This window comes from Ailuropoda melanoleuca, chromosome X (genome assembly GCF_002007445.2).
Source record: "Ailuropoda melanoleuca isolate Jingjing chromosome X, ASM200744v2, whole genome shotgun sequence".
Taxonomy (NCBI): Eukaryota; Metazoa; Chordata; class Mammalia; order Carnivora; family Ursidae; genus Ailuropoda; species Ailuropoda melanoleuca.
The window spans coordinates 108667831-108805117 of record NC_048238.1 but is presented as its reverse complement, the minus strand read 5'-3'; the positions used below and the strand labels follow the sequence as shown (position 1 = coordinate 108805117).

Sequence of the window (137287 nt, the reverse complement as noted above, 5' to 3'; positions counted from 1 at the left end):
GTGGAGCCCCACCTGGGCCCAGGCCGCAGGCGTCGGGAGCCCGCGATGGCCCGTGTCCCCTGGCTGCGCGCGGGAACGCGCCCGAGGGGCCAGGGAGGTACCGGGCTGCAAAAAAGTTGGGGGACATTTAGGGATTAAAACGATTTGTTTCCCCTCGATTTTCCTTCCCAGGGAAGCTTTGAGGTGAGGGCCGCCCAGGCCCCTGCGCGTCCATGGTCTTGTCTCAAAGCTCGACCAACTAACTGCAAGACATTTTATCAACTGCTCCCCACGCCGTTCTTTCCTCCCTCCCACAAACCCACCTCCCCGCCATCTGTGGGGCCACCGAGTGTTCTGATGCCGCCCTCGGAACTTCCGCCCCTGGTTTATATTGAGAAACATTTAACTTCTGTTGCTATGGAAATCCAGCCAATATCTGATGATAAAGGCTCATCCCCTCTCATCTCACCCCTGATTTTGTTAAGGGTGGGGATGGCAATCGTGACTAAGCCCTTTGCTGTGATTTCCCTGGATATAGACAGCAGAGCTATGACCCTGATACAAAGCACACCTGTAGACAGGGAGATACCCATTCCCATCTCAGACCCATTCTGCCTTACGAGCTTAATAACTTTGAACTGAACCTTGAGGATGAGGATGTGATGCCCGGAGGCCCCGCAGCCATTGTACACCCAAGAGGGGGTGACCCTGGGGTGAAAGGGTGACACTGAAGAGGGCTGGGAGGAAGAACGGGGAGATCTCCAGATGCACTGGAGACTCATTTCCTGCAGGCTCTGGTTTTAAATGTTTAATCCACTGTTATGGACTGAATGTTTCTGTCCACACACACACACACACACACACACACACCATTCATATGTTGAAGCCCTAACCGTCAATTGATGGTATTTGGAGATGAGGCCTCTGGGAGGTGATTAGATCATAAAGATGGGGCCCTGGCATGATGAGATTACTGCTCTTGTAAGAAAAGACACCAGAGAGGTTGGTCTCACTCTCTCCATGAGCAGGCACTGTGGAAAGGCCATGTAAGGACACAGTGAGGGACAGCTGTGGGCTAGCCAGGAAGAGGGCTCTCACCAGGAACTGAACCTCAGTCTTGGACTTTTCAGCCTCCAGAACTGTATGCAAGCATCCCAGCCGCCCTGAGACTTGTCAGAAAGAAAATGGTGAAATTTTAATTTTAAACATTTTCAGTACTGTATTCTTCAAGGAGGATTAGGCCATTGAGGAATTCACTGTGACACTGTTAGACTTTCAATTCCATTAAGCAAGCATAGGACTTCCGGGACAGAGAAGCAATCAGACATATTGCTGCCTAAGAAGTTCATAGACAAGTGACATTACCTGCTGGTGAGTGCCGTGGTGGCGGTAATTCCATGGGGCTGTGGGAGGAGAGGGGTTAGGAAGGCTTCCAAGAAAAGTACACGCAAAGCTGAATCTTCAAGTCGTTGCAGGCAGAAGGAACAGTTATGGACAAAGGTGTGGAGTTGATCAAACAGGTTATGTGCAAGTGAACTCTAAGAGATTTCCTGTGGCTGAAGCATAAAGTCAGACAAGGCGAGTGAGAAGGTCAACTGGAGGCCAACAGGGCCAAGACATGGAGCATCTGTTATGCTAGACTAAGAATTCCGCACTCCGTGCTGGATTCCGGCACAGGCAGGGCTCCGTGCACTTGGAGAAAGACTACAGTACAGTCGCCCTTGTGGTAGACTGCACCTCCAAAGACAACCGCAACAATATCCCCCATTCCACAGGCTCTTTTGCAACGTTACCTTGCAACTCCTATAGCAAAAGGTACAATCTATGTCCCTCCCATAACCTCTTTGGACCAATAGAACATGGCAGAAGGAGTGCTGTGTAACTTCCAGGGCTTGGCCTTCAGGGAGCTGCAACTTGTGCCTCTGATTTTGGGGATGCTCTTTCTTGGAACTCGCCTGCCACACTGTGAGGAAACCCAACCAGCCACACAGAAAGGCCCATGTGGAAGAGAACCAAGGCTCCCAGCCAACAGCCCCAACTGAGTTCCCCAGCTAGCAGCCAGCACGAGCTGCCAGCCACATGAGTGAGGACATTTCAGGCCTTCTAGCCATCCCAGCAGTCCAGCCAACACCCAGTGAAGCTGGGGACTCATTCTGTCAAACTACAGATTTTTGAGAAATAAAGTGGTGTTTTAAGCCACAAGGTTTTGAGACGTTTTTTGTGCAGTGGTGGAGTACCCAAACACTGCTCCTGCCGTCTGGCCCACCCCCCACCCCCACCAGCTCCCTCCACACTCAGCCAGGAATCCACGCCCAAGCCGTCGCTGCCCTCTGAGAAAGGTACGACGCGCTATGAGGCCTGCAGTTGTGCAGGATCCAGGGTTTCCTCCCACTAGCCTCCTACTATGCTGACCGGCTGACAGAAGACAGGAGGCCTCTGGGTCAGAAATAAAGACAGTGTGTTATTACTCACAGCAAAAGCAACAGCCAGGCAACATCTGGGACGGATTCACCCAGCCCCGATCTCCACAGGGTGACATGCTCTTTTGCGATGCGACCTTGCCATGCCCACGTCAACAGGTGGAGTCTACTCCCCTCTCTTGAAGGTGGCCTGGCCCCGTGATCTCCTTTGACCATCAGGGGGCCAGATGGTATCTGCACATGCAATGGCATGCCCCACGGATGGGGAAACTCAAATCTGGGAAACTTGGATCTTCTCTAGGGCTGCTAGTGACCTGCACAGTCTCTCTTCCAGGGAGAGGAATTCCTCATCATCCTGGAAGGCGAGTAATTTTCTGGGGAGGGGGAAGGCGACATCTTTACCTTCACTCCTCTGAACTTTGGGAGAGGGAGATGTCTCTAAGCTTTACTGTCTTGGAATACCTCCTGACACCAACTTTCTTAACGTGGCTGTAAATTCATCAGCCAGAGCACCAGGACGGCGCAGAAACCTGCCAGAGTCATGGAGACTTGTGTCCCAGCATCCATGTGGCCCAAACTCCTCTGTCCTGCCAGGCCCACATCGGGCCCTACTCAGAATCGTTGGGTTGAGCACCCTGCCTTCCCAGGGCTCACTGTCAGGGGACAGACGGCCACTGGTGTGGTGGGAGACACGGGGAGGAGTGAGTTGTCGGGCCCACGCTACTGCTCCCCTGGCAAAAATTGAGGCACCCTTGTCCTGCCAGCTGCACTCTGCGGGCCCTGCAGGAGCCTGTATTTTAGTAGCTTGGCAGGGAAGCGGAAACTGGAATCCACATTTTATGAAACACCTCAAGTGAGTCTGACACAGATGGTCTGAAGGTTACACTTGGAGATACCATTAGAGGTGACCAGGAGCCACAGCCAGGACTCACAGAAGGGTGACTGATCATATTTACACTTTAGAAGCACAGCTGGGATTGCACGACGCAGGCTGGACTGGAGGCGCCAGAGTGGCTGTGGGAAGACCATTTCAGAAGCTGATGTGTGAGGGCCTGACATCAAACAGGACTCAGTGACTGACGGGATGCTGGGCATGAAGAAGAGAGGGAGGGAGAGGTTAAGAGATGGGTCAAGGCTGGCACCAAGATGTCGGCCTTGGATAACTGGATAGAGCATGAGAGCGGTCACTGAGCTAAGGAATGTGGGGTGACAAGCAGCTGAGAGAGGTGAGTGAGTAGAACGAATGTGTTAAGTTGACCCTGCCCTCAGTCCCGGCCCACATGGTGCTTTTGTGTGCATTGGGAAATGAGACCCCTTCCTCACAACACTGGACTGCTGTTTGTCATAAAATTGTTATAATATGCCAGTGTTGTCAAAGTTCAACCTTTGACTGCTGTATGCCCAAAAAGGGCCATGACAGACCTAGAAATCTATGAGGCTTTCACTGTGAATGGTCCCCCTTAGGTGTGACCCCCTTGGGCCCTGCATGACCTGCACAATGATGCATGTGGCCTTGACGGGTGCCTGTGGGTTATCCAGGTGAGATGTCCAATAGACTGTTGGTCACAGGGGCCTGGAGCTCAGGAGAGAGAGTTTGCAGGTCAGTTTGAAAACAGCGAAACTCTTTGAAATTTCATCTTCAGCTCCACAGTTCGGTAACTATGGATGAGGCTACCATGTTCGTTTCTGGAAAAGGAATCAAGCAAATGAAAGTGGGCCTGAGGATTCCTTATCAAATGAGTTTCTCAAAAACATCATTTTGCTAGGAATGAGCAAATCTCATCTTCTGTGGGACAACACATGAGTGCCCCTGCAAAGAAATGGTCCCATTGTTTGGAGGGGTCCTAATGGCAATTCAAAAGAGTAAGATTTTGATGCAGTCTTTGCACAGTAGAGGCCATCCGCATCATAAAGCAAAGCCTGGCACTGTCTGTGGCTCCAGCCCAGGAAGGGTGTTCAGTTCATGGCGTTCGTTTTTGTGTCTATTATTGTGCTGTTTATCCCAAGGCAATTCCTGGTGAATGTCGCAACAGATGGACTTAGGTTCTGTGTGTCCTTGCAAAACATTGCTGCCTGGGATCCAGGTTTGTAACAGGTCCAGCATTAACCCCATTCATTCCAGAAGCACCATCTAGCCACATTTTAAAATGTTGACTTCTCTACATGTATGTTTCAAGACTTTTCTCAATACAGTATTAGGCACTGGATTCATTTTCCATTTCTGCCATGAGAAATTACCACAAACTTAGTAACTTAAACCACACATACCTGCTTTCTCAAAGTTTCTGTAGGTCAGAAGTCCCAGTGGGCTCAATTGGGTCCTCTGCTTAGGGTCTCACAAGGTTGAAATCAAGGTGTTAGCAGGGCTGGGCTCTTTTCTGGAGGCTCTGAGGAAGAATCCAGCTCATTCCGCTCTCACAGGCTGCCTTCATTCCTTCTTGTGCTTTCCATGTGGCCCCCGCTCCAGCAATGGCAGGTCAAGCCCCTCTTATTCTTTGATTTCTCTGACTTCCTTTCCTAAAGCATCTCTTCTGCTGCTAGCCAGAGAAAATTCTCTGCTTTTAAGGACTTGTGGGATTGAATAGGACCCACCTGAATGACACAGGATACAGACCCCAGCTTGAAGTCTGTAACCTTAATTATACCTGCAAATCCCCCCCCTTTGCCATGTAACATAACATGTTCACAGGTTCAGGGATTAAGGCATGGACATATTGGGGGAACCAGAATGCCTACCAAGGATACCAGGTCAGGGTTCTCCAGAGAAATAAAACCCAGAGAGGGTGTCTGTGTGTACAGACAGAATGAGAGAAAGACAAAGGGGGATTTCGTTTAAGGAATTAGCTCACACAATTGTGCACCAGTCTCGAGTTTGCAGGTCAGGCCAGCAGACTAGAAATTCCAGCATGTAGCAGTCCTGACCTGAGTCTGAAGTCAGAGTCGGGAGCAGAGTTCCTTCCTTTTTGAGGGGACCTCAGTCTCTCCTCTTAAGACCTCCAACTGATTGGATGAGGCCCACCCACCTTATGGAGGGCAATCTGCTTTACTCATAGTCTGCTGATTTAAGTATTAATCACATATACAAAATACTTTCACAGAAATATCTAGATTAGTGTTTGACCAAACACCTCTGCACTATGGTCTACCCAACCTGATGCATAAAATGAGCCAACACAGTGTCCGAAAGTCCTTTTGTGAGGCTGATGTTCTCAACAACACTTCAAGTAAGTACAGCTAAATGAATGGAGTTATTAATTCCTTTGCCTCCATCAGCTGCATTAGGAAATGCCACAGATTACCTAGGTGTGCCTCCAAATTCATCCAGAAGTTCTCAGCCATCGGTTTAAAATTAAAGACAGGGCGGGAGGGTGGCTTGGGAGGCTTTGGCTCTGAGGCCTGTGATCTCCACCACCCATCTTTTTTTGATATTGACATGAAATGTCCTCAGTCTTATGGCAGGTGCTCTACAAATGCAGTGTCAAGCTCTCCTTCCCAAATAAACTGCCATCCAGAGACCCCACACTCCCAAAGCTCTGGAGACTTGCTGGCCTCAACCTGCTGAGCATGTTTCAGAGACATGCTTTCTGCCTCACTGAGTAAACACTTCCATAAATCCCACCTTAAGGCGGCCACACTGAAGCAGTCAGGACAAGGTCCGACACATGAAATTATCACGGAATCCAAAGGAAGAGAGAAAGTCATCTTCAGAGACCAGGGAAAGAGCCAGGGTAGAGGCATCCTGGGGGTGAAGAGAACAGAGTTTTAAGTGGTTCCAAGACACTGTTAAATGGGGCAGAGAGGTGTCCCCTGGATTCGGCAATGTGGAGATGGTATGGGATTGATGAGAGCACTTTCGGGGGACAATTAGGCTGAGAAAGGGCTTACAGCATGTAGTCGGCTTCTCCAGAGAGACAGAATCTCTCTTTATCTGTATGATGAGATTTATTATGAGGAACTGGGTCACACGATTCTGGAAGCTGAGAAGTCCCAGATCTGCCATCTGCAGGCTGGAGACCCAGCAGCACCGAGGCAGAAAAGGGATATCTCAGCTCACCGGTCAGGCAGGAGGAGTTGAGTCTTAGCCTTTTTGTTCTATTCAGGCCCTCAGTGCATTGGCAGAGTCCCACCTGCAGGGAGGAGGGCCGTCTTCTTTACTGAGTCTGGCCATTCAGCTGCTAATCTCTTCCAGAAACCCCCTCACAGACACATCCAGAAATAATGTTTAAGCAGATATCTGGACATCCCGTGGCCCAGTCAAATTGATATATATAGTGAACCAACACAGAGGGGAAAAAAGGGAGACACCGCGTTCAAACCAATTAGTCCCAGACTTTTGGATTGCATGCACCAATAGCATGAAAAAAAGCAAGAGCAAAACCAAAACCAAAGCACACAAGGGTTTTGTCGCAGCATATGGTTGCCAAGTAGGGACTTTATACATCAGCCTCCAGCTCCTAAAGCAAATGTTAGGTCTTCTTCTTTTTTTTTTTAATGATTTTTTATTATATTATGTTAGGTCTTCTATTGACCTGTTCGTTGTACAGAGGCTGGAGGAGTTCTTTTCATTCTGAACACTACCCCATGAGGCTCAGCCAAGTGGGAAGAAAAGCACGTGACTGGGGAGCAGGAGGGCCGGATCCGCCTCGGCAAAACCTTCAATGGAGGGTTTGACCATCTGTTTTGAGTGTTAGGAATTTTTGAATGCTAAAGTTATGCATCTTCAAATATAAGCTCAAGTATCAGATATTATATAGGAATCACCCATTTCTCTTCCCAGCGCTGAAATAGCACGGATCATTGGCTGGCTGTCATTAAGGGCTGAAATTTATAGGCAGTGAACAGTGAGGGGTGGAGCTGTGTTTATTTAGGGATGAGAAAGATATTCTATGGTGTTTTGCTTTGACAGGACTCTGAGTCTTTGGCGAGGCAGCAGAGTGGAGCGCAGCAGAGCACAGACTCCTGGCTACCGCGGTTTGGTTCGAAACTGGCTCCACCAGCCAGCATGGGGCTACCTTGGAGCAAGTGACTTCTCTGTGCTCGGTTTCCTCATCATGGGCTTGCTGTGGCAATGAAAGGGATTTTAATATATGTCAAGCACTTAGGCCAGTGGTCGGCACTGGCGAGTGTGACAGAAGCTATTATTATTTAATGACAACTATAAACACCTGTCCCTCACTGGTCAGCTTAGATGAAGTAGTTGCTTGGGGGTTTTTTTTTTTTAGATGAAGCAGTTTCAGTGTTGACATGGACCACGTTGAGCCCCAAGCAGACTCGCTTAGCTTGGCCCCTGTGCCCTGGCTGCGGGGATGTCGGCTGCTAAGGGCTCCCAAGCACCCCCTTCTCGGGAGGATTGCCAGCCCCTTCTCCTGAGAGCTCTTCTGCAGGGCATCACATGCCCTCAGGTCCCTGCCTGACCCAAGACAGATACTCACGTGTTAGTGGGGGAGAACAATGGATTTCCCAGCCGGCCTGGGCCCTGGAGGTGAAACTGTAAAAATGCATTCACATTCCAAGGCCTCTTTGACTTTCTTGCCATTGCCATCGCGTTATTACTTTCCAAGAATTTCGTCACGGAAGCCTTTGTATTTTTCACAGTAATAGGTAGAAATTTATACATTCGTTCACTTAAACGTTACTGAGTGCTTAGTACACATCTGACATTGTACTAGGCTTTGTGGCCATATGTAGATTACATCCAGTGGACTGGGTTCAAGACTCACAAGACCCTGAACAATGAGAGAAAGCCACCCTGGTTTCTGTACCAGGAAGAGTTGTTCTTCCTGGAACAACTGATTTAATTTTTAGCTGAGGGACGCTATGAATTCTAAAACCAGTCGTGTCAACCGTGTTTGGCTAAAAACTTTAGAAACACATATGTCACGTGCTTCTGGGAAGTGTAGGAGATCTCGAAGCTTGAATTCTATCTGCTCACCTTGTTTATCGTTCCTGCTTTGGTGTTCTCATTTCCCTGATTAACTTGCTTATTTTTATCTTATGTGTATTTTTATAAGTTTCCTGAAATTCTCTTTTTAAAAGATTGTGGATATTGGCTATAAAAAACAAAACATAAAGCTACAGATTGTCTGTTAAGTTTTTTTCTCATGGTGGTAATTATTTTCTAAACTGTTCAAACTCAGTTCTAGAGCACAGGATACTGGCTCATTACAAAGGTCAGCGGTATAAACAGCATTCCATAATTCAACTTTCAGTTAATCATCCTTATAATGATGGGCAATCAGTTTGGTTATGTTTCTAATTCAGGAGATGGCCACCCACCGAAATTCTACACTTCTGTTCAGCCTCTTTTGACTTTGTATGACATTCTGGAAACAGATGCTTGGTCTCTATTGCAAAGGAGCAACAAAAACCACAACTTCCCCTGTCAAACATTCCCTGGAGAAAACATGATTACAAATGATTAGGGGACCCAGGAGGCTGTATTAGTCAGAGACTAATCAGGAGACTGAAACCATGGGGTCACTAGAACAGGGAAAGTTCAACAGGAAGAACTGTTAATGGGATTGGAGTAACAAGAGTCTGACTAGTAAGTAAAGAGATGACGGCTACTGAAGAGACTGTTATATTCACAGATCCCAAAAGGAGGGGACATGCCACACCACTCGAGGCCACAGGGAGAAGCACCAGGGTCACCGGGGGCGGGAGGGGGGAGCCTTTATTGTGGTTTCAGAGGGAAGGGATGGGTGAGGCAGGGCGAACAGGCTGAGGATTGGCTAGCTGGAGTAATTTCAGCAGACTCTGATGACGGCCGGGGGACAGGGGCCTGGAGTGTGAAAGCCTTTAGACAAAGGAGGTGGCTGGGGATAAGAGCTCTGGACTGGTTGGGTTACATTTGTAAAGTAAGTTTGCAGGACAGTTATTTACCGTCTCCAGGAATTGGCTAACCCTGTGAGGGGCAGTCCTGCCGGGGTCAGCAAGGCAGCAGCTATCAAAGCATCAGAGTACAGAAAATAAAAGGCGTGGTTCATACACAAAGGAGCCATTTCAGAAGATGTTGCAGGCTCAGGATCCAAGCCCTGGAGGAAGTTGTGCTTTGCAGGAGGCTAGCAGGTGAGGCACACCGGAAGGGAGGCCCACCGGAACTGGAAGGGCAACCCCTTTCTCTCCCAGTATCTCTCCAGCATTCTCTGCCAACAAGGATAAACACCGTAGCAGTTGGTAAAGGAGAAATATTTAGAGTCTACCTCCATCATCACAGAGCAACTAAACAGGGGATTTGGAGCTGAGAGAAATCAGTTGCAAACCGGTGCAGAGACTCACGGACACGCTGGGTTCGAAGATGCGCTAAGTACTTGAAGGTCTTCCTCTTTCCCATCCACACTCCACGGGACTGCATTCCACCTACCAGATCCTGGATCAGGCACTGCTCTTCCAGGCGCAGAGGCTGGTAGTCTAAGCATTTTGTTGTCTGGGGTTTCAATCAACACAAGGTGTTGCAAAGGAAGCTGGGTCCATAGTCAGTGATGCGTTATTTCAATGGCTTCTATTTAAGGATGTGATTTGACCAAAACGCGGGTATTGCCTAAAATAGTACTTGCTAAACATTTGCTGAACTAGCTGCACAAAATTACCTGGGACGCCTTTTTAAAAAATTAGTAGACTTTTTTTTTCCCCTTTTGAGCAGTTTCAGGTGTCTAGGAAAATCGAGGGGGGAGGGAGGAACGAACAGGTGGAGCGAAGGAGTTTTAGGGCAGTGAAAATACTCTGGATCATGTTACAATGATGGGCACATGTGATTATGCATTAGTCAAGACCCATATTGTCCAACACAGAGGATAAACCCTAATATAAACGATAGATTGTAGTTAATGATAACGTGTAGTGGTGGCTGGGAGGGGTGCCTAGGAACTCTCTGTACTTCCCACCGATTTTCCTATAAACCTGATGATAATCACATAGCATCAGATATGTGTTCTGCCGATATTTTCTCCCACTCTGGGCCTTGTCTTCTCATTCTCTGAACAGTGTGTTTAACAGAGCGGGTGTTTTTAATTCTAATGTGGTCCATCACGTCAAGTTTTTTCTTTCATGGGTGTGTTCTGGTGTTTACCTAAACACTCATTGCTCAACTCAAGGTCACTTCGATTTTATTTCTTTAAAGATAATATGCATAGTACTTTTATAGCCTGCATCCAGTGGTGTGCTGGTAAAGTTTTAATTATCAGCTCTCTGAAATTAAAAAAAAAAACCCAGCCTGATTTGTAGCATTTGCTAATTTCTGTGGTATAAATCCTTCCATCCTGGCCAGTTTCAAACCACTATCTTCACATCACTGAAAACTGAATAGCTGGAGAGAGGCTCACCATTGGCTCTCATGAGCCTGTACAAGTCCTCTCCTGCTATCTGTCCTTTCCGTTGGTTTTCACTGAGGGCTTTCTATCTTTGCAATTTTTTACCGGGAACTGTTCGTGTTCCTTGGAAAGTGGTTTGTGAGAATTCCTAGAGGTGGAGGATGAAGATGTGTTCTTCCAGAGTATTGCATTTGCTCCTGTCAAGCACTTGGGGGCGCCATAAGACTGGTGCCTGAGATTTGTGACCCGTCACCGGTGAAGTAAATTGGGACTACTACCATAGAGCCTGCTTCTCAGGAACGTTTTCATCTTCTTCTTCCTCCTCTGCTCTGGGCCATTTCGAATTTGCTGACAGTCCTCTGATATTGCAGATGTTGCTTAAGACAATGGAATTAATCAGGCATGGTCCTCCCCCTCTCCCCAGATTCTGCATCCTCCTCGTATTCTCCTACTGGGGCTGTAACAGATTGCCACGCATTAATCAGGTTTAAAAATGCACATTTATTCTCGTGCAGTTCTGTAGGTCAGAAGCCTGACACAGGTCTCACTGGACAAAAAATCAACATGTCAGTATGGCTGTGTCCCTTCCGGAGGCTTTGGGGGGAGAATCCATGTCTTCGCCTTTTCCAGCTTCTGGAGGCCGCCACATTCCTTAGCTCGTGGCCCCTTCCTCCATCTTCAAACCCAGCAATGGCGAGGTGAGCCGTTTTCCAATTTTAAGGATGCTTGTGGACCCACGTCGATAATCCAGGATGATCTCCCCAGTTCAAGACCATCTAATTAGCCCCCTTAATTCTAGCTGCAGCCTTAATGTCCCTTTTCTACGGCACCTCACACATTCCTAGGTTCTGGAGATCAGGATGTGAACATTTCTGGGGAGCCATGATCCTGCTACCCAGCCCTCCACAAATGTTGCTTTATCTGTACCCACCCTCCTCCGCTACAGCTGAGAAACAGAAGTCCCTTCTGATATTCAAGGCAAATCCCTCTCTGTCTCTATCCTGGGGCTCATGCCCACTCTGGGGCCTTGTTCTGTCGTGAATCTCTAGCTCTCCACCAACTCCTTCCTCCCATAGATGATACGCTTAAGTCTCTTCCTTCAAAAAGCACATTCCGGGACACCTGGGTGGCGCAGTCAGTTAAGCATCTGCCCTTGGCTCAGGTCACGATCCCAGGGTCCTGGGATCAAGGCCCACGTCAGGCTCCTTGCTCAGTAGGGAGCCTGCTTCTCCCTCTCCCTCTGCCCCTCCTCCTGCTTGTGTGCTCTCATGCTCTCTCAGATAAATAAAATCTTAAAAAAAAAAAAAGCACATTCTCCTGGTCCACTCTCCCAATAGCTGTGATCCAATCTCTCTTCTTTATACTCAACTCTCTAGAAAGAGCAGTGTGGCCCTGTCTATCCTTCCTTCTTTCATTCATTCGCTGATTCATGCATTCAGATAAATATCTATTATGCACCTACCACATGCCAGGGGCCCTGTTGGGTGATTTTATCTGCAAATCTGTGTTTCTGTATACAGAATACTCAGCATGTCCCAAACAGGCCTCAGCACTGCCCCCGTTTGCTCCTCCACTCTGATAGTCTCTCTACTCATCCACACTCCGGGCCCCATCCTCTATGTCTGGTCAACTGCAAGAGCCTCAGACCGGCCTGCCTCCAGTCTTGCCACCCTGCAGCCCACCCTCCGCTGGCTGCCACGCTGGCTCACATTATATCATGTCCCTCCCCCGCCCCAGTGGACTCCTTCAGTGGCTCCTATGGCATAGAGAAGAAAATATCTGTTCTTTACCATGGCCCTGAGGGAGTTCCTTGACCAGCCCCTGCCTCCGTCTCGGTCATCTTGTCCCAGTCCCGTGCACCTTATGATCCAGGAACACCAACTTTCTTTGGGTTCTGTACATACTGCATCATGTTTAAAGTATCAGATGCTTCTATTTGTACTGTTCTCTTCTATGGGGACGATTTCTTTGCTTCTCTTTGTTGTGTTACCACGTATATAAGCCAAAACAGGAGTATTGTTTGGTTTTGAACTTCTACGAAGGGAATACTACTGTATATATTCTTTTGTGTCTGGCTTCTTTCAACAACAGGCTTCTGAGAGTCATCTGTGCTGTACGCAGCTATAGTTAGATCCTTCGTCCTGGGTGCGTATAATTCCATTGTGTGAATACGCCACAACTCGTCCGTTCTACTGCAAGTGGGTATTTGAGGTGTTCCGAGGTCTTTTGGGGGGGCACTGGAGACAATGCTGCTATGAATATTCTTGTACATGTCTTTTGGCGCATTGAAGTTCTCGTTTCTCAAGGGTGTCTGTGTCTATGTGCCTGAGAGTGGAAAGGCTACATCAGAGGGCAGGCATCAATTTCCCCAGATGATGCCAACTGTTCTTCAAAGCACCGTATGAGAATTCCTATTGGCCCACGACCTTTTCAATGCTTGGGATTGCCAGACTTTTAAAAGTTTCGCCAATACGTGGGTGTGGGATAGTATCTCACTGTGGTTTGAATGTGCATTTTCCCAAAGCCAGATGTGACCGAGCTCCTACTTACCTTTCAAGACTCGGTTCTGACAGCATTCCCAAGAAGTTCCTCCCTGACCTCCTATCCTGGCCCCCAAACCCTCCATCTGCCTTTGTGGGAGCAGGCGGCACCCTGCATAGGGATTAGCGGGTAACCGGACTGTCTTCCCTCTAGGCCAGGAACTCCTTGAAGGAGGCCACTGTTTTACTCATTTCTGTTCAGAAATAAAACCCAACTGGCACAGGCCTGGGTCACGGTAGACAATCTTTGTTGAAGTGACCTTACTTTACAAAAGCACTTCTGGCTCTGAGCCTTAGTATCGTCTATAAAATGACAAAAAAAAAAAAAACCCTATCAATTTTCTAAGGTTGTGGGGATCCTAGATCATATAGTGTTCGGCACATATGTCCCCAGTAAGTAGCTCCCTTTCCTCCATTTAGGGACCAAGGAGTTGAAAGCACATGGTCAGGCTTTGGATAGGTGCAAGGATAGAAAGCATAGCCAGAACAGGGAGGAAAGCCAGAGCAACTCTAAGGCTAGATTTTGTCTGAGATGTCACAAAATGGATTGATCTGGGTTTTACCTGAAGTAACCATGTAGCTGGTAACGGGAGAGCCTAGTGGTGTCTCGACCTCTCACCCTGCACTCACCCACCATCTGAAGCTGAAAGGACTGAGGTGCAGTAGGCATTGTAATGCCCCCTCCCCCAAAATCCACATCCTAATCCATAGAACCTGGGAATGTGGTAGTTTACACAGCAGGGGGGCCTTAAGGTAGCAGAGGGAATCAAGGTTATCAGTTAGTCGGCCCTGAGATGGGGAGACTAGCCTAGGTGATCCCGGGGGGCCCAGTATAATTGCCAGGGGCCTTTAAATGTCAATGAGGGAGGGAGAAGAGTCAGAGTCTAGACATTTGAAAACGCTCTGCTGCTGGCTTTAGAGACAGGGGAACGGGCCACAGATCTGGGGAAGCAGGCAGCCACGAGAAGCTGGAGAAGGAAAAGGACTCTCCCCTAGAGCTTCCAGAAGGAACGCAGCCCTGCCGATACCTTGACTTAGGCCAGTGAGACCAATTTCAGACTTCTGACCTCTAGAACCGTGATAAGATAAATGCCTTGTAAGATAATCACCACTAAGTTTGTGGTGATTTCTTACAGGAAACTAAGACATGAGGCAAGGGCTATTTTGTGTCATAAATCTTGTGTGTGCGCGAGTGATTAAAATGCATTTTCTGAGAAAGGCCATTTGAACTGGAAGGGACCTTCAAGAATGTGAAGCCCATACCCTAGCTGAACAGATGGACGCTGAGGCCTCCTCCAGGCCTCCAGATCCATCACATCTGGGAGCTGGGAGGGCTTCACGCCTTCCATTCGAGAAGCAGTTCCAGAGCTCAGACGGGAGCCCAGGTCTCCACGCATCCTGACTAAGACAAGCTGGTGTGATCAGGCCCCTGAAACGAGGTGAACGACTGTCTTGTATAATTTACATGGAATGCACTGGGAAATGCAGTCCATTTCAGAAGCGCTAAGTATCACCAGCTGTAAATGAGTAAGTTGTGTTGTCCAAAGCTGCTGGAAAACAAACCGTTAGGACCTAACAGTCATGTGCAAATGTGTAGGTACCCTACATGGTTAAATACATTATCGCCTTCGCAAATAAGGACTAATCCATGTCTGAATCTAAGCCTCATAAGGAAATGAGCATGCTTCGTTTTGCTGATCGTTCGTCTGCCAAATACATTTAATACAGAAGACTTTGCTAACAATTCCTTAATGAAGTTATAAGCCCACCCATAGATGTGGGAGGAGTAGACTCACTTCAAGTGTCGGTATTCCGAGCATCGTGCTTTTAGTGATTCTGTGAACCTCCAACAATTCAACGGCAATCTATTCCAACCGTATCTTCCTGCAGATGTACTAGTCCTCCTCGTTTGTGGGGTGCACATTGCATACATTTCTCACTTGCTTTGGGGGTCCCGTCCTTCTGCTTTGATGGCCACATCCTGCAGTCACAGGTGTAGATACTGTGTGAAGAATTCCCATATTTAACAACATTCCTTTTATATAGTCCTGCTTTCGTCTAATGCCCCAAATGCCCCAACAGCTGCCCAAATGACCGACACCACACGCCTGCGTTCGGCGGAGAGGGCTGCAGGTGAAGAGCTTACAGCCAGCTCATTTTGAGAGTTTTGAGTTGTATTCCTACCAAAAAAGCAGAAGGATAAGCTGCTGTACATTATTAAAAGTAGATCAGAAAGTGCCAGGACCATATTTAGGGAAAACTATTATATTATCAAAAAAATATATGATTCCAAAGTATTTGAAGGGCTGTCCCAGGAAGAGAGATGATTTTATTTCATTCCCGACGGCAGAGCTAAGGCTATTCACCGGGAACTCGAGAGATGCAGAATTCGGTGTGACACCCGCGTACAATTGTTCCGATGCTGTGGGACTTCAGAGAAGCGGCACTCTGCTGGGCTGGAAAACAGGGGTAGCCCACGAGGCTGCAGTGAGGACTCAGCAAGCAATGTCTGAGGAAGAACCTTCGCAGAGTATCTCAAATACTCAAAGCTGTCAAAGATACACTTAATCTTTTAAGAGTCCTAATCAGATTTCCAAAAAATGGTTAATTTCAGTTTACTGCTAGAACTATTTAGCATTCTTAGAATGCACATAATTTCCAACTGGTTGTACTATTTGAAAACAATTTTGAATTCTTACCACAAGAGACACAAGGTCTGGCTTACTTCTGCCAACGTCTCACCCTCCCTTAACGTCGGCCGCTGTGTTCCGCACCCAGTCTGAAGCCTCACATCTATGTACCCTGGCTCTTTCGTGGAAGAAAGACAGCTGTGGCTTAAAATCGGCACCATTAATACACTTAACTGTCCCACACTGTTGCAGTTTTGGGAGAGCCCTGCAAGGGTGCTAGGGAGACAAAGCGCATGTGAAGTAGAGACACCCCTACGCCCCCCAACACACAGGTACACCCCTGAAAACAGAGTGCTATTTTAGTGAATACATTTATTACAGCAGGTCTTTAGTCATTATTGTCATGAAAACTTTTTCACGACATTTCACAAAATCCTTTAAGCTATTAGTATTAGCATTTTTCTTTTTAAGGAGTGACACTTTGTTAATTTATGAAATATTTACAGCGTTTACAAAAAGCAAGAGAATGTCTAATAAAATTTCTTATACATACAAAATTTATACATGATACTACTGTATTCGAGATGTCTTATTTGGTAGACCAATTAAGCTATGACATAAAATAATTTACAAAGATATATTTAATCTCTCTTAATTCATTGAAAACAAAACCATATTAGCTATAAATAGTCCTTTACAAATCACCGTAAAACATTAATTGTTTTAACTCTAGCCTTAACTTTTACAAATATACTTAACTAAATGAATTAGTTCAGATATCAAATAGAACTGCATTTGAAACTTCATTTACCACTAGCACTACTACAAATAAAAAACAAAAAAATGAAAAAAAAAAAACCTCCCCAAAAACCTGAAAAAAGCAAACTGCCGGGTACATTTCAAGTAAAAATTTGTAGAACCAGTTTAATGCACAATTGGGGGGAGGGGCATCCAACACCATGTAAATTGAAATACAACACTTTCAAGAAAACGCTCAACAAATGTACATCTGCGGCTTTTATTTCAAAGAATGATGCTCTGGCAACAGCTCATACACCCAGGATGGTGAACCCTACGCTTTGGCAGAGAAGCTGGTCTGACTAGAGCGATGTTTGCGAAAACATTCACCTAAGCAGCATAACGCCCCCGACGTCCTCACACAGTGCTATGTAAGGGGTTTTCCGCAACCTGAAAACGGGTCAGAATTTTAGGCAAGCTCATGGAGGAACTCAGAAAATAGAACTGGCCAAAAGTTAAAAAAAAATCAAATCATATTTGGGCCCCATCAGTGTAATATAAAAATATGCTCCTCTTGAAAATTAGGGGGAAACACTTCAGATCGCAAAACTTCAAAATAATGCAAAACTCATCTACACAAGCTATTTTTCTTTAAGTCACCCCTTATGATGGCATAAAGTTTGGCAATTATTTAGACACCTTGCTTTTGGATGATGCCTCAGAAGATGAGCTCGATTTGGTTTTGGCAATAACATCTTTCACATTTGGGCTCGTTTTGCTCCAAAGCAACTATCAGAAGCAGCCTAAAGAAAATCCAGTTCACAAACATATTTTTTCGCTTAAGTTTAAAATAATGTCATCCCAATTAAGCCCACAAAACACATATTGTATACACAGTATTTCGAAAGAGGTAAATTCAATTTAAATTTTATCTTTCAAAAACTGTTCTTGAAAGGTGTCCGGATTTTCCAAAACCCCATCTTGGCTCCTTTCTTCTGATTGCCCTGTAGACACTAGTTTTCTTGTAATATGTATTCTAGAAGGCACATATTCAAGAGTTTAAGATTATGTTAGTTCAAGTTCTACACGGAGGCAAATATTTTAATCTACTTTGTACAGAGGCCCCAAATGAAAGTCAACTATCTCCTTTATTCAGAGCTCTAACGCGGCACCGGCGTTCCCTCTCAGAAGTGAGTGTGCACGTGGGGCATCATCTGTGAAGGACTAGAAGGTGAAGTTGAGGGATCGGAGAGCTTGGCCGAGCTGGCGAGCTGCAGTTCCTCGAGCCGCTGTATGTATTCGTCACGCAAGGCCAAGAGCTCCACGTACCGCTGCTCCACTGGATTGGGCTGCTGGAAAGAAGCACAAATGGGCGTTACGGCTTTCCCAGGAAACCCTTGTACTGACCTTTAATGCACAGACGTCAAAAAGACTGAAAAGTACAAAGGGTAAAACACCCAGCTCTTCGCCACCACGAAATAAGCTCATGTACACACTGCCTCACATTCGCCTCGCATATGCCTCTCCGTCTTTTTAAGGTTAATCAACTCAGACACGGCTCTGGTCTCCTGTGTCCCCCGGCCCCAGGTCCACTGCCCTCTTTCATTCCCAGAGGCAACAACTCTTCTCAAGTTGGCATGTGGCCTCCTTTCCTGCGCAGATTTATGATACTTTTCCTATACGTATCTGGAAACAAAATACACTATTATTGTCTATCTTGTGAAAGCTGACATTAATGGTGGTAGTCTGTATTTATCGACTGGCATTTTGACCCATGTTTCTGAATTCGATCCCAGCTGAGTCCCAGTGAATGAATAAAGCACAGTTGATCTCTCTACTCCCGCAGTGACAGATACCTGAGCACGTCCAGTGTTTCCCGCCACTACGCACCATGCTGCACTGTCCTGGGACACATCTCCTTGTGCACATATGCCCATGGTTCTGGAAGGCAGTTTCCTGGGGGTAGGGGTGGGGGCTGCCGGGGAGGACAGTATGGTCTCTTTAGCTTTATCACATGCCGCCGAATTGTTCTCTGAGGGGCGGTATGACGTTATACTCCCACTAGCGATGCGTGTTGCTCCACGTCCTCAGCAGCGCTTGGGATACAAGAGTAATTTTTTTTGGCCCATCTGGTGACTATAAGGTGGCATCTCATGGCAGCTTTAGTTTGCGCTGCTCTGCTCTGGCAGCTCTTTTCATGTGCTATTGCGCCTCGGGGGGAATCTCGGGTCTGCCTCTCACCAGCTCCAGGACTTAACCTGACTGCCTCCATTTCCCTACCAGCGAAGTGGGAATAAAAACAGGGCGGACCTCCCGGGCTTGTTGCGAGAGTGAAGTCCGCCAATACAGTCAGTTCTGCTATACCGCCCATTGCCTTCATTGCTGCGTGGGGTCTCGTGGCAGTACAAAGGTTAGGAGTCATGCTAGAACAGAATGTGATTCTCCCCAGCATGTGAACTTGTTCAACTTTTGTACTGATGTACAAATTACAGACAGGAATGTGTACAAATCTCAAAATGTTCAGCTCAGTGAGCCTTTACATAGATGTACACTAATGTAATCACCCACCCAGGCCAAGGCACACGATAGGACAGCCCCCAGAAGACTCCCTCATCAGTGTGTTTTGAGGTGATCAAAGGCAAGCTCCTAGAAAGCTTGAGAAGCATATGAAGACATTAAGAAAAAGGCCAAAAGTCTACAGAAGTGCATTCCTTCGGCACTAGTGGCTTCTGGAACCATCCTGCTTTCCACCACGTTAGACCATGAGCCCCAACATGGAAGCTGAGGAGACCATGCGCTGAGGAAGCAGGCCATACCCTGGCCTGGATCCATAATGCGGAGGACAGAGGGCTGTCAGAGCCTCGAAGAGCACGCAGGAGCCCTGGGGGTTAAGACCGTGTATGAGCTTCCTGGGGCTGCCGTAACAAATGAACACAAACCAGGGGGTGGGGGGGGAGTGCTTAACACAACAGAAATGTATTTTCTTACAGCTCTGCAGGGCAGAAGCCTGAAATCAGGCCGTCAGCAGTGCTGTGCTCTCTCTGGAAGCTCCAGGGGAGGCTCCCTCCTTGCCTCTTCCAGCTTCAGGGGGCTCCAGGCTTCCTTGGGCTGTGGCTGTGTCCCTCCCACCTCCTCTGTGTTCACAGGGCCTTCTCCCCACAAGTGTCTGTGGCTCAAATCTCCTTCCATTTTCTCTTATAAGGACACCTGTCATGCAATGTAGGGCCCACTCCAAATCCAGGAGGATGGCATCTTCAGATCCTTAACTTACTAACATCTCTAAAGGCCCCTTCCCAAATAAGGTCACATTCCCGGGCTCAGAGTGGACATGTCTTCTGGGGGGACACAACTCGACCCACCACAGGCTGCCAAGGAGTAGTTGACAGACACCGGGTAAAAATGCCACAGACATGTGACAGTGCCCATGTTTCTAGTGGCACTGGTGTTTCTTTCTTTCTTTAAGATTTTATTTTTAAGTCACCTCTACATCCAATGTGGGGCTCGAACTCACAACCCTGAGACCAAGAGTTGCATGCTCTACTGACTGAGCCAGCCCAGGGCCCATGCCGGTGTTTTCGTTAGAGCTCTGGTTACAAACGTCCACAGGTCAAAAGAGGTCTCCTCCTTCCTCCTAATCCTATTCTTCCTGTAAGCCTTGTTTCTTTACTGTGACTGCAGAATGTGAAGTTTTTCAGAAAGGCACATGTAGCATTAGAACAGGAAAGCTCGGGGACACCTGGCTGGCTCAGTCGGTTAAGGGTTTCCTGGGATCAAGCCCCGCATCGCATTGGGCTCCCTGCTCAGTGGGGAGTCTGCTTCTCCTTCTCCTTCTGCCCTCCCTGCTTGTGCGCTCGCTCTCTCTCTCTCTGTGCTCTCAAGTAAATAAAATCTAAAAAAAAAAAAAACCAGAACAGGAACGCTTGGTAGAGTGCGTGACACCCAGTAGGTGCTATGCACAACCTGCTAATGTCTTTTGTCCATTTTTCTCTGTGTATTCAGCGAGGGCAGCCACTGTTCCCTGCACTTGGGATCCATCAGTGAACAAAGGAGGCCTATATCCCCATTTTTATGGCATTTCCCTTCCAGCAGAGGGAGACAGACAAACGAAGAATACCACAAGTCTGAGTTACAGGGGGTGTTCAAAGGTGAGGAACACTCTGGAAAGGAAACAGAGCAGGATAAGCTGGGTAGGACTGGTGGGACGCCGCATCAGGCCTCGGAAACTACTGCAGGGACCTGAGCTTTGGTGCCGGGTGAGGTGAGCGGCTACCTGGACAGTTTTAAGTGGAGGGGCGGTGGGACCTGGGATGTGCTTTACAAGGACCACTCTGCCTACCATGTTGAGAACAGACCAGAAGTAAGGAAGGAAGGGTGGAATTCAGGAGTCCGGCTAGAAGGCTAGGCAGCACCACATGGCCCGTACCAGGCCAGCAGCGGGGCGACTGGTATGAAGGATCTGGGCTCATGTGGGTTTTGAAGGCTGAGTCCAGCAGGCTCTGCCGACAGACTGCATAGGGGTGCAAGAGAGAAGGGAGTCAAGGAGGGCTCCCTGGATTTTGGCCAGAGTGACTACGATGGAGTTGCCAAGAACGAAAATGGGAAAGAGGGCAGGAGGAACAGGTTCTAGGGGACCATTTTAGACATGTCCACTTTGATGTGCTGTGCGAGGATGGCTTACCATTGTTGGTCCATCCTCTGCCCTATGCGTCACCTACCAGGGCGCCCCCCACCCCCGCATGAGCTGTCTGCTTCTGGGTGTGACCCTTGCAAAGAGTGGGGCAAGTTCTTCCTTGATGTTCTCCTCTGAAATTGTCCTGGCTATTTTTACAATTTCCCTTTTTTCAGATGACTATTAGAATCAGCTTGTTATTGTACCAGCAAGGACAATTAGACAAGAAAAAGGAATCAGAGATAACAACCATTTTTGCAGATGACAAGGCTGTATAATTAGAAATCTCAAGAGAGTAGACTGAAAAATGATTCAAAATAAAGAGAATTCAGTCTAGGGATGGGTACAAAATATCTAGAAGCCATTAGCCTATAGACAAACAGAAACCATTTAGAGGATACAAGGAAAGAGTCCAAAAGGCAAAATCACAGGAAATGAAATTTAAAGTCAAGTGGCTGCAAACCCTACAGCCCGGCCTCTCCCTCGGGACCGAATGTGAAGTCGAGCGTGTGCTCAGCACAGCACACAACTCGGGCCAGAGCTAGCTAGCTATGGAAGTACCTTGGCCTTCAAACGGTTTTGAGTCACATTCCTTTTGGAGTTCCCCTCAGAGATGACTTAAGCACCACACAGGTCAGTCCGTTCCTATCTGACTGTCCCTGTCCTCATTCTTTGGCGAGCGCTGTGCATCAAGATGGGAGCTAGCCAGCGCGAGCCTGGTTAACAGCTACAGGAGTGTGGTGGCTCCCCCACCGCCCAAGGCCTCATTCAGCCTTGTAACAGGACTCACTGACTACTTCCGGCGTGAGCAATTCCTTCATATTAATACGTGCACCAAATTGGCTTCCCAACAGCTCTTCAAATGTAATAAGCACTGCTCTTTCCATCAACTCCGCTAAGTTTTTATGTCGCAGCAACGGTTGGTGGTTTTTGCTTTTAAAAAGTGCACTAACCCTTCCTCCTTCTAGGCCAGAGCTCATTAGAGGGACAGGCTGTATCTGCTTTTGTATCTTTCAGTACTGCTAGTATATTGCAGTGCTGTGAATGCGACAGGGACCCAGTAATCGTTTGTATACCAACTGGGCCACACAATTGAACAATTTAACTTTTAAGTGGTTAAGTATATTCCTTGAGGTTTACATTTTATCATGTAAAAAGTCCTATGTGATCAGATTTAAATCTATTTGTGTATGAAATAATGTTCTACAGGAGTTCTTTAAGGAAATGGAATGCATTTAATTCACACTTCCATTATGACATTTCTCCCCAAGTACTATCATCACCGGCTTATGGTCCTAGACACCCCTGTTAGCCTGGGAGATTCAGGGGCCAGAGATGACCTCTTCTTAATCTCTGCCCCCCCCACCCCCACAGCCTGGAAAATACAAAGATATGTGTAGTACCCTCCACATTCAGAAAATCTATAGAGAAAGGGTAAGTTACTTTCTTTTTTGAGTAAATTTCACAGATCATAACACAGACCAATTACTGTCTCAAAATAGAAACCTCTATCAAAAAAACGTGTTCCTATCTGGCCTAGTTCCATTTTGCTAAGCTCTATAAAAATAAGGGGGTAGATACACTGTAGTAAGTTATTCTAATGATGTTTCTTCCTACTTGACTTGTCACACAATTATTACCTTTATATGTTCAGAAATGAATTGCTCTAAATTCCTTGAATTTTAAGAATTTTTTCAAGTATAAATGGGAGATTAGAGGATCTGTACAGAAATTGGCGATACTTTCTAATTACGAATGTTTTTTAGGAAAAAAGTCACAATAAATACAGAAAAGGATCAATTTATAGCAGACACTGCACATCTATATAATATTTTTTTTAATTAGAAAAGGAACATGTCCTCTGTAACAGCAGTTGGAACCCTGGCAAAATTCCCATTTCTTCTTTACTTGATATTCCAAAGGCTAGAACTACTGCTAAATAAATTCCCTCACTGTGCTTCCTAAATCCCAAACTAAACAAGGGAGTGTTCTCAAGCCCTGGGATCTGTCACTTTCTGAGAGATTACAAGTTTCCACCATTACTGAATTGCAGAAGTCTTTCATGTGAGCAGCAGAGACCTTGAAACGAGAGTGCCAGCTTGAAGCGGGCATTCCCCAACGGGAAGAGAGGGCACAGCCTGGCGTGCAGCCAGCTGCCTGAGTGGGGTAAACAATCTAAGAGACAGACTGCGGTGCCCGGGACCTGCTGTTGCCCCGAGATTTCTAGCAGGATTGAAGCTGGCACTTATGCAAGACTGGCCTGCGAGAACAGGTAGTCACAACCATCCAAACCACAGGAAAATGCGCAAATCTTTACAAAAGAGCAATCGCAAATCCCGAATATTTATAGTGCTTAAATCCCAAACTGCAGGCACTTCTGAGCCCTTACACGAAGGCTGCATTTCTCTTCTGATTTTGGATGGAGTGGGGGGTGGGAGAATGGAAAGCCCAAGTGTGACTTCAACAAAATGTGGACTCTTGCTTCAAAAATCATTGTTTCCCTTTTTGACTGATAAATGGCCAACTGAATGTACTATCCACTGACAGATCAATTATCTTTATTTTAGAAGTAAAGATCCTCAGTGAAATGTACCCTGATGTTAGCTCACCCCATACATATACCTGAAGCAGACAGAAGAAAATGTTTTGTTTCCTTGAAGGATCATCTAAGTCTAAGTCACCGGAAAGAATTTTCTTATTATGTGTAACAATGTCCACTAACGAAATCCTTGGCAATCAAAACTCAAAAATTTTCCAGAGCTTCCAATCAGTTTACATTTTAGTAAAAAAAAAAATTACATTATTTATAAGAATATAAGCTTAACACCAATCAAAATAAGCAGCTTAGTAATTAAAGACAAGTTTGATTTTTTTTAGTCCATTCCCCCCTCATAATATTAAAAAAAAAACCCACTACCGAGTAACATTATCTAAATCCAGAAGTCATAATCAATAGGCATCACTGCCTTTTAACAACGTCACTTCACTTACTTGTTGCTTGATTCTGGGGTTCCATCTAATGTAGTAATTCACCCAAAGTTCCAAGTGACGCATACTGGCAACTGGATATAAAACTCGATTGATTTCTTTAGTATAGAAGGGATTTTTGAATTTGTCCTTATTACTGTTTATCAGTGACCATAAAGATACCGTTCGTTCTGTAACTTTCTATGGAGAAAGAGAAAGTGGAAAGCCTAAGTAAAAACACACAAGTACACAAATCATTTTTCTGCCCATAGCAATACAGTTGAGCCTCAACTTGAATCACACATTTACATTATCCCCATAATAGCTCAAAAAGCCTCATGGGCCAGAAGACAGAGGTGCAGGACGCTGCACTATTAAATGCAATTCACTGACCTAGGATGACTATTCCTGGCTAGGTAAAACACCGATGAACAGATGGGCAGCATGCTCTTTGTAATTCAGCAGAAAGAAAAATTATCATAAGATCCCGTCAGCTTTCTTCATTTTTGTATTTGTTGGAACTGTAAAATCTTACCCTGTGCCTGCTTGACAGTAGTATCTAGATATAAAGTTTTTTAACCAACCATCCAGATGTTCAATCTCTATCATACTAATGTGCAGATATTTGAAAACACCTGAATAACTGACTTCACTGAATCTTTATTTTCTCATTTGGTGTCCATCGTCTCATACAGATATTCACATTTTCATTGCTTATTAGAGAAGGTTTTTTTTTTTAACAATTTTGGGCATAAACTAGAAAAAACCCCAAAGCTTGGGAAATAAAAGGTACAATTATGAAAATTACCGAAGGCAGACTTTGAAACCCCTCCCAGTAATGATTTCAATAAGAAAGGACCAATAAGCTAAAACTGGAAGCTAAAAAGAACAGCTTGAAATCAGTGACTGAAGAAACATCTCTAACATAATATTTCATTAATGTGAACAAGAAATATGGCAGCATAAATTTGTCTTCCTTGGAATCCACTTAAAACTTCATTCATTTGTACCTTTCAGATGCCACAAGCTACACTGTGTTGTGTTCATTTGCAGGCTTGCTTTTATTTTTATACGTGCACATAGTTTAAAAAGTCAAATAACCTGACCAGGTTTGAAATGAAAAAAACAACAGTTCTCTCTCACCTCCCCACAAGCAACTGTGTTTGATATTTTAAACTGATTTATTTGACTATCTGGTACTTAACCTCCACGTCTCTAAATAATATGCTTTCTTTGCTACTCAGGGGGCTCTGCAGCTATGGGCACTCTCTCTCTCTCTCCTGCTTCGTACTCCCAGCACGAAGCAGGGCTTTCATGAGACTGACATTTAGTGTTTGGATCCCTATGATGAAAAAAATGCTACTCTCAGGCAGGTCCTGCAGTCCCTTTCAGTGATTTCTTCTCCCACACGAATTTTGTTGTCTTCCCTTGATTTAACAACTGTTTATTCTGTGTGCTAACTTTTCTTGGCATTTATCATTAATTCAACCCCCAACTCTTCCTCCAACATCTCAAACTTGTGTCAAGACACTCAGCACCTCCAGCACTCCCAGTTCTTGCTCAGAGGAAAGCAAGCCACACTGCTTGCCCCTGCACCTTGTGCCCGGCCCGCATCTCTGATCTCCTTTCTGTTTTGCCCGAGCATCCCCTGTCGTCTCTCTCTGAGCTGCAGCTGCTGCTTCCTGAATTCCACAGTCTTCTTTCTTGTTTGCATGAAGCCAAACCTCCAATAGCTTCCAGAGAAAGGGTTTGGTGTGAGAGGGAACTCTTGAGGCCATGCATGTCCGAGAATATCTTCGGTCTACCTAAACATCTGGTTGACAGTTTGGTGGCTAGAGAATTCCAGGTTGAAACCATTTTCCTTTAAAATTCTGAAGGCAATGCTCTACTGACTTCCAACTTCCGATACTGCTATTGAAGAATTTTGCCTTCTTGTTCTGTTTCTTTGCAAATGACCCATTCCTTTTCTCTCTGAAAGCTTGAAGGATCTTTTCTTTGTCCCTGGTGTTTTGAAACTCCACAAAGCTGGGCGTATTTTTGTCCACCATGCTTGGGCATTTGGCAGGCCTTTCAGTGTGGAAACTTATCTACTTCATTTCTGAGAAATATTCTCAAATTATTTCAGGGATTTCCTGCTCTAGGGTCTCCCCATTTTCTCTTTCAAGAAGCCCTATTATGTGGATACTGGATTCTGGGAGTGGTCTTCTAGTTTTCTGATCTTCTTTCCATCGTCTACCTGTCTTTAACACTCTTTCTGGGAGATTTCCACTTCATCTTCCAACTCTTCTTCTGAGTTTTTAACTTCTTTTCATTTCAAGCTGTTTCCTGATCTCTACATATTCTTTCCAAGCAATATCCTGTTATTATTTCACGGTACCAACATTTTCTTATCTTTCTTGGGATATTTGATGCTAGCTGCCCGTGTGCGTCTTTCCCCTCCCTACCTGGTAACCATTTTCTCCAAGCTGCTTTTCTCCCTCCAGAGTGGAGCACTGAAGAGCCGACTGGAAGCTCTGGGATCCTGAGGCTCGTCACCGTGAGGGGAATCCTGGGTGTTGGTATCTTTTGGTCCTTCCTCTTAGGCTAGTCAGTTTCCCCAGGGATGATTTTTTTAAATTGAGGTGGGGTTCACGTACCATAAAATTCACCGTTTTAAAAAGTCTACAATTCAGTTGTGCCACCACCACCTCTCTCAAGTTCCGAGAGATCTTCGGCACCCCAAATGGAAACCTCATACCCACTAAGCAGGCATTCTGCATTCTCCCCTCCTTCCAGCCCCTGGCAAATACTCCTCTGCTTTCTGCCCTAATGGCCTTGTTATTCTGGACATTCCCTAGAAATGGAATCATGCCATTTGTGAGCTTTTGTGTCTGGCTGCCCTCGCTGAGCATGTTTTCAAGGTTTGTCCACGCTGTAGCATGGGTCCCAACTTCCTTCCTTTTTACGGCTGAATAACAGTCCAGCGTACGGCTGGGCTGCATTCTGTTTATCCCGCCATTAGCAGATGGACCCGGGGTTGTTGCCACCTTCTAGCTCTTTGAACACCTGTGTGTGAGTTTTTGTTTTAACTCCCGTTTTCATTTTCCTTGGGTATGTGCCTAGGAGTGGAACTGCTGGGTCATTGGACAACTCCCTGCTAAGCTTTGTGAGGAACCGCCAGACAGTTTCCCACAGCAGCCACGCCACTCTACATCCCTGCCAGCAGCGTATGAGGGCTCCGTCTTCTCCCCCAAACCTCGCCAACAGAGAAGGTTCTTTCGTGCTCCCACGCAGAACATAAGGACCTGCTGCCAGAACGCTGGGAGTCAGTAGGGAAAGTGAGCTGGGGCCCTCACAGCCAGCTCCTGTCCATTCACCTCACCTTCTGATGATACTCAGGTCCCCAGTCCGGAGAGCCACTCTCGTGTTCTCTTGAGAAGAAACCTCTGTCAGAGTCCTCAGCTCCAGAGAAGAGGGGACAGGGTCTGGGGGAGCTAACTGCTTATTCCAAACAGAACTTCAGGGTGTCTTATCTTTCCCCCTTCACCCCAGAACCCGAGTCATCTGGGGCTCTATGTGAGGCCAAGTACGCTGCTTCTTGGCTTCCTTGCTGCCCGTCTGAGATTCTGTCTCTCAAGCTAAGTTATCTACAAAGTTTTCAGCTTCCAAAATTTGGTTGCTATGTCTCCTTTCTCACCTTCCCTGTTCTCGTAGGTTTATGCCTTTAAAAAAATGCATGGTGTTTTGGGAAGGAGACCGTACATACCTTTAAAGTCATTCCTACTCTCTGAAGGCAAAGTCAATGTCTTACCCCTGCAGTAAATAGCAGACACTCAATAAACCCTCTGCATTTCCCATAAACCAAGCTATATATATGTTTTTTTATTTCATGGGAAGACTAGTCACATTTAACTAAAAAGATTAGCATTTCCACTCACCTGTTTTTCTCGAACAGATTCACAGTTGTATAAGAAAGTACCAAACCGGCAACTATACAGATGATCCAAAATTGTAATCAGAAATCGTTCGTTGAATTCAAAAGCTGTAGGGAACTAGACAAAAACAAACACGCCAACAAAGCACGAAAACTTGGGGCTGATCTTTTATAGACTGAAAAGAGATGCATACATGAGGCCACCTTGTAGGCTTTCAGGAAGGCCAGCAGAGGCTGCCATCTGCTCACGCCCTACAGCTCATTTCCTGGTGCTCAGCACAGGACAGAGGAGTTTGAAGGAGTGTCAGGTAAAGGAATCAAAGGAAAACAAGCTGATTTTCTGGGTTCTCCTGAGCAGGGTACAGGGTAGTTTCATCACTGACGGTGTCTTATGTACACATGCCTTTATGTACACAGAGGAAACGGAGAAGACAACTTGGCAATGTCAATTCCATGAGGAGAGAGGATGCAGTTAAATATTGCATTTTTAAAACATTATGGAAAATCCCAGGCATAAATAGTAGCGAGAATAAAACTGTAAGCCCCATGTACCCATCGCCCAGCTCCAACAATGACTTAGATAGGGCCAGACTCGTTTCGTCTCTATCTCTGCCCTGTATACTATGAGGCAAATCCCGCGCATTAGATCAATATACTAAAACGTGAAGTCAAATGTAGTTTTATCCTGTACATATCCCTTACCTGTTTTGACATCTGCCATACACAATCAATAAACTGGAGAAAAATAGGAGATCGGTCAGCGTCGGCATGGTTTTTATCACCATGACCTATTCTCTGAAATGAATGGATGAAGACGATTTGTTTTCATTTATGGGTACAAAACTGAGAAAGCACATATAACCTACAAGATGTGACAATACAACCTATCAATCCGCTTTCCAAATGCCAAGTTTCTCAGAGAGTAAATGGTGTATGTTTTTCCTTGGCAATATAGAAATGTGCAAAGGTTCTGAAATGATGGAAATCAAGTATAAGCATCTATAACAGCCCAAACCAAGCGGCAAAGCATCATCACATTCACAGCTATTTCTACCAGCAGCTTCAGGTAGACTGGGCCAGCTTGGCCTGCAGTTAGGTTAGCTAAGGGACCAACCCTCAAGTCCGAAGCCTTGAAATCATGTCCAAAACGGTTTGGTTATTAGTAAGTGAAGTTCTTTCTCTCTGACAAATAAGACAAAAGCCTCGCCATTTATTTTTATTAACAATGATTCTTTCTACTTGGAAATGTTACGCTTTCCTCCGTCTGGCCCTCCCCCTGCTTGTGCTTGTGTGTGTTCTCTCTCTCAAATAAATAATCAATCTTTTTTTTAAAGGCTTTTTCAAAGGATATCTGGAAACAAGACCTGGAAATATAAATTTTAATAGGTTCTCTTAATTTTCAAAATGTGCCTCAGAGAATAATCATCATCATCATAAATCCCCAACAAAGAGTCCAGCACCTCTGTGAAGTGTATCTGGCTCTAACGGCTATAAGAGTAGCTGAGAAAGAATGGTCATCCTATCTTCCTTCTTTCACACAATTTTAATTTAAACATTTCTACGCAGGCTCCTGGTAGGACTTTCAAGTCAAACTGTAAATACTGCAGATGGATAAACCTGTCTCCAGAACAACTTTCACTACCCTCAAGGAATTGCACACACTTTTCATCTGACTCCTCAGATTTTCTTTTCAAAAGCAAATATATAGTTTAACAACTAGTCTTTAGATTTCAAATGGCAGTGATGTGACATTTAAGAAGTCAGCTTTATTGTTCACTTACGGATGCAAACTTATGTCCAAAACTTATCCATTCTTTTTGAACCAATATTTCAAACCCCTCGATGCTCCGATAGTAGCTGTCCAGCATCAGCATGGCCAGGGACGTCAGCTGGGCGGTCCTGTCCCACCCATCGCTGCAGTGCACGAGCACCGAGCTCTTCCCTGAAGAAACTTTGTCTGCTACTTGAATGGCTCCCGTCAAAACAAGCTGGCAAAGAAGAACATGCGATTGATTAGCAGGTAGCTGTAAAATACAGCTGAAATTTGAAATGATCGTTTTTAACCCCAGAAAAGGTCATGCTTTCAAAAACTGCTACTGTCTGTAACAGAAAGACTTCTGCAAATGGAACAGCAGGAGCTGTGGGGCCTGCTGGTCTTCCTCTGGGGCAATGCCGTTCCAGTGAGAATAGTTATTAAAACAACAACAACAACAACAATGCACACAAAGCCGAACTGCATTTTAAATTCATTTTCGCGCATGTGATTACATTAACTAACGTACTGAGGGCTGTCAGAGCCAACTACCACAGCCTGTGGCTTTACCAACAGGAATGTACTGTCTTGCTAAAAGTCCAAGACCAACGTGGGGGCAGGGCCAGACTCCCTCTGAAGGCTCTAGGGAAGGACCTGTTCCAGACCTTCTCATAGCTTCTGGTAAAGTTCCCTGACTAGTGGCAGCAAAACTGCAATCTTCACATGGTGTTCTCTCTGTGCCTGTGTCTCTGTGTCCAAACTTCCCCTTTGCATAAGGACACCAGTCTTACTGGATTAGGGCCCCACCCTACTCCAGTATGACCTCATCTTAACTCATCAGATCTGCAAGGACCTTAGTTCTTTTTTCAAAAAATTATAATATTTTTTATTCTATTATATTAATCACCATACAGTACATCCCTGGTTTTTTATGTAAATTTCCATGATTCATTAGTTGCATATAACACCCAGTGCACCATGCAATACGTGCCCTCCTTACTACCCATCAACGGCCTATCCCAGTCCCCCACCCCCCCTCTCCTCTGAAGCCCTCAGTTTGTTTCTCAGAGTCCTTAGTTCTAAAAAGGTCATACTCTGAGGTACTGGGGGGGGGTCAGGGTTTTAGTACATGAAATTTTGGGGGGGGGAATTCAATTCAACCCATAGCAGTGATCATTTTAGAAAAATCACTGGCCCAAAAGATCCAGTCTAGACCTTAAAGGCCTGATATAATGGAAATCACCTTCTAGCCTTTATTTTTACCAACTACTCTTTATTGAGTACATTCCATATAATAGGCATATCAATACATATTTTACAAGCACTTTATTATTTATCAGTTATGAGAGTCCAATATTTTGTTACTGTAATCTCTTTTTGCCATTGAACATAGTAAAGATGTTCACATACTGGGAATTGTGAAGTGGCTCTTTGAATTTTACGAGTGAGATAAAATCCACCTCACTGGTGAGATACAGTCATTTCAGTATGAACAGGCAAATTCATATATCCAGACTCACTCTAAGTTTAAGACAACTCTTTTTTTAATAATATTTTTTATTATATTATGTTAGTTACCATACAGTACATCCCTAGATTTTGATGTAAAGTTCGATGATTCATTACTTGTGTATAACACCCAGTGCACCATGCCATACGTGCCCTCCTTACTACCCATCACCAGCCTATCCCATTCCCCAAGTTCCTCCCCTCTGAAGCCCTCAGTTTGATTCCCAGAGTCCATAGTCTCTCATGGTTCATTTCACCTTCTGTTTACCGCCCCCCTTTCTTCTTCCCTTTCTTCCCCTACCGGTCTTCCTACTTCTTATGTTCCATAAATGAGTGAAACCATATGATAATTGTCTTCCTCTGCTTGACTTATTTCACTTAGCATTCTAGCCTTTAAATTGACAAAATATGAACTCTTCTATGGCTCGTAAGTGGAATACTCAGGTCAAGATAAAGTGATGGCCTTCTAGTAAACGTTTGAGACTTAGAAATATTATTAAATGTATGCATACAAAGAGTTATTGCTAGGATGTCTTTTTGGATGATTTAGGTATTTATGGAGTTATCCCTTACGACGCAGAGACTTCACCCAGCAGGAGTGTGCAGTTTGATAAGACTGCATAAACGCATACAGCCGCGCGGGCATCATCACAAGCCAGCTGCAGAGCGCTTCCATCACCCACGAAAAGTCTCGTGTGCCATCTGAGGTCAATCCTGGCTCCCACCCTCAGGTCCCGGCAGCCACTGATTTGTTTTCTGTCTCTACAGTTCTGCATTTTCCAGAAATGCCCTCTAAATGGAATCATTTGATAGGTGGTCTTCTTTCACTTAGCATCACGCTTGTAAGGTGCACGCATGTTGTAGCCTGCATCGGTGCTTCCTTCCTTTTTACAGCCAAGACGTATGGACAGGTCCCATTTAATTATCCACCCCTTCTTTGATCGACACTGGTTACTTCTAGCATTTGGTTACCATGAATGACGCTGCTGTGAACTTTTGCACACAAAGATTTGTAGGGACTTAAGTTTTCATTTCTCTTGGGTAAATACCGAAGAGTGAAATGGTTGGATCATACAGTAAATGTATGTTTATTTAACTTTTTAGGAAACTGCTCAGCTGTTTCCAAAAGTAGTTGGACCATTTCACCTTGCCACTGTCAGTGTATGAGGACTCCATCTCTTCATGTGCTCATCAGCCATTCACGTACGTGAAGCCATTTCTGGAGCTCCCCAAATCCTAACGGCTCTGCAACAGTCACGTATTATGCTTGTTTTCACGGACTGGAGGCAAAGTCAGACTAAGTGAAAGATCTGGTATAGAGAAGTTTACAGACACATACTTTTGGTTATATTTTTAAACTTGATTTACTTATTTTTTGTAAGTAAGCTCTATGCCCAGTGTGGGGCTTGAACTCATGACCCCACTATCAAGAGTCCCACACTCCACCGACTGAGCCAGCCAGGCGTCTCTGAAGATACGTACTTTCGTTATTTTGACATAAACAGTAACTGCAGATAAGTGGACAAAGTAGTACCGAGAAGGACAGGTGAGGGGACCTGACGCCACAACAATTATTCGTACAGAAGTCATTGCTTTTAAACTGACTAGAGCAGCTTCCGCTCCTTAAGCATTTTAAGTATCTCCTCAAACTCTGTTTACAATTTTAATTTGAGGCACTTCTGAAGAAAGGGCTGTTGAGCAGCAATGGTAATGCAGCAGATCACTCGGATTCAACCTCAGGAAGCCGAGCTGCTGGTCGCACAGAGGGCGACTTCACTCCAGACACTTCCCTTATCACGAAAAAGGGTTGCAGTCTCAGCCTGTTATCTTTCAAAATACTAGATGTTTTCCAATAAAGTATGAATCCCACCGTTGCTTCTCGACAGGAATGCTGCTAGTTATCTAATGAAATGAAATCAGATTTTCAAAATCATCACAGGAAACTGTTAAATAATCAGATGGACTTGTGACTGGCGGGGGTGGGGCAGTATGTGGCATGCTGGCTCAAGGGCCTGAGGCCTGGGTTTGAAACCTCCTTCCACCACTTTTGACATGTCACACACTGAGCCAGTCACAGAACCATGGTTCCTTTCTCTTGGAAGCAAGGGGAGAAAAGGTATCCCCACCACAGCTTGTCTTGGCCTAAAAGAAAGAATCCCCATAAAGTGATGACATGGGGCATGGGTTCAATGAATGCTGGCTGCCCGCTAGCCGCCTTCTAAGAAAAACAAAATAACAGGTCCCTTTCAAACAGGAAGGGCTATAGGGCAAGAGTGCTGAAAAGGAGAGAAAGAAAACGTAAGCTCCAGAAACCACAGAGACATTCTACCCTGTTGGGGCTCCTCTGATGGAGTAGAATGAGGATACGGGACATATGCTAAGGCAGTGGTGGTCTCCTCGCTTGCAAAGCTTGCCCTGTTTTGCACAGAGTGGTGGGACCATTTCGCCTGAATGCAGATTAGTGGTGGCCATGCCATGTGTCAATCAGCAGTCCTGGGGCTGCAAAAGAGTGTGCGAGGCTGAATAACAGGTCAACCAAAGATGTTCAGGTCCTAGCCCTTGTAAATCTGTGAATACTGCCTTGTATGGTAACAGACTTTGCAGATAGTATCAAGATAATGACTTTGAGTTGGAGGTATTATCCTGGATTACACAAGTGGGCCCTAAATTACATCCCACGTATTCTGGTAAGAAGGAGCAGAGGGAGACTTCAAAGAGAGAAGGCAATGGGATCACAGAAGCAGAGACTGAAGCGACGTGGCCATTAGCCCAGGAATGCTAGCAGCCACCTGAAGCTGGAAAACGCAAGGAACAGATTCTCCCATAGAGCTTCCAGAAGGAGCACAGCCCAAATGTGCCCCCCACCACCAATTCCCACCCGATTTTCAAGGTCCAGCTCAAGACTACCCATATCTCCACTCCCGTCTTCTAGCACGATGTGACTTATGCCCGAGAAGCCCTGAGTCAGAGGTCGTTAACGTATCCATCTGGGCTCCCCAGTTACACCTGGCCTCCTCAGAGAACACCGACAGTTTCCTTCATTTCTTTTCTATCTACCTCTCTTTGGACAAACCTATAAAAATTTACAGGGGACTTTTATAGCATTTTCCATATTCTGTAGGTCCTAACTTCCATACTGCATCTCATGCAGATGGCCTTGACGAATTTCCTCAGATATCTGAGCCACTGAAGAAGACCTACGTCTGGCCAGTCCCTCCCCTATCTAGCTCAGAGTAGGAGTCTGCGCTTCCCAAGTACGCCTCACCCAGGCACGTTCCTGGGCTTTTGTCCAGGCTGCTTCATTCTCTAGAATGGGTCCCCTCATGCCTTCTGCTTTCCGGCCCCACCAAGTCCCAAAGGCTCCCTGTTCCTTCCACTGCCCTTGCCATGAAGGCTTGCTGGCACTTCACACACTGCACCATGGGGCATTAGCTTTCTCGTCACATGTGCACGTCACCTCTTCAACCGTACGAACCTCCTTAAAGGCAGGAAGTACGTCTCATACCTTTTTCCATTCATAGGGTCTAGCGCGATGCTTTGCCTTATAAGAGTGTGATACTTTCTGAAAATAAACATTTTATTTTAGGGTAGTTTTAGATTTAGAGAAAAGTTATAAAGGTACTAGAGAAAGTCTGCATATACTTGACCCAGTTTCCCCTATCACAGACACCCCATGATGGTATGGTGCATTTGCCACAACCTGTAAACCAATACTGACATGTTATTAAATTATTAATAAACTTACTAACTTATTTTTAATAGAGTCCATACTTTATTCAGGTCTCCCTAGTTTTTACCCAGTGTCCTTTTTCTAATCCAGGATCCCATCCAGGACCCACATTACATTAGCTGTTAAAATTAATTGGTTTTGCCATTCATTTTTGAGAATGACAAATTAAGAAAAAAATGAAAGGCCAAATAAAAATATGATTCCTATCAAATTTAAAAGTAAAATTTGACTAGAAAACAATTTATATTATTACTCCACCTATTTAAAGTAGGCTTTTTGTTTGTTTACACAACAAAACGGTATTTTCTAAAGGTGTTACTTCCCTCAGATAGCTTCATGTACTTTAAAGACTGGAGGTTTTTGATGCTTTTATCAAGATGAAGGACTGAACATCAAGATGAAGGATTGAACATAATCGAAGCACAAAGTTCATTCTTGAAAGTAAGTCAATTTGAGATTAGTTTCAATATAAACAATCTGTCCCTAGGTCCTTGAGGGTCATACCCAGTAACAGCTGGATAATAAATTGGCTGTTTCTAAACAAGACCGAACTTACTTACTACTGACAAGATGGAAAGTGACATCTCTACAAACTCTCAAACTGCTCTGGAGTGATGCTGTGAAATCTTTAACCTAAGGTAAGCAGATTATGAATAGGTACAAAACTGTCAAATGTAGAACTCTATACGATGAATATTTCACCTCTCACTGCTCAATTTTAAAACTGAAGGAATGAAAAAAGATTCCTGTTCCACTAAAAAAGGACTTCCTTGTTTAGGTGCGTACATCTTTTTTTCAAAATATACTTGCCTTGATATGTTCTAACCAATGAGTAGACTCCAAACTGGACAACCAGTGAGATTCTTCCACATTAGGATAAACAATGTCTTTGACTTTTTTTAAAGATTCCCGCATAACATGAATGTTATGGATGTCTAAGAAGAAAAGTTCGGCATTATGATACGCGTCATCACTTTCATATCCTCCTCCTGTTGCCTGAGAAACAGCAAGACATACAAACAGTCAGTTGGGTTTTCTGTTTCATCAGTAACTCACACAAATATTTCAAGTTATTGGTCCTCAACCTAAAACCTTCCAGCTTGGATGCATTGATTGACGTGACCTGACTTCCCATCCAACACTGAGCTTCGAAAACATCAGTCACTCTGAGCTCGAAAGAAACCAGCCGGCTGGTAATTTCCTGGGGATCTGTATTTGCAAGAAAAAAAATCACTTCAAAATGTTCCATAATTATTAGCTCTTCTTCTGGATCTGGAAAGGCAAGAGAGGTTCTCAAGGGTCCTTTTCCTCTATCGATTTTGTAGCAGCACTCTTCGGCAGCAGGAGCGGGGGGAGCGGCACTGACTCTAACAGCGCTCAGCTTCAGCCCCTCTTTGCTCTGTGATTTGAGGCAAGGCACTCAACCTCTCTGAGCTCAGTGTTCTCTCCTACAGAACAGGAGATAGCACTGGGTAGGCTAAACAGGATTAAAAGGAGTCATACTAACACCAGCCGCCACTCAGCGAGCCCCCATGATGTCTTGCTTTACATCACTTTATCTAATTTTTATGGCAATGCCACCAGATAGGTATTCCTATCCCCACTTTGTCAATGAGGAGAGATGCTATTTAACTTTCCCCGAAGTCACACAGTCATCAGAAGTCCAGGTGCCTGAGTTGAAGGCCCATACCTTTTCTACCACCTGTACCATGACCACCTGTCTGCAATGCAAACACCAGGGATGGAGAGCTGCACTGCGCCGAGAAGGCCCTCAAAGAGCAAAAGGTTTCAAGCGGAGACAAGCTGGTCATCATCTAACAAGGCGAGGAGCAACTTGCCAGGGTAGGCATCAGTTCCCCTTCCCGGCAGGGTGAAGATACCCATTTTCCATGTAAAGCAAAAAAAATGGAATGGAAGGAACCTGGTGGCATTCTGCTTCATGTTTTAAAATGCCATGGAACATGTGGCCTCTGGCCCTTTAAGAAAAAGTTAAATAATTCAGAGACTTGCCAAGAAAGCAACTTCTCCAAGCTGAAATGGAAGGGGAAGACATTGGACAAATGTGCTGTTGCTACATTTTGCCTCTTTTCTTTTTATTTATTATAATAGAAAGAATATCTAACTTGTAACTCAGAACAGAAGGGCCAATGCATCCTATGGTTTTTTTCCAGGGTTAGTCACACAGGTTTCCTGCGAGATAGAAGTAACGTAACCACCTGAATTTCAAACCTAAAGACCTATGTACAAGCCAGAGGTCTTGGTCTTCACAGACTCTAGGTAAGAAAATAGGTTTTATTTAAAAATATATTTTTAAAGCTTGTCACAAACAGCATTAAGTAGACAATACACATTCAACCTTGCTGTTTTTTAAAAAGTTATTAGCTAATGAATAAATAAACAGATGAGCCCTATTTCCCTCTTCTTGGTTATCCGTGCCTCAGGGTATAAACACCTGGCAGCTCTGATCAGAGACCGACAGAGGTGTTCTTGTCCACCTGGCAGTCACTTCCGTAAACTCCAGGCACAAGGCCTGGGAGCAAATAGCGAGCCTAAGTTTTGCCAGAGCTGCAAGCCTCTAATGCAATGACAAGTCACCCTCCCATGGATGACCTGCTTCTTCACCCGGTGTGGGTTTTAAATAGTTACAGTGATTTTCAAAGACATTCTCAATGCTGGAGTTTCTTTCGTAAATAACTGAAGATAGTATGCAGAAAAATAAAAAGCAAAACATACTTATTGCTCCTTGCCAAAGCAAAGACAGACATTAATGCAGCTCCACTTTAACTCATCACAGTGGACTGCTGCAAAATTGAAGTCGCCTGGTGCTAGGGCTTATCTATGTCTGGGTTTTGTCTGTTTACAATGGTGTAATGTTGCTTATTACCTGGGGGGGATGTAAATTTCTAAATATCCGCAAGGGAGGAACGATCAAGTCTAAAGAGAACACAAGTCAGAAGGGTAAAAATCAATTAGCCAAGCATAGATTGAGTTCCCAAAAGTTCAAATTCTCCATCTCTGCTTAGTTTTGAAGTCTTTTCAGTTTCCTTCTCTTTAACAAAAAGGAACAACCCTGATTATCTAGTACAACGACATAAAGGTTCAAGGGCCTGTTGCTATGGATATAGATGACTAGGGGAGAGACACAGCTGAGGGAGGAAGGAACGGGAGCTTGGTTTTTAAAGAATGCCGCAGAGATCTTTAAAGCCTAGGTTTTTTCCCTTAATTTTTTCCTTCCCTTCATTCCTAAGAGCACTAGTAACACAGGCATATTTCCTGAGTGTTAAAAAGGCATTTAATAAATCTACGGCTGGGAAGCTGGAGGGAAAAAAAAGATTCTACTGCTATCACAACAAGCTTTAAAGTTATATGACGAAGGTAATCATTTTATACATTTTCGTATTTTAAAATAATCTTTCTAAATACCTCATTTTAAAGTTACATCTTATCTATTTCAGGCTAAATATATACATGCAAATATTGCGTTTTATACACGTTTTCAACTCTAAAATATACATGAGGGATGGAACAGAAATATCTAACATTACAAATAATGCAAGAAGATATTCATCTTTACACTTCATTTCCTACATGCTTTACTTCTACTCCCTAATTTACTCATCAACAACACTCCCTGATTGTTTTACGTATAATTTCAAATCATCTCCATTACTGAAACAAAAATCAACTGCAATGACAGAGAGCTGGCCCAAGAGCACACAGGGAGCAGAGGGGACTCCACAGATGTGAATGTGTAAGACGCACGATCCGTGTGCAAATAATTATGAGCAGAGCCAGAAACGCACGCCGTTTTTACACACCCTTCCATTTAGGAAGCTGCTGCATCTCTCTGTGCTGCTTGAGGACTTGTTGGGCTTTCAGGTTCTTGTCTTGTGCTATGAATAATTGAAGATGCCAGAAAAGTGACCTCGGGATAAGCAAAGTATTCACGATGTTGAAATTGAAGCCTACAGCTGATGAGAAACAGGAAATCTGAAAGGCTGAACGGTGGTGAGCACCTCAGGGCAGGCCCACTGCGAGCACTGGCAAGTGGCAGCTGGCAGTAATGGGAGAGCAAGAAACGAAACAAAAAGGAGAAGTCTAATGTAAAAAGCAAAATAATCCGGGGCTGTCCAGTGTACAGGCAAACGACCTTATACCATGGAAGCTTCTCTAAAATCCACGTACAGAGATCTACTCATTTATTGAATTCTCTCTTATAAATGAGAAGACCCACTCATGAGGAGAGTGAAGAGACCGTCTGGATAAAGCTACAGATTGAGGATTTTAACAGTTCCGGCGCCCCACAACTAACTCCTCATAGACGCTTTAGCACTGTATACATCAAGAGGGTTCAAGAACAGCCTAAAGGGCTGCAAAGAGACTCCAACTCCTGCCAAAATTGAAGTTCATTACAGTTCTATACTCACCTAATTCACCTAAAGGTTATTCTCATTACTTTCAAGACCAATTTTGTGATTAAAACTACTCCCTACCTCAGCAAACAAGTTTTTTCCCACTTCAACTAAGTTGAACTATTAATGTAAGCCCGTGTGTTGATACACCATGCAAAAACATTTACGTGAAGCATGGCACGCCACACATAAGACAAGCCAAGTGTCAAGACAAGTGTCACTAAATATACTCACCTTGTTGGCCACTGCATTTACATTGGGTCTTGCATCATAGATTGTGAGTTTAGAAATTTGTCTGTTGGTCTCCCTGATAACATCGAGATACTTCTCATCATCTTTATTCCGTTTACCACTCATACCAACAAGGGGCTGACTGCAACGCACGATGACCGTCTTATTTTCTGGATGAATCCATGACAGCACCTATGATGAGTTCAGAAACTTTAAGCTATCAAGAAAAAAACAAATCTCAAGACCATTAGAAATATAAAAAAAAATAAAGCACTAACACTCATGATGAAGTGAGTCTGATTTGGCTAAAATGGAATACTTGCTCATCTGTGATTTCACGGTGTGTGCCTAGCAACACACATTTAATGATGACTATTCAGAGACAACTAGAATAACCAATTGCTTTACTAGTCTTTTTTAAATTAGCACCACATCTCGTAGAGGTTAAATGCTTACCTAAAAAAAAAGGCTCTATCACTTAAAGGAAATAAAAAGCTTTAGCCTGCCCTGGATTTCTCAGACAGAAACAAGCTTTAGCAAGAAGTGAGACGTAAAAGAAATCACCGCTGTTACAATGTGTTTCTATACCAGCTCACTTCTAAAGATCATCTCCCCAACAGTCTTAATTCTAGAATATCACACAGCGGGGAGAAAAACCCAAGGGAAGCAAGAAAAAAAAAAGCTCTCAGGATGATTGCAGAGCTGCCAGAGTTCCCACAATGAAGCTTGGAAAGCTGCACTTCGCACACAAGCCTAGCACGGGGGCTACCTGCTTTCCAAGCTCACAGTGCAGGAGAAACAACACCTGTAATACAATAAAAACTGTAGAACTATCCACTTTAAGTGGGTGAATTGTTTGGTAGGCAAATTAGATCTCAAAGCTGTTAAAAAAAAAAAAGGGGAGCCAGGAGGTGAGTGTGGTGGGCAATAGTGTGGGCTCTGGGGGAGGAACATCTCTGCGGTGGCTGTAATCTGGGCACGGAGCTCACAGCCTCTGTCCCTCCCCTCTCCTCCTTCATCAAATGGGGGGGAATATGACTCCATGGCCCCGCTGGGAGGGTAATCAAAGAACACATGTAAAGTACATTCCAGGGACAGGCCAGGTGGCCTGTGAAGTCAGATATGGAAAACTGTGAAAAGGAGATACAAGAACCGAAGAAGCTCACTTAGTACAAGGCCAGATGCACTGTCATCTCTGAAGTTACCCCCTCCATGATGATAAGCACTGATGTTCATAAAAACTGATGTGCATAATAGTGACAACAGGTTAGTGAGAAAAGATTATACGATGGCGTGAATCAATACTCATTCACTGAGTCTTTGCGCCATGCCAGAGACACATAAACAACACCATGGCCCTTAAGAATCCAAAGGCTCAGATCTGGGAAGCCCTGGGACAAGCACTGGCTCTCCTGGACCTCCATTTTCTAACCAACAACGTGGAGGTGACACCAGCCCCACGTGCCTCCTATGGCCCTTGCTTCAAGACAGATAAGAGACTAGAGATCCCTTTTAATGCATGTATGTATATATTTTTAATTTCTCAGGTTTATTGAGATATAAATGATCTACAACACTGTAAGTTTAAGCTGTACAACATGTTGATTTGATATAAGATCACTTTTCAAAGAGCAGACTTCTACACATACAAGAGGCTCATTATTTGATAAACACCTGCACCAACTTTTAAATTTAAATCAGGTCCTAGGCAAGAAACTGCCATGTGCCACTACCAGTACCCTCCCTCCCTGTGCCCCTCTTCTCTCTGCCTGGGAGATTTAAGGCTGGAATCACCACGCCATTAAGAAATGCTACTCTTGTAAGCTGTTTTGCTTCTTCCTTTCTTTTTCTTTTGGGATCTCGACCACCTTCTTTAAAAGGATGCTTGCTGTTTGGCTCACAGGTATAAAGAATTGTCACTTCACAATACCAACTACCATGACTGCTTTCAAAGTATATGGTACTATACTAAGTTGTTCCAATTAAGGTTAGTATCTAGAAGCCGTAGACAGTTAAGATGCACGCACATATTTAGCCACCAAAAGATGTTGACTGCAGCATTGTTTATAACAGTAGAAGATTAAAAGGAACCCAGATGTCTCACAACAGAAAACGGATATAATACACTATGGTGCGCACACTCCCCAGCGTGTAAAGTTCTTTCCAAGAGGATACTATGCAGAGAACGTGTACTGAGGCACAAATTACAGAATAATTTCATTTTTTTCAAATAAAAATATGTTTGCATAGAAGGAAGTTTGGAAGGACATAGACCAAAATGTTACCTGTGGTTCTCACTAGGTGGCAGACTCCTTTTTGCTTACCAGCATTTTGTAAAATGTCTAAAATAACTATGTATTACTTATATGTTAAGGACTTCTATAACTTTAAGACAAACCTGTCTGAGAACACAGGAATGTTTATGAGAACAGATGTATGCGTTACTGGGAACACTGATGCATGTGGATCATTTTCTTATTCAATGATATCTTATAATCGTTCGTGTCCTATTTATGCACACAATAACAAGAGTGCTTTTGCATCAATTCTTTTTGTATTTTTATATGGGCTTTTAAAAAAGAACTGAATATCAAATATTAATGATTTCACGTTAAAAGCAAATACATTTTCTGGGGTATAGTCAAGAGTCAGGTGGTTAGAAGGTATATCAGAAAGAGTACATTATCTACTATTAAATATTCTTAAGCATGGTAATCTATAAAGATACAGACATGATGGAGAGCTTAGCCTTCATTTTATTAGGAAGAATAAAGGCAGATTGGTGGCCATTATGAAGAAAGAAGGATCAATAAAATGGCTAAATAAGTAAGAAGTTAACCATTCTATTGGCTCCACGGCAGACTCTCATTCACTCAGGATAGTGGAGACTAGTAGGTCCAGATGGCAGCTGAGCACAGTGGACTGGGCACAGTTGTTTCATCTCCTCTCCTGCCCCAAATCCCAAGAAATTCACATACACACACTCACACACACACGCTTGACATGGTAGATGTTCAACTGAACGAAGGCGTAAACAAAATTGATCCGCACTACCCTAGCCTAGTTCTCCTGTGCTCGAGACAGCTGGCCAAGGCAGGGGTGGAGTCTGTGGCTATGGCACAGAAAAGTATGTCACAACGGAGCAGAAGAGGAGTAAGTACACTTGTAACTCTAGCCTCGTTGGCACTGTATTCTAGCAAGATGAGCTAAAGAACATATGTTCAAGTACGATATAGATCATTAACATATGAACAGACACATAATTAGAGGTGCGAGAGAATTTTAAAAGTTGCGATTCCTATTATGTTGACATTATACAAAAGTTTCACACTAATGTCCTTTTAAGGACAAAAAATGTCTAGACTTGGAGTTAAAGGCAAGGTGACATTAAATCTTAATTTCTTCAATCCTGTTTTTCCAAAATCTGTTATTTAGAAAAACCAAAACAAAACAATGTACTTATTATGACATGCCCTGTAAATTAAGAGGGGAAAAAATTCTCTAAATTTTTAGTCAATAAAATTTATGCACACAAAGTAGACGGTATGACTCATACATAAATATTTAAGAGCCAAACAGAACTTTGTGAACTAGGTCCAATGATACCGTAACTATAGTGTCTGGAATAATCTGCTCTTGGCTCCAGTTTGCCGACTGTATTCAGGCAGCTTGCGAATGTGATGAGGATAAGCTAGACCAACTAAAGCCGGCACTCACGTGCTCTATAACAGAAGACAGGCAGCGTGTCATTTCCAGTATGATTCAGCCGACGCTCATGGAGAGCCTGTCACATGTCAGGTATGGTACTACAAAGGTGAAAACCATAAAACCCCTGTCTTGCCTTCTTTCCTTCCAGCTAGCACTTGGTTGACATATGCATTACTTAGACCCTCTCTTGTATGAGAATTAGTTTACGCTCATTTTCTGATCTTGATTGTGAGCTCTGGAAGATGGGTGCTGTCTTACTTCTTTTCCCAGTTGGCATAGTACTGTGCACTCAGACGACACTTAAAAATTACAGGGTGGATTGAAATTCCAAGAGTGTTTCTCTGACTTGACTACTATTTTATGGGATAAAAGGCAATCTTTGAGGAAAACATTAACTGTAGTACTCACTGGAATTCGATTTCTGGATCTAAAAGTTGCAACTCTCCTGAGATCGTCATCTGAAGCACGATATGGAACCACCAAGAGAGCAGGGTAAGTGTCACAGAGTTCATAGCACTTATTGATAAAAGTTATTCTCCAGTGGTGATTGGGCAAGCCCTGCAGGAGAAAAGGAAGTCCAAGTCAGTATAGCACGACATCATCTCTGGATTTGGCCTTGGGTCTCCTTTCTTCTTTCTAGCAAAATCTGCACATGCCTCTTTGACCACAGGGTAGTGGCGGTCTACCGATTTATACTAAAGGGAGCCAAATCCGTAATCCAGACAACATAAGAACACAAGACAAAACACTGGTGGTTCCCATAATTCTAAAATATCATTGGTGAATACAGATTCTCTTGAATTTGAGAGCTTCCTTTATTTCATGTCAAATTATTTCTTACTACATGTACAATAAAGATAAACCCAAGCTCATCCCCCACCTGTGTACCCCACCCCCACCCCAAAGAAAAGTTCATCATGTAATTTCAACCTGTGCCTAACCGAGGGTAGAAAAGAGATTGGGCAACTCCCTCTCCCTACTCAAAACAGAGTGAATGCTTCAGTCTGCTCCAAAGTAGAAAGAGGTTAAGTTTATGAAGAAAGTCACAGAGGGGAAACAGAGAAAAACCCCTCTGGGGAGGTTCATTTCGCCACCTCCTAAAAGTTTTTTTCAATCAAGTGGTTTGGGATTGGTGATCGCTCTATAGGTTGTATGAGAAATACAGTCATCTGCATTCTAAGCACACTGCTAATGTGACAGGGAGACATGGAGTACACCTCCCATCCTGTCATCTACCCACAAACCGTATCTAGTATGGACAAGATCCAGAGGTGGTGGAATATTCTCTCCCCATACTCACAAATACACAAATACACACATGAAGGTGAGCTATGTGGGGGCTTGCTTTGGGGACAGACATTGTACCTTTTCCTTAGGTCTGGTCCTATAGACCACGGACCAAACAGGTGAGTCTGATGCTGAATCCAATTAGAGAGTTATAAGTCCCATGAGAAAGTTATAAGAAGAAAAGATGAAATATAACGGCAGTGTAGAACAAGATACCTTTCAACAGTTCATATATGCATGCAATCTTAAACAGGAACTGTCTTGTTTCAAGCTAGAAACACCGATCTAAAAAATAAGTCTTAATATTGTCAGTAACACTCCAAAACTAAGGTACAGGTATTTAAATACATAATGTTACAGAGGTCTCCAAAACATGCAAAATGTTTTAATGGTCTTTCTTCTGCCTCAATGACTGACCCAGAACAGAGGTCATTAAACTGAGAGGTATAGATAGCCTCCACAGTCTAAAGCTAACTTCCAGAAGCATGGGACATACTACCTCATACATGTGATTTAAACTCCTGCACACACACTCCTGAGCATCGGATCTGCTTACAAATATGCACACCACTGGTCAAGACAAAAAAAAAAAAACAGTGTGGGTGCTTGGTAGTGGAGGTGGTGGCTAGAAGGTTCTTCTCAAGTCTAGGGTTCTAAGATTTTACTTTACATTCACTGCCTTTTCATATAAGGCAATCGGGCTTGATCTGATTCTCAAAGATCACTCGACAAAAGTTCCCAATTATTTTAAGAGCTGTGTAGGATGAGAACTATGAAAAACTCCATCACATAACTCCTAGCTGGCCTACAGATTTGGTTAAACCAGAGGTCTGATTGTGGCTCTTGCACATAAAACGCACAGGCTCTTCTTCACAAAATGCCACAAGAGACCTTTGTTCCTGAAGAGCAACACTGTACCAAGCCTCTTGCCTTCATTACAGCACATAAACGTGCACGTGGGTGAAGTTTACAGAAGAGAGCAGTAAAAGCAATGCTGATATACATTCATCAAAGCTTTCTTGGAAAAGTCATCATTACAGGGAAACCGTTCTAATTCATTTCAATCTGCAAGCCAAAATAAATATAACCTGAATCTAGCTGTCAGTGAGAGTTAAGCTCCCAGACACATGAATATATAGTGACGTGAACTCCTAAATAGTACGGTACAGAAGTTTAACTCTTCTAGACTCCAAATATTTGATTCATTTCATGAACAACATATCATATGGCTATGGAATGAGCTCATAAATTACAGAGTAATAGATAAAATAAGCTATAACTGCCACTTAAGCGAGACTTAGGAAGGATTTCACTAATGCTCTAAGAGCATGACTGACAAAATATTGTCACCTGGCATGTTTGCAATTCATCACATGACTTACCTGCCTTCTGTATTCTTCGACTGGATTATAAACCATCCACCCATCCACGTTAAACTTTTCTTCATTTAGAAATGCAAATATGGGCTAGAAAAGGCAAAAGGGAAAAAAAGAATTTAAAGCTCTGCGTGACAGAACTAATAGTCTACTAATACTACGTCCTCCACGTTTTCACCCACCAGGTTTGTCTACCACAAAATCACAAACCAAAGGGAGACTTTCAAAAAGGAGTAAGAGTGGAAAAAGCAGACTAGACTTATTGCTACCTTCTAGCTTAAGTAATCATTACTTCTGAGACCTCAATTTTCTACTGTTACAAACATTTCTTTTAATTTGTTCTTCTTTAAATGATGTTCCACGAAAATTAGATTTCCAGACCAAAACACACCTATCCATTTTGAACAGTATTAGCAATTGATCAGGTAAGAGCCACTTTAAAAAAAAAGGAAATTCAAGAATAATTATTAAACAGACGGCTGTCTCAAAAGGGAACAATGACATGTTTATCTATTTAAAAAGGGACAGGACATCAGGAAAACTCTTAATTAACTGTTCTCTGTGAATTCTGAATCAATGCCCTTATCTCTGTGAAATGACAGGACCCAGACCTCTCTTCTCTCTCTGTGCTCACTCTGGAGGTGATACTGATGAATTTCACAGCTTCAAATACCATCTATACTCTAGTGACTCCTAAGTATCCAGGGCTCTCCAGCCCCGACTTGGATCTGCACACTTGGCTGTCCAAGTGACAGATCCACAACTCCAGCCTGCCTCCAGAAGCATCTGGAGGACTCCGAAGTTAACACATCCAAAGCCAGACCCTTGAACGCCTCCCCCCCTGCTCCCCACAGCCTCCCCATTTCAGTAGATGGCAGCTTCATCCTTCTAGATGAGCCCAAAACCTTGGTGTTATCCTCATCAACTCACTGTCACCACCCTGGTCTAAGGCTCAACCATCTCCCACTTGCAACATTATTGTAACCTCCCAACTGGTCCCCTACTTTACTCTTTTAAAAAAAAAAAAGATTTTATTTATTTCACAGACAGAGACAGCAAGAGAGGGAACACAAGCAAGGGGAGTGTGAGAAGGAGAAGGAGGCTTCCCGCCGAGCAGGGAGCCCGATGCAGTACTCGATCCCAGGACCCTGGGACCATGACCTGAGCCAAAGGCAGACGTTTAACGGCTGAGCCACCCAGGTGCCCCTCCCCTACTATCCTCTTTACCTCTTAGTGTCACAACCTAAGTCGGCTCAACTCATTCCCCTGGCCCAAATCCTCCTGTAGCTTTCCATCTCACATGGAGTCAAAGTGGAAGTCTGTCCGGTGGCCTACATGCAGCTGTCCACCCTCTAGCCATAGCCCCTACCAGGCCTCTGCTCTCCCACTGCTCACTCCACTCCAGCCACACCAGCCTCCAGTGCTGTTTCCCCAAAGCACCAAGGACATACCAACATCAGGGGCCTTTCCACCTGCCGTCCAGCTGTCTGGAATCCTTTTTCTTCACGGCTTTCCCCTTTACTTCTTTCACATCTCTGCCCAAATGGAACCTTAATCAGTGAGACTTATTCTGACACCCTGTAGAAAAACTACATGCCCCCCGCCCCAGAACAGCACCCCCATTCTCCTTTCCATTTTATTTCCCCCTATTACTTATGACCATCTGACAGATTATATGTTTACTTATTTGTTTACTATTGGACTCCTACTGTTCCCTCCCCTAGAAAATGGGCTCCATAAAGACAGACACCTGCTTTGGTCACATCCTGTATCCCCCATAACTGGAACAGTATGTCCATAGTAGGCAGAATACATATTTGTTGCCCCAGTGAAAATGTCAAGTCTATACAGCCTCTGTACACCCACGTTCCCTAGAAGCACCAGGTTTGGGCACTTTTTCCTTTAGGTATCTTCCCCATCCCCCGTTTTCCTCTATTGTTGTCCTCCGACTGTGCATGGCAGCTCCCCTCCCCTATACTACAGACCATTTCCGGAAAAGCCTTGCTTGACAGCAACAGTTTTAGGTATTCAAAAAGCAAGAGGTTTAAGGTAAAAACTGATCAAGAGACTGCTCTCTGGACTGTCTTCTTGAACTTTCTAAAGCACAGGGCACCCTCAGCAGGTCTCAATTCGGGCAGTGGTAGGCCCAAATGCTGTGTATTCTGAAATGGATAGCACACTGACCACATGATACTGATCTAGCTAAGCAATTTGTTGAGGCTTTAGACTGACATGGAATCCACAGCAATACTTAATTATTCCTGTACATTCCTGGGGGAAACAAATGATTTCTGTTAACTGAGGTTTAACTCAAAGACGGGGGGAACTGTTGATGGAAACAACACTAAAATGTACGGTGTACTTCTTTACCCCTAAACAGAATCTGTAGCACATGTCAAAGCAGTCTCTTGGTGACATGTGAGTACTGGATATTATACTGACCAGTAGCGGGCACAGGTAAATCCTCAATCCTGCTGAACACTATGCCGCTGACATACATGTAGATGGCAGGTGGTCTGAGACATAGGCCTGTCATTCCCTTTAGAAGACCTATAAGCTGCTTTCTTGAAAGTAGTTCCTCACCTCCACATTTTGTTTTTGTTTTCGTTCGTTTTGTTTCTTTGTTTTTAGTTATCTGAACCTTTCCCATGGAGCTCAAGTGAATATGGTGGCCTTTGAAAAACAAAGAATAAAATTACTAACTCAAAGGCCAGATAAAGCTTTCTCTCCAGAAGAATCATCATGTGTGTTAATGCTATCAGTGTCCTTTGACTTGCCAGCAGCATTTTTAATGTAACTATTTCTTAGTCACGAATAATAAAGCAACTCCTTTCTTGCTTCAAATATTCTCTTGTATCTTATATTAAAATTACTGATAAGTGTAAGTTTACAAAATTATTATCACAAGATGAAAGTTATATAGCCCAAAACAAAATTATCTCCATAATTTCTTTAATATGTTTGCTTTAAGGGAACTCTGAATACAGGTAATATAAAAAATTGTCATTAATAGGAGAATGGGGACAATGTTCTCATGGTAGCAACATCTCAGGTGGCCTTTCTCATGAAATCATTCAAAAACATCATTGCACATTCTAAGTGACATCCAGATATACAGGATGAGTCATGAACTGGCATCCTTTACCTCTGAAACATGCCTCTGAGAACTCTATGATGGAAACAGCATCCAGGTTAAGAGCTAAGAGCTGGACTTGGAGCTCAGATATTTCAGAAAAGTTTATGAATCACCCAACAGCCAGATAGTCCTGGTCACGAAATACACAGGACCATACCTAATACTGAATTGGAGCTTAAGGTAAAAAAGACCAGGTGTTTAAACCAGTATTTTAACCATCCAAATAAATTAGCTTACAATTACAAGAAAAATATATATGTATATACATTTAATATTTTATTTATGTACTTGAGAGAGAGGGAGAGGGAGAGAATGAGCAAGGGAGGGGAGAAGGAGAGGAAGAGAGAGTCTTAAGCAGACTCTGCACTGAGCACGGAGCCCAACACGGGGCTCGATCCACAACCCTGAGATCACGACCTGAGCCGAAACCAAGAGTCGGATGCTTTATCGACTGTGCCATCCAGGCGCCCCAAGAAAAAAATATTTTTTAAAAAGCATTACTTGTTAGTTTTTAAAGAAAAAGACAACGCAACCATGAAGTTGTTGATACTTGGCTCCACTGGAACCAACGCGGATGTTTTCTAAAGTTCGATGTACCTGGACTTATTTCCCAGATATTTTAATTTTTACTTTTTTTTTTCCTCTTAAAGATTCAGGTAAGATAATGAAGCAAGAGTTTTAAAATACAAGCTCTCAACAGGGTAACATAAAGGTGGATTATTACAAAAAAACTTACTAAGCATTAAAGCAAGGCAACAAAACCCTTCATCTGTACCTCATTATTACAAAGTACAAAATTCCCTACAAGTGGTGACTTGTGACAAGTCTTAAGTTCCTGTCTGAAAACTATTAAAAATCTTCTGTGTGAAAGCTGTTAAAACCTAAAGTTAACAGGTTACATGCCTTGAGATTTTTAGCTGTCATTTATTTTCTCTTACAGACAATACATTTTTTAAGGCTTTGAGTCTTTTAGGACTTCATTAGCGGGTTGCCATTTCCAGTGATTCCTAACTCTCCTTGGGTCGCTTGGGAGCCTCTCTTTGGGAAACCAAAGTGCCACAGAGAGAACTTTCCTTTCTGAGGATGGAGCGGGGAGTCGGGCAAGTGAGCTGGGTAATAATCAAGTTGGTTACATGCCCGGGTCCCGGCAGTGACTGGACTTCACAGCCTGGGGATCACACATCAGGAGTGCGTCCACCCGGGAGCCCCGGCTCCGCAGAGCCTCTGAGCCCAGAGGGGTTGTGCCCGATGGGGGCTTCGGGAGGCCCTCCACGGCTCTCTTCCTGCTGAGGCCTCTGGTCCCTTGGCCGGGCTCTGCCTCAGGGTCGGGGTGGGGTGGGGTGGAGGGGGCGGGTTCCCGGGGTGCTCTCCGGAGGTGCCAGTGGGTGCCTGGGCCCCACCTCAGCCCCCGTGGAGCCAGAGTTTCCGGAGGTGGGGTGGGGTGGGGATGGGGGTGATGGTTGTCCTGATCCTGAAGGGCCACGTGCCGTACATGACCACACTTAGGAATACAGCCCAAGGCTTCTGTGTGTGCCGGCCATCTGGGGGCTGCTTCACTTTTTTAAAAAAGTAATTTTGAAATACTTAGAGATTCACAAGAAGTTACAAAAATGTACAGGGAAGTCTCATGCACCCTTCACTCGGCCTCCCCAGTGTGAGCACCTTGCACAGCTACAGTACAATATCAACACCAGGAAAGGACACTCTTCCGTGCTCACCCTGGCTTCAAGTGAGCAGGTCTTCCTTTATTTGGCTCTATATTAGTATTTGGGCATTTCACCAATTCAGATTCCTACTAGTCAAGAGATACCATGCACGGAGACTTAAAAAAAAAAAAAAGCAATCATGTGCATTTTTCCAGGATTAAAAATAGCACAATGTAACATTTGAAAAATGTTAAAGGACAAAGTTGAGATGAAAATCTCTGATTTCACACTAGGGATAAAAACAGCTCTGACAAAGAATGTAACTTGTCATTTAAATTTTCCTACAAAAAATTTGAAAGGACAACAGGTTCTAGATTTTATTTAATTAGCCATTATTTTAAATGGCGCCTATGTGAAGACACAGCAACTCGCTTGAAACACCTCAATTGCATTCACTGCTCTTTAATAGGCTCTAGAAATGTTGAGCAACTCATCAGTTTCCTTCTTTGAGGTGGGAGAGCTGTCTGTCCACGAATTAGAGTTTCTAGATTTCATGAAGCCCCTCACGGACAGCCTCTTCCCTCAAAAACTTGTCATGTTGTGTCTCAGAACTGGATGTTGGAGAGTCAGATTTGTAAAAATTAAATATCATTCAAAAGGGAGGCAGTTACAGAAGAAAACTATTTTCATAGTATCCAGGGGAATGAATTGATAAGCTACGTAGATTTAATGGTGCTTTCCAATGATGCTGCTGCCATGCGTGCACCCAAGTTCAGGAAGGGCAGACACTTTTTAGGAAGTAAACTAACTCTGAATACCTAGCACTAAAAATCTGGGGGACTGTTCCCTCGCTCCTTCTTTCCTGAGGGAATTTTGCAGTGTTTGAACAGGAATTTAAGTGGGCAGTTTTTTCTATTTGATTTCTGAAGTTCAAGACACCTGCCTTTTTAAAAGGTTCCATCTACCATTTAAGGGTGTGGCAATGTAAAATCACCTCATTTTCATCTTTTAGGTTACCCCTAAGAAACAAGACCTCTTGGGATAAGGGGGGAAAATGCTCTCATTGAAGTTGGGGGAAAAAAAGCCAAAAATTTTGAGAAAGAACCACAGGAGGTACTGAAACTTGGCAAAGTTTATAGTTCAAAGTAACATCTTTCATGAAATTGCATCAAAAGTAATTTAATCCAAAAGTTTGACAAAAGCCTCATAGGTCAAAAGTGGCTAGCACATAAATTATAACCATTTATACTTCCGTTGCCTTAAACAATTCTCCTAGTCCTCTTTCCACCACGTGGCTTCATATTTTTGGGTTGCCATCACTTTCATATATAAATGTACATATTCACTTGTTCAGGAGGAGAAAACCCCAAAAGTACATTTGAAATGTCAGCTGAAACCATTTGGAAAAAGTGCCTTCTTTCTTACTTGTTCAAAATCATAATCATTTAAGGTGACATTTCTCAGGGTTAATGTACCACACCTCCTCTCACTGTAACTGTCTCTCCTGGCAATTTTGGGTGCATCAATGAAAATGCCAATGATCACATCTGGGCCCATCAAATAAACCTCTCCCCGGGCCAGAGCTCTAGGTCTATGCGGCCTCCTGCCTCATAGAGATCTATGTCTGGTTGTCCTACAGACAGTTGCAGCTCTGCAGCTCTGAGATGGAAGTTGCTGCCTCTTCTTAACTCCCTTCCTACACTCCCCATCTTGACCACTGGTGCCACTGTCCACCAGCTTATCCAGCCTGGGTTTTTCCCTATCATGCCATCTCCCATCATAACTATACTCACACAATCGACAGATTCTATTGATCTTCTAGACCTTCCTCAAATCCATTCTCTCCTATCCTCTCCATTGCCCCAATTCAAGCACTCATTATTATGCACCTGGGTGAGTAACAAACATCCCCAGAAATAAACTCCTGCCCTGCTCCATCCAGTCCGCATGTTGCAGCCCAAGCAATCTTTTTGAAATCAAAATCTAATGTCACTTTCCTGCTTTAATCCCTTGAATGGCTCCCCTCCCGTTCAGGTATAAAGTGGAATTTCTTGGTGGGGCACAGTAGGCTCTGCGAGCTTTGGGGCCCAGCCTTCCCCTCCAGCACCATCTCTCACCACTACCCCCACACGTACACCAACTCATGTGTGGGTCCAGCCCGCGTCCAGCCCCTTCACATTTGCACATACCATTCCTGCACTTGGCCATGGCCATTTCTGCCTGGCTACCACTCCTACTCATCTTCCAGGATTCACCTCCTGTAAGACAATGTCCTTGACACCAAGCCCCTTACTTCCTGCTCCCCTGATATCCTGTACACATGCATCTGTATTGTATGCATTTGTCTGTCCTCCCAGACAAGTGGGCAAGAGCCCCAGCTCCCCACGTCTAGTCATAAGGCAGGTAGGCATTGCCTAGAGAGCAAAAACAGGGAGGAAAGGGATGAAAAACAGGAGGAAGGAGGAGAGGCCTGCCCTAGCAGACCTTTCATTTTATAAAGCCTCGATGGTTAAAAGAATATTAGTGGTACCTGAAGAGTGATTAATGCAAGAAAAGAAACATTCAGAATTCAAACACGAAGAAGAAGAAGTAAGTGCGTGATAAAGGTGTTATTTCAAATGAGTGGATTAGTCAGCATATGGTGGGTGTTGCAACAACAGTGGAAGAAGGATTTGGATCCATATCTTACATGGTAACTCTGAATAAATTCCAAATTGATGAAATATTTACATTTAAAAAAAGAAACTGAAGTTTTAAAGGAATATTCTAGGGATAATTCTTCTATAACTCTGAGTAGGGAAGACATCCCTAATAGGGATATAAAACCCGGAAGCTATAAAAGAAAACTCTGCAGACAAGAGTTTAACCTAGCAGGCCTGGCTGCTCTCCTTAGAGAGGTCTGCTTGTGAGGTTGGCCCTCAGCTGGGCTCTGGGAACCTGGGCTCTCGGGAGAGTTCCCATTGCTCCCTAACTGATAAGAGGAGTTTACGGTGCCTCAAGTGTATAAATGTGGTTTATGCTTACCTCCTGCTTTCCTTCTGAGAAGTGGTGATTTGGGTACACGCTAGGCAGAGGGCACCTCACGACCAGCCTCCAATTAAAACTCTGGTTGCTGAGCTTCCCTGGTTGGTAGCATTTTCCATGTGTTGTCTCAACTTGTTGCTATAGGAATTAGGTGTCTCCTGTGTGACTCCACTGGGAGAAAACTCTGGCAGTTTGTGTCTGGTTCCCCCCCCCCCCGACTTTATCCCACAGACCTTTTCCTTTTGCTGCTTTTCCTCTGTACCTTTTTGCTATAATAAATCACACTTGTGAAGACGACTATATGTTAAGTCTTCTGAATTCTCCTAATGAATCATTGAACTTAGGGACCCCCATCACCAAAAAATTGATAAATACAAAGATTTTTAAAAATTCCCATGGCAAAAGCCACTATAGTCAAAAGACATATGGGGAAAGTATTTGCAACTCATATTACGAGTGTAGCTATTACATAAAGAACTCCTACAATTAACAAGAAAAAGACCAAAATCCCAAAGGAAATAGAGGCAGAAGCCACAGAGAATCAATAGAAATACAAATAGCTCAAACCAAAAGATATTTAATTGCAGTCAAATAGGATAAATACAAGATAAAAATATAAAGCTACATTTTCACCTATTAGATTAGTGAAGATCAAAAAATCAGAAAGCATCCTGGATTGGTGCAGTTGGCAGAACAGTCCCCCAAAGATGTCCACGTCCTACTCCCTGTGACCTGTGTCACATTACGAAACGTGACAAAGAGGAATTAGGTTGCCAATGGCATTAAGATTTCTAATCACCTGACTTTAAGACAGGAAGAGTACCCTGGACTTCCCAGGAGTGCCAATGTCATCATAAGGGTCCTGAGATGTGGAAGGAAGCAGGAGAATCGGAATCAGAGAAGGAGAGTGACGATGGGATAAAGTCAGAGTAAGTCAAAGGACTCAACCACCGCTTTGGCTCTGCGGATGGAGGAAGAGGCTGTGAGCCAAGGAATGTGAGTGCCTCTAGAAGATGGAAAATGCAAGGGATGGACTCTCCCCTAGATCCCCCAGAGAACACGCAGCACCACACACCCCCCGACGTTAGTCCAGTGAGACCCGTTTTGGACTTCTGACCTCTAGAGCTGTAAGATGACAGACTCATGTTTTGCCACCAAGTTTGTGGTCATGTGTCACAGCAGCCATAGGAAACAAACAGAGTTGGAGCAGATGTCTGGAAACAGGCACTCTGACACACTGCATATGGGAGTGAAAGCCAGTACATCTTTTAGGGATATTTGTTAATAGCAATAATTCTACTTCTAAGAAATTAGCCTATAACATACACGAGCACCTACAAAATGATGTATGTACAAGGCTATCCACTGCAGTTTATGTAACCGCAAATGATTGGAAATGATCTCAGTATCTATCAACAGAGGATTGAAGAAAGCATGGTACAGTCAACAGAGTACTGCACAGTCATAGATAGGGTAAAGAAGCCCACTCATCAGGCGAGATCTAGTGGCAAATGTAAAAGTAAGGTATGGAAGAGCACATACAGCTTACTCCCGCTAGGGTCAAAGGAGGCATATACGACTAACACGCTGATGAACAGGCTTAAACTATCACTGGGTGGACAGTAACAGACTGAAAACACGGGTTGTCTGTAAGGAAGGGAATGGGATGGGCGAAGGGTGCTTGGAGCAGGATATTTTTACAACATACCTGTCTTAATTAGTTCCAGACAGTATAACAAGTCACCATAGACAACGAACATTTACTTCTCACAACTCTGGAGGCTGCAAAGTCTAAGGTCAAGGAGCTAGCATGGCCGGGTTCTGGTGAGACCCACTTCCTGGTTTACAGAGGGCAGCCTGCTTGCTGTACGTCACATGGTAGAAAGCACAAATTTGGGTCCCTTTCTTTACCTCTAAGGCCAGTAATCCCATCCTGGGACTCCACCCTCCTAACATGAGAGACTATGGACTCTGAGAAACAAACTGAGGGCTTCAGAGGGGAGAGGGGTGGGGGAATGGGATAGGCTGGTGATGGGTAGTAAGGAGGGCACGTATTGCATGGTGCACTGGGTGTTATACGCAACTAATGAATCATCGAACTTTACATCAAAAACCAGGGATGTACTGTATGGTGACTAACATAATATAATAAAAAAATATTATTATAAAAAAAAATAAATCTAATCACCTCTAAAAAGCCCCATCTCCAAATACCATCACACTGGGGGGTTCGAGCTTCAGCATAAGATTCTGGGAGGACACAAACATTGGGTCCGTAACAGTACCTTCTATACTTTCCGAATTTTCAATTATGGACATATATTAGTTATTTTCAAAATTTAAAGTAGTGCTTGTAGAATAAACGCCCTTCCTAAACAGAATATTCTTACTGATGACTTGGTTGATGCTTGTTCTTAATTCATTCACTCTACTGACCCTAGTATACTAATTCAACAAACATTTACCAAGGGCCTACCATGAACAAGGTATTAAGTGGAGAAAAAGATGAGTAAGACACAGGCACTGTCTTTAAGGGGTCAGAAATTCTCCAAAGGACGGCGACAAAGAGGGCACAACTACTGATCACGTAAAGAGGAGAGCACAGATAAAGCACTTGGGGCTCCAGAGAATGCCTAGGTTACTTCTAGAGAGATGGGCCTGGAAGGATAAGACAACCTTGGACATGATAATAACTATGATGACAAAAAGGCACAAATGGTAGCCAAACTCAGCGAATACGAGGCTATCAGCAAACACGGACAGAGTGTAGGAAGGGGTCGAAAAAAGTGGAGACAGCTGAGAGGTGAGGCCACAAAAGTGGAGGAGACTGGAGTCTGCATTTCTGCTGACAGAGAGGGAGGAACTGCTGACGTTTCGGGAGTGGGGGAATGAGAGCTGAGTCCCCAGGGAGAAGACGTGCAGGGGTGGACTGGGCAGGAGACAGAAAGGAGGCAGGAAAACCAGTCTAAGGACTATTCCACCACTTCAGAAAAGAAGAGAGGAAAACCATGGATTCAGTAAATAGAAAAGGGAAATCTTCCAATGGCGGCCTTGATTTTGGAGGAAAAGAAGATACCACAAGAAACTGGGAGCACAGAGGAGCAGGTTTAAGGGAAAGAGGAGAGATTATTTTAAAGGAACATTCAGGTGTCAGCTGAAGTTACAGTGCAGCTAAAGGGAAACAGGAAGCTTTGGATCTGGAAGTCAGGTCAGACAGGCAACGCCGGAAGACAGGAGAGGGAGAGAGACTGCTGAGGGGATGGTACAGGACAAGAAGGATGGGAAGAATGGACTTTTCTAGAAGACCCACACGTAGACAGCAGAAGGAAGCAGAGGAACCTGAAAGGAAGCTAGAGAGGTGGAGGACCAGGCGCTTCAGATCGCAGAAGCTACAGGGAAAGGCGTCTGCTATAGATGCCCCAACTGAGCCTTCTGCTGAAAATCGACAAATGCTGCATAAAACAGGCACCTCTTTTAAAATGCTCTACTGAGCTAGCTAGGGAGGAACAAAAACTCAGAAGCTAAACACTAACCACAAACGGGAATGTAGAGGGCAAGAGGAAAGTGCTGGCTTTTACCTCAGGGCCCTCACAGAATTGATTTTCATGGCCTTTTGGGGTACGGGAGATAGAGGACATAAAGGCCCAGGCCCACCCAAGATGCCGCGACGGGTATCAGACTGGAAGCCGCTTTCAGTAGAGGTTGGCCTCCCAAGTGCTACAACCTCAGGGTAAGGATAAACAGGAAGTAACCCCCCAAGGAGGTTACCTGTCCAGATTATCGGTGTTGATCAAGGGAGAAAAAAAAGTCTCTAGTGCTGTCTCCCACCAGGAATTTGTAGCCACAAGGCAGCTCTGAAACAATGTGTAGCCCAAACTCATAAAACTTGGATGGTCCGGAAAACATCAAACAGGGAATCTAATTTGTCAATGACCCACACTGAGAGTGCCATAAGATGCCAGGCAGAAGGAAACGTCAAACTGCCTCCGAGTATTCCCATAAAGGTCCGAGAAACAGGAGTTCAGAAGTAGGAATCAAAAACATCCTGGGAAATGAGGCACCATGAGCCGGCAAGGACGAACTCAGCAGAGCAGGCCCGGACGGAGAGCGCCATGGTGGAAGTCAAAGCACGACGCCCCAGGAGCCAGAGGGGCGCTCCAGGTATCAGACTTCCTCATGCTTCACATGTGGTTTACAAACATCCTCTCATGACTGGCTACTCAGTAGTTTAAAAACATTTAAGGAGAGGTGGCTTGAGCACTCTCAGTATCTTGAATCACATTCAAAAGAATAGCTCCCCTGGCGTGGGAGGGCGAGAAGTGGGATGAGCTCTAAAGGGAGCAGCTGCCGAGCACGTGCTGGCAGGCAGTGAACACTGGGCTTCTGAACACGGATGGCCATGTGGGGCGAGTCCTGCGGGGAGCACGGTTCCAGGAGATGGGCAGCAGGGAGAAGACAGAGAGTGAAAGAGACCAAGGGCCAAGTCCTAGAGGTGGCAGGAAGCGTGATGAGACCCTCAGTTGGTCACATTTACTGCTTATCCAAGAAAAAAAGAGTCCTAGCCAAAGAGAAGACAGAGAACTGAGACCTGCTTCAGTCCTAAAGCCACATTGAGGCTGAAAAGCAGGTGTGTGTCTGTGTGTGCGTTGTGTGTGTGTGTTACACGTGTGCGTGTATGCACAGTACTGCTTCTCATTTCAACTGCCTTTTTTATTTTTTTAAATTTAATTTAATTTTTTTAATAATAATTTTTTTATTATATTATGTTAGTTACCATACAGTACATCCCTGGTTTTTGATGTAAAGTTCCATGATTCATTAGTTGCGTATAACAGCCAGTGCACCATGCAATACGTGCCCTCCTTACTACCCATCACCAGCCTATCCCATTCCCCCACCCCCTCTCCCCTCTGAAGCCCTCAGTTTGCTTCTGAAAATGAGCTGTCTGCTTTTATCTATTCTGTGGTCAGCCTAGGAAGTAAGAGTCCACTAAATTTCAGTCTTGAGATTTTTAAAACCTCAAAGCAATTTATAAAAATTTCCCCAATTCTGGACTGAAAAATGAAGGCCCAGGGAAAAGTACCCTTGTTGTTAATTGCCTATTCACAGGATCATTTACACCTCTCATTTGAGCGACTTAAAAAGATGTGCACCCCCATCACCCGCTTTGGTAATTTTTATGCAATCATTTTTACAAGCAAGTATAACTGGACTTGAGCCAGAGTGGACACAAGGTAGAAATGACACAGTGCTTAAGCTGTATGGACAAGGTTTGATGTGGTTCACCAAAGCTAGGCAAAAAGAAGCAAGCGGCAAAGACTCTGAGAAGCAAAGGCAGTCGGGCCCTCTCCTGAAAGGTGCGGCCGTTTCTAACACCTCACTGCCCTGGGCTGCCCACAGTAGGAAGCGTCATGCCTTCAGTCCGTGGAAGGCTGTTGGTCTCCACAGAAAAGGCCCTGAAGGCCAGCTGTTTCACTCTCTCAAAAGCAAGCCAGCAGTCTTCTCTCCTGTGCCTATTCCTACCATCCACACGGAGGTCAAGTTTACCAAAGCAAACAACACACCAAAAACCTGTGCAACTACATGAGTGCTGACACGGTCACAGAGTGACAAGAGGCAGAACACACTGCAACGCCCAAGAGCTTAACCCAGAATGGCACAGGAAAGTACAGAGCGCAGAGACACACGCACCCGAATGAGCCACGCTACCCTGGAAGCGGGAGGCCTGTGTGGACAGAAAAAACAATGGGAAAACCTTTTCTGAAGACGATCACTGCAGCCCCTATTTCACATTTCTAGTTCAGATGCTTTCTGGACTGAAATTTAAGACTTTCAACTAATCCTCTATCCAAGTACAACCAATGGGTTGTTAATAAGGATAGCAACCTTATCCACATAGCATCTTTCTTTTAAGGGGCTTAAAGTGTCTCACATATTATCACAATTACTTAATTAATATTCTGGGGGGGAAAAAGTGTGTTGGGGCAATCTCTTTGCACCTGCTGGGAAAATGGCGCACGACTGCACAGCGGACATTCAACGGGCACTTACTGTGTGCCAGGCACTTGTAAACAGTTTACGTTTAATCCTCACAAAAACTCTATGGGGCAGAGATGGTTATTATCCCCATTACAGATGAGAACACTGAAGCACATATATATTATGTGGCTGCCAAAGTTACCAAGCAGGTAAGCGACTGAGTCAGATTCAGACACAGGCCGCTGGACTGCCTAGCATGTGCTCGTGAGCACACACCAGCAAGGCTCTGGAAACAAGTCGTCTCTCTGGCTCTCCCTCATCTGTGGCTGCCATGAGCCTGGCAACTGCGCCCCGAGCTCCACTCCTTCCAGCTCTCCACTTCCCTGTGTGAGGCTCCACTCCATGACTTTTGTCAAAACTCTAGCCCTTCACTTAAACACACTTCAGGAAAGTCCATGCATGCCTATAGCTGTAAAGACAGATGTCAGTGCCTTTACTAATGCCTAAATCAACGCAAAGCCCATTTTATTCTACATATTCTACCATTATCTGAACGATTGTTTTTCAAACTTTCTAGATTATGATTAACAGAAAGCCATACACTTTGCACCATGACCACCATCCCGTACACACACACACACGTGCGCGCGCACGCACACACACCTCTGAAACAAATATCTGACAAAACCATACGTACCCGTGGTATGTATTATGCTCTCAATATTCTCTCTTCTAGTCCATTTAAAAATGCTCATTGCAACTTAGTAAAAGGATTTCATGACTCAATAATACAGTGGGATTAACAGTGAAACACTCATCTAAAATTTATATTCTCTCTGGTTATCCCAGCTGAGTGAAGAATGAGCCAACAATAAAGGAATTCAATGAAAGAAGACCTCTGGCATTGAACGAACCACCCCAACAATTAATTATTCACTTCGGTAGCACTATCAGGCTCTGTTCAGATTTACACAATTTTTGTTCTTACGTTTAAAAAATTATGTCAGAAGCATTGTCACATTTCTTTTTTTCAAGATTTATTTTTTTTCTGAGGCGGGGGCGGAATGGGGCAGAGGGAAAAGGCAGAGAGAGAATCTCTAGCAGACTCCCCACTGAGCGCAGAGCCCGATGTGGGACTCAGTCCCAGGACCCTGACATCAGGACCTGAGCCAAAACCAAGAATCAGATGCTTAATCCACTGATGAGTCACCCAGGCACCCCAACGTTGTCACATCTCTTATAAAGATGTATCATTTACCTAGAGGTAGCGTTTAGTCATAAGGTAGCTGGCGAAACTGGTACAGTTTCTAGTGTTTATAAGGCAAAACAAAAATACAGCAAGAAAATAAACACTTAGGCTGAAGTAGAAAATGTTAAGGGAACAATGTCTAAGCCTGACTGGACTGACATAATATGGAAACAATCAAATGAACAGGTGGGGCTGACTCTGTAGTTAAACTGCTCAAGTTCAATTCAAAGCTTGAGTCCCGACTTGAAGACACTGAGTGGTGAAAATGCTAATGGGGAAGGAGGCCAGACAGAGCCAAGGGGGTGGTCTGAAAGCAAAAAGCCAACTTGTACACCATTCACCCTACGGCTGGAGTTGGAACCCAGCTCTCCTGGCCTTCAGATACCATTTCATGGATACAACAGCAAGCTTACTTCTGACCTCAAATGCTTACGATAAAAAAAAAAAGATCACTGAGATAATATGCAGCTGGTTTAACAGTTTCAATAATATTAACAAAGTGATATTTCTCAAGCAGGGCCCTTTGTATTGTTCAGCGTAATCAGGCTTCGATTAGGCTTCCAGGAAATCCCTTTCTGGCACACTCTCGCGTTCCCCACTGTGGTAGTTTGAAAACTTTTCTTTCCCTCCTGTCTCAGAGGAATAATTGTCCCTTCTCCTTTCCAAAACTGCCCTACAAACTGGGCTTAACCCCATCCCCCTCTGCCTTCCCCAGAATCCTGCTTCAGAAAGATCCCTTCTCTCCTCTCACCTCCCTCAAGCAAGGCTCCTCTCACCTCCCACAAATTCACCTTTCTCAGCTTCCAAGCGAACTGGTTTTGTTTAGACTTCTCTCTTATACACCAGGGTTACTTAACTAACCTGGGACCCATAGATAAGCTTCAGAGGGACTGAAACCCTAAAATGTTATGTAAAGTTTTGCATGTAAGTGCATTCTTCCGGGGATGAGAAACTATAATTTGTATCATATCATCAAAGGAATCCATAGTTCCAAACAGATTAAGAACCACGATTTCAAACCTACATCTCTAGACCCTTTTCTGAGGAGCAGACCTGAAATCGCTGCTGTCAATTCAGCCAAAAAGGAAAACAACGCTAACAGCCACACGAACAAAACAGAACTCCCCATCCCTCCCTCCTTGCCCTGTCTTCCACCTGTTTCCTCAAACAAAACCCTTTTCTGACTTCCCTGCTCTGTCAACGGTGCCCCACCCTCATCACCACTCAAGCTGCAAACCCCAGAAGGAAGATGATTCAGCCTTCCTCGCTGTCCTCTCTCACCAAACTGCTGCCCAAGCTTGTCATCCCTCACCCTGCCTGGCCACCTGCACCGCCGGGTCCTAGTTCAGACGCTGTGGACCTCTCAGCTGGCCCTCTGACTCCCCCTCCCAGGCTCCAGGCTCCAGGAGCTCTCTGCTCCTGTCTAGTCTTCATGACCTTGTATTCAGTTCTGTCACTTATTTCGAAACCTTCCGTAGGTCCCCACTACTTCCCCAGGTATTAGCTCCTTCCCTAGCAAAGCCCTCCACCACATGAGCCCAGCTCCTCTTCCCCACACTCCAACCAAACAGCACCCGGCTACCCTCGTGAACACTTTGCAATGCTTCCAGCTTTCCTTCTGCTGTGTCGAGGGTCAGGTCTTGCCTCTGCCTGAAACTCCACTTCCTCCACCGGAAATGATAACCATCCTTCGAGGCTCAACCCAAACGACTATCAAATTTCATGCAGGCTTTTCCATGTAGGTTGGACGTGTTCTCTTCTTCCTGTGAATCCCCAGTGGATTTCCTCCGCATTTCCCTTACAGCACTGAAGGTAACTGGTCCATATCGGGGCCAGACACATGTATCCTATCACTTCTGTCACATCCCCAAATGGGACTAGGTATCATTCCTTCATCTCGTATTCCTCCTCATCTGCCCTCCCGGCTCCCCAACACCACCCAACACGGTACCCCGAAATGAATTTGATTTACAAGACCGTTGTACATGTTGACTGGAATAGCAGGAACAGATATTCCAAAAGCCATGGCAAAAGCTGATCTCTTTTTATCTGTATCTTGTATTGTTTCAGTGACTAGTTTAATTTTTTTTTTAAAGATGACTTCAGTAGTTAAAACTTAGGGAATATAATTTTCCAAAACTTTGCATAAGCAATCCGGCTGACACTTTTTCTAAAGTTTGTCACTTTACTGACTTCCCAAGGAAGAGTAGGGATTTCTAGCGCAGGTACAAAAACTAAGGCCAAGTACCACAGACGAGAAATCAACTCCTCTGTGGACTACTCCAATGACAGCAACCCAGAATCCTAGGCTCTGGTGCTGGATGCACAACACCCAGAAATTCGTCCCATGTGTTTCCATAAAATGGATTTTTCCTTCACTTTCTACTAACCTGAGTTCAATAAAAAAGCCATCGTTATACAACTCCCATGCAGAAGTCATTATGGTGAGGTGAGAGAGAGAAATAATGGCGGCTCCCCGCCTTGATAAGCCCATAGTATAGCAGGAGGCAGGCAATTCCTACATGATTATTACGTAAGGCAGACTGAGGTAAGTGCTCTAATAGAGGGACCTGCAAAGTCTAACAAGTGAGAGGCAAGACAAACCCTACAGGGGGCCGGGGAGGGGAACACAGATGGTATATAAAAGGACCTAGGGCTGAGCAAGGTGGTGGATGGGCTTTAAAGAGATAAGAAGCCTGCAAGTAAAGGGAACAGAAAAACCAAAGAATCTGCTCTGAAAGTTCTATGTATATCGGAGGAGCACAGGACAGTTCTATGTGCTTGGAATGTAGGGTATAAGCCATGGGAAGCCCTTGAGTTTGTGTTTGTTTTTGCTTTTGTGGAGAGTGGGACACAGTGAATGATTGTAGTTCAATTAAAAAACCACTGGCAGCACTGTGTAGAATAAATTGGAAGGAGAAAAACTGAAAGAAGAAAAACCAGTTGGGAAGCATGGCTTAAGACAGGAAGCACAAGTAGAAACGGGAAGAACTATGTGAGAGTCACCAGTAAGTAGAATTTGGAACAGGTGTAGCTATTACTCAGCCATCAGAAGGAACGAGTTCTCAACATCTGCGGCACTACGGACGGCACTGGAGGAGATAATGCTAAGCGAAATAAGTCCAGCAGAGAAAGACAATTATCATATGGTCTCACTCATCTATGGAACTTAAGAAATAGCAGGAAGATCAGTAGGAGAAGAAAGGGAGGGGTAAACAGAAGGGGGAATGAACCATGAGAGACTATGGACTCTGAGAAACAAACTGAGGGCTTCAGGGGGTGGGGGACTGGGATAGACTGGTGATGGGTATTAAGGAGGGCACGTATTGATTGCATGGTGCACTGGGTGTTATATGCAAGTGGTGAATCATGGAACTTTACATCAAGAGCTGGGGATGTACTGTATGGTGACTAACATAATATAATAAAAAATATTATTAAAAAATATGTAGCTCTGGGAGGCAAGGCACAGGGAGAATGAGATACTTGACTTCAAGTTCTCAAACCTGAGCAACTGGGGATCTTCCTCATTGAGGGGCATGTAGGCTGCAGAGCAGGACTGGTGAGCTGCGAAGAGGCTGGGGGAGACAGCAAGCCTGTGATGCTCAAGGGCTCCCAGAGGAAGATGTTTGAGTGTTAGGCTACTTACATTCACTGGATGCCAGTGTCGGGGCTAGATTTCGAAATCACCCATATGGTAATGACAGCTTATGCAATGGGATGAAATGAAACCATCAAGGCAAAGCGAGTAACACGAGAAGGTAGCTGAAAGGGGACCACCAACAGACATGGTCCATGAAGGAAAAGACAGAGGCAGTGGAGACGGGGAAGGACAGTCAAGGTGCCAGAATAACACAGAAACCAGGACTTACTAGCATGGGGTACTCCAAACCGTTGAATGCTAGAGGAAGAGCAAACAGAATGAAGACTGAAGTGAGCCACTAGATTTGCCCAGTAAGAGAGCCTCAGTTCCAGAAGGTAACCTACAGTAAAGCCAGATACTGAAATGGGTTGGAGGAATGAATAAACTGGAGACGAGACCAGACTAGAATGTTCTTTCCAGAAGTTTGGATGGAGGCGAGAAATGGGCCAGTAGTTTAGGAGAAAGCTGGTCTAATACTTGACTTTTTAGGGGTGTAAACCCTAAAAGAGAGAAAAGGTGTCAGAGAAAGGGGATCTTACAGGAGATGGACTGGGGCCTCTGCTCCCTCAAACCTGTTGTGTGAGCCATTCTTCAAATTTCTGATAATCCGGGGCCAGATACACAAAGCCCAAGATAGAACACGTTCCCTAACTGAATTTTCGTGGATTAGACTTACATTCTCACTTTCATAAATATTCCAAAGATGTGTTCTCATAAAACTCTCTTTGCCCTAATCGTTAAAGAAATTGTTTAGTACTGAAATAGGTTTTACATCACACATTTAATCAAAAACTGAGAAAAGGCTGAAAATGTGTTCAACTCTCTATCATTACATTCGTTTTAAGCATTACATCTGAATCTGTAATCAACATATGACTCATGAGGAGTACTTCATAAATCTTTCTAGACCTCCAGTCTTTGTATAATTGTCCCTTCCATCAACCATGAATTTCCTTTGCCCGGAACAACTCTTGATGAAATGTGGGAAGAGAGAAACCTTGTCTCACTAGAAAACAAAAATCTCAGGCCCTTATTGCCAAAAAACCTAAAAGACAGCCTCAGGGAGAAGGGCTACATTACAAATGTTCTCCGTCATCCCCTTCTGTCCACACAGTGCCACACTCATCCTAGACTCAAAGTAAAGGCATATATATATATTTTTTTTTTTTAAGAATTATTTCCTTGCTCTCCCTTTAGCAGGTGCTTGCCTCTAAGTCTGTTTAGAGCCGAGCAGAGCAAAGGGAGAGGGGAGAGAGGATGCCAGCAAGGCCTGGTGGCAAAAGGAAGGTGCCCACAGTCCACCTCACTGCCTCATGCCTTTAAAGAGGATGAGCCAAGGCCAGGGGCACACTGGGGGAGGGAGAGCACAGACTACGCTGGGTGGTGCTTCAGTCACCGGGCGCGGGCCATCCCACACAGAGTGGCAGAGGAGAGGCCTACTCCTCCTGGGAATGCTTCAATCCCCTTTAATAAACACCCTGGCACACACAGCACGCCAAGAAGCCGGCGCAGAGAGTAAATGAAAGGGGAGACACGGGAGAACCTCCCGGCGCTGGGAAGAACCCTGGAATTTACCAGACTGTGGGCCAAGGGAAAGGCGTATCTTGTGAGGATCTCAAACATATCCCTTCTGCTGTGGCCTTCCTGTTTCAGCGCGAACCTCAGGTTTCTCATGTCCTGGTGGGGGGGAGCAGAGAAATTTGACAGTTCAGTCTTCAAATAAAGTGACATTCCTTAGCAAAAAATCTCTTCAACTAAAGGACTGGAAGATTCACTTACCTGAAAGGGCAGTTAATCTAGATTATTAAGAAAATCACTGTTTTGTGTGACATTTTGAGATATCCAGTTTAAGAACACCTCAAAATATTCCCATCGTAGTCACGAACGTAAAGACAAAGCAACTAGTGTTAAAGAGAGGACAGAGCTAACATCGTTTTATAGCTGGAAAAACCAACCCTTGCCTCGCACACCATCCATGGTGTCTCTCTAATTCAACTAGTGTCTGCGCTGCTTTCCCTATAAAAGAGTATTTTATTCACAGAACTTTTTAAATGTGAGCTCAAAATTGTCAAACATGTCATGAAAATACGGAAGCTCCCTCCCTCTCCCTCATGCTACTTTCAAGTCTCATTCTAACAAATCAGGAAATGATTGGCATTTTAAGCTCTCATACAAGTAAAGGAACATATTCTTCCCATCGAGTTGACTTGCACAGTATTCTACATAGACCACCAAAAAATCTCCCTGAAATATCAAGTTGTATTACCTATCAAACATATAACATTCTCTCTTACTTTCAAAGCTAGAGTTGTTTAGGTTGTCTCCTAAATCAATCACGGTGCTGTGACCGAGTGGCTGAGCACTCAAAACACCAATTCAATTCAGAAAAACGAGCCCCGTGGGAGACTTCAGGAAGGAGACGGCTAAGCTGGTCCTTGGCCTCTTGGACGTCACGACTTTACATTTTTTCAAACTGCTTTTCATTTGGTATCTCAGGAGCACACTTAAAGCTTCCTAAGTCCTTGGCATGAAGGACTAGCAAAGGCCTTGCTGTATACGGGACATTCCAGAATGCCACTGGCAGCAGAGGCGGTATAAAGAACTAGACCCAAAGGCCTCTACGGAGTGACCCAGGACTTCTCACTCTCTATACAGATGGTATCTACTGGGCCTTGCCAGCTCTAGGATTCTGTGCTTTCATTTTTAAAAGCACAGAACTGAATAAAATCCAAAAACCAATTCACAACATATTCCAAGGAAACTGGGATATTAGTTGTTGGCTCATGATGCAAAGCAGTAGTCAAATCAAAGGCAATAATAATTTCAATGAGATGACATGCCTTGAAAGGGTTTACAACCGAGCCACGAGCACAGTGTTGGATAGCCGAGGATCTGTGGGGCCCAAAGACCTGTGCGGAATTTTCCTCCTAACAGCCTGGTGTCAGCTGATAACTTCATAACATCATTGTTCTTAACCACTTGGCCAGAATTTAGACCATTTCTAGATAACCATTTATTCTGATCCATCAGTGATTCCAACAACTACTTTCTATGTGCCAAAGCACAAGGGATTCAAGCAACTTCTTATTGCCATCTGATTCAGATGTAATTAAAGGACAGAAAGAATTACTACCTCATCTTGCCAACAAGAAAATTGAAACGGAAAAGGCAAATGACTCACAGGCGGCAGCTCACCAAGTCTGCAACAGAAATACGAGCATATCCGAAGTGGTAAGTTCCACCTGGTCTCCTTAAGGGCTGACTCGTCAGGGCAGGGTCCCTGAGAAAAGCCTTGCGGCAGAAGAGCCTCACAGCCCCCCTCGGCCTGTCTGACAAGTGGGTCACATGACAATGCACCCAGCCCCGCTATAATAAACGAGTCCGAGTAAACACACCCCCGTTGCAACAGTACCAAAGGGCTGATATATGGAGACATCATTTCTATAACACATCTCTAGAGAAACAACACCCATTGCTGCCGACCTCAAAATACCACAGTCCTTAAAGTGAGTAAATAGGGGTTAGACATGGAAGAGCAGGTTTCGAGGTGGTTAAGGTTTGGCTTCGTCTTTTTTTTTTTTTTTAAAGGCTCCAAGTTGTCAGCAAGGGCTGGTGGGGTGCCTGGCGGTAAAAATTCACATATTCAGAGCTACCTTCTCCTCTGCTGCTAGACAACGTCCTCCGGGACTGACATTCCCCCAGGCGAAAGACGCTGGCGGGCAAGCAGAAATTCCCACGCGCACAGCTGGTAGGACCAAACCTGTAGGGCTGAGAACGACCCGTCTCCCTAGAGCAACAGCTGTATCAGGACTCTTGACTCCAGCTGCGGCTGACCTCTGCGAGCCGGCAGAGTCCACCTCCACCCCGCCACAGCAGGTTCCCTTTCTAGCACCTTCAGGTCTGTTCCTGAGAACATGGGACTTGACTCTCGTGACACTGCAGTTCCCAGGGAGGTAACGGAATGAAGAGGCTGAGCTACAACACTGCTCTAGGCCGTCATCTCAGTGCTCAACACTAACTCCAAGAAACAAAGGTATGTGTAACATTTGCGAGTGATGCCTGGCAAGTTGTCCCAAAGCCCCTGGTTTTTATAATAAACAGTCAAAAGGTTAAGAATGTGCTTTATCTTATTAACTTTGGGGGGACTAATATTTAAATACAAATTCTTCCTATTGACAAGGCGACAAATAGGACTTTTAAAAAATTCTATTAGAAAGAAAGTCGCTTTCAAAGTCGTCAATATTAGCAACCCCATTTTCCCTTGAATACTGTAATATAACGCTCTACTCCCATGGATCCTTTTATACAAAATGCAAAAACACTTCCTTAAAAGTAAATCCCTGTATTTCTGGGCCCCAGAGTGAAGACAGTAGCTGGGATCATAAATAAGGCATTTAAGGTAGCTTGGATTAAAACAAAAACCAGAAGAAGCCAAGGTGGGCAGTGATGGAGAATTTCAGTTCAGGCCTAATGACCACACAATCCCTTGGTCTGTGACAGAACGTACTAGTTAGTCTTCATCTTTTGTAAACTAGAGGCAATAAAACAAACATACCATATTCATAATCAAAACAAAATTATAGGAGATTAGCTTTAAGAAATCACAGTGCTTGACCAAAGGTCACATCTCCCAGATCTAGCCGTGGGAACCACTGGAACAGATGACCTTCAAACCCCTTCGAGCTCTTTCTGGGATTGGACGTTATTCTATTCTATTATTATTCTGTTTGGATTATAACCGTCTGACACTTAATACCTGGAAAGGAAGTTTTCTTGACAGAAGGTTTATCCTGTTGTCTGCAAAATGATCATCTCACTGTATTTGGATCCCAACTTTGCCATTCGTTGGGCAATCTTAGCTCAGTGACCTAACTCTTCTTAGGCTTAAGGCTTCGTAACGATAAAATGGAGACATGACTGTCCATCTCAGAGGGTTACCCTGAGGACTGAACACAAAGCGCCTAGCGTGTGTCTGCTCCGACACAGGTGCTCAAAAAACAGTTACTATTACAGCTGAGTACAAATGTTACTATCGTTAAAGCTCTGCCTCCCACCAGGCCAAAGCCAAGTGTGACCTCTGAAAACTAAGCAAAAGTTAGAAAGGTTCACAGAGGGTAAAATCTCTTAAATTTCTCTTTCCTTTCACTGTGTGAAGATGTCTAGCTGGTAACACATGACATAAAGGGACACCAGGAGCAGACTCAGGCAAAATCTAAAAAGTGTGAAAATTCTATCCATAAGTTTTCTTCCTATCCGGTCAAGCTGACAGAAGGACAGGTCTGAGTCCTCGCAGGTCTCTGTAAGAGGAACTATGTCCCCAGGAGGTTTTGGAAGCCTGATCATGAGGGAAGAACCATTTTCGGGCCTTAGATGAACCAGGGTGTTCGATTCTTTTTTTTTTAACCCCCTCATTAATTGTTACTCATCATTCAACACTAATGTGTCTTTTTTCACATAAGAAAGTACTGAATCTCTTACTTTACAAGTAATATCTAGACCATAGGAATTTTCTCCTCTACTTGTCGCGCCTCCCATTTTTTCAATTCTGGAGATCACACCCAGAGGAACATCAAGTATTAGAGCAGAATCCTGTAATGGACAAAAATGCAGACGTCAATATTTCTGTCAGTATCATTAAAACACCAAAAACATTTTTAAAAAACCATATGCTTTAGGGCACTTTTACGTTGGCCCTTTTTGTCACTTTCTATGAACAAAAATATGATACAGACCACACATAAAAGAGCAAGCATTACCATAGCCAGTTATGCAACCAAAATGCATCTCCAAACATTTGCCATTCTGCGGTGCCTACAGAATGACGACTAAACTCCTAGGGACACAATTCGAGGGCCCCGTGGTGTCACTTCCAGCTGGTCTCTGCAGGCTTTTCTCCCACACTGTTCTGCACTCCGAACTAAGTGAAAGCCTTCACCATTCCTCAAGCACTGTCTACAATCAGGCCTCTGTGCTTTGTCAATGGTGTTCCCTTTGCCCAGGATGATCTAGGTTTCCCCACCTACCAGATGTTTCCCCATGGCTTAAGCCCTGGCTCAGCAAACATCGCCTCTAACAAAGCTCCACTTCCTAATTAGACAGAACAGAACTGACCACTCCCTCCTCTGCAGTTCTACAACACTCGATTCAGACTGGGCTGCATCGCTTGCTTTAACCTGTCTGCCAGAAATGCACAGGTCTATAGTCCCGACACCAGAAACCCAACATCTGAAAGTAGCACCTAGCTGAGGCCTGGGTGCATCTCCCACAGGAGAAGGGACTGGATGTAGAGCGATCCCTCTCCATCATTCCTTATCCAACGCTGGGTGCAAGGGGTCCGTACAAGTGCTGGCAAGCCAGAATCACATTCGTGGTATCACACCACATTCACCACCAGCTGCCAGCAGCTACCACACATGGAGTAAGTTGTCTGTGCCAGCTGCTGCAACGGGGGCTCTGCACACCTCATTTTTCCAATTTTATCCTCCCAACCATTCCGGATGTTGGTGTAGTATTCCCATTTCCTGACGTGGCAATCAAGGCTTTTGAAAGCTTCGGTAACTTACTTAGTAAATATGGGGCAGGGTTGAGATCTGGGCCAAGGTCTGGGAGCACACATCAAAAGAGTCGGACACATGGTCCTACCCCTTTGACTCCATAACTGCACTCTTAAGAGCTTATCTTACAGCTACTGCACCACAGGATGAACAGTTATGTGAAGATGCTCAATGGAGCCAGAGGGGGACATCAGGGTGGAGAAAATGACCGTTAGTCAAATTGAAGGACTAAGCATGCAGCTCCGACAATTACAGTATGTGGAAAAATAAGCTGAAGTGGAAAAAAGCAGCATACAAAATACACTGACTACAGTAATGTAAGATATATATTCACATCGACAAAGATAGGGAGGCCTACAGAAATTTGTTAAGTACAATATTTTCTTAAGTGCTGTGATTACTTTGATAATAAAGAAATATTTTAAAGGTGCTTATTGAAGTTTTGTTCTTTAGAAGATGTTCCATTTAGGGGATACAAATAAAGTTTAAGTTTTACTTGAAATCCATCTCCTTTGTACAATACAAAAACTAAGCATTTCTTTATACTAGAAACACAGCTCATGGGTATTCCAGAAAGTCAAAAAGTGTAAGAATGGGCTACATTCATGCCATGGAATACTGCTCAGCTACAAAAAAAAAAAAAAAAAAAAAAAAAAAAAAAAACCAACGAACTACAGATGCACACCACGATGTGGAAGGCTCTTAAAGACATCATGCTGAGTAGTAGATAAGGCCAATTTCAAAAGATCACGTACTTTATGAGTTCATTTATGACATTTTTTTGAAGTGACAAAATTATAGAGATGGAGAAGAGAAAAATGGTTGCCAGGGGGTCCAGGGAAGGAGGGTGTGATTATAAAGGGTCAGCAACAGTTGCAGATTGGATTGCTAGTGTGTGATTCCATGACTTTATACATGGGATCAAACATCACAGAATTATATGCAGAGACCTACGAAACAATGAGTGCATGAAACAGTGGTGAAGCTGAAGTACAGTCAGAGTCTTAGTTAACTGTGCGGTGCCATAAACTTCCTGGGTTTGATGAGCAAGCCGAATAGCTACTAGAGAAGCTAGGTGATGCACTTTTTTAAAAAGGTTTTATTTATTTATTTGACAGAGAGACAGCCAGCAAGAGAGGGAACAAGATTCCAAAGGCCAATCAAGCTCAAAATGAGTTTCTCCTTTTTGTGAGTTTTTTTGGGTCTTTTTTTTAAAAGATTTTATTTATTTATTTGACAGAGAAAGAGACAGCCAGCGAGAAAGGGAACACAGGCAGGGGGAGTGGGAGAGGAAGAAGCAGGCTTCCCACCGAGCGGGGAGTCTGATGTGGGGCTTGATCCCAGAATGCCGGGATCATGCCCTGAGCCAAAGGCAGACGCTTAACGACTGAGCCACCCAGGCGCCCCAGGTAATGCACTTTCTTCCAAGTTCTTGATCGTTCATAATTATTTCAAAATAAAAAGTTAAAGAAAGCGTAAGAGCTCAGTTACCACGGTATAGAGAAAAGAGTGCAAGCTCTTACGCCGGACAAAATTGGTTCAAACGGAGATTTGACATTTATTAGCCAGATAACTTTCGCAAGTCACTGTACCTCTCAGCCACATTTACCTGTAAAGTAGGGATGATTAAAGATCATGGACTTAAGCACCTGGCATGGTACCTGTCACATGGTAGCTAGAAAACAATGGAACTCATTATTATTATCCCAGAGAATATCTTAGTATTTGGAAGACATAACTGTGCTCTACAAATGTACTGGATCAGTACACTCTTACAAGCAGCTACAGGTCTTTTTCTTTGTACCCACGAGGAGGCATTTTTTAGTTGTTGCCATGGGGTGAGACACGTCACCACGTGACTAAAATCCAAATGCCTAGAGAAAAAAAAGACACTACTCAGTAACTGTGTACATACACAGCTGAATATTATAATGTATTTACTTCTCAGCACAATCTAGTTATTAAAAACATACCATCAGGCAACCTGTTCTGTCTGGATTGAGATTTAGGAGTGTCCAAGTGTATTCCTAAATGTCAAACTTACACCTAAAAATACATAGATTGGGCACTAAAAGTCTGATACTCTAAGATCAACATGGTAGCAAGAATGTAAACAGAAAAGATGAGCCCTTACTGTTCTTTGTCCTTGTATACAGGAAATTCTATAGCTTTGATCACCCTGACCCAACATAAAACAGAAAATGGGACAACTGAGAACCAGCCAGTTCCTGACCATAGGCGCCTAGTTTAATGAGGATACTTCCATGTTCTCCCTGAACGACAGGTTCAAGATCAGATGACCCAGCAGGTCAAACTGGAAGATCCAGAAATAGGAAAATTAGCTTAACTCTGTAGAAACCTGAGTTGTTACTACCTAAATAGCATTAAATATTTAAGAATTCTCAAAGGTCCATTCTAACTCAAAATTCTGTACCTCTAAGGATTTAAAATAGTTGAGAAGTAAACAGAACAATCTAAAAAAGACGCATTCATTTACCATCTCTCTCTTGAGTGTATACTGAGCAGCAAAAACCATCCTGGATGTTAGGAACCGCAGACATAGATAAGGTGCAAGCGCTGCACTGATGGGTGATAGGACACACGTAGCCAGTGAGCCACGATGCCAGGTTGCAAGGACCAAGAGCCATCAAAACAAAACAAAGCCCATGTCCAGACTAATGGGATGAGAGGTCAGAGGAGGGCAGAACAATTCCTGTTGACTGGGTCTCATGAAGGTTCTGTGGCAATGGCAGTGTTAAAGATGATCCTTACAGGATGGGGTAATAGCAGTTGTAGATTTACCTTCCCCAAAACAAGCAACAGTGACATCAGCTACACATGTGGGGAAGTATGGGGACTTTATAAAAAACTAAACAAAACAAAAAACAAGTGGGGATCAGGTTTACGAGAGGGTGGCAAAGAAATTCCCCAGGGAGCACCCCAGGGCTTGGATCAGGGTGACTGGGATCCATGGAATGTGTTTCGAGAAGAGGAGCATAAGGACAGACCGGTGCTCTTTGATGACTCCTCTGGCAGTACTGAGTGCTGTGCAGTAGCAAGGAAGGGACTACACCCATTCCTTGGAACCCGGAAGCTAATGATTTAGGGCAAGTGGAGAAGGTAGGAGAACCCGAGAGTGGAGTGACCTAGGTGGGAAGCAAAAGAAGGAGACAATGACCATAGGGGAAGCACTGGGAATGACTCAGACTTAGGCCCAGCAAAAGATGGGATCCCACCAAGAGATGTGAAGAACACAGAAAGGGGTTTTGGAGAATGATTAACATTGTCACTTTGAGAAATACCAGCTTGGAGGCTATGATAAATTAATCGACTCCAGATAACCAGGAGGCAGCTGGAATTACAGAACTGGGAGAGATTCCAAAGGCCAATCAAACTCAAAATGTCCAGAACTAACCACATGATGTTTCTCTCTCCAAATTACGTCTTCCTGTCTCAGTGGCTGGTGCTCCATCTGCCCAGTTACAAAAGCTGGAAACCTAGGAGTCATCCTTGACGTCCGCTTCTCTGTTATCCCTCATCCAATCTCCCACATTTACCTCTTAAATCAACCTTGAACCTGTCAACCCCTCTCCAACTTCTCTGGACCACTGGAACACGGACTGCCGCTCCCCTCCGAGTCTGCCCTCCACACCGCAGCATAGGTGATCGCTGACAAAAATCAATCTGATGCTGTCATTCCTTTGTTTAAATCATGTCCAAAGCTTCTCGCTGCTCAACTCCAAACACCTCCATCCTTAACAGGGTCTACAAGGCCTTGGTCATCTGGCCCCACCCCCTCCCTCCTGCCCATTCCTCACTGTTCTCCCTGCCCCCAACCCAGCCACGGCGAGTCCTTTCATGTTCCCCTTGGTCTCAGTGCCTCTTGCCGTTCTGTCAGCTGATTCTCCCCACCGAGGCCCTGCCAAGCATCTAGGTAATTCCTATTCATTCTTCAGACCAGGGGTCAAACATCATTTTCTCAGGACAATTTCCCAGGCTCCTAAAACAGCTGAACTCCTGTACGACTCGCTCCTGGGCTACTCGCGCTCGGCACAGCTTGCTGTTGTATACCCGGTGCGATTATCTGATCGATGTCTGGAGGTCCCATCAGAACGAAAGCTTCATGAGGGAGAGACTGTGTCTGCTGTGCACACCATTAGACCCGAGTGCCTGGCACACTGCTTGACGCAAAACAGCCTCTCAAATGGTTAATGGATAAAGAATGAAATGAAGAAGTCTGGGGGAAGAAAGGGAAGAAGGAGGATGGTACTATCGGTGGGGGGAGGGGGGTGGGTAGCAGGGATCTAAGACACAGAGACTTGAGCAGGTCTGTGGGGCCAATGGAAAACACAGATGGAAGATGCAGAACGGCCAAAAGGGCATGAAGGCTCTAAAGGAAGTAAAAGAGGAAAGGAGAAAAGGCTCAAGTAGAGGAATTTCGTTTTGGAAAAAAGGCAACTATTCCCTTCCTCTCAGATGAGGGGAGGGGGAGAGCATGGGTGAAAACAGACAGCAGAAGGTAGTAAGGGGGGTGGTTTTTGAGAGCTCAGGGAGGAGGGCTTTTAACTGGTCAGCAGAGCAAGACAGGAAGTCGGCTGAGGAACATGGAGGGTTGGCCAGTGATGCAGTGGGGGATGGAAGGAGAAGTCAACTTGAGATTAAAAAGAATTGCCCAAGCAGGGGTAGACCCTGAGGTCTGAAAGCCTGCACTTGTAAGGGAACTAATGGATTAAATCTATGTAACTTGCACAGCAGGCCCACTCGCCCACAGACTCTCAAGTTTGGGGGTTGACAAATTGGGAACAACATGGCAATAAGGGGCAAGGGAAGGTGTCAGCGGGCATTGTTTTCACCTGAAAACAGCACTCATTTTGCAGCCGCAATATAAGGAGATGATTCAAGACTGAAGTTTAACGGAATGCCTATAGTACGGATCCTATGTTCCCACTGAAGTTCTACTTAGACACATGAGGATGTTTTACTATAGTCCTCTCAGCATTATTTCGGCTCCCTTGAAGTGAAAAGAGGTGCTACAATAGCTAAATCGTGGAAGGAGCCGAGATGCCCTTCAACAGATGACTGGATTAAGAAGCTGTGGTCCATATATACAATGGAATATTACTCAGCTATCAGAAAGAACGAATTCTCAACATTTGCTGCAACATGGACGGCACTGGAGGAGATAATGCTAAGTGAAATAAGTCAAGCAGAGAAAGACAATTATCATATGATTTCTCTCATCTATGGAACATAAGAACTAGGAGGATCGGTAGGGGAAGAAAGGGATAAAGAAAAGGGGGGTAATCAGAAGGGGGAATGAAACATGAGAGACTATGGACTATGAGAAACAAACTGAAGACTTCAGAGGGGAGGGGGGTGGGGGAATGGGATAGACTGGTGATGGGTAGTAAGGAGGGCACGTATTGCATGGTGCACTGGGTGTTATACGCAACTAATGAAGCATCGAACTTTACATCGGAATCCGGGGATGTACTGTATGGTGATTAACATAATATAATTTAAAAAATCATTAAAAATAAAAAAATAAAATAAAATTAAAAAAAAGAGGTGCTAAATCTGCTAGACTGAAGAACCTAAAGAAGGACAACCTCAAAAAGTCTCCCTTGTACTTTCACAAAAAGAAAAATACTACAGGAATCCTTGTCGGTCACCCTTGTAATGAACTTCCCTCTGGGAAAGAACACAGGTCTGGCTCTGGATGTCCATAACGGGAGAGGGCGGTGTTCAAGGCTTACAGCTCCAGTTGCCAATGACAGAGATCATGGAAGCTAAGCACTGCCACACTTGTTAGATGCCCAGCTGCTAGGTGGCATAACACCTGGCATCTGCTCAAAGCTCATTTCAGAACTGAGAATTTGAGAGACAGAGTCTGACTGACACACAAGCCATCCACCCATCTCGATTCTCTAAGCCCTGTCTGTACTCTGGTAAGCCATTGAAAGGCTAAGTAAACAGACCTCATTTTTCTAGTCCCTCAAAGAAATACCTTTACCAACTACAGATGAATGTGTGTTCCATCTTTACAGAGGGTCTTAAATGGCAAATGGCACTAAAGAATCTTTGGGTAATACTCTGCTTGAACAAGGGAATCATTATATTCCTATGTCTTAGAGAGAGATCTCCTTGAATTGAATCCAGGAAGAACATACTGTTTCTGACTGTCAGAAAATGAAAGGTGCGTGCACAACACGTTTCTTATCTCATCAGCATCACTCAGTAGGAAGGCCTAAATGCCTCCATTCCTCTAGCTACCACACACCTGTCACAGTCAGTTCTAGCTCAGGGCTGTGTGGAGTGACCGGAAGCGAGAAATACCAACTTTCAGACGGGATTACCTCTGGGTCGAAGGGGAGATGGCATTTCTTCAGCTGGGTGGGGGATCCACAGATGTTTAGGTTATTTTTTATAAACTTCCTGTCTTAAATATTTCAAAATAATTTTTCAAACGGGGTGGGGATGGATGTATGCTCTAGGTGAAAAATAACGGCCTGAAGGAAGGTCCGGAGGAGAAAGCACAGGGCTTCATTAGGGGTCAGTGAGTAGGGCACCTGAGCCGGAGCATGGGGCGGGCACACAGGAGAGAGGTGGGAAGGTGCCCTGCCCCTAACTCCCTGGCTAAGGCAAAGGAAATAAGGGAGGAAAGGAGCCACGGAGAGTTTCTGAGCATGGAGATGGCACACCTATAAAGAGGGCTTCAGGAGCCAGAGAGAAGGGAGTGGTGAGAGGCTACCGACAGGGCGGCCAATGTGTGGCTCCTGTGATGGCCCAGGACAAGACCTTGGACAAGGGTGGGGCACACGTGAACACTGTGGAGAAGGGAGGACAGAGGCAGGGATCCCAGGGCCGCTGGGAGACAAGCAGTACCACCTGAGAAGCAAGAAAACCAGAGGAAAGGACTGGGGAGGGAGAAAGAGCTGAAGACTCCCACTTTGGCCCACACATCTGCGATGGGAGGCAAAAAGCCCAGGGGTCTTGAGCAGGCAGTAAGAAATGAGAAAAGGGGAAGGCACCTGGGTGGCTCAGTGGGTTGGGTGTCGGACTCTTGGTCTCAGCTCAGGTCATGATCTCATGGGTCGTGGGATTTAGTCCTGCATCGGGCTCCATGCCATGTGCAAAGTCTGGGGATTCTCTCCTTCTGCCCCTTCTCTCCCTCCCTCCCACCCTTCCTCTTTCTCTCTCTCTCGCTCTCTCTCTCAAAAATAAATAAATCTTTTTAAAAAAATGAGAAAGGGGCCAGAAGAACGGCAGCCCTCAAAACCAAAGAAAGTCCAGGAGTGACTAGGGGATGGCTCTGCCTGTCAGTTGTGGCCAGAGCGGGGAGAGCGTGTGGGAAGGAGCGCGGCCAGCATGCAGCATTATCCTGACAGAAGGGACTGCAGCCGGGGAGCAGAGGAAGCCCTGGAAGGAGCAGGACTAGAGAGAAGCATGCAGACGCCTGGGAGGTGGAAGGAGGAGGGAGAGACCAATCAGACTCACACTGACGTCTCCACAGAATGGGTTCCCACTGGGGCTCCCAGTGACCTAATGACCACCCTCTGTGGCCTCTGCTCATTCTTTATCCTGCTGAGCCTTGCCGCATTCTGCCCGTGGTCTGCCCCCTTCTTTTCTGAGTCTTTTCTCTTCTACCGATTTCCACCAAAGCCTTTGCTCAGATTTTCTACTGCTCTGACCGCCCCTGCTTTCTCTTCTCAGCTGGCACTGGGCCTCCCCCCCAACCCCCGCCCCAGGAGAATGTTTGTGCCCCTCAGCGCACATCTCCTTGTCACATCTTCTTCTCAGGTAATCGCGCGGATGTATGCGGCTTTCACTAACACTGACGTGCTAACCACTTCACGAGCTTCAGAGGCACGTTTCCAAACGCTTCAGAGACATCTCCACTCAGTGGCTGTATGGTTATTAAGTCCACATGTTCCGAGAATCCCCGGGGGCTCATCTCCGACGTGTTCCCTCTCCCGTGAGGTCCATTTCAAAGGCAAAGGGTCACAGCCATCATTCTCGACTTGAGTCCTTCCTCCAACTCCCGCCTCTAAACGGCCACCCCATGCTCCTAAATCTTCTGCGCTCTTCTCTCCTCCTGGTGCAACAACAACTGTGCGAGGCCCTGGCTGCCCACCTCGACAACTAACTTTTCCACCGCTCTCCCTGCTTCCAGTCTCCCTTCCTAATCCATCAGACACACTGCAACTGGACGTCCCTTCCTGAAACCCACATCCACCACGTGATTCTCCCCGTAAGGTGTGTGCTGCTGACCCGTGACTTGTGAGACTCTTGGGGCGGACTCTTCTTCCAGCTTCATCTCCTGCCACCCCACTCCCCCTCCAGCCTGTGCTCCAGCTCCAACAGACCACTCAGATGTTTCCACAGTATGTAGTCTTCTCTGTATCGTCACACAAGTGAGAGGGAAACTCTCTACCTGATACACTCCTCCCTCTCTCCCCTCCTGTCCAGGAAATTGTTACCATTCTTCAAGACTCGGTTCAAATATCACCTCCTCTACAAAGCACGCTATGACTCATCACTCAGTTAATCACCGTCTCCCTCGTAACCTCACAGCATTATGCAACCACTGCAGGCTTCATCATATTACACTCCAATTACTCGCCTCTGTGTCGTTCACCAAGCTCGGTGTTAGTTCACCGCGCTGCTTGCTGAAGGTTCCAGAATAAACTTATGAACACATGAATGAACAAAGGGTTACTCTGCCTTTCTCACCCACTATAGCAGCTGAACCCAAAGTGTTTTGGAAAGGAAGCTGAAGCAGTCTTCCCCCGGTAGTCTACAGACTACAGAGTGCTACATGCCTGAAGTGCCCCGGCTGTGGTCACAAGATGGACCCCAAGCCAAATTCCTGAGCACCCTCAAGGTCAAAAGGGGGCTATGAGCTTTCCAAACTCCAGAAGCAACGTTGGTATTTGAGATGCCACGATTTAGTGAGATCCACATTGCAGTCAAACCACAGCGATGAAGCTTGTTTCCTCCCGAGTTCACTCACAGAATATGTTTTTACTGAGTGCCTACCATCTATGGGACACTGTGCTAGCTAGGCACAGAGGACCAAAAGGACTCAGCATTAGTAAAGGCCACAGACATACAGCAGCAAATAAATAAGACCAGAGTTCCTTCATTCAGCACAGTCCGACCGAACATCTTTAATGTGCTAGGCTCTGTCCTCAGCACTGAGGGGACACAGGGGCGGAGCGGGGGGACAGACAGCCAAGGAACAAGACGAAGCAGTGAAATATATAAAATAGGAGGCGGAGGCAAGTGCTCAGGAGTAACAAACAAGTATAGAAAGGAAATGGCGTGTTGGCCAGCGTGGGGGGGGGGGGCTCATGAGCAGTAAACGCTAACAGAGAGGCATGGGAAAAGGCTATGGGGACGTGAAGAGGGAGGGGCTCCTTTACAGGAAGCTGGAGGAGGCTCCGAAGAGGGCAGGATTGTTGAGGTGGGTTCTGAAAGACAAACAGCCGCTGCTGAAAGGAGCATCCAGGTACAGTGAGAATAGCAGGTGCAATGCATCCATGTGGAGGAATGGAGAGGCCTCGCATGTTGGAAGAAGGGAAGGTGGTCTTACAACAGCATGGGCAGCAGTGGCCTGAGTCAAAGCAAGAGAATCACAAGAATTTTTATGCCACGTAAATGAGAGTGGATTTTACTCTGTGGGCCATGGGGAGCCAATCAGAGTTTTAGACTGGAGAAGTAAGCTGGCCGGCCTAGTTCTAAGGAGGATCACTCTGGAGGCAGCATGCAGGGCAGAGTAGAGGGGGGATGACCACGAAGGAGGGCCACAGTGACAATCTAAGGAAACAACCACTGTGCTTCGACTGTCCTGAGGAATGGGGTGGGTAGGAAACCTTGCCCCTTGACACCTCAACGAAGTGGGACTGCGGACTCCCGAGTAAGACCGTGCTCCCACTGCAGTGTTTACCTACCTGAAACAAACAGGTGTCCACTTCAAAATGCCAGTGAGAGGACAGCTCTTTGTCAAACACACAGTTTGCAGTGGAATCCACAACTGATGTTCTTATTTAGGACTTTAAGAAACACTATGATGACTATGTTTTGAGGCTTCTGCATAACCACTTACATGGCTTGCTTTATAGGATGTTTTCTGCCATTAGCTTCTTGCTTTTATACTTGGACTAAATGTTATAGCCGATTGGTCAAAATGTTTATGTAAAACAGTGGAAGAAGAAACAAATTAGTAGTCAGTGTCAAACGGGCCTTTTAGACACCCATTCGGTGCTAATCCCCACCTTCTACAATGCCATATAAAAACCACCTAAATCTTGCTAAGTGCTCCCCCAATTAATTGCAAAAGTCCCACGTGCTCATTCAAGTGGAGGGGAGAAAACAGAGCACAAGTCCACTCTCCAGCTCTCCCAAGTACTAACACGCTCGCTGTTATTTCCTTCCGGCCTCTTTTCTACAGACAGTTTTTGTTTGCTTTATGTAGTTGAGCTCGTACAATCTTGTCATGGCACCATAGTTTTCAACATTTCCCCAGCTCATCATCAGTGACAGTATAAAATGGAACCGGGCATGCGTGGCCAGCCAACAAGCCAAGAATCTCAGAGGGGAAAGGCACCATAACACTTGCTTTAATTCTCATTTTTGACGACTCTTGCACATATTAGCATAAAATCTCTCAATCTGTCCCAGTCTGACCCCTGGGAGCCATACTGAATGAGTCTGATCCCTGCTCCACAGAAGGTAGCTCTGTCATGCCTCCCGTCTTTTCCTCAGATGAAACATCAACACTTGTTTCAATCATCGCTCATACTGCAGCCCCTTCACAAGCCTGGTTCCCCCTGTCTGAACCCTCGCTAATTTGCCAATGTCCCTCTTAACATGTGGCACCTGGATTTGAACACGACACTTCAGATGGGACTACAGTCTCATTTTGTTGGCCATTATACTATACTTTTGTTAGTTTAGCCTACAGGTGTATTAACTTTGTCATCAGTCACGCCCAATTACTGGATCAAATAAGCTTGAGCCCCTATTAAGACAGACCTCCTCTACCCTTTGTTGGTACAACAGGTTTGTATAAAGTAAACGTTATCTACATGAAATGTTGTATCATTAGTTTCACTCCAATATCCTAGTCCATTAAGATAGTTTCAAATCGCAACTGTGTAGTCTAGCACACTGACTTCTTTGCGGTCTTTCACATACTGGACATGCATGTTTCCTGCGGGTTCAACTGCATTGCATTAGAAACACTGCAGAGGAGGGGCCCTGCACAGCAAGACATTCATGACCACCCTTCCTGGTTGCCATCGAGGCTTTAAGCCACAGTCTATAATTCCATCTAGGTGTACCACCACCGTTCAGCCCATGTTTCTTAGTCATATGCCTTGATTAAATCAAAACAAGGTGTCAGTAACACAGTCCTAAAGAAATTACAGGGTAAAAGCAATGAACAAAAGCTAGATTCCCCCAACAGTCTCAACATCTCCTGTATATAAAGTGCTGTGGGGCTACTCTTCCACGTACCCTGGACCTATCCATTCCCCCTTGGTCCATCCCCCAAATACAGTTGCCCTTTCAGGCTGGCCTGGACAACGGCGACCTACTGTATCTAATGTAGGTCCTTCAGCAACAGCCACGGCAGCTCTTCACTCATCCCTTCACGTCTGGAACACCTTGTCTCCATCTCATTGTTCCATCAGCGGCACATTCCCTGAAATTCTATGGCACACATTTCGTGGCCATGGAATGAAAAGGTAGAATGGCACTAAGCCATACCATAGGCATCCAAGTGCTAAACCACTATCCAGTACTTTGTATTTGACCGCCTGGAAAATTCTAGAGTGATGGCCTTAACAAGGGATTCGCATCAGCATCCTCCTCTGTGAAGCCTTAAACCCTACAACTGTATGTGGACCGCAGGCCTGGACACTGCAGCACCATCATCTAGGGCGTCTGTGGTGTCTGTTAAGCACCCAAGTGGTTCTCATCTGTGCTTTTCCAAACTAGCAAATGGGTCCAGTTACCAACCCCTCCCCAATGTTCTGAGGGCTAAAACTTCTTACTTTTTAAATCCACACGATTCCTACATATGCAGGTGTTAGTGGTAAATGAGCTTTGCATAAGCCAAAAATTAAGAGCCAAGAAGCAAATACATTCCCCATGTTAATCTGACCCACAGGCAATGTTGCCAGGTAGAAGAGACAGTTTAGCATTATCTTTAACAGTTAGGGTCATCTTTATGGTCTTAGATTCTACTTACCGTTTCCAAACTTCTTAAATAAAGACGATAATTTGTGATGTAAACTCTTCCCTTAATGGGGCCATTGAAAGGACATATGTAAATAACTTCTTTGTCTATTAAGATAAAAAAAGTACCCTAAAATAATGGAAATATATACCAAGATACACAACAAATGGCACTCATTTAATATCAGCTATGTGGCTAAGAATAACTACAGTAAAAAAAGATCCCTGGAAAGGTCGAAAAGCGGGCACTGGCCATGTTTCTACATTACTGTGCCAGGTCAAGTGGGGCCACAGGTCACCTCCAGGCACTGGCAATGCTTCCCTGAACTTGACCAACATGCTGGCACCACCTGGGGCAAGGTGGTAACAGCTGGAGAGCAGAAGTAAAGGCAGGGACTGCTGCCACTACCGCCAGGGGGTTGTAAGGTAACTACAGAGCTACTCCAACCAGAGGATGGCCGTTCAGGCAGGACAGTCGCATGGACTAACCGCCAGATAGGGTTGAGGTTTGCCAACCTCTAATCACGCAAATATCGTGATGTTTTAAATAAACGAATGTCAGTGGTAGAAATATTCCTACGGTCTATTCTTTCTAATAGTCCAGAGAAGAGTTTTTAGCTAGATTCATTTCGATCACTCAAGGGATAGAAAACAGATGGCCAAGAGAATAGTACATCTTTAGTAGACTCAAACATAAGGAGAGACTAAATCAGGAGACTTAATTTATTATCATAAAAAGATCTTTCTGTTATCTTTCAAGGATGTCCTTGAATGTGTTAATGGCTTTTAATTCTTTTTAACAATTTTGAAATCCCTTTCTCCTTGGGCGCTAAATGAAAAACACCCAGTAAGGCTACCTCATGCTAATTCACTACAGGACTACCTCAGTAAAGCTTCTGACACTGACGCAGAGCACCGAAATTTGTATGTGAAGGCCACCCGAAGTAAGCTATCCTCTTCGCTCTTCTCCAGAAACTGGGATGGATGCATGCCACTGGTTTTCAAGACCAGCATCATGTGCAAGTCCGTGGACGTGGAAGAGTTTCTCATGGGGCAGGGCTAACTAATTCACAAAGGCACTGTGTCTTACACCATGTTTTAGCCATTGAAGCTAAACAACCCAGACCTTAGTTAACAAACCAAAAGGTTCCCTGAAACAATGCTAACTCTATCACCACCAAATACATGGTAATCTGAGGCAAGGGTGTCGGCCCTAATATAAAACGTGAAAGCCTACAACATCCACATTTGGCTTAGAAGCTGTCAGATGCTTCTGTATTTTTAGCCAGAATGATCTGGTCCTTGCAAAGTAGATCCCTTCCTCTTAGTATGAATTTGTCATAAAAAAGATAAGTCAACAATCAAAATACTGCATCAATATTACTAACTCCAGTTATCAGACAAATGAAAGATATTTTAAACCAATATTGTCTCCTATATTTCAAGGAAAAGACTACTTAGACGTTAAGTCTTTAGGTTGATCATTTTAAGGCACACATCCTAGGCTGGAAAACCTTAATATTATTTTGTTCTTATAACCTCAAACCATGAGAACTTAGAGCTCCAATAAGGGACGTTCAAGAGAGAATCCACTTTTTTTTTTTCCTAAAATAATTCTCAGTCTTGGGTACAGAGGGAAAAATATCACTATCCTGGTCAGCATGAAACTCCTGAAAGAACCCTGATCAAGAATCTAAAGCAGAATTCTCCTTATGTTAACACTTTGAAACAAAGCTAGCCTATATATATATGTAAATATGAGTTCTAAAGAGAAAGAGGGATTGAAGCCACCTGATCCTGCTGGGACTCTCATCAAGTTATGCAAATCCTAACTTCACAGGACCCTTACCAGTGATGCGAGTTTCTCCTGGAAGTCGAGGAACAGCCTCACCAAGGTCCCAATTAACTCCATCCCTAGAAGTCTGGAAACAAAACAGGGGCATCAGAAGGAATGACATTACATTTTCACAGGTTTTTAAGCGACCTGGAACACAACCAACTGGATACATACTTTGAAAAGAAACAAATTGGAGTGATATTTACCATTACAGAAAAGTGGCACAAATGACCAAAAAATACAACTTAGCATCAATATTCATTAGCTGTGTTAACTTTTAGTCTGTAAATAACATTAGCACACTTTTCAATATTAATTTTTAAATACCCCTTTCCAGGCGCTTTACAGTGAACAGTGTTCAGGAAAGTGATAAAAAGTCAGTATTAAGCACATTCTATGGACACATGCATACTTTGGCAGCTTTTTTTCATATTAAATATTTAGTCATCTTATGTTAAGAGCAGAAATGAAAACTTCATTTCAATGGGGCCTTAACTGAACAACAGTACTTACAGAATCTTCCTATAATGTTAGAAAATTACTTCTTACACATCAGGTTTCTTATTTTACTGAGATCCTTCCTCACATAGGTCACTATATAAGAGGAAAGGCGGGCAAGCATTTTAACTAGGAGGGCAATCATTTCATGTGTAAAGTTAGTATATATTTCCCACAGAGGGTTTTTGTGCAAATTATTAAGTGAAACAAAACGCACAAGCACACTTTTGTGAATTATCAAGGGCTACACAAATGTAAAGTATTATGCAATAAGAGAACTTGAATTGTGTATTTAAGTAAGATATAAGCTGTCAAAGTTGGGTGCTCTGCTGGATTTTTAACGGTTTCATTTTTATTCAGGCACAAAATGAAAATTTCTAGCCAATTTTCAATGTTTTAGTGCTTGCAAGCTCAGCACTTTAACTAGGAGGGCAAGACGAACTGTTGCCAGCCAGGAATGTCTTCCCCCCATGGGAAGCAAAACCACACAACTTACATAAATGATAAGACTAGAAACCATCAGCATCCTCTAACGCTGGCCCTCACTAACTAGAAACAAGTACAATGAGCAAATGTAATACTCAGTGTACTTTTAAGGACCACAGTTCCAGGTCAGGAGAAGAAAGTACAATTCAACCACAAAATTAGGGAAACAGATGTTGATTAACACAGGATAACATGGAATTAACACTGGATATACTTTATATTAAAGTCATATTCCACAAGGGCTTACAATTAGCTTCATGAAGTAACTCTTGTGTTTAGAACTGATCCTTGTAACACAACGATACCAAAATACAATAAAAACTTATAAAATCTTCGGGATGAAAAAGGTCGTTGTAAACATGACACCCAAAGCAGAAAATATGAAATATAAAAGACTGATAGATGTGATCACATAAAAAATTTAAACCTCTGTATTTCAAAATCAAAATGCCACAAATATAATTAAAAGGCCAATGATAAGCTAGGAAAAAGATCTGTAATGTATAGTATAAAAAGTTAATTATCATAATATGTAAAGAACATTTATGAATCAATAGAAAACTATCAAACACCCCAAAAAGCAAACAGGTAAAGGATGTGAACAGCCACTTCAAAAAAGAAATACAAATGGACAACAAACACTATTTTTTTTAAAAAAGGTCACCCTCATTAGTACTCAGGGAGCTACAAATTAAAAGACACTAGTTGGCTCCCTTCTGATTGCTTAGGCATCCCTGTACACTGCTGGTGGGAGTGTAAATGAACCTTTCTGGTGGATGATTGTTAAATGTATCCAAGGCTTCAAAGGCCCATGAATAAAGCTCATTTTAAATTCACCCCTTCCTTTCAATATATGTTTCAAAATCGTCCTCTAATTACACAATTTTCTCCTCGATACTTTGAACAATTTTTTTCTTAATGCTGTATTTATTTTGCTCATACAACTATTTTATCATTATAATTAGAAAATAAGGCCAATATTTAGGAAGGTGTGAGAGCCTGCTCAGTGGGCCTTGGCCTTCCAATATTTCCTTCAGAAAGGTTTCAAGGCCCAGAGATTGCCTAGTATCTTAAATATAATGTCTGGCAGCAGTTCACAAAACAGAGGTTCTCAAAAATGAAGTTATGTGAAAGGATTTACAAATGCAAAACTTATTTAACACATATATGACATTCTGTCTTTTCTAGAACAAGGTAGGATAATTAAAAAAAGCACATATATTGAGGAATGTACATTATGTGAATAATGAAATTAATAATTCAATAAGCCCGAAATGACCACTTAATATGCAAATATGAGAAGAGAAATACAGAGAAAGGGGTACAAATTAATTCTGAAAACTTACCCTCTTAATAGACTCATTCTCCAAGGAGTGTGAATTATATTTAGAAGTTGGTGCAGAAGCCATACTGGAAACTCTAGCAAAAAAAGACAACATTCAATATCGGCAGAATTTGTACGCAATTTCCAACAATGTGGCATCTGAGATTTAAATATTGCAACTGAGAACAAACAGTACTACACTTGACAGGCCCCATTTCCATAGTAGTCTCCGGTGGGACGAGACACACAAGGGACTAACCACAGCACACAGCACAGGTCACCTGAAAGAGCTCCAGCAAAGGTACAGGGAACTGGGCAAGAACAGAAAAGGGCAGCTAAGTGTAGTTGGGCGAGCTCAGTGGGAGACACTACACATACTCCCAGAATGGTTATTCACAGCGTTCAAGTTGTCATCTCAAAAAATATACTGTTTAGTAATTGTGCACCAGGCCTCAAATTTCCACACTTCTTAATTTTTAAAAGATAATTTAGAAGCAGCCAAGCAGATTGGTAAAAAGGATAGACAATTGAACTCACACTCTTTTCGTCTTTAAGAATTCAGTCTTTTCCAAATTGAGGCAATTTAAAGTGGCATGGATTTGATGGAAATCAAATTAGCAAGATTTGATTTGATCAGTATTTTCCAGGGAAAGTTTATACTTCATTTAAATAATGCATATTCATCACAATTCAGGCATAAATGAAAGCATCGTATTCAGAACATACACAATATTTTAAGGCAGGGATTTAGACTGGCGAAGACTATCACAACAACAGAAACCTAAGTGATGCTTTAGTTATTTTATTTCTCAAACTTAATGACACAAAGAGATCCATATGAAGTCACTGGGAGGTGAACCACATCAACTAGGTGACTGTGGATACTTATGGGATCTTTTTGCCAGGCTCATTAAAAAAAGCAAACACGCAAAATCTGGAATGGTGAATTAACACACCTTGGCACAAAACCTAGAGATCTGATAGCTGCACAGTGCCGGTCATTGTCCATAAGTAAGGCCCAAGAGAGGTGACAAGGATGCAGGTAAGGGTAACCACCAGGGTAACGAGGTAAGGGTGGCTACATGAGGACATTCTTACAAGATTAGGACTGCCAGGCTTCCCCCAGCAGAGTTGAGCTCACCAAAGGCAAGGCTGGGCACCCATCTGGGTCACGGCCGCATCCTAGCACACAGCTGGCACTTATAACTATTTGGTCAATGAATGATTATGTACGAGATACACAATACTGTGAAACTTCATGATGGGGTGAGCTTGTACACTGGTTCAGCAAATCCTAAAACAATGGACCTAGGGTGCTAACCCTGAGGCTTAAAAATTAAAAATTATGGAAAAATAAAATGCTTCTTTATAAACTTAAACCTGCAACTATTAAGAGGTACCACAACCTAAAATTAGAAATAACCTTTTGGAAAGCTTAATGAATAATTTGAAAATGAGTGAAATTCAGATAAAAGCTTAGAAAAAATAGCTTCAAAAGACCTCTCTAACCTCAAGTTCAAATTCAAGCAAAATAACTTAACTATTCTCGGAGACAGCAGAATGGATGAGACAGACTAGTGAGAGCAAGTCAGATGTTTCTGCCCTGAAATTATTCCAAGCACTAAACAAGATTATATACTTGGGAGATTTTCTTCAGTAACAGATATAAAGTTACTTTTTAATAATTAGATACTGTAGTATTTAAAAAATTTTAATAATATAAGTCAATGTTTTCAAATAATGTTAAATTACTACTGTCAAGTCAATATAAAAAATTTAAAATGCTGGGTTATATGGTCCATTCAGTCTTCACTTTCCTGTTCATGTTTGTAAGTCATAAAAGAAAAAGGAGTCTTCCTATTTTCTTCAATCTTCATTTTAAAAAACTTCAATTTAGGGGCACCTTGGTGACTCAGTCAGTTGAACATCCCACTCTGGATTTCGGCTCAGGTCTTGATCTCAGAGTCGTGAGATCCAGCCCTATGTCGGGCTCCGCGCTGAGTGTGGAGTCTGCTTGTCCCTCTCCCTCTCCTCTCTCTCAAATAAATAAATAAAATCTTTACAATAAAATAAAAAACTTCAATTGAAAATGAACTAAATATAACACAGGAAAGCCTTCATGTCCCCCTTATTTCTAACTACCTAACAAGATATAACAACTAGCTACACAAGTTACCCTTTTCAAGTGTACGATTTAATGGTTTTTAGTGTACCCAGAGTTGTGCAGCCATCACCACCATCAGCTTTAGAATGTTCTCAGCACCCCAGAGAGAAACTCTGTACCCATTAGTCACAGATCACTCCCCATTCCTGCTGCCCCTAAGTCACCACAAATCTGCTTTCTATCTCTACAGATCTGCCCATTCTGGACATTTTATATAAGGAATCATATACAGTTCACCCTTAACACAGGCTTGAACTGCGTGGGTACACTTACACACAATTTTTTTTTTATAATAGAGTACTGTAAATGTATTTTCTCTTATGACCCCCTCAATAACATTTTTCTCTAGCTCACTTTTATTGTAAGAATACAGTATGTAACATAGACAACATAACAAAACATGTGCTTATCAAATGTTTACACACTTACATGTGTATTTTCAACTGCGTGGGGGGCTGATGCCCCTAACCCCCATGTTGTTCAAGGCTCAACTGTAATACGCAGTCTTTGTTCAAGGGTCAACTGTAACAGATCTAAAGTCCTGAGTTTTTAGAGTTACACCAGAAACTGCTATTATTAAAAGTTGGATCAAGCACAAATCTGAGAAATCCAAGGGTCCAAGTAACATGGGTCAGTTCCAAGAGGCTCGCTTTAAAATGTCATAGGTGAACCTCTCTGTTGAATGGTTTCAATTGATCCCTGAAATGCACAGAAGCTGGAACAGTGTGATGTTGGAAAGCACAGATGTTAAAGCCAACTCCATTCAAATCCTGACTCTGCAACTCACTATTTGACCTTGGGCGGGTGATTCAACCTTCCCCCTATTCAGGCCTTCGGCTGCTACTATTTCTGTGTTTTTGCAGCACAGATGGGCAAAATGAATAAACTAATACATAGGACAGGCTCAGAACAGGGTTCCGGTATATACATTAACAAATTATTGGCATTTTTTTCAATTATGAAAGGATACTTATTGAATGCTGACATCGTAACAAATTATTCTACAAATTAGTCCTGACCCTATAAATACTAGCTAGAAAGTTAACTAGCAGAGGGTAATGCCAGGGCCAACGGTGACCTAGTTATAAAGTTTCTCTTTAAAAAGTACATGAAAATACCCTTTAGGTTATATTTTGCCCAGGACCCCTAAAGATCGAGTTTCCATCCTTTTTATTAAAAAAACATTGAATTTGGGCTACCCTGGCTTTAAAGTGAAATTGAAACTTAATTCCTGTATCTATTTATATCTATCTACACACACACACACACACACACACACACACACACACACACACACACACGCTCTACAGGAATCTAACCAAAGGTAGGTATCTCTCATTTTTGATCCTGAAAAAAACTTTGGTCATGCTTTCAGTCCAATCCTCTCTCTATGACAGAGAAGATGACCAGAAGAGCCTGGAGGATGTGTGAAAAGGCCTGGTGCAAGTCAATGGCAGGGACAGCTCTAGCTTAGGCCTCTGCACTAACACCATAGTGTCTTTTCCCCCTAGGGAAAAGTGCTTCCAAGTGTCTCTATTTTGAAGAAACCAGGTTGGATGTGACTGGTGCCAATCCCAGCAGAAAAGGAGTTTTGGACTAAGAAGTTGTTAAGAAAACTCCACTCATCTAGGCAAACAGTCACTGGGGGCCCCAAACTCCTTCAAATAAAGCTACATAAAGGTGGCATTATATAATAAATCAAATGTGAAAGTCACAACATGGCCTTAATTGGATCTCTCTTTACATTCAAGACAACTAAACTCAAAGGTCTCATGGTGTCACTCTCTTTGCCCTTCCAATGAGGGCCTCCTCACCTCTTCCCTGTCTCCATCTGTCTCCCACCCTCCACCCTTCTTTCTCGGCATCCTTCTGTCCGTCTCTTCTCCCTAGCACTTACCACCCTTCAGATAATCTGCTGTTACTGTCTGCCTCCCCCCAGCAGAATACAAACCCCCAGCAGATGGGGATTCTGGGCTGTTGTGCTGACCGCTGCAGTTACGGCATCTGTGACAGTGCCGGGCACCCAGCAGGTACTTTGTAAGTATCGGTTAAATGAACAAATGGACCGGGCAATAAAAAGTTGACCAAAGAACTGAACCGTTGTTCACCCAATATTTCATTTAAGCCAGAAAGTCATGCAAGCTTAAGGAAACGGTAGAACAATTCCTTGGCCAATCAAGTGCTCAAGGCAGGATGGCTCTGGGCAGGGGAGTGGCAGCATTAACTTCTGCAGCTTTGAAGCAATTTGCACCACAAAGAACTGGAGCGCTACTGGCCCCCACTATAGACTTTTCCCGTGAAACAGACCTTCCAAATTCAGGTACAGAAACCTCTGCCACCATACCGTGTTTCCAAACTAAGAAGCTATTCCCCTCTCTGTTGCATATGAAAAACGTAATTCCACAAAACACCTGCAGCAGACAGAACTATAAACACCTTCAAACAAATGTGGGCCATTTTTACCCTTATTATATAAATCTAAGAACAATAGAATTAGAAAAGAGTTTTGACTTCCACCTCATAGGGCCTCTGTAAGCAAAATCTAAACTCCAAGGGAAGCTCTAGTTCCCATGGTCACCTGACTGGAGATTAATGGCCCTCAATTAGTGGTCTATGCAAACTTTCCATGTACAAAGAGTGATAAAAGGTATGCTGGCCTTCTGTTTGGATTTTACTCAGCGTGCCTTCCTACTCTCTGTTGACGTGTAAATGAAGTTTAAAGACAGTCTTTCTCCGCACGCTTCCTTGAAAGCCATGGAAAGCTACCCAGTCAGAAAACCACTTCTAAAACCTGCCAGTGAGCAAGAAGTTGTACGTAAGTAAGCAGCCTCTAGGTCCAGAATTACAAATCTTTCTGAAGGTGCTCTCTTTACTTGGAAGACTGGGGGAAAAAAGGCCAAATACTTAGGACAGTGCTACTCAATACCACTAGACCCAATGCTCCCTTCGTTAGAGCAAATTCCCATAAAGCCCCCTTTGCTCTCCTGAAATGAAAATCATAGATATTATCAACCTAAACACAATTTCAAAAAATAATCAATATAGTGCCTAAATTCCAGTATAAGGGAGAAACAAAAGGACAGCGATTTATAATAAAATAATGCATTTTTCTTTGTAAAAAATTATTTTTTTACAGATTTATTTATTTATTTGAGAGAGAGAAAGAAAGTGGGGGTGCATGTGAGCAGGGGGAATGGCAGAGAGAGGGATACAAGCAGACTTGGGGCTCGATCCCAGGACCTTGAGACCATGACCTGAGCCGAAACCAAGAGTCAGAAGCTCAACCAACTGAGCCACCCAAGCACCCCTAAAAAATTTTTTTAAATAATATATTTTTCAATACATCACACTAAAAACAAAACATCCCCCCATTTCCAATTTGGCCTCTAGGGCGAGTGTCACCCCCCAATGAGAAGTACTTGAGAGTTCCCTTAGGGTACCTGGAGGGCCTGTACACACAGAATTTACTAAATTAACTTATTCTGATTTTTGCATTAAAGTTGCTTTGACTACAGACCACCCAGAAGGCAAGAAAATGAAAAGGATGCCTTGAGAAACCACTCTGCATAAAAGAGAAATGTTCATATCCCAGCCATTTTGAGACCAGGTACACTATCAATTCAAGTTCCGTATGTGCTCAACCCACATGAAAACAAACGATGCTCTGTAAAACTAGGAGTTCATTTCATTTTTATACATCTTCCTTTGCACAGGGGTTGGCAAACTTTTTCTGTAAAGGGACAGATAGTAAATATTTTAGGCTTTGAGGGCCATATGGACTGTTACAGCTCCTAAACTCTGTGTTGTAGCATTGAAACAGCAAAAGGCAGAGTCACCTCACTGGCTCAGTCAGTAGAGCACGCGACTCTTGATCTTGAGGGCATGAGTTCAAGCCCCACGTTGGGCGTTGAGCTTACCAAAAAAATAAGTAAATAAAACAGTAAAAGGCAATACGGAAATGAAGGGGTGTGCCTGTATTCCAGTAAGATTTTATTTACAAAGACAGGCTGTCACTCTCTGCCTTAAACTATTAAAATAAATGATTTCCAAATGAACTTTCTTTGCCCAAAGTAACAATCGTGTCCTTTTAAACTAAAATATAAGCTATTAGCCATCCCCCAATTTGTAGCTTATACCTTATAAAAATGCACTATGACCAGCTGCAAAACTGTGTGATATTATGGTTGAAAAAAGAAAGGGATTCTGTATTCAGACCAGTTTGTGTTTCAAATCCCAACATTGTCACTTGATTAGTAATAATAGTTATGTACCACTGGACAAACTACAGTTCCTGGTCTGTGAAATGGGCATGATACTATAACACGGAGGCACTCAAATACCAACTCTCCTCGTTCTACAAGAGATGTTTGATGAACTCTGAGTCATTCCTCAAACTGGTGCTAATACACTTGGCTGGATTTTCCATAAAATATATGATGTCTAACACTGCTTAACCATTCTGCATACACACTTTCTAAGATAATCCACCTGATCTTGGCAAGGCTCTGAATAGCCTTAAAGTAGTTTATCCTTAAAGCATGCCAACTTCCGTTAAAAAAAATAGAAAAACAGAACACTCGACTCCTAGCCCAGGGAAACTTTCCACAGGATCCCTAACATGAGGACCTCACCTCATTACCTTCTGTTTTGGCTCAAGGATCTAGAAATATGCTAGAGGTTTCTCAGAGTAAATCTGTGTTTATCCCACAACAGTACCCACCTGTCAAGGCAAGTGGCTTATTCAAATACACACATGCCACACATAGGCATCACAGCTTCTCAATTTGTCTCAGCCACATCAAATCTCAGGGCTAAAGGGGCTTCATTTTGATGATTCTTCTTGGGAAATTATAAAATGTTAAACAGTATTTCACTTAGAAACTCACTTTTTCTATCAGTTTGATATTTACTATTCATTTTTTTTAAGATTTTATTGATTTGAGACAGAGAGAGAGGGAGCAATAGAGCATGAGCAGGGAAAGGGGCAGAGGGGCAGGAAGAAGGACAAGCTGACTCCGCACCGAGCCTGAAACAGGGCTCACCATGGGGCTCGATCTCACGATACTGAGATCATGACCTGAGCTGAAACCAAGAGTCAGACACTTAACCACTTAACTGACTGAGCCACCCAGGCGCCCCTACTATTCATTTTAAAGATCACAATACACTTACCTTACTTCATTAAATGTTGCAAAGACCCTTGGCTAAAAGCAATACAATTCAGATCCAGTGTAGAATACTTTTTGAATCATTTTTTCCAGTGGTTAGTGATGGATTTGAACTGATCCACTCACCCTATTACTTGATTTCCCTCATGACAAATGCCACATCATCAAGACAGCTGATTGGCTTCCACAGCCTGAGTGGTGGCCATGGAACCAAGGTAACTTTTGAAATGCTTCCTGAATTGAAATCGGTATGCTACAGAAACTCTTAGAAAAGTCAACTACTGTCAAGTTAATTTTCTTAATGTACAAAGGCTACCTAGTAATATCACATACATTTAAACAAATGATTAAATCCACCAATGGATTTTGTAACTGTCAAATACCTGCCAGTAAACAAAGTTTTAAAATAGGAACAAGATCAAGTTCCCCATCCACCTGCCAATTTCAAAACTCATGAACCCAGCTAATGTGCTCCATGATAAAACTGCATTTTATTGAACTATTTTTCTCTGTGAGAAACTACAGCAAAAGGTCCATTTTAAATTTGTAAGTGAAAAGTACTTTCTTAAGCAAAAGTTAAGATAGTAGTTGTTGAAGGAAAGAGTAAACATATGGAAACAGTCACAACTATAGTCGTTATGAAGGTGCCAGTCCAGAACATCTCCTTACTCTCCAAGGACCTTCTCAGACTGGCGTTCCTGACAAAGATTCCTCCAACTGGAATCAGTGGTGAAGGGGGAGGAATGGAAAGGAACTAAAGAACAGATGTACAGTTTCTAGAAAAATAGGGAGACAATGAAAGGCCGGAGATGATACCCTTCCACTCAGACCAGTTCCTCCAGCACTTTTACCGGAGGAGGAGCAGAAGCTTTGTTGGCACTGGGTCCTTATTTACTTGCTTCAAGATACAGAAAGCTTTACCTGACTTCCCCATGGGCACGCACGTGCATGGATGCGCACACGCGCACACACACACACCTTGCTTCTCCGTACATTGTACAGATTTCTAATATTTCACTTCTCATGCTGTACTGTCCTCATCCACTGACACTTTGTGCTGTTCGATCTGTGCTTCCTAAGGGCAAGGGCTTTTTCACCTTGTGGCACCAGCGTGCAGCAACCTGGGCGCTCAGTCTATGAATCAATGAATACAGGATCACCCTCACAAACTTTCATGACTTTGGAGACGTTGGTCTTCAGCTATTAAAGGTACCCCAACCTCCCTCCCTAGGGCTGATTTTTGTATTTATAACTCCTTTCCATATCTGTATCATTTTTCATAAATGTAAATATCCCTAAATAATGTTGCTTTTGTGTGGTTTTGGCCTTTTACACATAAATGGAATCATTCCACATTCCTCTGCCTGTTGCTTCGCTCACAAGGCACGGTTGGGAGAGCCATGTATATAGGCGTGCAGAGCTGTGTTCCACACATTTTCACTGCTGCGTGGAAGTCTGTTGTTCCACACCATGTCTTCCGAACTGTTCCAGGTATCGTATTACAAACTGTTCTGCTACAAACATCTTATAAATGTCTCCCACTTCTGGCACAGTTGTAGGAGAACTGCAATGGTATTTTTGTGTCAGATTTCCCAGTACCTTTGTCTGATCTGCTGTAAATATATTTTTTAATTATATGGAGAAGATGGACAATGGATGAAAATATAGGCAAACCAACCACTTGAGATGAAATCTCAGGGTTATCAACACTCTAATTTGAGCAGCAAGGGGGGAAAAGGCAAAATAATGGATGGCAGTCTCTGAGTTTCCTAGGGCTACTCGAACAAAGCACCACAAACCAGAAAGCTTACAAGAGAAATTTCTTCTCTCAAGTTCTGGTGGCTATGAGCCTGAAATCAAGGTATCTGCAAGGCTAGGCTCCTCTGAAGGCACTAGGGGAGGGGCCTTCCTTGCTTCTTCCTAGCTCCTGGTGGTGAGCAGCAGTCCTTGGCATTCCTTGGCTTGTAGCTGCATCACTCCGATCTCTGTCACATAGAGTTGTCCCCATATGTCTGTGTCTTCACATGGTCTTCTCTCTTATAAGGACATCAGTCATATTGGATTAAGGGTCCACCCGACTCCAGTATGATCTCAACTAGTTGTATCTACAACGACCCTATTTCAAAGTAAGGTCCCATTATGAAATTCTTGGGGCTAGGCCTAGCAACATCTTTTGGGGGATGCAATCCAACACATAACAGGCAAGAGATTAGCTACAGAAATTAACAATCTATAAAATGGTCACGTCAACATATGGTTACATTCAGAACAATTAAGTCTGTCAATCCATCTATAAGGATTCACTAAATACCTATTAAATTAACCAGCACTAAAATATTAACATAGCTTCTGAGAAGAAATAATGAAATGACACCAGGCCAACTATTTCTGAGACACTCCTTGCTCGGCATATGTAATTATTTCCAAAGAGGTCCAAAATTAGTTAAGAAATATATACTGGGCAACTACTCTGGACCACAGTAGTAAGTTCTAAAAAGAAATTGAGATAGATCTTCAAGGAGCTAGCAATTAAGTTGGGGAGATGAAAAAATATAAGTGAAATGGCAATAAAGACATTGACTAAGTAGAAATTAAACAGTAATAAAGCCAATCACACAGGTGATACTACACAGTTAAAAAGCAAAACAGAACATTGGCTCGTGGATAATGATCATGGCTTCCATTTACTGACCCCCTACTATGTGCCAGGCATTGTTCTAAGCACAGACGAACACATTCGATCCCCCCAACAACCTTTTAAGGCAACTACTATTACTATCTTCATATCAAAATACACAACCTCAAGGAACAGGAAGGTTAAAGAATATGTCCACCAAGAACTGTCCAAGTGAGAATTCAAACCCAGTCGGTCTGACCCTCTTGCCCACTAACAGGTATTTGTGGCTCTGGTTCTCTAGTACATGATCAAATGAGACGTGAGGAATGTCTTATGCTTACACAGCTGAATACAAAAGGTTTTTTTGGAATTCCATCTCTACATGATAAAATCGGCTGGTCACAAACAGGAACTCTGGCCTCCATTTTACAGACAAGTTAACAAATAGTGCCTCTTCTCCCCACGTCCATGTCTGGGAGGCACTGAACCAGTACATTCCTTCTTGTTTGCCCACTGCGATCTTACTTTGTATCATGTAAGAGTGTTTCAAAGTATATCAAAAAGATGGAAAACCTTCATTATTAGTGGACAAAAATCAAATAAAGACCCCATGAGGTACAACTGTGATGTAAGGACACCTTTGTTAAAACGCCTAGCAGAGCAAATGTAGCTGGAGCTCTTCAAAGCAGTCTCTTTTGTTGGTATGCGCTAATTCCAGTAACACTGCTACCATTCAGAGTATTTTTTAAAAGATTTTATTTATTTGAGAGAACATGTGCAAAAGAGCATGAGTGTGGGGGAGGGGCAGAGGAACAGGGAGAAGCAGGCTCCTGGCTCAACAGCGAGCCCGACATGGGACTCGACATAGGACTCGATCCCAGGATCCTGAGATCATAACCTGAGCCAAAGGCAGATGATTAACCAAATGAGCCACTTAGACGCCCCATTACCATTCAAAGTATTCTTCCAGTTCTTCTCTTGAAACTGCCTTTAGAGTTTAGAGCTACATAAAACATCATCTCATGAATTTACCGTATCTCAGTTTTTCAGTGAAAAATAATGCTTCCCACAGCATGGGTGCCCACTCCATTTAACAGATGAGCCTCAAAATTATTTTGGCCTCAAACCAAATGCCCAGTCCTCACTCAAAGATTTAATACCACTGAGGATATTTTTAAAAAGGTGCCTGAAGGCAATTCCAAAGAGTTCCAGAAATGGGCTGGATAGTTTTGGAGTTTCCTGTCCCTTCTCTACATGGGCCAGAAGGAAAAAGCAGCAAGTGAAATTTTTGAATGTTGCCAACTGTTGCAAATGCTGGGCATGATACATCTTTATTAGTCCTAATTTACAAGAGCAGGCTGACCTTGAGGGTTAGCAGAGATCAGCAGGAGGACTAGCTAGCCTGCCCAACAGGCAATTTGTCATAATAGTTAAGAGGAGTGTCCAAAGGAATCTCCAAAGATTGGCTTCATTAGATGCCTTGGAGATTCAGAAACAGAATGACATGCAGTGATCCAGAGTAGGGCAGTCAGTCATAAATACAGTGGTCAACTACCCAAGCTATACAGAAAGGTGAAGGACCGAACACACACACTTCTGAAAGTTGGCACTATTAGCAGAGAGAAGGTTTTCAGAGATGTGAGAAAATAATCTAAGGAAAAAGGCAGAAATAAAAAAGGCAAGGAGATGAAGAGGAACCAAATCAAGTGTCAGAAGGATAGCAAAGAGAAGATGAAGAAATGCCAGTACTGTAACAATGACATATACGTATCTGACAGAGAATTTCCATGGCTTTTGAAGGAGCAATATATGCTGCTCCACAGAAGAATTTTTAAAAATTCCTATGCTCCAGATGGCAATTCTGTTGTCAACACCAGGAGGAAAAGCTGGACAGTGGTGGTTGGTAATGGACAGTAATGTGGTGAGTAGACAAGGCTATTCATGACGTATACTATCTTCCTTGTAACTGAGACATGGCTTCTACAAACATAATTCAACATCTAATCATGATAAAAAAAAAAACCTCAGCAAACTAGGAATAGTCAAGAGTACCTATGAAAAACCTATAGCTAACATCATACTTAATGATGAAAGATGGAATGCTTTCCCATTAAGTGTGGGAACAAGGCAAGGGTGGTTATTCTTACTGCTTTCATTCCATGGCTCTTAGAGATCCTAGAAAGCTTACTAAGGTAAGGAATAAAAGTCATAACATACTGGGAAGAAGTAAAATCGTATCTGCAGACAACACGATCATGTATGCAAAAAATCCCAAGAATACTGTACAAGAACTACCAGAACTGGTAAGTAAATTTAAGAAGGTTGCAGGATATGCAGGTCAACATAAAAATAAATGATATTTGTATTGCTAGCATTGAAAAAATGGACATGATAGTGTAAAAAATCATCTACATAATATAAAAAATGAATTCTTTATTGGGGCGCCTGGGTGGCTCAGTCGTTAAGTGTCTGCCTGCGGCTCAGGGTGTGATCCCAGCATTCTGGGATCAAGCCCCACATCAGGCTCCTCCGATGGGAGCCTGCTTCTTCCTCTCCCACTCTCCCTGCTTGTGTTCCCTCTCTAGCTGGCTGTCTCACTCTCTGTCAAATAAATAAAATCTTTAAAAAAAATTAAATCTTTAGGGATACATTTAACAAAATGTGTACTAGAACCATGCATGGAAAACTATAAAACACTGCTGAGAGAAACTGAAGATCTAAATACATGGAAATATATATCCCGCTCAAGGATCAGAAGACTCAATATTGGTATGATGTCAATATTGATCTGGAGATTTGATGCCATCCCTAGCAAATCCCAATGGGCTTTGTTGCAGAAATTGACAAGACGATTCCAAAATTTATATGGAAGGGCAAAGGAACAATAGCCAAAACAATCTTGAAGGGGAAAAAAAAAGCTGGAGTACTTCCACTATCCAATTTCCAGACTTAACTAAAAATGCCTCAGTAATCAAGACAGTGGGATACTGGCAGAACTAGTTAGCCTGCCCAACAGGCAGCTTGCCATAATAGTTAGAAAAGTGTCCAAAGGAATTGCCAAAGACTGGCTTCAGGATTAGACCCATCTTTTGGAGGTCCTAGCAACAGTCAATTGATTTCCAACAAAGGTACCAAGGTAATTCAGTGGGAAAGGATAGTCTTTTCCACCAAGGATGCTGGAACAATTTGATTACCATACAGAAAAATATGTGAATATTGACCCTTACTTCACACAATATACAAAATCAAGTTGAAATGAAGCATAGAAGTATTATTTTTAGGGGCACCTGGGTGGCTCAGTCGGTTAAGCATCTGACTCTCGATTTTGGTTCAGGTCATGATCTCAGAGTTGAGAGACTGAGCCCCATGTCAGACTCTGTACAGCGTGCAGTCTACTTGGGATTCTCTCCCTCCATCTCCCTCTGCCCCTCCCCCTCCACTGTTTGCAAGTGCTTGCTCTCTGTCTCTCAAATAAATAAATCTTTTTAAAAAGTATTAGTTTTATATTGCTGCATAACAAACTTAGTAGTTGTAAACAACACACATTAATTATCGTGCAGTTTCCATGGGTCAGGGGTCAGGAGTTAGCACAGCTTAGCTGGATCCACTCCTCAAGGTCTCACAAGGCTGTAAACTCAAGTGAAGGGGATTTTACAGGGTCTGAACCTGGGGTGGGGGGGACATAAGAGATCTAAACGTAAGCGCTAAAACTACAAAAGTCCTAGAGGGAGACACAGGGGAAAATCTTTGTGAACTTAGGTTAGGCAAAGATTTCTTAGAACACAAAAAGCATATACCTTAAGAGGAAAAAAATGATAAACCTGACTTCATCAAAATTAAAAACCTTGCTCTTTCAAAGGCACAATTAAGAAAATGAAAGGGTAAGCTGTAGCTTGGGAAAAAGTACTCGCCAATCATAGATCTCATAAAGGTCTTATAATCAAAATATATAAAGAACTCATAATTTAATAAGACAGGCAGTCCAATAAGAAACAGGCAAAAGATTTGAGCAGATGCTTCACCAAAGAAGATATACAAATGGCCAATAAGCCCAAGAAGAGATACTCACTGCCCATCATTAGTCATTAGGAACATGCAGATTAAAGTCACAGCGAGCTACCATTACACACCCACTAGAATGGCTACAATTTCACCAGACAATAACAAGAGTTGATGAGGATATGGGCCCAAGCAGAACTCTCATACTCTACTTTGCCAGTGGGAATGCAAATTGGTACAAGTACTTTGGAAAACAGTTTGACCGTTTCTTGTGAAGTTAAACACACACTAAGCATACTGCCCAGCAATGTCGCGCCTAAGTATTTACACAAATGAAAACACAAGTCCACACAAAGACCGGTAAGCAAATGTTCATAGCAGCTTTATTCACCATGGCCAAAAACTCAGTCAACTCAAATGCTCATGAACTAGTGAATGAACAAATCACTGTGGAACACTACTCAACAACAGAAAGTCACCAACTGTGGATCTGTGAGACGACATGGATGAATTTGAAAAGCATCATGCTAAGTGAAAGAAGCCAGCCACAAAACACTATAAAACCTACCCTCAACACATCTCAAAGAACTACTGGTATTCAGACCACAGTCTCTAACCATAATGCAGTGCAGTTAGAAATCAGTTCTAAAAATACCTAGAAAATGTATTCGTAAATTTAAAAATATACTTCTAAACCCACAGGTGAATGAAATAATCACAACAGAAATGAGACAATACTAAGACTAAATAATAATAATTCTAATGTTTTGAAAGATCCAAACCACAAAATAAATCCAGAGAGAAGAAAATGAAGAGTGATTTCCAGGATATATTTTAAGTGGGAAAAAAAAGAGAGGCTCAATAGTGTATGTAATATTCTTTTTTGGTGTAAGGGGGGAAATGCAAATGTGTGTGTGTGTGTGCGCACATGCACACGCGCACAGAAGAAACAGAAGACAGCTTGCTTTGGCAGCACATATACTAAAATTGGAACGATAGAAGATTAGCATGGCCCCTGTGCAAGGATGACACATGGATTTGTGAAGCGTTCCATATTAAAAAAGAAGAAGGAGAAACTAAAACCTAATGTTGATTACCTGGGATGGGGGTGGGGGGGCAGGCACAGAACTCCTAGTAAGAGGCAGGGATGCAAGTTAGGCTTTTCGAAATACACCCTGATGTAAATCTGACTTTAAAATTATATAAAGCTTTTACTCATTAAAAATTAATCAAAAAGAAACTGGTGAATATAATTATGTTCATTCATTTCCACATACTGACAAACATCATACTACATAACCACAACTGACAAACCTCTGGTAAGACTAAGAAAAAAAAGAAAGGCACAAACAATACTAAGATTTAAAAATGAAAAGACAGGGGCACCTGGGTGGCACAGTCAGTTAAGTGTCCGACTCTTGGTTTCGGCTGGGGTCCTGACCTTGGGGTGGCGGGATTGAGCCCTGTGTCTGGCTCAGCAGAGTCCACTTGGGGAACTCTCTCCCTCTGCCCCTCCCGCTCCTTCTCCCCTTCTCTCCCTCCCTCTCCCCACCCTCCGAAATAAATAAATCTTAAAAAAAAATAAAAAGAATGAAAAGACAGTCATAAACTCAGAAATGGCAGATATTAACTGGTAGTTGAAAATCTTCCCACACCGAATATACCAGGCCCAGGTGGCTCTAGGGGCAAGTCCCACCAAACATCCAAGAATTGAGGTAATTCCAATCGTATAGGAACTTTCAGAGACCAGAAAAAGGGAATACGTATTCTCACTCACTTTACAAGGCTAGCAAACCGATACTAGGCAAAGACAGCACAGGAAAGCCAAATCTCACTCTCAAATACAGATGTAAAAACCCTGAAGAAAATACTACCAGTCAAGTCCAGTGGTAAGAAACACGCTGGTTTCAAGCCAGCAGGCAAACCTGGCTAATGCTACAATGTCATATTAGAAAATCCCTTAAAATACCCCATCAGCTTAACAGGTTCCAAGAGGGGAAAAAAACAGAGCACCGTAAAGGCAAAAAAGGGGTTTGATATCATTCAACATCCACTCAGAGCAAAGCAAACATGCGCTAGAAGTGTGCCTACACAAAACCTAAGGTAAACCTAGGACTTCGTGGTGTAATACGGAAAACATGCTGCTTTCTCAACTACAGCTCCGGGGCCCCACCCCAAACCCCGGAATCAGAAACTCCAGGCTGGCCACCAGGGAACCTGTCATTTGGGAAACGCCCTCAGGTGATCCTGAGGCGGCTGGCTACCCAAAGTCAAGGTGCCAGCAACAGAGCCACGCAGGTGCAACATCGGCATCACCTGGGAGCTTGCTGTAACTGAAGCCAGACCCACTGAGTCAGAATCTGCATTCAGACCCAAAGCGCGCGTCGTTCTCAGCGCACCCAGGCTGGAGACACGCTCCTATAGCAGCTGCTCTGGAGCTGAGCGGCAGGCAGAGCACCGCACAAAATGCGCAGGTTTGATCTCCCCCAGGATTAAGTACATCTGAACGTCAGTGGGTGGGGCCTGGGCAGCAGGTCTTTAAAGCTCCCAGGTGATTCTAAAGAGCAGCCAGCGTGTCAAACCACTGATCTGCAGTTTTCCTGCACATGGAAACTTCTATTTAGGGGCTCTACATGCTCTTGGGTGAGCCAGAGAAGAAGGGCGCGATCCTTGAGTTCTTTGAAGATACCCCTGAGAAAAAAGCCTGCATTTCACACATATGCCACTGGGGAATTCTTCATACTGCTTACCAAACTAGAACGGAGGAAAGAACGGTCTTCAATAAAGTGGGGATGTTGTGAGGATTCAAATGGAATGTACATAATTAGAACGGGCAAAGGGTTTGCCACAGGTTACATGGATCGTTAATGCAAGTTATTACTGAGGCGACCCCGGCTCTAGCTGCTCTTCAGGCACTGACAGCAAATCTGATGACATCATCAGCAAATCAAGGCCAGGATGTATCTCTCAAAGCTGCACTGTCCAACACGGAGGCCGCTAGTCCACGTAGCCCCTGAACACCTGAAATACAGCTCGTCCAACTTGAGGGACGCTGTAAATGTGAAGTACATGCCAGATGTTGACAACTTCATACAAAAAGGGGGAGGGGATGCCTCTCACTAATAATTATACTGATTGAATGTTGAAATGATAATATTTTGGATATACTAGGTTAAATATATTATAAAAATTGGCTTCATCTGTTTCTTTTTTAACGGGGCTACTAGGAACATGGATTATACATGTGGCTCGAATTATCTTTCTAATGGGCCACAAGGTCTCAAAGGATCCTGGGGAAGCCAGGATGTGAACTACTATTTAACCAGTCTTTTCAAACCTTAATTTACATACAGATCACCTAGGGGTGTCATTAAAATGCAGATTCTTGGCTGGGTAGATCTGAGGGGCCTCAAATTCTGCATTTCTCCTGAGCTCCCAGGAGTTGAGGAAGAACAAGAGCATCAGGAGTTGAGGAAGAACAAGAGCATCAGGACAATTAGCAACAAGGAAAAACTGTTCTGCGACGTAGAAGTGATGGGGACCTCTGGAGAAATGATCATCTCATGTCAGAGTTGATAACAGCAAAGAAAGGAAATGGCCAGCGGGGTCGCACTCAGCCTCAACTTTAAAAACTCGGTTTGTTCTGCCTCATGTCAAGAACTTCAAAGAGGTGAGGGCCGGCTCCAATTGCCCTCCATCTAGGGACTTCCCTTCTTTCTCAGATGTGGAACCATCAGGGTGGGCAAGGAACAATTCAGAACCAAAAAGCTCAAAACGGAATGTCCACTGAGGTTTCGCATATCCTGCCCGCCACATGACTAGCACCGATGGCAGTGTCCTCCTCGGGTCTCCCTGAAACCAAGTGCGGATCTTCCTTCTCACTGTGACCCACCAGTACTACTGACAAGCCATGGCTGGGGGGTCACTGGCCTGCAGGTACATTTCTCCTTTTAGCAAAACAGCTCAGGCCAATTCCAGGACTGCTGAAACAAACCCTGACAGCACAGTCCCTGTTCTCCTGAGTCCCCACATAAGTCATCTCAGGGCTATAAAGGAACCTAAGGGTCAGACGAGGGCATTTCCAGCACCACCATCTGATGCCATGAATCGCCTTTATGATCACCTCTGCCTCAAGAGCTCCCGTGAAGGGAAAAGCATGGCGCCGTAACATAGCAGCCTGCTCCATTTTAAGAGACTCTGGGAAACAGTGCTTCCTTCTCATGGAAAGCCCAAGGACATGATATCAACATATAACAATTGTCACAAGCTAAAGAGAGGACATCACTGTGTTGTCAAGGTCTGTAGGCAAGGGAATAAGAACAGAACGAGTTACAAACAAGTTACTTTTATTTTTACTTTCAATTATTACCCTTCAACTTCCCTTACCCCTTCCCACCCCCAAACATACCAACAAGCAAAGCGAAAATGAACCTATTCTAAAACTGCTCATGACAATAGTCCAAAAATCCAGAGGTTGGGAATGCAACATGTGAGACATCTCCCATCACTTTCTTACTCATTTGCTAATTGACCACAACAAGGAAGACTGACCATGAGCTCCATTTCATCTTGCAGTCTGGGGATATGGTCTCTGTACATACAACCGAATTTGATGAAATGGACACACCAAACAACTCTGAACTATCCCCTCCTTGTCCAGTTCAAGTCAAAGAGCATTTACTAAATGTCTACTGTGTGTGGAGGGCCACGTTAGGTTTCACCTGCCCGGGAAAAAACGTCTCCAACCTCAGCCTCCTTCTGCACAAGCTCGGAAGATGAAACAAGTACTACTGAAATATGCAGGTATTCCATATCAAGACAAAGAGAGGACGCGCAGCAGTACTGGATAAACACGAGCACGCAACATTTCCAAGAGCTACTTAGGAGTCATTTCAAGATACTGAGAACCAACTTCAAATAACAAGAAAAGAGCACTCTGCCTTGGTTCTGTTGGAACACAAAAGGCAGCATAGACCTGGAGAGCGATCAGGCCCTGCATTCCTCCCAATCCGAAGCCCCTAAGTGAGAGCGCCTCAAGCTGCATTGAGGAGCTAACATAAGGTGTTGATTTGAAAAAGGAAAGATTTTCATTCTGAAACACTTCAGAAAAAGGCAGGCAATATTCCCTGGTGCAGAGATCGCCTTGCTATTGCCCTGTGACTGTTGGTCATACAGCACTACCATTTTAGGAATCAATAAAATCGAAGCTCGTGAGTACCAATGGCTTCGGGGCCATTTAAGAGAGGCAATCAAACACTTGCATATTTCAATGGCGGCAGAAGAGGGAAAGCAAGACAGAGAGGCCGCACCTACAGTTATGGGGGAGGGCGACCAAGAACAGGAAGGACCCTGCTCTCTTACACCAGTTCACCAAATATCGACAGCCTATATAATACATGAATGCAATAATAATAATGCTGCACAGCCTACAAAAGGGTACTGATGTACATTTCATTCTCTGGAAAGCTCTGGGAGCTTGGTGGGGCTCACTGCTCTGTCTTAGAAATGGAAGAGGCAGCAGCAGTGAGGTAAAATGACTTATCCAATGTCACAGAGTTAAGAAGGGGCAGAAATAGGACTTGAACCTGGCTTCCGGAATCCAAACTCAGGAAGCTTTCGGCCACCTCACACAGACAAAGGGCTCCTTTACCATTCCTTGTTCCTCAGATAGAAACAGACAGAAAGCACTGGTGCATCATGCCAGTGTTCTAAAGAGGTGTTCGCTGCATTCTTGAAAAGGACGAGATTGTCTAGATGCTCAAGTGGAAAAATACATTGTAAACATTTAACATGAAAAACTGTCCTCCAACTACAGGATGGCAACTGGATCTCACTTGACTAACTCCGACTGGGTCTCCTGGTACCCTCCTGCTTTCAAAGCAAAGGAACTGGAAGAAGGGCTTTTTTGCTCGTCATGTTTGTAAAAAAAACAAAATATGGCCTCAAATAATTTCTGAGTCTAAATAGTAAAGGGAACTTAACCCTGCAGGAACTGTGGACACTGCTGCCAATGTCACCTGAAACTAAAACAGCTTGAGTCAGCCATGAAATGCAGAGAAATGGCTAGAAAAAAATCACACTTACTAGATGTCCAAAAGTGTAATAGGGCGTGTCTAGAATCATTTCTTTTTCTTTAAAGGCAAAGTGGTCCCCCGGGTGACTCAGTTGGTGAAGCGTCAGACTCTTGATTTTAGCTCAGGTCAGATCTCAGGGTCCTGGGATCAGCCCCTTGTCAGGCTCCATGCTCAGCAGGGAGTCTGCCCAGGATTCCCTCTCTCCCTCTGCCCCTCCCCTCATTTGCACGCTCGCGCACTCTCTCTCAAATAATCTTTAAAAGCAAACAAGGGAGTTCCATGTAGTTCTAGTCAGTAACAGCTAACTTTTCTTGAGTGCCTACTATGTGCAAGATACTATTCCAAGCACTTGACATAGATTATCATTCAGTCTGGCCAACAACCCTTTGAGGTAGGTACTACTCATATTATTATTTTCATTTTACAGGTAAGGACACTGAGGCACAGGGGTAAGTAACTCCCCCGAAGTCACACAGGTAATATTAGAGCCAGGATTCAAATCCAGAGTCAATACCTTACAGGCAAATGGCAGCCCCTGTCCCTCCCCCATCTGCCAAAAAAGAATAATGAACTGAGAAACTAGAAAATAAAGAAAGCAGAACTTCAAAGAGGTCAGACGCAGGGAAGGGAAATTACTAAAGAATAATGAAAGCAACCTCTTATTCTTCTATAAAATTAAAAAAACTTTAGAAATAACAAGAAACTCTGGCCTTTGAAATCCTTTGGCGACCAGTTCAAAATGTTGCCTACTAAGCCTTGAAGAGGCTCTGCTTTTCTCTTGATTTTGGAGCCCTCAATAAGAGCAAGAACCACATGTTCTTTCAGTGGTTTTTAAAGTAACTACATTTTGTTAATCCTCCTTTCATTTTGGAACAAAAGATATTTGAGTTTTTTTAAATAACTTTAGTCATTTTTCAGAACCTGTAAAAATGACAAAATTTGCTTTGAGGCCATTGAACATACAGAATATGAGAGAACCGAAAAGGTACTAAACAGATGAACTTGTATAGTAAGCCATCATGCATACCATTTTACTAGCACTTTAGTTTTTAAGAAGTTGAATGCTTCTTAAGCTACAGCTAACATCAAAATGAGCTCGTTTCTTTACAAACCACACAACCCAAAGATTGATGATGGCTTCGGATGGTAGGTTCTCAGTACAAACCAGAGTGCAGGAAGAGAAATCCCTGTGTAAGGTAGCCTGAGGCAGGCAGACACTGGCATGAAATCAACAAGGAATACTGACCTCAGCAGAGCCTTCTGTAGCTAGAGCAAGGGAACTACTGAGACAGGGAGTGGCTGGAAGACCACCTCCCTAGGTGTTTGAAAGCACTTACTGTTTGCATGTAAGAGAAAAAAATGCAAGTAAAAATGAGGCTGGGATGAATTTATGATCCAAGAGGCAATCGCCAGAGAAATGACAGCTCCACAGAATCTCTTTGATTTAGACAGATTTACTTTTGGATTTCGTTATTTGCTTTAATGGAGCAGCAGCTGATACTCTAAAACTAACAATTCAATGTTAATTCCCAAGTCACTCTCAAACATGCCAGCCTGTTTAACTGACATCATAGAATTTCAGAGCTCTGTTTTTCTACATAGTACTCATCTCCACTAGAAAATATATCATTGCTTATTTTTTTAATTGTCTGCTTCCCCACACATAAGTTCTGTAAGGCAGGGACTTAGTCTGTGATGCTGTCTGCTGTCTTCTCGGTGCTTGGGACATCACACACACCCTATTCTGGGTTTAATGGGTAAAAGAAGCCACTGACAACTTGATAAATATAAGTCAGAACTTTAAGGTAAGGAGACCCAATTGTTTAACAGCGCTTAATAGCTAGAATCTAAAAGCCCCAATGAATCTTCTCTACTTTCACTGGTTTGAATCTACTCCGTGGTGTAGAATCTGTCAAGGATAGATTTGGTTTTGTGAAACAACAAAAAGTCATTGAGTCAAATATGGGGATTAATAAGTGATCATGCCCAAATTATTTGTTGGATGAAAGCAAAATGTGTCTAAAAATTAACACGCCTAATTGTCTTATTTGGCTGGTAAACTGGTTCTGAAGGAAATTCAAAATGGTTTGAACTATAGCAAAATCACTGGCTCAATCTCAAGGCTTTAAGGTGGATACTTTACAAGGAACAAAACTAAGCTGTGATTAAAAAAAAAAAAAAAAGTACCCGGGTTAGACAGAGGCCAAGATACTCCCCCAGAGACCAGAGTTGTGATTATTAGCTTTGCCATTAGGTTGCCCCAAGTCCTGGGTCATATTATTAAAATATTATACAGCGTTACACTCTCTGGGCCTCAGTTTCCCCATCCTGGAAACGAACTACTATGAACTTCAAGGTCCCAGTCAATTCTAATATGCTATTATTTCATTCTCGTGAAGGTCTTTATGTCTATTTAAAAACTAGTCATAATTCATTCCACCTTATACTTAGTATGTGTCTATAAAGCCCATAATATAATCTTTGCAGCAGATTCATCTCATATTTGCTTAGGCAAAAACTAAAATTAGTTTTCACTTCCTGAGCGCAGCAAAAGACAGTTAAGGGAGGCAACCCAGCAAAGGGCGCTTGCTCGTGCCTGTGCACACTTCCGACTGCGTATCAGGGAACTAACCGTTCCCTCTCAGATCTCCTCTCAACTGTTGCAAAAGCAGATAAACCTCCCGTGCGTGACACCGAAACTCTGTTAGAGAGACCTCATGGGGCTTCCTGGCCAGCGCCAGGCTGCGGCCGCTCCGCAGGACCCACGGGGGATGCGGTGGACACCCACCCCAAGTGGAGGGCCAAGGCGAGGACCAGCCGCGGCGCGTCGCGGGGGAGGCAGGACGGCTGCCCAGGCTGCCCGCCGCCCCAGGACTGGGAAGCAAAGTCCGGGAAGCGGCCGCGACGCCCCCAGAGTTCCCCCCTCGGCCCCGATCCCCGTCCCGACCTTCGCCCGTCGCCGGCCCGGGACCTTGGGCGGGGAGAACATGAGGAAGCCGGAGGCACCTGCCTGCGGCTCCCCGGCCTCACTCAGCCCTGGCCGGCAGGGACAGCGAGGCGCTCCGGCGAACCCCCCCCCCGCCCCACCTACACCCGCGGGTGCTGCGAGGACCCGCCAGACCCGTCGGCCCGGGGAGTCCCAACTTCCTCCTCCCTGGGCCCCTCACCACAGATCCCCGCAGCGCCCGGCTCAGAGCCAGGCCAGCGGCGATCTCGCACCCACCTCGGGCTCCGGGCGCCACCGCCGTTGCCAGGCTGCTCGGCTCCCGGGCCCCGCTCCGCCCCCTCCAGGGGCCGCCCCCTGCGGGCTCCCCGCCTCTGGCCACCGCCAGCCGCCCTCCTCCGCGCGCCGATTGGCGGGAGTGTGTCACGTGACATGGGTGAGGCGGGCGGAAGGCGCCGGGAAAGCCTTGGCAGCCGCCCCGAGGGGCGGGGTTCTTCACCCGGGAGGCTGCTGGGAAGCCGTCTTTGAAAGGTCCGGCGCGTGGAGGCATCTGGAAGTTGTAGTTCTAAATTACGATGCCAGTGGGCAGGGCCCAGATGCTAGGAGCCGCCCCCGTGAGGGAAGTTGGAGTAGGAGCCGGACAGAGGCCGCTGGGAAGCGTAGTCCCAGGACTCCTCGGTGTCCTACTGTTTTTCTCCAATAAAGGGGAAATCCAGAGGGAAAACTTCTCTAGATAAAATTTTACCGGATGTCACTAAATGGAGCTGTTATTGCGTACATAGAGCGGGCTGCGCGAAGTTGAGATACTGTAAGGGAGAAAAAAAGGAAATTTCACTGACTCTGGCACAGAATCTACAATTCACAAACCGAATGAAGAGCTGAGGTGTACTTCATGCTGTGCCAGCATCTTTCCAAGAACTCTCTTGAGACTCAGTGAAAGGAAACATTTCAGGACGAAGTTCCTTCTGCTTTTTTGAGGTTTGGGACAGGCAACCATTAACAGTAAAAAGAAAGGAAAAGGAAAAAAAAACACAAGGAAAACAACTTCAGGAAGAGAATTCCATGTGTAATCAAATAAAACGAGCTTAATGTGACACATAGAAGAATAGGTGTAATATGCCTTGTGCTGTCTAATAATTATATATGTGTGTAAAATATATATATAAGCAGTTCAAGTAAATGATGGTAAATAGGAGCACTTTAACATCTTTTTTTCTCTTATATTTGCTAGTACTCCAGCATCTAAACACCATTGTTTTACCTGATACCAGTGTGTGTATTCATGTGTATTTATACACAATCGTATATCACTGTATGTATACACACTACACACACACACACTAAACCTACTCCAGAGTCCAGACTTCTTAGATGAGTAACAAGGCCCTTCAGACTCCAACCCACCTACTCTCCCAATATACCCCTTCTCTCTCCTCGCCCCAAATTCTGGTCTAATCACAGAGAACTTCTTCCTATTCTCTGGACGCACCATGTTCTTTCCAGCCCTTTGTACTCGCTGTTTCTTTCTCCTGGATTGGCCAAACTCCTGGAAGGGCAGCAGAATAGCACTTGTTCCTGGGCCAGGAAGAATTAGCCCTCGCAGAGCCCTTCTCATCACACTGATGTCATCATTTGCTTACATGTCAGCCTGCCAACTCCCCTCCCCAGACTGAACTCCTTTGAATTTCATTCGCATTTGTACTGAATTGCAGAAAGTGCTCAGTAAATGCTTCTTGATTGCATGCATTGCGTGCCAGAGCGGCTCCCTGGTGGGCTACTGAATAACCTGTGACTCTTGGAGCAGAGGGAGAGGGGAAAGTGTGGACTGAGAGAGGGTAGCAACTTGTGGGGGAGACCTTGCATACAGTAGGCACTGTATTCAAGGATGAGGCTGAAGCTCTCTGCTCAACCAGGGGATGGGGGTTACAGAGCAGGGACACTCCTCATCCCAAGGAGGTTAGCCCAGGTCCAGCTCTGAAGGACACAGCTCAGGCAGAAAGGCCTGGCAGAGAAGACCATTCTCTGGCCTGTGGAACGCAGGCAGTGACCTCTGCCTCACAGTGTAGGCGCAAGAATCAAATGAAGGAAGAGGTGAAAGCACTTTGAAAACCATAAACATTGAGCACTGCGAGGGAGTGACCACCTTGCCGTGGGTGAGGTTGCTGTTTTATTTTTTTAGAGAGAAGGAGCATGTGCACAGGCAAGCAGGGGGAGGGGCAGAGGGAGAGAGAGACTCTCAAGCATACTCCCCACAGAGCGCAGAGCCCGAAGTGGGGCTCAATCCCACAACCCTGAGACCATGACCTGAGTTGAAATCAAGAGTTGGACGCTTAACTGACTGAGCCACCCAGGCGCTTATCCCCACTTTTGAAAAAAATATTTATTTATTTATTTATTTATTTATTTATTTATTTGAGAGAGAGAGCACAAGCAAGAGAGGCAGAGGGAGAGGGAAAGAGAATCTCCAGCAGACTCTGCACCGAGTGCACAGCCCAATGCGAGGACTGATCCTAGGACCCTGAGATCCTCGTGACCTGAGCTGAAATCAAGATTCAGCCACTTAACCGACTGCACTGCTCAGCTCGCTGTATTCTGCACCGAGTCCTGCCCTCTCTCAGGCTGGAGCTGCATCTCATAGTTCCAAGTACGTGTGTGAGTGTCTGTGTGTGTGTGTTGGGGGGTTCTTCAGGCTTCCCTGCATTTTACACACACACACACACACACACACACAGGCATGCACACACACACGGGCACACACACACACACACACACCAGATGCAAGGAGACCTGTGGGGAGGTGGCTGGCTCCAGGACAATAGGGAGGGAGCAGCAACAGCTGTGACATAATGCTGCCTCTTTGATAACCTTTCTGGGTGGGACATTCTGCACCCATTTCCCTCCCCCAAGGTCCTCCAGCTTTGGCTAAGGCACAGGCTGGAGGTGCCTCCTGTCCCCTGGGGCTCCATCCTGTTCTCCCAAGTTCGGGCAAGTGGAGCAGGCAGGACCAGAAGGGATCTACATCCATGGCCTGGCCAGGTGTACCCTCGCCCCCACTCCCAGCCTCCTGGGTGAGAAGCAGGCCTGAGAAAGGCAAAGTTCTGTTTCCTGCTTCTCTCCCTTAGCATCCTCACACATGGGCCCAGTGCTGGTGCTCTACCCTCCCAGTCCCCACTCCTGTTGCAGGCTGGGGACTGCAACCACCTTGTTCTACCAGGTTCATTACACTGAGCCCAGGTTGGAGGAGGGGAAGGGACATCCTTATAAGGAGGATGCTGTTGGCCTTGGGAAAGTTACTTCTAATCATTAGCTTCTGCCTCTGAAAAAAGAAGTCAAATGCCACTTCTCACAGTCATTGTGTCCTAGCATAGTAAGGACCGAGGTGAAGGTGGTATCTAGAATGTCAAGGCAGCAGTGTTCCTAACCTGCCAGGTTGGCTGATGGGAAGAGAGGTGGGAGAGGGCAGAGCTAACCCCTGGGCATCCCTGCTCTTCTATTTGCTTGTTAGGTGTGTGACTTTGGGAAAGTACATCTCTCTAAACCTCAATTTCCTTATCTGGGAAATGGGGATATTAGTATTTACTTTATAAGATTATTGTAGGTGGTTCCACCTCCCTCCTCCTCATCCCCACTCTTTTTCTTTCTTTCTTTCTCTTTTTCTCCTTCTTTCTTTCTTTCTTTCTCTCTATCTCTCTTCTTCCCCCACTCTTTATTTAAAAAGTGGCCTGAGCAGAATGATGCAGCCACTTTGGAAAACAGTTTGGCAGTGACTTATAAAGTTAAAAGTACACAGGACCCAGAAATACCACACCTAGCTATTTATCCAAGAGTCATGGCAACATATGTTCATGAAAAGACTTGTATGCAAATATTGATAGCAGCATTTTAACATAGTAGTCAAAAAGATAAACAACTCAAATTCCCATCAACTGATAAACAGTTAAACAATGATAGGTGCATACAATGGAATGCTACTGAGCAATACAAAGGAAGAACTATTGATACATGCTACAGCATGACTAATCCCCCAAAATCTTATGTTGAATGAAATAAAAATACACCAAACACTAAATACTGTACGACTCCATTTATATTACATTTGGAAAAAGGCAAAACTATAGTGATAGAAAGCAGATTTGTGGTTGGCTAGAACCAGAGATGTGGGAAGGAGATTGACCACAAAGGGGCAAGAGGGAAGTGTTAGGGGTGAGGGGAATGTTCTATACTTTGTGATGGTGATTACGTGACTGTATACAACTGCCCAAACTTATTAAATTCTAAACATGAAATGAGTGAATTTCACTGTGGATAGGCTATACTTCGATAAAGCTGAGGTTTAGAGGGGTGTGGGAAGGAGAGTGAGTAGCCTCAGGTAAGTTTCTGGAGACTGCCCAGAATTGTCAATTTGTTTGTGTGTGGTTGGTTGGTTGGGTTTTTTTTTTTTAAGATTTTTTTTTTATTGATTTGACAGAGAGAGACACAGCGAGAGAGGGAACACAAGCAGGGGAGTGGGAGAGGGAGAAGCAGGCTTCCCACTGAGCAGGGAGCCTGATGTGGGGCTCGATCCCAGGACCCTGGAATCATGACCTGAGCAGAAGGCAGATGCTTAAACCCAGGCGCCCCTGGTTGGTTGTTTTTAAGAGGCCCAGGGTTTTGAAGGGGAGAAGGTGGTGAAGCTTGCCCTCTACATACCAAGGGTGTGCTACAAGGCTGGGGCTAGGGAAAAGCTCCACCAGGAGAAGATGGTGGCCAAGCCCCATGAGGGTGAGACAGGGAGTGCTTACCTGGGAGCCAAGTCTGGACAGAGGGAGCATGACACTTGTAGACTCTAGAAACCAGAAGTTTCCCCCATCTTCTCTCTGGGAACTGCCAGTGACCTATGAGCACAAACACGGAGGGGCTCCAGATCACCAAGGGGTCAAGCTGGACTCTGTTCACGTGCAGATGAGAGCGCTATTGCTTCTTGCTGGTGTTTGCCTTCTACTTTCTCATAGAGCTCCGTGTTGAGTTTGGGGCCTCCTTGGAGAGGTCCCGCTGGTCAGCAAGGTCTATTTTCCCAGGTGCTGGGTGGAAGTTCCAGCCAAGTAGTGGGACATGAAAACACACACAGAGAGAAACACAGGGGTTTTTTTGTTTTGTTTTGTTTTGTTTTGTTTTTGGTCTCAGGGCCTCTTGGACACAGGGGCCAGACATGCGGAGATTATTGTTATGACATCACAGTGTTTCCAAGGGCCAGCCTTGTTTGTCTCCCTCATTACTAGATAAATGTAGGGTGTTTAGGGATGGCTTTGAGGTCTACTCTACAAGCAGCCTGGTGAGAAAATTGCCCCAGATTCCAGTCATATCACAAATCAAACCAAAGCAACTCGGAAGCGAGGCCAGCTCACCAGATGCCCACCCTCTCTCTCTAATTATGAGGGGTTTTTTTAAATCTCAGTTCTTACACTAAAAAATTTTTTGAGGAAGGAAGCCCTATGAGGAACTGTTTCATGATACATTCGAGTGTGCTTTACTCAAAATAGATTTTGAAAAAGATCTTTATCTTTGACTTTGAGGGGGCTGCCTGATTCATGTTGAGGTGAATAGTGTGCTACTTTGCAAACTCTGAAAGATTTGAAGACCCAACATTAAAATTGAAAGAGAATATATGAGAAAGGGAGAAGCGAAAGAGGAAAAAACCGGAATGTCAGCAAATATTTGTTGAGCATGAATGACATTTTGTTATTTAGATTAATTAATCAAAAAGAATGAAGTACTTAGGATTAAACTTAACCAAGGAGGTGAAAGATTTGTACATTGAAAACTACAAAACATTGCTGAAAACAACTGAAGACACAAATAGATCGAAAGACATCCCATGTTCACTGACTCAAAGATGTAATATTGTTAAAATATCAATACTACCCAAAGAGATCCAAAGATTTGTTACAATCTCTATCAAAACCCCAATGGTGTTTGTATTGCAGAAATAGAAAAATCCATCCTAAAAGGTATATGGCATCTCTAGGGACCTCAAATAGGTAAAACAATCTTGAAAAGAAGAAAAACGTTGGAGGTGTCACAGTTCCTGATTTCAAAACATATTACATAGCCATAGTAAGCAAAACTGTGTGGTACTGGTATAAAGAGAACATATAGGCCAATGGTTCAAAATAGAGACCCCAGGAATAAACCCTTACATATATGGTCAAATGACTTTTGATAAGGACACCAAGACCATTCAATAGAGAAAGGACAGTCTTTTCAATAAATGGTGTTGGAAAAACTGGATATCCACATGCAAAGGGGTAAAGGTGGATGCTTACCTGACATCATATACAAACAACTCAAAATGGAGTAAAGACCTAAATGTAAGAGCTAAAACTGTGAAACTCTTAGGAAAACACTGGGGAAAAGCTTCTTGACATCAGATTTAGCAATGATTTACTGGTTATGACACCAAAAGCTCAGGTAACAAATGTAAAAAGAGATAATTAGACTACATCAAAATTAAAAACTTCTGTGCACCAAGGGACACAACCAACAGAGTGAAAAGGCAACCGGTGGAATGGGAAAGAATATTTGCAAATCACATATCTGATGAGGGATTAATATCCAGAATGTATAAAGAACTCCCACAACTCAGTAACAAAAAATCAAATAACCCAATTTAAAAAACTACCAAAGGGGGTGTCTCAGTGGCACAGTTCGTTTAAGTGCTCCACTCCTGGTTTCTGCTCAGGTTGTGATCTAAGGGTCGTGATCTCAGAGCCGTAAGATTGAGCTCCGCATTGAGCCCTGCGTTGGGCTCCTTGCTCAGCATGGAGTCTGCTGGAGATTCTCTCCCTCTCTCTCTGCCCCTCCGCTCACTCTCTCTCTAAAATAAATAAATAAATACAGTAGACAGCCACTGTGGAAAACAGTATGGTGGCTCCTCAAAAAATAAACATAGAATGACTATATGATCCAGCAAGTCCACTTCTGGGTATGTACCCAAAGGAATTGAAAACAGAGTTGCAAAGAGGTATTTGCACACCCGTGTTCATAGCAGCATTGTTCACAGTAGCCAAAAGATGGAAGCCACTCCAGTGTCGATCAATGGGTGAATGGCTAAACCAAGTGCGGTCTATCCATACAATGGAATGTTATTCAGCCTTATAAAGGAAGGAAATTTTGACACATGCTACCACATGGGTGCATCTGGAGGACATTATGCTCAGTGAAAGAAACCAGCCACAAAAGGACAAGTATTGCATGATTCCACTTATACGAGGCACCTAGACTAGTCAAATTCAGGGAGACAGAAGAATGGCGGTTGCCACAGGCTGGTGGGAATGGGATGGGAACTTGTTAAATGGGGACAGAGTTTCAGTTTTTCAAGATGAAAAGAATTTTGGAGATTAGTCATACAATAATGTCAATGTACTTAACACTAGTGAACTCAAAACTGGTTAAGATGGTAAATTTGGTTATGTATATTTTATCACAATTGTTTAAAAAGATTAATTAAGCCTCTACAACAGTCTAAATTAAGAGGACCAAAAATCTAGACTCCGTATTTCATCTCAGATGTGATTGTACCCTGCAAGGAGTCAGCCTCCACCTAGGACAGAAGGTCTTGTGTTCTACTTTGGAAACAAAGCCTCCCCCAGGGAGCCAGAAGTAAGCAATCGCCCAAGTCCCAGAAAAATGAGGGAAGCAACACAGGTCCTTTCCACGGTAACCACTACCACCTCTTCTTTGTGCCACTGCCAAAAACTCATGGGAGTTGTTGAGGAGGGCCCTTTCCCAGAGTGCCTTCCCAAACCCCTCCTCTCCACTCAGAAGAAAACATCAGGGAAAAGGCTGGGGTGTGCAGGGGAGCAGGATGCAATGGAATTGCCCTAGAAACTGCCTCCGAGGGGTGCCTGGGGGGCTCAGTCAGTCATGCATCTGCCTTTGGCTCAGGTCATGATCTTGGGGTCCTGGGAGTGAGCCCCGTATCAGGCTCCCTGCTCAGTGGGGAGTCTTCTTCTCCTTGTCCTTCAGCTCCTCCCTGCTGCTCATGCTCTCTCTCAAATAAATAAATAAAAAGGCTTAAAAAAAAAAAAAGGAACCACCTCCTAAGGATCACATCCATCCGAGGTGGGGAGTTGGGGGGAGCTCTTTCCAAATGTGCCCCAGGAAGAGTCGAAGGAAGGTGCTCCCTTTCCAGTTACAGCTTCCAGGGATCACTTCAAAGAAGTCATCCACCGATAGAAGGCGTGCGCACCCACCCAAAGAGGCCCGATCATCTTCTGAGTCTTCTGGATGGAGCCTCAGCCACTTTTCCAACCCCTAACCCCTGCCTCTTTATTTCCCGAGGGAATAAAATACTTGATGTTTCTAGGGGCAGTGTTTCTAGTGATAGCTGCAGACCCCTCACCTGCCCTTCCTCCTCCGTGGGACTCATGGGAACAAAGCCGAAGTGCCTGGGAGGGACAGGGTTGGCAGCTTTTCAGACAGCTAATGGAGCTCCAGGAAAGCCCTGGTCTCAGCGCTGCATGGGGAAGCCCGCTTAGGCTAAGCTCCTCCTCCCCAGTCCTGGACCTTCTCCCCCTTCACCCCCTTCACTGCTGCCCCCCAACACGAATATTGCCTGTGCTCTCTCTCTCTCTCTTTTAACAGCTTTATTGAGATAGTGTGTACATAATAAAATTCACCCATATAAAGTGTACAAGTCAATGTTGGTTTTTTAAGCATATTCACAGAGCTGTACAACCACCACCACTATCTAAATCCAGAATATTTCACCACTCCCCAGAGAAACCCCATACCCACGAGCAGCCATTCCCCATTTCTACCTCCTGACAATCCCAGGGCAACTACCAATACACTTTCTTTCTCTATAGATTTGCCTATTCTGGACATTCATCTAAGTGAAATCCTACGATATGTGGCATTTTGTGTCTGGCTTCTTCCACCTAGCATCATGTTTCAAGGTTCATCCATGTTATACCATGAATCAGTACTTCATTATATCTATATCTATATCTATATCTATATCTATATCTATATCTATACACATACATATAAAGCTATATATATAGAGAGAGAGCTCTTATGAATGAAAAATATTTCTATGAACACTCATGTACAAGTTTCTGTGTGGACTCATGTTTTCATTTTTCTTGGCTATATACCAGTAGAGTTGCTGGATCATATGGTAACCCTATGTTTGGCATTTGGAAGAACTGCCAGACCGTTTCCCAAAGTGGCCACATCATTTTACATTCCCACCAGCAGTGTGTGAGGCTTCCAATGGCTCCACACTTTCACCAACAGTTGTTAATTGTCCTTTTTATTCTCACCATCCTAGTGGTTATGAAGTGGTACCTCATTTTGATCACTTTGATTTGTAAATCCTGATGACTAATGCCAGTGACCATATTTTCATTAGCTCACTGGCCATTTGCATATTATCTTTGGAGAAATGTCTATTCAGATCTTTTGCTCATTTTTGAAAACTGAGTTATGTGTCTTTCTATTGACGAGTTGTAAGAATTCTTTATGTATTTTGGATTTGAGCCCACTATAGAGAGATGATTTGCAAAAATTTTCTCCCATTCTGTGGATTGTATTTTCACTTTTCAGATGGTTTCTGTTGAAACGCAAATGTTTTTCACTTTAATGAAGTCTAATTTATCTATTTTTTTCTTTTGTTACTTGTGCTCTTGGTGCCATATTGAAGAAACAGTTGTCAAATCCAAGGCCATGAAGATTTACCACTGTTTTCTTCCAAGAGTTTTATAGTTTTAGCTCTTACATGGAGCCACTTTGAGGTAATTTTTGTGTATGGTGTGAGATAGGGGTTCAACTTCATACTTTTGCTTGTGGATATCCAGTTGTTGCAGTACTATTTGTTGAAAGGACTGTTCTTTTCCCACCCACTTGTTGAAAACCAATGACCATATGTGTGTGTTTATTTCTGGGCTTTCAATTCTATTCCATTGATTCACATGTCTATCTTAATGCTAGTACCATCCTTCTTTCTTTCTCTTTTCTCTGGGTTTATTGGGAAGACCATCTTGGAAGGCCCCTAGTATATCCAGTGCTTTCAAGTTCTCCAACCATTCTCAACCCCTGTTGTTACTTGGTCTACATAACGACCTTTGAAGACAAATGAATAAAGTGATCCTCCCTCATTTACAGATGAGAAAACCAAGGCTCAGTGAGGCTGTGGGGAGCTCAAGGTCACTGCGCTGGTAGGTGGCAGAGCTGAACACACAATCTCAGTTTCCAACTACAGAGCTCCCTCCTGGACAGTCACTGGTGTGACTTTGAAGACATGCTATTTGACCCTTTTAAATAAAGGCAGCTTCCAGAGCTTCTTTCCCTGCCCTAGCTAGTTCATAAAGGTGTTGGTATAGCTCATATAAAGAAAAACTTTTTCTAAATTCTCAATGACTGAATACACATGGGTAGTTATTTGTTGTGCATTTCTACAACAGCTCTCCCCTGAAATCATCTGGATCAGAGATTGAAATGGGCCATTTCCCACATCTTCTCTCACATTGCAGCTATGCTGAACAGTATACTGTAGCAATATCATTTCTCTTTCCCAGTGGAACAGTCACTCTAAGAGGGGTCGTCATCCCAGTTACATTTGTTGTCCAGAAAGACCCTAGTATCACGTGGTATCCCTTCAAGGAGGGAAGCAAATAGCATTCAAGTATTCTTTTTTGACTCATAGTATTGTGCAGCCACTGAGTTATGTTCCTAAATTAAATTAAACACTCTCTCAATAAACACGCATTGAGCACCTCTGATGTTCTAAACACAATGTGAGGTGCTAAGGGGCGACAGAGAAGATGAGCATACAGCCGAGAGAGGCAAGAATTGACAGCTTTACAAGACGACAAGCACTTAAAGGAACGTGTGTTTTCATTCAAATTGTGTGCCGGGACACAGACATGGTTCCTGGCATCACAGGTTAGGAGCAAGTAATAGGTTACTGTAATGGGTATGAACTCCCCCAAATAGCTCATCACAATCCAGACTACAAGCCATGAAGGGAGGAGCGTCCAGGACACAGACAGCAGTGACCGGGGCACTGGGTCAGTCAGGGTGTTGGGGAGGCATCCCTGAGAAGATCACGTCTGAGCTGCCATGATGTAGTAACGAGTACTGTGGTCCGGAAATGTATAAACTCCCTTGGGAACCCAGGGGACGAAGTGATGAAATCTTGGCGGAGGTGGGGTATGTTTCACAGAAGCAGGGATGTTTGGGCTGGGCTTTGATCAAGAATAGAAGTTTACCGGGTAGAAAAGGTGAGGAGGATCACTCGAGGCTGGAGTTAGCACAGACAGATGCTAGGGTGACCACGGAATGCACGGTCCACACCAGCATACCTGTGAAAGGGGGCGCTATTCATTGTTATGCTGGGACTACAAGCAGAAGCTGGACTGTGCCTGGTAAAGCCAGACGCAGGATTCCCCTAGCCAAAGCACAGGATGCCCAGCGTGCAGACAGCATTTAGGAAACAGAGCAGTTGGAGTGTGGGATGGGGGTGGCGGGAGGGATCAGGATGGAAGGTGAGTGCATTCCTTCCCTCTGGCTGCCGGCCTCCTTACAAAGTACAACACGCTGAATTGCTTAAGCAACAGAAATTTCTCCTCTCCCAGTTTGGGAGGCCAGAAGTCTGAGATCAGGTTGTTGGCAGGCCCGTGCTCCCTCTCAAGGTCCTAGGGAATGAATATTCTGGGCCTCCCTCCTAGCTTCTGATAGTTCCGTCGCTTGTGACAGCAGAACTGGGATCTTCACATGCTGTTCTCCCTATGTTCCTGTCTCTGCGTTTAAATGTCCCTTTTTTAATGAGGACACCAGTCATATGGGATTAGAGTCCATCCTAATGACCTCATCTTAACTTGATCATCTCAAAAGACCCTATTTCCAATAAGGTTACATTCACAGGGGTTTAGGACCCCAGCATCTTTTGGAAGGCCACCACTCAGCCCTAAACAGTGGTGGTCATGGGGAATTACTACCAGTTGGTAAGCTGGCACGCGGCATGATCTGTTTCAAAACAGTAACCCTGGCAGCCCAGCCCTTCAATTTAGTCCAATTAGACATGGACAATGCTTTTTGGGCTTTTTTTTTTCCCTCCTTGCAGTTACAAAAATACCTTTTTTAGTATTGCACTTCCCTTTTGGAAATCAAAGAAAACAAAATATGTATCCCCAAAACAATGGGGTCCCTTTAATAGAAAGGGTATTTCCTCACTCTCAAACCATTTTCATCACCCGGCTTGCAAGACAACAATTGCACTCTCTATTAGAACACACAGTGTAGGCTGACTCTCAGTAAATGCTTGTGGGGTGGAATAAGAAGCTGTTCAATTTTCCGGAGTGAACTTTTAGGGGTGGTTGTCAATGCCTCGGTGCTATGTGTGATGTATCACCAGCACTGAAAAATTTCATTTGCCTCTGATTCTGACCTACGATATGGGTTTCCACATGGCTCCTGTTGCTCCAGGATGTACCCTGGGGACTGGCGGAGGGTGGGCAGGGCAGATCAGAGGGTCTTAGCTCCGACTGTTTCTATACTTGTCAGATTTGTCTCAAAAAATGCTTCGTACTCTTTTTGTAAGAAATTGGGAAAACCTACGACTTTGTGCCCACAGCGAGCTTCTCTCAGCCAAAGGGCAAGTCCATTTGGCCACTAAATGAATTTCTTTCTATTCATTCATCCAGCAAATATTTATTTAGCACCTACTCTGTACCTGGGATTTTTCTGGAGACTGGCAAGAACAGCGAACAGGGTGTGTTTCTCTGGTGATCCCTTCAGAGGGGAATTTGGTGACAATGGAAGCTACTTTTTAAAAAAATATTTTATTTATTCATTTGAGAGAGAGAGAGAAAGAGAGCACGAGCAGAGGAAGAGGCAGAGGGCGAAGCAGACTCCCCACTGCGCAGGGAGCCCAAGGTGGGGCTTGATCCCAGGACCCCCAAGGTCATGACCTGAGCCGAAGGCAGAGGCTCAACCGACTGAGCCACCCAGGCGCCCCTGGAAGCTACTTTGAGGCACATTTTGCTCAATGAACAACACCCTCCTAAATAATATCTAATGAAGATCATTTCGGAAATGTCTACACTGGTGCAGAATTCAGTTAGGAGTGTGTAGTGGGTTGAATAACGTCTCCCCAAAATTCACGTCCACCCAGAAGCTTAGAATGTCACCTTATTTGGAAATGGAGTTTTGGCCGATGTGATCAGTTAAGAAGAAGCAGAGAGGACCCAGAGACACACAGGGAAGACCATGTGAAGACGGAGGCGGAGATCGGAGCGATGGGGCCACAAGCCAGGGAGTGCCTGAGGCCACCGGAAGCTAGAAGAGGTGAGGGAGGACCCTCCTCTGGAACCCTCAGGGCCACTATGACCCTGCTATCACTTTGATTTTGGACTTCTAGCCTCTAGAATTGAGACATGAAGTTTCTGGCAGCTCTAGAAAGGCTCTCTATCAAGGCTTTCCAGACCCTTGATTTAGCCTTCTCTCTGAACAGTAGGGACAGACCACAGCCGTTTCCACACACCTCAGGACGAACTCTAGCACCAGCCCTGCCGGAGCAGAGAAACTGGCTGCTTTCTCACTTCCTCGTCCTTTTCCTGGGCTTCTCAGCAAGGGCTGGCCGTGAGTGCTGGAGTCCCGCCGCTCTGGAACACCATGGGGAGAAGTCTCCACAAGACTAGAGGGACAAGTCTGGATGGCTTCTGCTCCCCTCCCCTCCTTTCTCAGGGCAAACATGTCTCACACGCAGTGATTTCAGCAGCAGCTCCGGCCTTCTGTGCAGCCCAGCCTAGCAGCCTAGGCTGGGCAGCACGACCTTGGTGGATGAACATGAGCCAAAGCAGCCCCATTCCCGGCTTCCCCCACCACGCCATCCCTTCTGCACCCTCAACCTCAAGGCGGCCAACAGGCCAATGGGACATGGGTCCGGGTGGTTCTAACTGGGGAGCCACTGTTGGGAAACTCCTTTTGAGAAATCTGCCTCAGCAACGTGCGAGGAGTGAAGAGCGGTAACCGTGTGAGCAAAATGCCTCTAGCCCGACTCCCACTGCTTCCCCTCTGAGGGTCATTTATTCGCTCTGATTCTGACAAGAGTGTCCATTTCTTGAGCCCTGAACCGATCTCCCCATCTGTCATCATACTAAATTTTCACCACTGCCCTGCAAGGTTAGGATGATTACTATACCCATTTTAAAGATGAGGAAACAGAAGTTCACGGAGGCTTGGGGGACCTTCCTAAGGTCACACGGCTCTATGAGGGGCACACAGCAATTTGAACCCAGGGCTGATCGACTCTGGCGCCCATGCATCCACCTTTTGCCCTGCTGCAATCTTACTTGTAGATGTGCTTTGTAGAGGACAAGCTCCAGCAGCCACCACACCACCGACCTGTACTCAGTGGCTGCCTTGTTTGGTCTTGATGGTTTTTAAAAAAAATGTATTTATTTAAGGGGTGCCTGGGTGGCTCAGTCGGTTGGGTGACTGCCTTCAGCTCGGGTCATGATCCCAGGGTCCTGGGATCAAGCCCTGTGTCAGGCTCCCTGTTCAGCGGCTGGGGCGGGGGGTCTGCTCCCTCTCCTCTGCCCCTCCTCCTTGCTTGTGTTTTCTCTCTCTGCCTCTCTGTCTCTCTCTCTCTCTCTCTCTCAGGTAGATAAATAGAATCTTTTTTTAGAAAGATAATAAATAAATAATATTTAAGAGGGAGAGAGAGAAGAGGGAAGGGCAGAGGGAGACAAGCAGACTCTCCACCGAGGAGGGAGCCCTACCTGGGGTCGATCACAGAGCCCTGAAATCATGACCTGATCCGAAATCAAGAGTCAGAGCTTAACCGACTGAGCCACCCAGGTGCCCCTGGTCTTGGTCTTTTTAACGTTCACCTTTAAGACTGATGGGCTGCTTCCCAAGGCCTCTAATTTCGGTAGTGAATTTATGGGACCTAGAAAGAAGGCACTGATTGCTTCAACCATTCTTGGGGGTGTGCCTGCTTCAGGAGAGATCTGGACCTTTCCAATAATTTTCCCCCGAATGCCTCGAATTTGTGAAAAAGCAAACAAAATCCCTGCTAGTCTGCCATTTCTTCCTGTGCACTGTGGTTAGCATTTTTATTTTAGGCCAAATTATGTGGACTATGTACATTTGTGTGTCAGGCCTTGTATAACCTGCGTCCAGAGAACATCGGTGTCCACTAACCCCGTACCCCCTTTCTCCATTTCCCGCGATTCTCTCGGCTTAGATAGCTGCTGGGCTGGGTATGTGGTGGTCTCAGCTACGCTTCATCAGATGTAGTTGGTAGATCCTCAGTCAAGGAGCCCCAGTATGGGAAAAAGCCCTGGCAACTGTCTTTTAGAGGTTTAGTTTGCCCTGCAACCGGCCAGGGGAGAGCTGGCAGGAGAAGCATGCCAGGTCTTCCGAAGGTAACCTTGGAGAGGGGACCAGAAGAGGCACAGGAATCAAGAGTATGAGCCAAGGGCAGGGGCTTAGGATGTTAAGAGGGACAGCTTCCTCAGGCGCTGCTGCAGCTCCTTGTCAGGGCAGAACCAGTTCCCAGTCTCCTTCCCTCCTGGACCCAGAGCCTGCCCCCCCTAGCGCTACCCTTCAGCTTCCTCCCTTTTCATCATTCACCCCCAGGGGGAAGCAGACAGGCAGCCAGTGCCTTCCCATGCAGGGAGAATCATGAATTCCACACTTGGAGTTCTCAGGGCATGGTGCCCGGTGTGGGGGTCTGGAGCCCCTTTTGGAACTCGTCCTGAAAGCATCTAGCCCTCAGGCCTTTATTCCTTGGGTGGAACTCATCTTACTTCCTCTATTCCTTCCTTCCCCTGCTGGAGGCTGCCCCTCCTTTATCACGCAGGGTGGAGCAAACCACAGGCTGGACACCCATCAACACTTGCTCCGGGGCCCAAGGCCCTGGGGAGACATTCAACTGAGGGGAGCACCAGACTGGGGACTCTAATCAACTCCCCCATTCCCAGACAAGGTCCGTTTGGGCCTATTCCCACACCTCATTCCCCAAAGTTCCCAGATTTGGAAAATAAAAATACAGGTCACCTAGTTACATTTGAATTTCATGTACACAATGATTATTTTGAGTATAATAAGCATATCCCATGCAATCCTTGGAACATACTTATACCAAAGATGATAATTTTGTTTGCTTATTCATAATTCAACTGTGACCTGACATCCTATTGAACCTACCATCCCCCTACCCTCACCCCGCAGCCCACTGACCCTCACCCCTATGGGGGTAGCACAGGGCCGCCAATCGGGCTCTGGCCTGCTCTGGGCAATGAGATGACCCAGGTATCAGTGAGCAAGTATGAGCTTTCCCACCCTTCTCAGTAAGTGGCTCTGCTCTCGCTCTCTGCAGAAAGCTGGCCCGCTCCCACTGCCTTGACCTCTGTGCGCACAGAGTCAGGCCTCCCGCACAGCACTTACTGGCTTTCAGTATAATTATGGGTTTTCACGTGTTATTCTCACCTGGGCTTGGAGCTTCTTGAGGACTGGTTAATCTTGCTCTTGCTCCTCCACTCTCTCCCCTTCCTTATGGTGCCCAGCAGAATTCCGGCCTCAGGGCAGCGTGAGGTCAGTAATGGCTTAAGGGTGGAACACCCGCCTGGATAAATGCCTCTGATCACCGTAGGGAGACTTGCGACAGGAAACGGCCTGGTGTGTCTCGCTTTATCCACTAGAACGGCTGGTCCCTAAGGGCAAGAGCTTACCTGTTTCACTCCCCACTCTGTCTTCAGGGCCTGGCATGGGTGCCCAACACCCAGCAGGTGCTCATTAAACCCTTGTTGCCTGAATCAGCAGTGTGTTCCCGGCGACTGAGCCCCACCTCCCCAACCATTTCCCAGATGCCTGGCCTGGTCTCCCACGGACGGAGTGAGCTGGGGTGCCAGCGACCGCTTCTAAGGGCTCAGAGGGAGAGGAGTGCACACGGCAGGGAGCCCGGCAGGGCTGTGGGCGCCGGCTGGGGGAAAGGAGCCGGGCCCACTCGGGAGGGAAGTGAGCAGTGGCTGAGCCCAGGGGAGGGTTCCGGGCCGTGTGCCCCGGGAAAGGTCCAGCGCTGAGGAAGCTGCCCCGTCCCCAGGCCCCGACCCGTCCCGTCCCCGAGAGGGCCCGGGCGTGAAGAGCGGCTTCGCGCCCCCGCGCCTGCGGCGGGACCCTGGGGCTCCGGCCACTCGGTCGCCCGCTGGGCCGGCGGCCGAACACGTGACCCACCGGGCCAATCGCGAGGCGGCGGGGCCCGCGGATCCGGGGCCTCGGGGGCGGCTGCCAGCCCTCAGAGCCGGGGAAGGGGCGTGGGGGGCCGCGGCCGAGCGCCCGGGCCTGCCCGCCTGGCACGAGCCCCAGCCCGGGAGGGCCGCTGCGTGGGTGGGTCGGGCACGGTAGCGACTGCCAGGAAGCCGGCGGGGACTCCCCCTCGAGCCAAGGCCGGAGGGAACAGGACACTCCCCGGGCCGGCGGGGGCGGGAGGCGGCCCCTCAGACGCCGGCCTGCCCGGGGGACTCTGCGGAGCAGGCCTGCTATCCTGCTGCCGCCGCCCGTCGGGGGAGCGCCTGGGGGCAGCCGCTGCAGGCCCCTCACCTGCCTCCCCTAGAGGGGCCCTGAAAGCACGGCCCAAGGGAGAGGTACCCAAACGCTAGAGGACGGTTAGTGAGGGCGCCCCGCCCTGGTTCACTGTCAACGCGGCAAGGGCTGCACCTCTCCCCGCACACGGAACACCTGACGCCTCCTGGGTGCTTTGGCAGTGCTTGTTGCTGAGGAAACAAATGAAGGATGAAGGAGGGAAGGCAGCTTGGCCGTGGTTGCTGAGGCTGAGGACTGGCCGCTCAGGGGATGCCTCCCCACCTGCGGGTCCCCATCTGAGGGCCTGTGACCCTTCTCCAGTGCGGTGTGGCATTTAAAACAGGGCCGTGGAAGAGGAAGCTGTGCTCTCTCCTGCCAAGGAGGGGTGAGCTTGAGCCAAATAATCACTTTGGGAGGACATCATAAGCCTGAGCAACGTAATAAAACATATCTCAATGTCCACTCCTTCCAGCATCACTGCCCTCCCACAGAGCCCTCGCACTCTCTGCTCTGGGAGTGTGCCTTGGGTCCCTACTTCTATGGACCGCCACATCATCAAGGTCTCTAGTTCTGCAAGGCCAGCATCAAGGGCCTCCTCATTTAGAAGCCCCCTGCCTTCTACTATGGGGGGCCACGGACCCCTCCCTCCCCAGGATGTCCCCTGAACACTGTGTTGTGGTTCCACCCTCTGGGCACAGTCCTGTATCCTGGAGTCTGAGAAACCTGGGCCGAAATCCTGGCACCCCCACTTCCTAGCTTTTCTTTGAGCCTCTTTACCTGTATCCATAAAATAGGATGACCGTAATAACACTAGGATTATTCCAGGGCCCGAACGCAATGTCTCCTATAAAGTGTCTAGTGCCGAAGTGGTCCTCCGAATATGGCAGTCTTCAGGCTCCTGGACTGTATTCTCTTTGCTCCCCACTCTCTCTAGCTCTGAAGCCTTCCAGACAGCCTCGTGTGAGTAGGCATTCCAGGAAAATCTGTTGTCGCAATGCCTTGCCTGACCAGGACTGGTCCCCAAACCCGACAGGGCCAAGTTTGCATCCTGCTGCCGGCGCTGGGAGAGGGAGGCTGGCCAGTCTGGCATAGTGGCCCCAAAAGTACCCACCACTGAGACTAAGTGCTTTTTGAACTGGGTGCGAAGAACTCCCTTCCTGGGAGCTGAACTCCCTTCCACGGCCTCCATAGCCGGCACAGACAGGAACCAGCATGTGTGGCTGTGTCCCTAGTTCAGTGCCATCCACAAGATGGCTGCTTCTGGAGGTCTGGGCAGCCGGGGCTGGAGCTCAGGCAGGCTTCATCCCCTGCTGCAATTTGCCTAGTGACCTAGATTTGTGGCCAGGCGCCGGTCTAAACTCCTGCCTGGTTTGGCTGGCGCTAGGGTTTCCAGTTTAAGCAAATAAAAATATAGGATGCCCAGTTAAACTTAAATGTCAGATAAACAACGAATAGTTTTGTATAGTATAAGTATGTTCCGCGCAATCTTTAGGACATACTTACACTAGGAAATTATTTGTTGTTTATCTGAAAATCCCATGTAACTGGACTCCCTGCATTTTCCCTGGCAAACCTAGCTGGAGTTTGTCCAGCCGCTGGGGATTGGAAGGGACTCAGCCTTGGGGGGGGGGGGGGGGGGGGGGGGGGNATTGATGTCAGAACAATGGCATGGGTTGTTCTGTTTTTCTTTGCATAGAAAAAGAGCATTCCATGTCACTCAAAAGAAAACAGAACGGTGAATTTCAGCTCTCTGCCTTGCTCTATTGATGTTGACCCGGAACATGCCTGGACTCTGAAAGGGATATTGACTGGTAGACAAGTGGCCCTTTCATTTGTCTCTGCAATGCTCCTTCCAGGGGTTGGTGCCCACTCCCCTGTGGCCCGTTTGGCATACACTCGGGATGGGATGTGCAGTGGCCATTTGCCTCTCCAGAGGTTCCTATTCTGCTGGGCTTTTCTGAAGCTCCAAGCACAAAGGCCACTTAATCGAGCGGTCTGAGCTGTAGACTAAAGTACGCATATAAAAAAGGAAGGGTTGTTCAATTTCCCGAACACCTCTGAAGCCTTGGGCCCTTTACATGACACAACTTTGAATCCTCACAACTCTGCGAGGCCATGTTATTCCCACTTTACAGAAAGCTAAACTGAGGCCCAGACAGAGAAAACAATTTGTGTGGGGTCATACAGCGGGTGAGCGGTGAGGCCATGGTTCACCCTCTCTTCTCTCTGAATCCATTGCCTAAACGCATCCCTTTAGTCCTGCTGTGTGACCCTTGTGCCCACCAGCTTGCTCAATCCCTGCTCCAGGCCTCAGTTTCCTCATTCATCAAATTAGGGAGGAAGGCGATAGATGAGGTGATCCTTGAGATCTTTCCCAGTGATTCTCTTTAAAATATATATATATAATATATAATAATATAATATAATATACATTAATATAATATAGTAATATAATATATAATAACATAATATATATTATATATATATATATTTTAATTAAATAAATTCTACTCCCAACTTGGGGCTCAAACTCATGAACCCGAGATCCAGAGTGGCATGCTCTACTGACTGAGCCAGCCAGGTGCTCCTCGGTGAGTCTCTTTTGATAGAGATCACCAAAAGGATGAATTGACTCACCGTTTTCATGTGTGTGCTTGCTGCAAGCAAAGAGACTTCTGAGGATATTCTTTGCCTCAAAGCAAAAGGCTGACCAACATTCAAATTACAAAGCTTGGCCAGCAACGTGTGGGCTGCCTGTTCTCTGTGGCGTGGGCCTGGTGGCTGTATGGATGCACTGAAGGTCAAGGGCTTACAGCGCTTTCTGTGCGGGCCAAGGACTACTGCATGGAGCTCTTCGTCTCCAGGCCTGAGCAGGAATGGGGCATTCAGATTAGCTACATGCCAAAAATACATGTGCCATACTTGTAAGTTATGAAACTCAGGCCCGGCCTCTGCATCGGGACCTGACACTCCCACAGTCATCAGGAGAACAGAGGAAAAGGCAGGTCTGAAAAGGCTTGCTCTGCTCTCTTCTCCCAGACCTGCGGCGATCCAACAAGTGGCCAAGACCCCCCATGGATGCCATCGAGAACCTGCCGAGCAGCCACTCAGCGGTTGAGGACCTGGAGGTGATGCTCTTTCCGAGTGGGGTGGCATCATAGCTCCCGTGTTTGTAGCTTCCACCTTTTCCTCCTGTCCTTGACTGCTCACACAGAGGGTCAGTGCCCTCCTGTGCGTTCCACGACACCCGGCGCCTGGCACTCTCTAGGCCTCTGTCTTCCCCACTGGGCTGTGAAGAAGGAGTCCGAGTCCTTTTCATCTTGTCACCTGGAGTGGTCTTCTCCCAGCTCTTGTGCGACAGGCTCATTACTTTCAAGTCTCAGCTTAAATGTCACCTCCTCAGAGAGGCCTTTATTGACCTCCCTGGCTAACACCCACCCCCACCAGGTCATTCTCTTTTGATGTCTACATAGCGCTAATCACTGCAGAACTCAAATCATGTCTTTGTTTTTCATTGAGATGAAATTCACCTAACGTGAAATAACCATTTTAAAGTGTACAGCACAGTGGCATTTAGTACATTCCCAATGCTGTACGACCATCATCTCTGTCTGGTTCCTAAATATTATCAACAGCCCAAGAGGAAACCCCACAGCCATTAGCAGTTACCCCCTGAACCCCTGGCACCCACTAGTCAGCTTTCCATCTCTCTGGATTTGCCTCTTTAGGACATGACAAATGGAACCCTACAATCCGTGGCCTTCTGTGTGTGGCTTCTTGTACCCCACATCGTGTTGTCGAGGTTCCTCAATGCGGTGGCACGGTGTCAGTGTGTCAACATTTTCTGTGGCTGAACAAGATTCCATTGTGTGGCCAGACCACATTTCATTTGTTCATTCGTTGGGTGATGGACTTTGGGGTTGTTTCCCCTTTTTTTTTAATTATGAATAATGCTGCTATAAACACGCACGTTCAAGTTTTTGTGTGAACATATGTTTTCATTTCTCTTGGTTATATACCTAGGAGGGCAACTGCTGGATCAAACAATGACTTATGTTTACCTTTTTGAAAAATGGCCAGACAGTTTTCTACAGCGGCCGCACCCTTTCACGCTCCCACCAGCAGTGCGCAAGGGTTATTTTCCACATCCTTCCCAGCGATTGTTATCATTTGTCCTCTTGATTATAGCCATCCTAGTGGGTGTGAAGTGGTATCTCATTGTGGTATTTGTGTTTATTTCTTCTTGTCCTTCCTCCCTGCATGTGGGCTCCAGGAGGCCAGGGGATCATGTCTGGCCTGTTCTTAGCTATATCGAGCACCTACCCTTGGCACAAGGTAGGTTCTCAACACTTGGAGGTCAAGTCAATGCATGAGTGAATTTGTCCTTGCTGCATCCTTGGCTCATAGCCCAGGGCCTGGCACGGAGAAGATCGGGAGTACCTGTGTGTTATATATCCTGACACAATGGCCCTGGGATGTGGCCTGGCCCCTGAGGGCAAGAGGCTCTCAGGACCATGCAAAGGGAAGGACCCCAGCTACATGGTTGGGGCTCAGAGCAGTAGTCCTGCCCCCATAAGGTCTAGACTAACAAAACAGGGTCTCAGCTTACGACAAGGACGCTTGCTTCAGGTGGGAACTTAGGGAGGTGAGCAAGCAAGGCCAAGGAATGTGCCAGGAGCGCTGGCTCACAGACCGACAGCCCCTCTGCCGCTCCCCTTTGTAGTTCCTCCCGCCACAGCCCCTTGGGAAGCTCCTTCCAGTCTGGCTTCCCCATTTCATGCTGTCCCTTTGGGATTTGGAGACCAGGCTCTGGGTTAAAGGCCTGGGTACTGAACCTCTTCAGGTGCAGCTCCCGGTTACTCTCCTCCAGGTGCCACCACAGGGGTGGGGGGGCGCTCCTCGTACTACCTGTTGGGGGAGGGAGATGGTGTAGAAAGGAGGGGCTGGTGGTGCTGGGGCTTCTTCTAACTTGCCGGGCCCAACTCTCCCATGCTCCAGGAGGGGGCGCAGTTGGAGCCTAGAGGCAGCTGATCCTGGGTCACTTGGCCCCACACTGCCCACAGATGCCGAGGCTCTGCTTCCTGGGCACAGCAACAAGCATAGGCATTCAGTGGGCTTTTCCAAAGGCAGTCCTTGCAAAACACTAGCTGTTTCTCCAAATGTTAAGCACACAGAGTTACCATGTGACCCAGCAATTCCACTCCTGGGTCTTTACCCCAAAGAATTAAAAATAGATGTTTGAATGCTCACAGCACCATTTCTCACAGTAGCCAAAAGAGGGAAACAACCCAAATGTCCATCAATGCATGGATGCATAGAATGTGGCATTGTTGTAAAATGGGATATTATTCGACTATAAAAAGGAATGAAGTAACAAATCATTATATTATGGACCGAAACTAATATGACGCCATATGCCAGTTGTATCCAAATAAAAAAAAGAATGAAGTACTAATATGTACTCCAATGCCGATGAACCTTGAAAGCATTATGCTACGTGAAAGGAATGAGATACAAAAGCCACATATTGTACGATTCCATTTATATGAAATATTAAGAATAGGCAAAACCACAGAGACAGAAAGCAGATTACAGGCTGCCAGGGGTTGGGGCACTAATGGCTTGACGGGTAGAGGGTTTCCTTTTGGAGTGGTGGAAGTGTTCTGGAAATAGGTAGAGATGTTAGCTGGGCAGCACTGTTGAATGTACCCCATGCCACTGAATCGTTCACTTCAAATGGTTAATTTGGTGTCATGCAAACTTCACCTCTCTTTTAAAAACAAAAAGCTGCCTTCTCTGCCTAATGTCCCTTTAGGTCTCAGGACTGCACGTCCTCCTCAGGGTTTAGTTTCACATGCGAGCCCACTGTTCTGCTCCCCCAACTTCCCCTTGATATTCTCACTCTTGAGAAGGGTAACTAAATCAATCTGTATTGTTTGCACCCCTTCTGGGCCAGGGTCCGGAAAATATGAGATTAGGGACTCCTATGGCTTTTCACACCTGGGTAACCCCCCAGGGACTTCTGGGAGTGGCACACAGGTGTAGGAAGGCTCATGCTCAATTTGGCAGAAGAGAATAGCAAAAGGCAGCCTCTGCTGCGGGGTGAACATAGTCACTTCGAGAACAATCTCTGCTCCGGGTCCACAGCATGTGAAATTATCTAGAAGCATGGTCTTGACTAGTGGGCAAGTATTCAGAGGAGCACTGCTGCTGTGCCAGACCCTGTTTCTCCCTAATGCTTCCCAAAGCGCAGGGAGCCTGTAGAAAGCCTCAGAAAGAACAATAAGGCTTTCAGGAACTGCCTTCCCTTCCCAGGCAGGGCAGGTCCCAGGGTATACAGGCCGCTGCAGACCTCACAAGGTTGCCTTCATTAGAAGCCAGAGCCCAGCGCAGTCTTCAGGTCAGCCGTGAGCTGGGATGTCCCAAGGCTGGGTTGCGGCTGCCCACCTGTTCGGCCCCTCTCAGCCCAGGTCTGCTCTGAATCTAGAACACTGCTATGAATCTAGTTTGGAAGCACAAAGGGACTAGTTTAGACACTGATTAACGTAGCCTTCAATCATACCTCCTGATGCCAGAGAGATCTTTGTAAAGTACAGATCTGAACAGTCTAGCTCTTGCTTAAAACTCTCCTGGGCCTCCCCATTGCCTTCTGGATCAAATGCAAGCTCCCTAGCCTGCATTTTGGAACATCTGTCACTCCCAGGTTCATCTGGGCTCTAGCCCCTTCCCCTACCACTGGCTGGACACGCTTCCCCCACTCCTCTTTTCCAGACTCAAGCTTGATAGTGCTCTAGACAGAGCCGACGCACCTGGAGTGGCGGGCACCTGGAGGGGGCTCCAGTGAGCCGGGGGTGCTGGAGTCCAGAGGAGCCGGGGAGGGACTTGGCCTCTGGGAGAGCTTGCTGGTCACATGGAAACATAGCCTGGAGCCCAGGACAACGGGCTGGATCACCGAAGCCAGAGCGGGTGTGCTCCCGGTCTGCCTTGAGCTGCCCCCGGTGGACTGCAAGACGCCTCCTGGCTTTTGCCACCCAGGCCCTGTCACACTGCTAACAACTCAGCCCCGTGGAGCCTTCCGACCACAGCTTCCCGGCCTTCGTCCATCCCCTCAGCTTGCAATGTCCTTACGCCCACTTAAAAATTTTGAAACAATAAGGAAAGTTATTAACTCATAACAGGAAGTGCAAAGGTGGGACAGGCCTCGTGATATTGTCAAGCATGCCAATTTTTTCTGCCTCTCTTCGCTGTCACCCTGAGCCGTGGAGCGGCACGTGTCACCAGCCGCCCCCCCCCATCCAGGGCTAACCCCTCCTTTGTCACGGCACTGCTGCCACTGTGTGGTCACTGAGGTGTTTTTACCATCAGCTCTGGGAGGACGGGGTGCAGAGGCTTGTCTTGGGTGCTCTGTGGCCCCAGGCACTGCTTTGCACCATCTGTTGAATGAAGACGAGAAAGAGTGAGTGAACGCGGGCAGTGTCCGAGCGGGGCGCGCGTGGGACTCGGAGTCTTGGAGCAGAGGAGAGGGAAGGCCGTCCACGGGCATGTGTCAAAGCAGGGTGTGCCCGAGGCTGAGTGCCCTCCTCCCCCCGGGAGCCAGGAGCTGCAGCCACAGGGAGCCCTGGCTGACCAGAGCCTGGCCGTCTGTGGCTCCTTGAAGTAGCTGGGCCAACACCAGGTCGGGCCCATCCTGCCTCCCCCACCCTGGCCTTTCCTAGCCACTGACTTCACCCCTCTTTCTCCTGCCTGTCCTTGTCTCACCCTCTGGATGTGACACACACACTGGTGCCCTCTGTCTGCTTATTAATAATATTCAAGGGTCATACTAACCGTGCCCATTCCTGCAGTTTCTCAGCGCCAGGCGCTGATCTCCAACCCGCCACGCGGTGACCTAGGAATCAGCACGCTGATCCCCAGATGGCTCCAGGCCTGGGGTGCTGCCTGAAGGCTCTCTAGCCCAGGCCCGCATCGGTGTGCAGTATGGGGCGAACGCAGCGGCTGCCTCTCTCAAGGGAAACCCCAGGAGGGTCCCTGTAGAAAGATGGATCATCATGGAACCGCTCTGGCTGGGCGTTGGGGGCAGGAGCCCTGCCTCCTCAGCTCCCCATCTCCTGTTCAGCAGATTCCAAGACCCAGCCTGGGTTCAAATCTCAGCTCTGCCACTCAGAAGCTTGGTGCCCCGAGCGAGTCGCCTCTCTAAGTCTCCAGTGTCTTGTCTGTAGCGAGGAGGGGGAGAGCAGGGAGAGTCCTCGTCTCAAAGGATTGTTTCGAGCATTGCACGATTTGCTGCAAAGTGAATGAGCCCACACACCGGAAGTACTCAGCCCCGGTCTGGCAGCCGGTGATCTCTCCGTGCTCTGCCCAAGTACTCTTCCCTACACCCAAGGAGCACGGCAGAGTGCAACCTACTCTTTATCACTCAGATTGCCCCCATCCATGCAGCCAGCAATCCGTTTAGTCATGTGACAAATATCTGTCGGGCGCCTACTGTGTACTGAGCCCCGAGCTGGGCTCTGAAGGCCGCCCTCACGGAGCTGTTGCGATCATTCAAAGTCAGGAGAGCTGGATTAGGGAAGCGCCCCGCCCGAGGGCCATGAGACATATGCATTCCCATCTCCCCAGACTCCTGTGCAACAGAGGACTGGGGCCCAGCCCCACGACCCCCAGGCTTTCTGCAGGGGTACCTCCCGATACTGCTGGGAGAAGGCAAATGGGGCCTGTCTCCTGCCACCACCCCCCCTTTGCCAGGCTGGTGCGTTCAGCAATGTGGTCATGGAGTGGGCACTTGTGCTAGACGGTCCTAAGCCCGGGGGCCCTCTTGGGGCCACTCTGGGTAAACCCTTTGGGGCTTGGTTCAGGCAGCCACAGAAGCCCTCCCTCCAGTATGAACCTAAAATCCTTTGGAATCGTAGTCACGGTGGCTGAGGGGAAGAGAGCATGTGATCTGCAAAATCCCACGTATA

At 45.0% G+C, this 137287-nt stretch overlaps 1 protein-coding gene and 1 pseudogene across 5 annotated transcripts; one reads left to right on the top strand and one right to left on the bottom strand.

Annotated features, from left to right (window-relative positions):
• Window positions 1-16230: 16230 nt before the first annotated feature.
• Window positions 16231-111129, bottom strand: MTM1 (myotubularin 1). 5 transcript variants are annotated; one of them, XM_034648811.1, is made up of 16 exons: window positions 111036-111129; window positions 87813-87885; window positions 85495-85567; window positions 83659-83753; window positions 70327-70437; window positions 66424-66525; window positions 47623-47706; window positions 46178-46261; window positions 43917-44066; window positions 39804-39992; window positions 35968-36153; window positions 29947-30153; window positions 28868-28960; window positions 28170-28283; window positions 24277-24453; window positions 16231-17968 (listed from the first exon to the last, which is right to left on the bottom strand). In XM_034648811.1, the coding sequence occupies exons 2-16, from the start codon at window positions 87873-87875 to the stop codon at window positions 17801-17803; spliced, it is 1896 nt and encodes a 631-aa protein (XP_034504702.1). In that variant the 5' UTR covers window positions 87876-87885; window positions 111036-111129; the 3' UTR covers window positions 16231-17800. The 5 variants fall into 5 exon arrangements, with proteins under 5 accessions (XP_034504702.1, XP_034504703.1, XP_034504704.1 ...); XM_034648812.1 differs by having other exon boundaries at window positions 16231-17965; XM_034648813.1 differs by lacking the exon at window positions 47623-47706.
• Window positions 102700-102798, top strand: LOC117797612 (annotated as a pseudogene).
• Window positions 111130-137287: the final 26158 nt, after the last annotated feature.

Bases quoted from the DNA above. Each gene is read 5' to 3' on its own strand.
- MTM1 (XM_034648811.1), bottom strand. From the start codon at position 87,875: ATGGCTTCTGCACCAACTTCTAAATATAATTCACACTCCTTGGAGAAT. The intron at 36,154-39,803 runs GTGAGTATATTT...GCTGTTTCTCAG, and splicing joins TAAATGCAGTGGCCAACAAG to GCAACAGGAGGAGGATATGA. The intron at 28,284-28,867 runs GTAAGGGATATG...GTTTTTGTCTAG, and splicing joins TATGGCAGATGTCAAAACAG to TTCCCTACAGCTTTTGAATT.